Source organism: Pelophylax lessonae (genome assembly GCF_965119305.1).
Source record: "Pelophylax lessonae genome assembly, chromosome: 6".
NCBI lineage: Eukaryota > Metazoa > Chordata > Amphibia > Anura > Ranidae > Pelophylax > Pelophylax lessonae.
This window is the reverse complement of record NC_138773.1, coordinates 319,014,955-319,159,133: the sequence shown is the minus strand read 5'-3', so window position 1 is coordinate 319,159,133 and position 144,179 is coordinate 319,014,955.

Genomic DNA, 144,179 nt, shown 5'->3' with positions numbered 1-144,179 from the left:
TTTCTTTGGCACCTTAATAAACCTTTAATTTTGTACCCTTCCAATTTATACATTTTAAAAGCTTTTTATGCTTATTATATTGATCTATGGCAGCACTTAGCAACACAGAGATGTGATCAGGACCTGAAATCTTTTCCAGCGCATAAAAAAAACAAAAAAGAAAAAAAATGCGGCACCGCTTTCTCACGTACGCCTGGCTTTTTAATTTAATCTCACTGATTGTTTTTAAGGTTAAGCCGGGTATTAAGAGTATTTACAGGACATTTATCTCACTAAATCAGCCAGGATTAAAGATTTAAAGCAGATAGTAATCCAATTATTGCGCTCGGTTGGAGGCGAACACTTTTTTTCACTTTTCAGTAACCTGAATGTTATTGAGATGCAAATGCCTGTCATAGTAATTGCCAGTTTCTTTAATATAAGGATTGAATCCTGACGTGTGTACATTTATTTGATGTCCCTGGTTATTTGTGGAATGGAAATTAATTGTACCTGATCGTTATTAGGTGACACATGTCATCACAATGGTAGGCACAACTTTCTAGAAAGGTTTTATAGGGCACACAAACAATAATTATTAATATTATTATACATGATTTATACATTGCCAACAGTTTGCCCAGCACCTTAACCACTTGCCGACTGCAATACGTATATACAGTATCTCACAAAAGTGAGTACACCCCTCACATTTTTGTAAATATTTTATTATATCTTTTCATGTAACAACACTGAAGAAATGACACTTTGCTACAATGTAAAGTAGTGAGTGTACAGCTTGTATAACAGTGTAAATTTGCTGTCCCCTCAAAATAACTCAACACACAGCCATTAATGTCTAAACCGCTGGCAACAAAAGTGAGTACACCCCTAAGTGAAAATGTCCAAATTGGGCCCAATTAGCCATTTTCCCTCCCCGGTGTCATGTGACTCGTTAGTGTTACAAGGTCTCAGGTGTGAATGGGGAGCAGGTGTTATTGCTCTCACACTGTCATACTGGTCACTGTAAGTTCAACATGGCACCTCATGGCAAAGAATTATTTGGATCTGAAAAAAAGAATTGTTGCTCTACATAGAGATGGACTAGGCTATAAGAAGATTTCCAAGACCCTGAAACTGAGCTGCAGCACGGTGGCCAAGACCATACAGAGGTTTACCAGGACTGGTTCCACTCAGAACAGGCTTCACCATGGTCGACCAAAGAAGTTGAGTGCACATGCTCAGCGTCATATCCAGAGGTTGTATTTGGGAAATATATGTATGAGTGCTGCCAGCATTGCTGCAGAGGTTGAAGGGGTGGGGGGTCAGCCTGTCAGTGTATGGCTGTCATCCCAGAAGGAAGCCTCTTCTAAAGATGATGCACAAGAAAGCCTGTAAGCAGTTTGCTGAAGACAAGCAGACTAAGGACATGGATTACTGGAACCATGTCCTGTGGTCTGATGAGACCAAGATAAACTTAGTGGGTTCAGATGGTGTCAAGCGTGTGTGGTGGTAATCAGGTGAGGAGTACAAAGACAAGTGTGTCTTGCCAACAGTCAAGCATGGTGGTGGGAGTGTCATGGTCTGGGGCTGCATGAGTGCTGCCGGCACTGGGGAGCTACAGTTCATTGAGGGAACCATGAATGCCAACATGTACTGTGACATACTGAAGCAGAGCATGATCCCCTCCCTTTGGAGACTGGGCTGCAGGGCAGTATTCCAACATGATAACGACCCCAAACACACCTCCAAGACAACCACCGCCTTGCTAAAGAAGCTGAGGATAAAGGTGATGGACTGGCCAAGCATGTCTCCAGACCCAAACCCTATTGAGCATCTGTGGGGCATCCTCAACTGGAAGGTGGAGGAGGGCAAGGTCTCTAACATCCACCAGCTCTGTGATGTCATCATGGAGGAGTAGAAGAGGACTCCAGTGACAACCTGTGAAGCTCTGGTGAACTCCATGCCCAAGAGGGTTAAGGCAGTGCTGGAAAATAATGGTGGCCACACATAATATTGATACTCTGGGCCCAATTTAGACATTTTCAATTAGGGGTGTACTCACATTTGTTGCCAGTGGTTTAGACATTAACCTTCTTAGCGGTATTCCCGAGCGTGGCTCAGGGTTAAATTTCAGAGCCAAAAGCGGTAACCCCGAGTCACACTCGGGGTACCGCCAGAAGCATCGCTGGATCCTGAAAGCGGGGTTACTTACCTTGTCACCGGGATCCAGCGATGTGTCCCGGCGGTGTCTATCGGCGGATCTTCCTCCCGATCCTCTCCGTGCCTCGGCTTCAGTCTCCTGCGACGTGACGTTCGCAGGGGGGTGGAACCGGTGGCAAATTCAAATGTAAAACACACCAAACACACTGATACAGTTCAAAATAAAAAAGATTAGTTTGCCCCCCAGTGCCCTTTCCTGCAGTTTTACTGTACTTTTATGTGTATGTATATATATATATATATATATATATATATATATATATATATATATATATACGTATACATATATATATATATATACACACATGTGTATATATACGTATATATATATATGTATACATATATATAGTGAATACAGTTGGTTTGGGCTGCCCATTCACAAGAATTACACCGCTTTCAGCACCTAAAATCCGAAAGAATCATACCGCTAGGGAGGTTAAGGACCCTTTCACACAAGGGAGTCTGTCGGCAGGCTCGATTTATCTCAGCGGGGTATTGATCCGCCGATCCCCCACTGAGCAGGCGGATGGCAGCTCTGTCTCCGCACTATGTACGGAGACAGAGCTGTCAGGTCCCCACTGTTCTCTATGGGGGAATCGGATGGGAACAGACCACCTATCGGTTTCTATCCAATCCCATCTGATCCGATCCCCTGGACTGATGGAAAATAGGGTTTCCATCTGTCCGGATTTCACGGACAGGATCAGATCGGATGTCAGCGGACATGTCTCCGCTGACATCCAATTCCCCATAGAGATGCATGGGGCATCCATTCAGATCCACCTGAAAAACTGACAGGCGGATCTGAACGGTCCGCTAGTGTAAAAGGGGCCTAATGGCTGTGTGTTGAGTTATTTTGAGGGGACAGCAAATTTACACTGTTATACAAGCTGTACACTGTCATTTCTTCAGTGTTGTCACATGAAAAGATAGAATAGAATATTTACAAAAATGTCAGGGGTGCACTCACTTTTGTGAGAAACTGTATGTATATATATATATATATATATATATATATATATATATATACATATACATATATATATATATATATATATATATATATATATATCTTTTTTTAGGCAGAGATCCTAGGGAATAAAATGAGGATCATTGCAAATTTTCATGTCACACAGTATTTGCGTAGCGGTTTTTCAAACGCATTTTTTTGGGGGAAAAATATACTTTAATAAATAAATAAAAAAAAAAAAAAAACCACAATATATACTCCAATTTTCTTGTATAATATGAAAGATTATGTTATGCTGAGTAAATAGGTACCTAACATGTTATGCTTTAAAATTGCGCACACTCGTGGATTGGTGACAAACTACGGTACCTAAAAATCTCCATAGGTGACGTTTTGAACAACTTTGCAGGTTACATGTTTCGAGTTACAGAGGAGGTCTAGCTCTGAATTTTTTGCTCTCGCTCCAACGTTTGCGGCGATACCTCACATGTATGGTGTGAACACTGTATCTATATGTGTGCGCGACTTACGTATCCATTCGCTTCTCCTTCTTCATATTTTTTATTTTTTTATTTTTACACTTTCCCTTAAATTTTTTATTTTTTTCATCACTTTTATTCCTATTAGGTGGAACGTAAACATCCGTTGTAATAGAAATAAGGATGACAGGTCCTCTTTATGAAGAGATCTGGGGTCAAAAAATATATATATTTTTTTATCTTTTGCTTTAAAAAAAAAAATTGGCTACTTCCACCTTGGAGCGGAAGTGACGTCATGATGTCGGTCTGGTCCTCCAAAACCATAGAGTCGATCAAGGTGGATCTACTCTTAGATCGGCTATGGGAGCTCTGGCCAGACCGTTGGATCTTTTCTAAGGTGAGCTGGTGGAAACGGTAAGCCTGAGAGACACCGGCGAGCGGCAGAAGGAGGGGGGTGGGGAGGACTGGCATTCCAGCAGCTTATAAGCCACTCTGAATGCTTTCAAGAGAAAAACTATACCGGGTTATGGCTGATAGCTTCAGCCATAATCCCTGTAAAACCATTTGCAAACTGCAACATATATATAGTGTACATATTGCGGTTGGCAAATGATTAAAAATCTATTGTCCCAGAAATCAACAAGCTGCAGTGATCCCTACTAGGAATCGAGTATTTTTCATCATCCTATAGTTACCTTCACATGTTAACAGCTTTATGACCGCCCCATAGCAGATTTACTGCTACAAGATGGCCGCTCTGTGCAGAATCACTTATATACAAGCGATTCTGCACTTCCTGGTTTTGGGCGGCTCGCAGCCCGAGCTGATCAGCGGATCCTGCAGACCCGATTCCCGCCAGAACCCACCAATCATTCTTTGAAAACTTTCAATCATTCTCACAAGACTGTCATTCTGTGAGTACAGAAGATAAGAATCCTGCTTTACAGGAACACAGATCCATGTCTTCAAGTAGTAAAAGCGCCTCCCCCACAGATAGTAAGCACTCCCTAGGCACACATTTAACCTTTTGATTGGCCCTGATGTTAACCCCTTCCCTGCCAATGTCATTAGTACAGTGACCGTGCATATTTTTTAGCACTGATCGCTGTATTAGTGTCACCGGTCCCCAAAAAAGTGTCAGTTAGGTGTCAGATTTTTCCACCGCAATATCGCCGTCCCACTGTAAGTCGCTGATTGCCACCATTACTAGTAAAAAAAAAAAGAAACTTTTCATATGGAGAGCAAAAAAGGGATGACTAGGAGATATATTAATTTCCCCACCCGTAGTAAATGGAGTTTAAAGGATGTAGAGTTATCACATATAAATCATATGATAATAATCTATATAAAAAGATACATTTTATAAATACAAAATTGATAAAAAAGGTACATCATTAAATCTATCACATTAGAACAGTGTAACCCCACAACAACTCCATGGGTTTACTATACCAATTATTCCAATAATTGGTTGTTAGTGAATATGGTCAGGAGGTCTAAGACCTCATTTATATGTGATAACTCTACATCCTTTAAAGTCCATTTTCTATGGGTGGGAGATTAATATCTCCTTGTCACCCCTTTTTTGCTCTCCGTGTTTAATCAAAGGATGTGGATGTAGATGTTATTCCTGGGACCGATACACTTTGTTGTTCCAAAAAAATCCCGTAGCTTGTAGACGCGATAACTTTTGCGCAAACCAATCTATATATGCTTGTTGATTTTTTTTTTTTTTTAACCAAAAATATGTAGCAGAACACAAATTGGCCTAAATTTATGAAGAAATTCTATTTTTTACATTTTTTTAAATTAGATGTGTTTTATAGCAGAAAGTTATTTTGTTTGTCAGTCGTTTTTTGTTTATAGCGCAAAAAATAAAAACCGCAGGGGTGATCAAATACCACCAAAAGAAATCTCTATTTGTGGGAAAAAAGGATATTTGGGTTTAGTGTTGCACGATCGCGCAATTGTCAGTTATAGCAACTCAGTGCCGTATTGCAAACAATGGCCTGGTTATGAAGGGGGGTGAATCTTCCTTCCAGAGATCAAGTGGTTAAAAATAGCTTTGCATTTTCGGAGTGTTCTGGAGAAAAGAAGGAATCCATGTAATAACTGCTGGCGCGGCTTATAATGAGACCTTTAATATGTCAGTAAACAGACGCCAACACTTGTTCATTTGCAGATTGTTTTGTTAATTAAATTTCACTTTGTCTGTAAATAGCCTTTGAGGCATCAGATCCGCTGTGTGTTCACCTCCAGTCATTTTTAATTAATGGACTTGCTCAAAAAAAATGATTATTTCAAAGTTGTTACATTTATCTTTATATTTAGACACCGATACCATTAGAACACAATATTCATGCTCTAGAGTAAAGATGGGCCGAACGACCCTCTGTTCGTTTCGCACCAGAACTTTAGAACATTGCAAAAGTTCTGAACCGAATAACAAACCCCATTGAAGCCATTGGGACCCAAACTGGAAAAATCAAAAGTACCCATTTTGAAGGATTATATGCAAATCATTGGGCATACAATGGTTGTTGGGGGTCCAGATACTGCCCTGGGGGACATGTATCAATGAAAAAAAAGTTTGTAACAAAACATAATTTTTAACCACGTTAGGACCGGAGGATTTTCCTGCTTTACGTCCAGGACACTTTTTGCGATTCGGCACTGTGCGACTTTAACTGACAATTGCGCGGTCATGCAATGCCATACCCAAACGAAATGTACGTCCTTTTTTTCCCCACAAACAGAGCTTTCTTTTGGTGGTATTTATTCACCTCTGTGCTTTTCATTTTTTGCGATATTAATAAGAAAAAGTGAAAATTTTGAAAAAATAACAATATTTTTCTACTTTGACAGTTAATAAATATCCAATATATTCAATTTTTGTCATATATTTAGGCCAAAATGTATTTAGCTACATGTCTTTGACAAAAGAATTCTCAATGAGCGTATTTTTAACCGCTTTAAGACCGGAAGATTTTACCCCATTCCTGACCAGGCCGTATTTTGCGATTCGGCACTGCGTTAATTTAATGGGCAATTGCGCTGTCGTGCGATGCTGTACCCAAATTAAATTTATGTCCTTTTTTCCCCCACAAATAGAGCTTTCTTTTGGTGGTATATGATCACCTGTGTGATTTTTACTTTTTGCTCTATAAACAAAAAAAGAGCGACAATTTTGAAAAAATAACAATATTTTTCACATTTTTTTATATGAAATTCCCCCCCCAAAAAATGTAAATTTTTTAACATTTTAGGCCAATTTGTTTTCTGCTACATATTTTTGGTAAAAAAAAAATCGCAATAAGCGTATTTTGATTGGTTTGCGCAAAAGTTATCGCAGCTACTAACTACGGGAAATTTATGTCATTTTTATTGGTTTTTTTTTAACTAGTAATGGTGGCGATCTGGCGGCGATCTGCGATTTTTTTTATTGGTGATCAAGGGGTTAATGTATGCCTGGTGCTTACTGACGTGTGTGGGGGGAGGGGGTTGAGTGACACAGGCACAGATCGCAGGTTCAGCTATGCTGAATTCTGTAATCTGTCTCTGCCTGTCATAGGAGATCCGCCCGCTTTGTTTACACAAGTGGGCGGATTTCCTCACACGATCCCCGATGATCGGGGAGGAGAGACGGTGATCACCACCGCTCCTCCCCTGGCCCGACTCCCGCTGTGTCTGAATACAGCGGGAGCAAGCCTCCGGCGGCGCGCGCGTGCGTGCTGCCCACGAGGGGAGAAGTCCATGAAGTAGACCTACGTCGCTGGACGATAACGAGCCACTTTGCTGTAGTACGCTCCATGTGAGCGGTCGGCATGTGGTTAAATGAGCAGTGATTTACTGATGCCTAAAGTGAAAGCTTCAAAATGAGAAATAACAATAAAAATAAAAAATTCCTTTAAATATAGTGCCTGGGGGTCCCCTTAGTCTGCCTGTAATGTGGCACCTTTGTAGTGTGCTGCTGCTGCAATAATTGCATTTATAAATCAGGGCCGAGGAGAAGGGAGGATGAACGGCCGCTGCCATCTGAAGTCCCTGGCGCCTATGACGTCACACGTCCCGGCCACTCTGCTGTCTATCATAGGAGGAGGGACTTACTATGACAGAGACCGCTCATTCTTCCTTCTCCTCAGCCTGGCCCGCCCCCCTCTGACTGAGTTTTTTTTTGTTTGTTTTTTTAGATATTGGCGTATAACATGCACTGCAGCTTTGCCCTCCATTTTTGGGAGGAAAAAGTGCGTGTTACATGCCGATAAATATGGTACATTTTCCATTCAAGCTTTCTTTATTATATAAACAACGGCTTGCGGAGACAGTCTGTATGATGAGGCCACAATGTTGCGCACTTGGAACAAGATTGGAGATTTTTTGGATAAATTATGATGTCTCTTTTGCACACTTAGGATAGAAGTAACAGATGCAGAAAAATTGGCCTTTGGGTGTCTGTGGTGCCTTCACAACGTAACCCTACAGAGGTACTCTTGATGAAATCAAGAATTGACCTTGCTGTCAAAAATTTTAATTATTTTCACCTGTCAAACAGGTATAGAAAAGTTGGTCTTTGTGTGGTAATTGTGCCCATGAAACCTACTATCGGGTATCAATACTGGAGGCCAATGGAGACAGGGCTTCCCTTGCAGCTAAGTTCCAGACTCCCCTGGAGGTGAGATAAGAGGAGTCAGGCCCAAAGTAGCACAGGTCACCTGCAGAGTTGCTTGCAGAAAAGGGCTTCAGGAACACCGCTGTTGTGCTGTGGAGCTACTGCAGGCAGGTGGTACCGGTGAGATATAGCAGGTAACTAGGGTCATTGAGACAGAGGGTAGACGATTCAAGCCAAGGTTCGGTGCCAGGTGGGTAGCAGAGGAGACAAGGTCAAGTGGAAGCCGAAGTCAAGACGGGTAGCAGGCAGAGGAGATCCGTTAAAAAACATAGCTCCCAACTGCCCCTGATTTCGAGTGACAGTCCCTGATTTGGAACAAAGTCCCTCTGTCCCTCTTTCCTCCTCATTTGTCCCTCATTTTGGTCTGATCTATATAGTTGTATATAAAATGTAATTTTTATCTTTCAAAAAGTGTTTCCCAGTGCTAAACCTTTCATCCAATTTCTAAATTGGTTCAAAAGTAAAAAAATAATAGTGGTAAAAAAAAACTTTTTAAAAATGTTTTTGTATAATTCTCCTTAAAGGGGACGTGGATGGGGGTGTGTCATATTCCTGCATACTTTTGCTAATAGGTGTCCCTCGTTCCCATCTCAAAAAGTTGGGAGGTATGAAACAAGCCAAGGTCAAAGTCAGGGGGCGAGCCAGGTCTGGAACAAGCGGAGTCGGTAACCGGAAAGCACAGGGAACAGGAAACACGGGGACGTTGGTAGCAGCTGAAGATCAAACAGCACTTTAGACAAGGACTGGCTCATTTATAAAGGCCCAGGTGAGGTGTTGGTGGAGATTCTTGGTCCTAGATCCCTTCACCTGCTCTGACGGATGTTGGGTCCTTGAGTCCTCCTGCTTTTGGTACCCTGACACCTACACCAAAAAATGTCTTCCAGATGAAATCAACACTCACAAAGCTAGGCAGCCTAGACAGTCTTTTAGAGATTCAAGATCCAGAAAGCAATTAATCAGGGACATCGGCATCAGTGGCTTGATAGCTACTGCTAATCTAAGGCTATTTCATTTTGATAAATGTCAGCCGGTTCACGGGGTCTATGGACAGACATGCTCTCTTATCTGTCACAAAACCTCTGGCAGCACTAAATGGCTGTTCAGAAATCTCGCTGGATGCAGGGCAGCCCAGCAGCTCTATTGCATACTACGCAAGTCTTTGCCAGTGGTATATTCTCATGACCCAGAAACCAAGTGAATTGTCAACTGGAAAGCTCTCCATATCTGTTTTCTCCCCTAGATAATCTCCCACCATATGATGAAGACGCTGCTGATGGGATCTGAAAACTAACAGCACTGGCCGCCAAGGACGAAAAAAAATGAAAAGGCATCACTGAGGCAGCCTCCTACTCCACTGCACCTCTCTTGACCAACAGAAGCCTCAAAACTATGTTTTCCACCTGACTGTAACCTACCAGAGTCGGGAAAAGCATTACATAAACTCCTCTTTAAGGTGTACTTTAGAGATTTCATCTTTTACTCCCTCTGTGGGGACAAGATGGGTTCTGAGACTTTCCCTTTGTAACGGTGGTCAAGGAGGGATGCCAAACAATAGTGATCCTTCTCCTTGATGCCACATATTCTTGGGTCCTTTCACAGGCTTTGAAAAATGAGGAATTTCTGCTTACGCAGACGATCTCCTCTTCTATATATCACAGCCACATATCTCCATTCCAAAATTGAACTTACATTTCCGCACCTTCAGATACATATCGAACTTTAAAATCAATCATTCCAAATCAGAAGCCATGGACATTTCACTCCCCGACAAAATAAAACAATTAACTAAACCTAATTGCCCCTACAAATGGGATTCAACCTCACTTAAATACTTAGGTATCAAACTTACCCCAAATCTAGATGCCCTCTGTGAGGCTAATTTTATCCCAATCCTGAAAAATATCACCAATGACCTGAGTAAATGGGACATCAAACACTTCTCGTGGTTCGGCAGAGCAGCCATCTTAAAGATGGTCATCCTGCCTAGACTACTTTATCTTTTTCATGCTTTACCCATCACAATACCTTCCTCCTTTTTCAGGAAACTAACGACTATTCAAAGGAAATTTATATGGGCCAACAAAAGGCCTAGGATACAACTAAAATACATGCAATTATCCAAGATCAATGGAGGTATGGGGGTACCGGATTATTATAAATATTACCAAGCCACTCACCTCACTAGAGTGATCGACTGGCACTGCCATTCAAGTCAAAAGGACTGGGTGGCCATGGAGAGGCATTGCTCTCGGTACCTGACTCAGTTCCTGCTATGGACGGACCCCCACAACTTCCCTCCTGAAGTTAGACACCATCCCCTATTTAACACCACCCTCACCATCTATCACAAGTTGGCGAAGTCACACAATCTATCCACTAACCTGAGCCCTCTAACCCCGGTTTCCCACAATCCAGACTTTGTTCCGGGTCTTAATATAACATGCTCTGCTGAACATCCCTTGCTCATTAAACACTGCATTCGTGATCAAAAAATCCTATCTCTTTATGAACTAAACAACCTAAAACCCCAAAACATCTCTATGAACCAATGGAATTATATCCAGCTGCACAGCTTTGTTCAAAATATTAAAAAGAAAACTCTGTGGGCTAGACAACTAACTGCTTTCGAGAGGATATGTGAGAGACAGACCCCAATATCGAAAACGACATCGATGACCTATCAGTGGCTTCTAGCCCCGTCGTCGAATTTTGTCGATAAATATAAGAAATTATGGGAACACGAGTTATCACGCAAAATTTCTGACAGGGAATGGGAGAAAGCCTGTGTATTTACACACAAATGCTCCCTGAGCACAAAAACTCAAGAAACATCATATAAAATCCGCACGCAATGGTACATAACCCCTGGGAAAATGAAGACGTGGTCTCCACAGTATTCTGGAAGATGTTGGAGATGTCTAGCTCACACAGGTACTTTTCTACATATTTGGTGGAATTGTGACTTAATCAAAACCTTTTGGAATAAAATTGTGCTTTTGATCAAACATATTACTGGTTCTACCTTAGAATTTAATGCAGCAAGTTGCTTATTACACATCAACAAACTCTCATATAGGTCATACAAAAGGTCCCTAACGAGACATCTACTCAACGCGGCCAAATCTCTTATACCTACACACTGGAATTCCAAATTCGTTCCCACGACTAAGAACTGGGTAGACAAGGTAACTTCCACATATGAGATGGAGGAAACTCTGGCCATCAAAAAAGAAAATAGTGGACCTTTCCATAACATGTAGAGACCATGGTTGATATTTACTCTTTCCCCGGATTTCAAAAAATTGACTGAGAATTAGTAATCTCATAACCAACTTCCATATCCCACCAGGACCTTCAGCTCACATTTCTACAATGAGCTATCTGATCAAGTATCACTTGTCAATAACACTCCATTACCTCCCCCTCCCCCCTCTCTTTTTTCCAATTCCTTTTTCTTTCACTTTACTCTTCTTCTTCTATAATTCTTATCTTCGCTTCCTTCACTGCCCCTAGTGGCCTTCTTTGAGGCAGGCATTTGTCTTTGGTCCTGCCTCATCTGAGGGAGGGTATCAAGTTCAGATACCCTCACTGTACCTCTTGAGTTGACGTAGATATTTAATGTTGTTGCACTAATTTTTGATTCAACATAACTTGATGTCGTAATTTATGTACCTGTTGTACAGTTATACCAAATGTCATACTGCTATTGTTAATACTGTACATGTTTATTACAGTTGTTCAATAAAGCTTTTATTGAAAAAAAAAAAAGAAAAATGAGGGAGCCCATGCACCGCGCGTTTTCGGAGGCATGAGAAGCAGACTCCTCAGGGTCACTGAGGATTACAGTATCTGGAACTGCCTCCTCTCAGCCCAGTGGTTCCTCCTCCCTTTCCTCTTGTGTGTTCTGTGGCGTAGGAAGAATGGTGTCTGCATTAAGTGGGCCTTGAGAGAAAAAGAAGTCCTCTTCATTCTCCTGCTGCTCTGCCCCGAGTGCCCTGTCCATAATGCCATGTAGAGTCTGCTCCAGAAGTAACACAACAGGGGTTGTGTCACTGATACATGCATTGTCACAGCTCACCTTCTTTGTAGCCTCCTCCAATGATGACAGTACAGTGCATGCATCCTTTATCAGTAGCCATTGGTGAGGGGAAAAAAAGCTGAGCCAGCCTGAGCCTGTCATTGTGCCATACTCACACAGGTACTTGTTGATGGCCCTCTGCTGCATGTGCAGCCACTGCAGCATTGATTAAGTCAAGTTCCACCTGGTATGCATGTCACAAATCAGGCGGTTTATGGGCAAGTAGAATTTCGATTTCAGTCAGTCAACTGAGCACTGGCTGTGTATGACCGCCTGAAATAGCTACAGATTCTACTGGCTTACTTCAGCAGATCTTCCAACTTGGATACTTATTTAAAAAACGCTGCACCACCAAATTGAGGACATATGGCAGGTATGGCACATGTGTTAACTTGCCCTGTCTAAGGGCAGACAGGAGGTTTGTGCCATTATTGCACACCATTATTCCTGGCTCCAGCTGGCGTGGAGTGAACCACCTCTGGGCCTACCAGAATTTCTGCTCCGGTGTGGCTCCCCTAGACCGACCAGCTGAAGCACTGCATGGCACCTTTCAGCTTGACTCACTGAATAGCCCCTTAAATGCTGAGGGGGTACTTGTGGTTCATGGGACAATTTAGCAGACATCACCACTAGCTGCAGCACTGAGCCCTGTCCTGCATTCTTCGGCATTGCAAAAAGAGTTACCCAGTGTGCTGTGAACTAAATACAGTAATCCCCCGCTCCATCGCGGTTCAGTTTTTGCGGTCCCGGTAATTCACGTTTTTTTTTTGTAATGTTATTTTACTATATAAATCATTAAAAATGAAATATTTTTGTGTTTTCCATAGCTCTTGCTCTGTCTCTTAGTATCTTTTATGTGTTTAAATGAGTTTCTATTGTTTTAAAAGTGTGTTTAAAGACCTTAAAATGCCTTTACACGTACAGTGACAGTAAAAAAACATGCCTACAATGCATTTTAATAGGGTTTTTCTATTTCGCGGAATTTCACTTTTTAGCGGCTGGGTCCGGAACGTAACCCCCGCAATGGAGGGGGGTTTACTGTATATCATCCCTGACCATGACATCTTGCCCTCACTTGACTTCCTGCCTAGCCATCGGCCGGACCGCTTCCGGGTTTACAGATGACTCTTGTAAATTGGTGGGAAGTGGCGGAGGGGGGGGGGGGGGCACCTCTGCCGTCGCCTATAAAAGTGATCCAATTTCAAATCTGCTGCTAGGATTACTTTTATCGGAAAGCCGGCCGCCTAACAAAAAGAACAAAAAAAGATACCTGCTAGCTGCTGCTATAAACACAACTGACCGTTCTTCTCTCTGAAGTTATCACAGAGTGCCTGTGATACTTCTATATAGGATCACAGGTCTCTATGATCATTTCACAAGCCCCCCCCCCCCAGCTAGAAAACACCCCCTAGGGACACATTTAACCCTTTGATCATCCCTGGGTTAACCCCTTCCCTGCCAGTGTCATTATTACAGTAATAGTCCATATTTTTAGCACTGATTACTATAGTAATGTCACCGGTTCCCCCAAAATGTCAAAAATGTCAGTTAGGGTTCCGATTTGTCCGCCACAGTGTCACAGTCTCAGTCACTAAAAATCGCAGATCACCACCACTACTAGTAATAAATATATAAATAAATAAAAATGACACAAATCTTTGCCGTAGTTTGTAGACGCGATAACTTTTGTGCAAAATAATCAAAATACGCTTATTGGCTACAAAAATATGTAGCAGAAAACAAATTGGCCTAAAAGGATGAAAAATTTAGATTTTTACATTTTTTTTCTTGGGAATGTTATATAGCAGAAAGTAAAAAATATTGTTTTTTTTTTCTGAATTTTCGCTCTTTTTCTGTTTATAGCGCAAAAAATACCACCAAAAGAAAGCTCTATTTGTGGGAAAAAAGGACATCAATTTCATTTGGGTACAGCGTCGCACGAACGCGCAATTGTTCGTTAAAATAACGCAGTCCCGAATCGCAAAATATGGCCTGGTCATTAAGGGGGCAAATCCTTCTGGTCCAGAAGTGGTTAAGATTGCGCAGCGCTTATTTATTTTATTTTTTTAAATTACTATTATTTAACTTTTTTTTTCGTTCTCTGCAAGGTGAGCGAGAGTGATATGATTCATCGCTCTCCTCTATTCACAGAGAAAGAAAACACGGGGGCGGGCTTCACAGTGAATGATCATTGTAATAGTCAATCAGAGACAATCAGAGCAATCAGGTGACCCAATATCTCAAGTTCCGGGTCCCGATCATTAGTACGGGGGCCCCGGGCTCACGGTGAGACACCAGTCTCTTGGCACTTTTCCACTGCAATTACCGGTGTAACGTTAGAATTCCACACCTCGTTAGATTTCCATACCCTCGTCACTTCCTGTCCAAAACAGCTGAGCAGCGTAGCAGTGCGCATGCTCAGAGCCCCGAAAACACCATTGAACAGCTGTGAAGTTGAGAATTGCGCATGCTCGGAGGGTATGAAAATATTACGGAAGTGTGTATAATGTTATACTTGCGGCGGTTACATAAAAACAGTTCGGCTGCAACATCAATCATCTCCTCTGCTATCTCTGTGACTTCCCTGATGTCGGCTAGTAAATATATAAGCGGTGGCGGTTGTATGAATTCGAAATGACGGAGATGTCGGCTCCGTGATCCGCTTTTATATTTATTAGCCGAGATCAGGGCAGTGACAGGGGAAGGAGCGGAGATGATTCACGTTGCAGAGGAGCTGTTTTAATGTAACCGCGGCAAATGTAACTACCGTGAGAAATCCATACCCTCCGTAGGTGCACCGGAAGTGACGAGGGTATGGTTTTCTCACGGGTATGGTTTTTTCACGGAACACCGGCTCGGCTCCACTCTTGGCCCTGCTTGGCTCGGTTTGGTTTTCCACTGCATGGTACCGCATGGTACGGTGTTAGAACTGTTTGCTTTTCCACTAATAGTAAGTGGGTGGGATAACAACGATTCTCTGACCAATCAGTGGCTAGTAGTGACAAACAGTCAAGGCTGCATGCAAAGGATTGTGGGATATGGTACCGGTACGGCCCTCTTGGAAACACAACCGAGGTGGTACTGTTTAAGCGAGCCGCACCGTTCGGTTCCATGTAATTGAAAAGAGCCGCCGTACCGTACCGTACCGTACCGAACCGTTCCAACGCCGTACCATGCGGTACCATGCAGTACCATGCAGCGGAAAAGCACCCAAGCGAGCCAAACCGTTCGGTTCCATGCAGTGGAAAAGCGTCATCTGTGTCCCAGTACAAAGGGAGATACTCGAATATGCATATTTGTTTTACGTCGGCGTGAAGGGGTTAAGGGTGCAGGAAATTAGAACAGGAGAACGGAATGATGGTGGAGACATTGGATGAAGTAATTGTAAGCCCCTTGTAGAGTAACGGGTGGCACACAAGCCGAGCTTGTTCATTTGGTCTGCATCATTAGCCCAACACGCTACATCTGATGACTTTCGTTTGTAGAACGATGAAGCACTGTAGAGACCATTTAGCCGAAGCTCTTGTCCTATTTCTTCTCATTTCGCTCACAGTCAGCTCGAATAAATAGATGAAATGCCTCAAATTAGAGCGGAGACCCATAAAATCTCTCTGTATGGTTGACTTCTCATCTCCTATGTTCCTGGTGTTATTAAATCTTCAGAAGTCACTGAAGTCAGAAGTCACTGCGTCTGCAGCAGATCTGCCTCTGGGCTCCAGCCAGTGCTGAAATTTAGCAGTAAACATATTACTTTTTTTTTTCTTTGTACAGTAGTCAGAAATTGAAGGACCTGGTTAGGAAAGGTTGAAACAGATATTTTTACTTTTTTTTTTCTAAAGCAATTTCAGGTAATAACTGAAAGCATTCAGAGTCCTACTGATGCAATGCAGAAATCACTGGAACTGAACTCATGTTAGAAAGCTCACTGCAGAAAGAGTACACAAAGCACCACACAGGGTCACTGGGAATATTCTTCCTGAAACCCTCCTAGTTAGGTGCTAGGTTCCAAGCATTGTATGCTCCATCTGCCTATCAGGAGAGCTTGATCTATTAGGTTGCCTGTTGCATGTTCCCAGGTGTGATTCACTGGGTCTAAGGGAGTGTCCCCTCTGCATCCAATAGGGGAACCTGTTGGACAGTGGAGGAAACCTGACCAGTGACACATTGGCTTTTGTGGGAGTCCCAGTCGGAGGGCATTCTTGCAGTGCATCCTGGAATTGCTCATAAATGCCAGGGGGATATGTGACAAGGGGTCTTTGACGGGAAGCAGAGTCCCGGGAGGAGGCTGACGGCGTGTCTCTCCTCCTGCTGTAAGAGGAAGGTGGTCTTAGGCGGTCAGCCTAGTGAACCAGGTGTGGAGCTGAGTAGCAGAGGATCCAGTGGAGCTGAAAATGGAGCTGCTGGCAGAGTCTTCCGGGAAAAACAGTGTCCGTGAGTACCAGGGGACTTGCCAAGGGGTCTGCCGAGGAAGGGGGACCACTCCAGTGAAGTCAGAGGATCAAGGGGCCAGCTCACGCAGAGTGTCAGAGTAAAGGATGTGACAGTTTCAGAACCCTGAAGAGTAGGGACAAATGGGGAGCCAAGTAGGACCCTGAAGAGTGACTCACAGTGCAGTACGGTTCAGTATTTCTTCTTCACTAAAGTGGCAAGGTGAAGCAGCGGCCTTGCCGCACTCAGCATTACATAGAAATCCCAGCAATTATGAATAGTTTATTCAGTTGGAGTTTCCCACTTATCCCTTCTCCTATCCCAGTTCTCAAATAAAACAAAAAAAAAAAAAAAAAAACCCTGGACTGTTTTCTGACTAAGCCAAGCACTTAGAATATGCTATATTGTCAAGTTGTTGCTATGGGTAACCCAGGGGAATCCGTAACCAGCAGCTCCCAAGGTAGTAGTGCTACATGTGTAATGTAAAACTCTCGCGCTATCTTCAATAACAATCTAAATGACCTCAAACTGCCAGAAAACACAATTTTAGCCAATACCTAAGCTATAGCAAAATGGAAGATACAAATAAAGTGTTGCGCTGTGAGATATAAGTGTTGTAAAATGATAAGACAATGAAAAAAATATGAATCCCATGAATGAATAATAGCTTTATAAATAACTGCCGATCAATAACCAAATAATTAATATTCAATAAGTGATAAAAACATATTCAATATTTCCTCACTTGAAGATCACATCATTAACATTAATTTGTATTCACAGTGTGTGTTTGTCACATGGTGTAGGACACTATTCACGTTTTGATCCAACAGTCACCCCTCCCTTTCACTTTGTATATGTTTTATGTAGGGGGTGCGCACGCGTCACCGGAGCCACACTCCCACTGTGATTGGACACAGCGGGAGCCAATAAGCGGGTCCGGCGGGCGCGATGGCCGCCGGCCACCCGCAATCGTTCAGGAGAATGACAAAAAGGCCTATGTGAATAAGCAGGGGAGGACTGGCAACTTTTGGCCCAGGGGGCAAATACAACCCAGAGGCCCATTGTGCAGCGACTCGGCTCCCATCCCAGACATTATAAAGCAAACAAATAATAGTGAGGACCTTACCTCACTGATTAGGTGGCAATTAGCCTGCTGCAGCCTCGACCTCTGGGTCTCTTCCCTCCTGCGGAGCTACATCGTTTTTTTCATTCAACCCAGCAAGTTGAACTAAAAAAATTTGTCAGCTCCTATCAGAGTCGCAGCCGCTGTACTAACTATCCAATGTTAGTACAGTGATCACCCCTGATGTTCATTTGTGTTCCAACAGGAGGACAGCCCACCCCCCGCCAGATCACTCCGGTCAGCGCTCTCACCCATTGGAGGAGAGCGCCCGCTGATCGGGAGCTTGTTGGCTGCTGGTTTTGCAGTATGCTCGTCTGACAGAGGCCGGCCAAAAAGCCAGCTTCTGTCGGACCAGCTGCCTTACACATTCTATGCAATAAGGTGAAACCCTTGTTTGCTGCAGTTGCCCCCAGAGCCTCTAATTTTTTTTTTGAGCCAATCCAGTGATGTGCACAAGCCCAGTGGCTCCAGCGGCTGTTTCTGTCCTCATTGGATAGATTGATAGCCATTGACTGAAACCATTGGCTCCCGCTGCTGTCAATCAAAACCAGTGACATGGGAGCGGGGGGCGGGGCCGAGTCTGTGTCAATGGATGCAGCAGTGGGACTTGGGAACGCGCCGGCAAGGTGTACCTCCACGGAAATCGGCTCTCCATGGTGGCACCCGATGAAGGAGCCAGTAGGTTTTTATTAACAATTGGAACCTTTACAACCCCTTTAACAAAATCCCCAAATCTTCTGTTATGTGCTCCAATTAGGTGTAAAATGTCACTTTGAACTCCACCTTATATCCAGAACTCTCTTTATGTATTATATGTGCACAAAATAGGGCAAGAGCACATCTAATACCTACAGAAAATTATGGAAATAAGGTGTGAGTTGGAAGTGAACCACGTCATTGCCTGGGGAGATTAACATTTAGGAGGTTAAAACAGGCAGTGAGGAAATGTGATAACCCCGTCCTCACTGACTGCCAAATGCCTCTGAAAAGTGACCCGAGCATGGTTCTTTTCAGTGGAGTGGCAGTGCCTGCTGCAGATGCATACAATCCTTTGGGCACGGTGCGCTGTAGTTTGGCTGCAGTGCTGGTGTACTCAGTTTTCCTTAGCTGCAGTCCCATAGATTTATTTTAGGTTGTGCGTTTTTCCTGCTGTTCTTTTTAGAAAGTGCATCAAAGTTACAGCTCTTTTTGTTCATTTTAACCACTTAAAGACAGTTTTACCCCCTTAAGGACCAGGCCATTTTTTTGCGATATGGCACTGTGCTACTTTACCTGACAATTGCGCAGTCCCCAAATAAAATGTATGTCCTTTTTCTCCCCCACAAATAGAGATTTCTTTTGGTGGTATTTGATCACCTGTGCAGGTTTTTTTTTTTTTTTTTTTTTTTTGCGCTATAAACACACAAAAAAGAGCGACCATTCTGCAAAAAAACAACAATATTTTTTACTTTCTGCTGTAAAACATTCCCAATAAAAAAAATTAAAAAATCTAAATTTTTTCATCATTTTAGGCCAATTTGTATTCTGCTATATATTTTTGTTAAAAAAAATCCCAATAAGTGTATTTTGATTGGTTTGCGCAACAGTTATCGCATCTACAAGGGGATAGATTTGTAATTTGTATTTATTTTAGTTTTTTTTACTAGTAAAGGCGGCAATCTGTGATTTTTTTGCGGGACTGCGACATTGCGGCGGACAGATTGGGCCCCTAACTGACATTTTTGACACTTTTGGGGTTACCAGTGACATTACTACAGTAATCAGTGCTATAAATATGCACTGTTACTGTAAAAATAACACTGGCAGGGAAGGGGCTAACACCAGGGGCAATCAAAGGGTTGAATGTTTCCCCAGGAAGTGCTTTCTACCTGTGTGGGGGATGGACTCACTAGATGAACACAGAGACCTGTGTTCCTAAATAGCAGGAACACAAGATCCCGGTGTTCATTACTGACAGAATGGCATACTGCCTTGCTTACATAGGCAGCCCGCAGTTCTGTCTGCATGGGGGGCAATCGCGGGTTGCCGGCGGACATTGTGTCCGCCGTACCTGCTGATTGGCTTCCTCTCTGGCCAATCGGCACATGCCCCTGCTGTCTATTAAGCCCCGTACACACGTACCGATCGTCGGCATACAAACGTCGGTGGACGAAGGATCTGCCGATTGTACGCGTGTTAGTATGGTGCCTCCGACAGATGTCTGCGCACAATCCGCGGACAAAAGTCTTTCGTGCAAACATGAAAATATTTGTATGCCGACACCAGAACGGACGATTGTTCGCCTGTCAGTACACAATTCGGCCGACAGACCGCAGATTTGCAAGACTGGGCATGCTCAGAAAATAGAAAACACAGGGAAAGTTAACCATTACATGACATCACTTCTGCAGTCGGCGGACAAAATTCTTGTGCTGTCCTTGTGCTGTCTTTGCACTTTTCAGCAGACACCGACATCCCGGGGAGAAAAGAGGAACATTTGTAAGCCGACCATCGGTACGTGTGTACGGGGCTTTACACTAAACAACATACAGGTATGTCGTTTCGTGTAATAGAGAAAAACTGCGGTGGCTGGTAAGCAAGCAGTTAAATGTACAGCCTACTAGAAGTCTATGAGACTGGGGGTAACATGCAGGAAGACTGTGGGGACACCAGCAGCGCTGCAGCCAAATCACACTACACAGGAGCAGATACTGCACAGGCTGGTGAAATAGAACTCCTTAGCTGCAGATAAGGAAATAGGAGAAGGGAGAGGGATTTGGGAGAGAGCAGGAGGGGGGGGGGGGGGGGGAGGAGAGATCGGTCACAGCTCACTTACTTGAATGCAATGCACGGCTTCAGACTTACGATGTGGCTGTCAGTTCAAACTTCCCGCCCACACAATCCTCTTCACAGACCTCGGACACACAGACTTCCCCGAGTGTGGGCGGGCACATTGAGAGAGGGGCGGGAGGAGGAAGAGCTTTTCTGGAGGGGGCTGTGCTGTGCAGTGTATGGAACACAGACTCAGCCCTGTGACTCCCTGTCACAGGACACAAAGAAACTCGCAGCACGAGTGTTCCTGGCTGCTCCTCTCTGACACCGGCCGAACAGTAGACTCGGCCAGCTCCGGAACTGCACATGCGCAGTTCCAGCTGGCGGCAGAGCGGCCTTTTTAATGGGAATTACAGCGGCCTGGGGGGAGAATGCCTCCTTTCCCCCCGGCCCAGTCCGCCTCTGTGAATAAGGCAGACTGCCGTTCTGTCAGACAGGAAGAGAGAAATTGTGTGTTCCTACTAATCAGGAACACGGATCTCTCTCTTCCTGCAGTCAGTCCACCCCCCACAGTTAGAAAGCACTCCCTAGGAGCACATTTCACCCTTTGATTGCCCCTGATGTTAACCCCTTCCCTGTCATTTATACAGTAACAGTGCATATTTTTAGCACTGATCACTGTTTTGGTGTCGCTGGTCCCCAAAAAAGTGTCATGGGGTATCGGATCCGTCCGCCGCAATGTTGCAGTGCCATTAAAAATCACTGATCCCTGCCATTACTAATAAAAAAAAGTAAAAGGTCCATAAATCTTTCCCTTAGTTTGTAGACACTATAACTTTTGGGCAAACCAATCAATATATGCTTTTTGGGATTTTTTTTAACCAAAAATATATAGCAGAATACAAATTGCACAAAAATGATAAAGAAATTAGATTTTTTTTTTTTATTATTAGATGTGTTTTATAGCAGAAAGTAAAAACTATTGTTTTTCTTTTTTAATTGTCGGTCTTTTTTTTGTTTATAGCGCAAAAAATAAAAACTGCAGAGGTGCTCAAATACCACCAAAAGAAAGCTCTATTTATGGAAACAATTTTATTCAGTTACAGCGTCGCACGACCACGCAATTGTCAGTGCCGTATCGCAAAAAATGGCCTGGTCATTAAGGGGGTGAAACCTTCCGGAGCTGAATTGTTTTTTTGTACTGTGTTTCCCCGAAAATAAGACCGGGTCTTATATTAATTTTGGCTACAAAAAACACACTAGGGCTTATTTTCAGGGGGTGTCTTATTTATTTACGGTACGTACAATAATTTACATTTATTCAAAAACAGTCATCATGACGCTCCTAAAGTGGTTGAAACCCTAACAAAAAAAAATCCTGATCCTTTGGGCATGATAGACAGCACAATGTACTGTGTCATTTACCCCTCTCTTTGTTCTAAAAAACCTGGAATAAAACAATAAAAATTTTTTTTAAAATGTCCTGTGTCCCCTGTCTTCCCTGTCTTCCCTGTCAGTTCAGGAGTCAGCATTAGGACATTCTGTAATCCCAAAAATAAACCTTGGTCAAAATCAGTTTTGTGAAAAGATTATAGAATGTGCAGTGTGTCTCCTTTTATATTTTTATAGTGGAAAAATACCCTATTTACAGCACCGTTGGGTGCTCACACGACCCACCGGAACTCTTCTTCCCAGCTTTGAGCACTGCAGAGTAAGGGGCCGCTGACGTCAACCGGGAGGAGAGCAGAAGATCTACGGCAGGTCATGTGAGCAACTAGCGGCACTGTAAATAAGGTATATTCCACAATAAAGTTACAAAATGGATTGCATGTTTTTACAACGACTTTAACTAGGGCTTATTTTAGGGGTAGGGCTTATTTTCAGGGAAACAGGGTATATAGTAGTGTAAAATATCTATATAACCTATAGCAACAAATCTACTTTTTATTTTTTTACTATATATTTTATTGAAGTTTATCAAAAATAATATTTTGACAAAAAGAGGCAGCGTATAGCATTCGAAAGTATCAACATCAAGAATGTAAACGAGATACAGGAGATACAAATACGAGATACAGGTATAACATGGTAATGTGTAAACAAATCAATATAACGCAGTGGATTTCGAGCAGGATGGTAGGAGTAGGGCAGTGCTAGTATTAGAGTAGTAGGTAAAAGGAAGCGCAAGATTCTAGTGGTTTACCAGCCACGGATTAAACCTCTCACAATTCAAAAGATAGGTAATGTAAAATAATCTGAGCAAAGGGGTGGCCTGAGCAAGGGTGGGCTTCTGCTATCAGTGAGTCTTGGATGCCAGTTAGTGTAAAATGTTGGCAATTGGAGGTGCGCTTTGGCAAACATATATTCAACCTGACAGTGGTCATTTAGTATGGAGATGATATCCCCAAGAAAGAGGGATGAACAAATTTAAATTTTGTAGGAATAGTCAGGCGTAACTCTAAGAAGATATGAATTATAACAGTTTAGTGGGCCAGAGGGAAGAATCCATGCCAAGTAGGAACATATGAGGGGTAGGAGAAAATGGGGATTGCATAATAGAGGTAATACAACAGGCTATGTCTGACCAGAATCCGGAGAGGTTGGGGCAACTGTAAAGCCTTGTACACACGCAACGAATTTCCGCTGACCGGTCATCTGTCTTTTGTCCAGAGTGGTGTTTGTTGGTTGGAATGTGCTCTAGACTGCACACAAATTGTCCCGCATGACAGAATTCTACTTCAGAAGTGATGTCATGTGTTGGATTGCTTTCTTTGTGTTCTTTCATCTCTGAGCATGCCTAGTCTTGCTCATAAGATTTTTCCCCATCGAAATCTGTACTAATGAGACGAAAATCGGACGTGTGTTGACGGTCGACAAAAATTATATAGCCTGCACACCAGGATTTTTTCGGAGTCGGTTGTCGGAAGCACCATACTAACAAGCCTGAAAATCGGCAGATCGGTCGTCGGACGAAATTTCCCAGCCGAATTTCTACTCGTGTGTGCGGGGCTTACCAGACGTGGAAGACAGATCTGTATTGACCACAGTTCCTCCAGCATTTTGGTGAGGTAGAAGGATAGATGTAAGCCAACTTGACAGGAGTCAGGTACAAGTTGTGAAATATCTTGTGCATAGATTGCCAGTGTGATATACGGTGAGGAACTGCAAGGGCCTGATACCACTGTGTGGTGGTAAAGGTGAGATTAGTCCATCATTACGAATAGTGCATTGAGGATGTTTTGGGTTGGGATGAAAGGTTGAGTAGGAGCCTGTAGATGAAGGCTATTCCTTTAGTGCTTGGGCTAGGGTGGTTGTAGAACAAGTAGGAACATCTGAGGGGTAAGAGAAAATGGGGATTGCATAATAGGGGGAATAAAACAGGCTATGTCTGACCAGAATCCGGAGAGGTTGGAGCAGCTCTACCAGATGTGGAAGACAGATTCGTATTGACCACAGTTCCTCCAGCATTTTGGTGAGGTAGAAGGATAGATGTAAGCCAACTTGGCAGGAGTCAGGTACAAGTTGTGAATTATCTTTTGCGTAGATTGCCAGTGTGATATACGGTGAGGAACTGCAAGGGCCTGATACCACTGTATTGAGGATGTTTTGGTTTGGGATGAAAGGTTGAGTAGGAGCCTGCAGATAAAGGCTATTCCTTTAGTGCTTGGGCTGGGGTGGTTGTAGAACTTAATCAAAGTGTTTGTAAAGGCTCAAGGTTTTTTACTTTCATGCATTCTATGCATGAAGGTAAAAAAAACCTCCTCTGTGCAGCAGCCCCCCATTACCTACTTGAGCCTGATCTTCCTCCAGCAAAGTAAACAAGAGCCTCGGCTCTCCGAGGACTCTCCCTCCTCATTGGCTGAGACAGGCCCATTGGCTCCCACTGCTGTCAATCACCCTGAGTGAGCCATTGAGGAGAGAGATAGAGTGGGGCCAAGCCGCGGCTCTGTGTGTGATTGAACCTTTGTAAACAAGCCTACTTGGGTGCCCCCCTTGCAAGCTGCTGGTTTTGGGGGCGCTCAGCAGGAGGGAGGGGCCAAGAGCACTGGCGAGGGACTCAAAAAGAAGAGGATTGAGGCTGCTCTTTGCAAAACCATTACACAGAGCAGGTAAGTATGACATGTTTGTTTTAAAGAACACAAAAAGCCATTAATATCACTGTAGTCCTGGAGTTGTAGGTTCTAAAGAAGTGTCTGGGGTTTAAATTTTATTTCAAGCACAATTGTTGGAACTTGGAAGGAGATCGGGAAAGGGCCCGTAAATAGTTCCCCAATAGTTCGTAGACCTGCTGTACAGTAGACCAAGAATTAAAGAAGTTTCCCTATTTTTAAAGCTGCGTTGGGTGTTTTACAACTTAGTACTCTTTTGATACAGCTGAAAATAGTCCATCATTTTTTATTTTTTTGCACAGGAGTGTGCCATATCATGAAGTCATTCCACTATTTATGAAGAGAAAGAGAACAATGAACATTCCTCATCTTATTTTTATTTTATAATTTTTGCTGGAATCCCTACTTCTTTCCATTTTACTTTGGTAATGCAGCCTACATGGTCAGATTTACAAAGAAAAAATATGGACAAAAAAGACAGGCTGAACATCAAAGCAACAAAATAGAGTGAAGAGTAGTGCAATGAAAAGCATTTATTTGGCTGATTTGTATGAGTGCAATTACACTTCAAAGGAAACCTGTTACAACATGGGCAATTAAAGCTTAATGTATGATGAAAAACCTTTATATAAGTGCATGTAAAACTATCAGTAGATGTAGGCAGCTAAAGCCATACGTAAATCAACCTTTTACATCTGTTAGTAGTTTGGATTTAAATTCATAATTTTTAATGGCTAACTAGTTATTAAAGTTATAAGCTTTTGGGAATGTCTCTCTCTTGGGATTCATAAAATTTTGGAAATGATCTGAAGAAAAGGAATGTCCTTGTGCCAAAGTTAGCTTTCCAAGCTTAGATAAAAAGGTGAACCTATGCGCTACCAGTAGAGAAAGGGAAAAGGATATGGGGAGCAGAACTACTAATATAATGGAGCACCAGAAATCTGCGGCTAATTCTGTAGTGTCACCACATACAAAAATAGTTCGAAAGGAATAAGAGAATCAGCGCAAGATGTCTAAAATTGGTGAACCACAAATATTAATACATGAATATAACGTAAAACAATCTTCTTAAATCTTCTAAAATAATGTAATAAAATGTGTAACGTGCCAAAGTGATCAATTAGGTGCTCGTGTTACCGAATAATTATCAATGAATATGATAAGTGATAATAATCCTATTTAGTGATAACAAAGGTGATACATATAGGAATTTACTGTATAATAAATAATGAATGGTTCTAAGCAACTGAGTGAATGCCTTATAAAAAGTGAACCACTGCGACCATTCAGTTGCACAGGTGAATAAATGAGGTGAATTAAACCATGTGCCAGTGACAATAAGAATGAAAATAATGACAATAAATCTTCAAGCGCTGAGTGAATGACTTATACAGAGTGCACCACTGCGACCATTCAGTGGATATAAGAGATAAATTAAACCATGTGCCAGTGACAGTGAGAATGCAAATAGTGACAATAAATATATCTTCAAGCGTTGGATAAATAAATGCCGTAAACAGCACAGATAGCTGGAAAAATATATATCAGTCCCAAAATAAGGGTGCAAAAAGTGCACAAAGAATGCCAAAAGTGACAAAAAGTAATAATATCAAGTTCATAGGTGGTGCAGTGACACAGGACACTTCCGGTGACAACCCAGTGCGGACTTTGGTGAGCTAAGAATCCACAATTAGGTGTAATGGCCGCTCAACTCCATTAACACTCAGAAGAGCGTTTCAGGTATAACAGGTCAGCCTGCAGACCTTCTAAATCAATCTCCAATCTTCTGTATTCTTCAAGTATATGGGTGCACCGAATACATCAAGCAGTAACCTTCTATAGTAACCTCCTGTATATAGCAACCGCTGAAGAGTTCCTAGGGTACTCGTTCACCAGAGAAAGATATGGAGGACTCTCATAGTGTAGTAAATTCCATAAAGTTTTAATGAATCAAATTAAAATTACACTTATAATATTGCAGGATAAGGAAACCATTCAGGGAAATGACAAAGGGATCCCGCCGATGCGGTCCGTTCCGATACGTCCGGTCTCGGCCATCTTCCAAGCTTAGTGGCAAGGTCCAATTTTTCAAGTGCCCCCAAAAAAACAACAACAAAAAAAGCTACACAAAGGTACTGTAGCACCCTCTTAGCTATGTTACTACTGTTGAGGCAAATGTGTTTTTTGGCTCTCTGGGTCTGTAGCAGAGGAGTAATGTTCAATTGTTTTTGGCTGTTCTGGATCTTGCTGGTTGTAGGCTCTGCAGCTTCACCATGGCTTCTGGAAGGTCCTAGATTTTTGTGGGTGGAGGAGGCAGACTCTCTCCTGCATATTCATGCAGCCTCTGCCAATCCCTGGCAGGAAGAATGGCCAGTAGGGGGCTGAGGTGTGTATAAATTGGCTGGGGCCTGGAACAGCAGGGTCCTTGCCTTCGGGGAGAAGACCCAGCCCGAGGGCTGTGACTCTCTGGGGCACATAGCTGCAGTTGAGAACACATCAATCTGGGTCCCATCTCCAGTTTGAGGTAGGGGATCCAGATCTCCTGAAAACAGTTGCTGGAAGTCCCCAGAGGATCTGACATTGAGGCACCCTGTGTATAAGATGGCTGGTACTGCAGAAAAACATTTAAGCACAGTAAGTACCAGTCTGAAATCATCCTAGAGACTGTTTATACAAACCTTTGGGAAAGCTCATTAAAATTGCTGTCTCAGGCTATACTTTTTTGCAATGGAGTCCCCTGAGCTGTAGTTCACTAGTTACTTTAAGAGGGTGTTTTCTCCCCGAAGAGACAGTAAAGATAGAGGTCCCCCCTTTTTTGCACTGACTTTGGAGTATCCTAAGGCTCCCCTTACACCCTACCCAAGTTTAATAAGCAATAAATCTACAAAAGACAATATCTGCCTGGTTCTTGTGAGGAGAGTTTGGAAATCTACCGTGTGCATGGCTGCTTGCACCTAGGGAAAAGAACTCATGCGCTACAGTACCTACAGGTAGAAAAGTAGTTTGATTATATATTTAAATTTCCCCAATTACCTACAGAAGTGCTGAGGCAAGGGTTACATCATCCTGCTTCTGGCCAGATCTTGGAGAATGTTGAGTAGTTCTGATCTCTCAAGAAGATGATCCTACAAAATGTGGGCTACCCAGCATTTCCAGTGATCTTGTGGGCAGGAGTATGACATTACCCCCTGCAAAATGAAATTTGGGGAATGGTTTAACTATTTTTGACCCACAGGTTCTTTCATGCAGCATTTTAAGAAAGGCAAGGAGAAATATGGACCTTGCCACTAAGCTGGATGGTCCGCTTTAATAACATAAGTAAGGCAATTAATTAAAATAAAAAAAATTATTAATTAAAATTAAATAACATTTCAAATGGTGCATTATCTAATGGATTACACTCTACATCTGTAAGAATATATTTAAATGATATATTTTTGTAAAAGAAAAATGATATAACAATTTCAGTCTACATTTAATTTTCATACATGTTGTAAATAGCTTTCAGAAATTTCTTGAAGTCCCTTCCTCAGGAATTATACCATTTAGGAAGGAATCTAAAGGAACAGAAGGTCCTGAAAGCTTGTGTGCCTAGGTTAGGTTTCCAAGCTTAGTTGCGAGATCTGATTATTCAAGCTGCCGAACCCCCCCCCCCCCCCCCACCTCCCCAAAAGCTGCATAAAAGTACCTGTTATGGTCAGGGGTCATGCTCTGAGACCAGTAGCTATACCAATAGAGGGGTTTCCAACGACCAGCTGGATAAGTGAACAAGCAGGTCACCCTGGTGAATGATGCAGAGTCTAAGTACTAACCCATATTCACCAGAACTCCTAATGGTGCATGTTAGTACCAGGTTGCAGTCCTCAGGACTGCCCCACCAGGAGGTGAACAGGCCAGATTCCAGTGCAGATATAGCAAGTAGGGATCAACCAGAAGCATAGTCAGTGAATAACTGGTTGCAGGTTTGGATCAAACAAGCCAAATTTAATAAGTGGTAGCAAAGATACAGATGGCAGAAGGAGTGATAAGAGCAAGATATTGAATGCAGAGAGCACAATAATCTGGCAAATAAAAAATGTACAGAGACATGTCTTAAATCAGGAAGTTCGTGAGAGAAGCAAAGGGTTCAAAGTTCAAGAGAAACAAGGTTCAAGGCAGGATCATTCAACTAATTGTGCAGGGATCTTTGCAAAATCTCAGGTGACTCCCCAAGAAGAGTTACAGCTAGAAACAGCAGAGGTCCTGGGTTCAGGTCCAGGCCCTGACAGTACATATGGGCAGAAAAGCTATATAATTACCTTTCCTCAACGACCTCCCACAGATTTTTGGGAATTATGAGTAATTCAAATCTCATAAGAAGACAATGCTGTGGTGTCTGGTTAAGGTCAGGACTCTGTGTAGGCCATTTAAGTTCCTCCATCCCAAACTCACTTATCCATGACCTTGCTTTGTGCACTGGTCAAAATCATTTGGTGGAGGGGGGATTATGGTGTGGGGTTGCTTTTCAGGGGTTGGGCTTGGCCCCTTAGTTCCAGTACATCAGCATACTAAGACAATATGGACAATTTCATGCTCCAAACCTTGTGGGAACAGTTTGGGGATGGCCCCTTTCTGTTTCAACATGACTGTGCATCAGTGCGCAAACCAAGGTTCATCTATACATGGATGAGCGAGTTTGGGCTGGAGAAACTTGACTGGCCTGCACAGAGTCCTGACCCCAACCCTATAGAACACATTTGGGATGAATTAGAGTGCAGACTACAAGCCAGGCCTTCTTTTCCAACATCAGTGCCTGACCTCACAAATGCGCTTCTGGAAGAAACATAGAAACATAGAATGTGTCGGCAGATAAGAACCATTTGGCCCATCTAGTCTGCCCAATATATCTGAATCCTATGAATAGTCCCTGGCCCTATCTTATATGAAGGATAGCCTTATGCCTATCCCATGCATGCTTAAACTCCTTCACTGTATTTGCAGCTACCACTTCTGCAGGAAGGTTATTCCATGCATCCACTACTCTCTCAGTAAAGTAATACTTCCTCATATTACTTTTAAACCTTTGCCCCTCTAATTTAAAACTGTGTCCTCTTGTGGTAGTTTTTCTTCTTTTAAATATGCTCTCCTCCTTTACCGAGTTGATTCCCTTTATGTATTTAAAAGTTTCTATCATATCCCCTCTGTCTCTTCTTTCTTCCAAGCTATACATGTTAAGGTCCTTTAACCTTTCCTGGTAAGTTTTTTCCTGCAATCCATGTACTAGTTTAGTAGCTCTTCTCTGAACTCTCTCTAGAGTATCTATATCCTTCTGGAGATATGGCCTCCAGTACTGCGCACAATACTCCAAGTGAGGTCTCACCAGTGTTCTGTACAGCGGCATAAGCACTTCTCTCTTTCTACTGCTTATACCTCTCCCTATACATCCAAGCATTCTGCTGGCATTTCGTGCTGCTCTATTACATTGTCTTCCCACCTTTAAGTCTTCTGAAATAATTACTCCTAAATCCCTTTCCTCAGATACTGAGGTCAGGACTGTGTCAAATATTCTATATTCTGCCCTTGGGTTTTTACGCCCCAGGTGCATTATCTTGCACTTATCCACATTAAATTTCAGGAAGAATGGTCAAACATTCCCATAGACACACTCCTAAACCTTGTGGACAGCCTTTCCAGGAGAGTTGAAGCTTTTATAACTGCAAAGGGTGGGCCAACTCAATATTGAACCCTACGGACTAAGACTGGGATGCCATTAAAGTTCATGTGCGTGTAAAGGCAGGTGTCCCAATACTTTTGACAATATAGTGTATTTTGTACTTTCATACAGCGTTTCAGTAAGGGGAAAGGGGGCACTTTAAATACGTGGACTCTGTCACTTTAAAAACATAAGTTAGTTAATAAAGAGAATCAATTCAACTCCAAATGTTCTCCATTATTTAATGGCTTACACTCTAAGATTGCTAAAATGTATTTTAAAATTATATCTTTTTGTAATAAAAAAAATTAAAAAATGATATAACAATTAGAGTCTACATTTTATACATGTTGTAAAATTTGAAAGGCTGTACCTTTATACAGAGGTATGTCCAGAGCATTTGTGGAGCAATCAAGTTCAATCTCTTAAAACCAATAATCAATAGTCACAGTAAATTGGCTATATAATATATATATATATATATTTTTTTTTAAAGCCCTGGAGACAAAAAATTAGAACGACAGTAAGGATAATTTTTGACTATAGCCAGTCACTTCGAAGTGAGTTACATAGAGTCCTGAAATGGCCAGCAAAGTGTTTTTCCATTCTTCTTGTGCATGTTAATGGGGCGGACAATCAATTTCTCATTAACGGTAGATATTTCAGTTTTATTCTCCAGCTCATTCCTACGTTAATTGCTGGTTTACGCCTTGTGCTGCGGATCCAGTCCCTGCTCAGCCGTTTCTGTAGCGCTCACAGAGTTTTTCGAGATCATCTCACACCTCATTATTCTATCATCCATCAGGATGGCTGTCAGACTGATTGTTTTTCCAATAAGACAATCTATGGAAATGAGGGTGACCTTCCCTCCGACTCAGAGACTGTTATTTTGTGACTATGACATAATGTGGTGAGTTTTATATTCAGGTGGGTTAGTTGATGAGTTCTTTCGAAAACAATACATTTGACTGTATAAAAAGCTGAACTTCAAGTAGATATAAAAATGGAAATCTATCAAATTGTTTATTCATTACAATGGTCGTTACAGCAGATATCAAGCATAATAGGTATAGCCCAACTCTGGGCTCTGCTCTCCAGAGTTCCTTCCACTCCCCAGAGGTACCTGTGGTGTATGTATATATACAATATATATATATATATATATATATATATTTTTTTTTTTTTTCATATTTACCTTTTTTCTAAACTCTTCAGGTCAGTCTCATGACATGTATGGTCCCCTTCCATCTTGGATCTTCTCCAGTGGTGGACAAACCACAGTGATCCCAAGAATAGTACTAATGTGATAACATAAGTGCTATCCTTGTCTTCAGGTCATTCTCATGACATATATGGTCCTCTTCCTCTTTGGATCTTCTCCAGTGGTGGGCAAGCCTCAGTGATCCCAAGAGTAGTACTGATGTGATAACATCAGTGCTATCCCAGTTTTCAGGTCAGTCTCATGACATGTTTGGTCCTCTTCCTCCTTGAATCTTCTCTAGTGGTGGGCAAAGCTTAGTGATTCCAAGGGTAGATCTGATGTGTTAACATAAGTGCTTCCCTAGTCTTCAGGTCAGTCCCATGACATGTATGGTCCTCTTTCTCCCTAGATCTTTTCCAGTGGTGGAGGTGGACAAACCTCAGTGATCCCAAGAATAGTACTGATGTGATAACATAAGTGCTATCCTTGTCTTTAGGTCAGTCTCATGACATATATGGTCCTCTTCCTCCTTAGATTTTCTCAAGTCGTGGGCAAACCTCAGTAAACCCAAGAGTAGTACTAATGTGATTACATCAGTGCTATCCCAGTTTTCAGGTCAGTCTCATTACATGTATGGTCCTCTTCCTCCTTGGATCTTTTCCAGTGGTGGGTAAACCTTAGTGATTCCAAGGGTAGTACTGATGTGTTAACATAAGTGCTTCCCTAGTCTTCAGGTCAGTCCCATGACATGTATGGTCCTCTTCCTCCTTAAGTCTTCTCCAGTGGTGCAGGCGGACAAACCTCAGTGATCCCAAGAATAGTACTGATGTGATAACATAAGTGCTATCCTTGTCTTTAAGTCAGTCTCATTACATGCATGGTCCTCTTCCTCCTTGGATCTTCTCCAGTGGTAGGCAAACCTTAGTGATTCCAAGGGTAGTACTGATGTGTTAACATAAGTTATTTTCTAGTCTACAGGTCAGTCTCATGACATGTATGGTCCTCTTCCTCATTGGATTGGTGGGCAAACCTTAGTGATTCCAATGGTAATACTGATGTGTTAACATAAGTGCTTCCCTAGTCTTCAGGTCAGTCCCTTAACACCTATGGTCCTCTGCCTCCTTGGATCTTCTCCAGTGGTGGGCTAACCTCAATGAACCAACGGTAGTACTGATGTGTTAACATAAGTGCTTCCCTAGTCTTTAGTTCAGTCCCATGACATGTATGGTCCTCTTCCTTCTTGAATCTTCTCCAGTGGTGGGCAAACCTTACAGTTATCCCAAAGGTAGTACTGATGTGTTAACTTAAGTGCTTCCCTAGTCATTACCCTTGACATGTATGATGCTCTTCCTCCTTGGATCTTCTCTAGTATTGGGCACTCTCTAGTGACCCCAAGAGTAGAACAGATGTGATAGCATCAATGCTACCCAAGTTTTCATTTCATTTGGAGCTGAGGACCATGCTGGACCGGTTAAGCTAGTTTTAGTGAGTATTGGGGGGTTTCCTGGGTGAGTGATGGTGTTTAACTCCACATGTAGGTGTGGACTGCAACCTTAATTGTACAACTGTGATGTCACTTCAATGGCAAAGATATTTGTATAAGAAAAGCGGAGCAACCAGTAGGGATCAATCGTTTATCGGCAAAGCCGATATATCGAGGGCTGATATGCACTTTTCCCGATATATCGGAATCGGCCCCGGAGGTTACCGATATTGCCGTGTTTTCAGTAAAGTGCTCGTACCGGTGTGATGCCTGCAGCTAGAGGCATCACCCGGTACCGGCGTCCATAGCCGACGGTCGGCTGTCTTGTAATGACAACCGATGCAGCTGAGAAGCCACTCGGCTGTCTTTACAAGGAGCCGGAGGGGACGCCCCGCCCCCTCACACCGCCTTCCACGGCTCGCCCCGGTCTTGCGTCCCACCGGGAAACCCGGGCAACCAGCCTGCATGGCCGTCAAAGACCCAATCAAAGCCTCATTCGGCTCTGATTGGGTCTCCATGCAAAAACACGTAAGTGATGTCATAAGTGACATCACTTCCAGGTACTGTCTGGCGCCAGATTAAAAAAAATGACAGCATTCAAAACAGCCAAACTTGGTGTTTTGAATGTTTTTTAAGTGCAGAGGAGGGGTTTGGGTTCTTTTAGACCCCCAGATCCCTCCACAAGAGTACCTGTCAAAAAAAAAAATATATATATATATATATATATTTTTTTTTTTAAATGTACAAAAATATTGGCCAATATCGGCCGATACCGATATGCATTGGCCCAAATATCGGTATCGGCAAGGAAAAACCGATATCGGTCGATCACTAGCACCCAGTGTCCAGGGTAACACCACATTCAATAGGAAAATAGCAATCATTTATTGAAAATAAAGAATATACAAGTTGAGGAGGTGAGTTTCGGGTGAATTGCCTCCACGGCGGTACCATAGTCTCTTGTGAGAAGTAATGTCAGGCTGCCTCTGCATCATTCGATGCTGACATTAGTTTTCCCAAGAGGCTCAGATACCGCCACAGAGCCCACCCATATCCGTTTACACTAACCAAAGAAGAAGGGGGAGGCAATTCCCCCCAAAATGCGTCGACTCAACTTGTACATTCTTTATTCATAATAAATTATTGTTATTCTCCTATCAAATGTGGTATAAATAAAATAAATATAATAAATTGGTCTTCAGGTCAATCCCATGTAATGTATGGTCCATTTCCCTTTTAATCTCCTCCAGTGGTGGGCATACCTCAGTGATCCCAAGAGAAGTACTGAAGTGGGAGTGGTCCTTTGGTGGGTTTAACCACTTGCCTTCTGTGCACTTAAACCCCCTTCCCATCCAGACCAATTTTTAGCTTTCAGTGCTCTCACACTTTGAATGACAATTGCGCGGTCATGCTACACTGTACCCATATGAAATTTTTATCATATTTTTCAGACAAATAGAGCTTTCTTTTGGTGGTATTTAATCATCTCTGGGTTTTTTATTTTTTACAAAAAAAAAGAAAAAAGACAGAAAATTTTGAAAAAAAAAAGTTTTTCTTATTTTCTGCGAGTAAATTTTGAAAATAAATAAATTTTTCTCCTTCACTGATGTGCGCTGATGAGGCGGCACTGATGGGCACTGATAGGCTGCACTGATGGGCACTGATGAGGTGGCACTTTTGGGCACTGATGAGGTGGCACTTATGGGCACTGATGAGGTGGCACTTATGGGCACTGATGAGGTGGCCTGATGAGGAGGTACTAATATGCCGCACTGATGAGCACTGATAGGCGGCACTGATAGGCGGCACTGATGAGCACTGATAGGCGGCACTGATGAGCACTGATAGGTGGCACTGCTGGGCACTAAGAGGTGGCACTGCTGGGCACTGAGAGGCGGCACTGATGGGCGGCACTGATGGGCACTGATGGGCGGCACTGATGGGCACTGACGGGTGGCACTGATGGGCACTGGCGGGTGGCACTGATTGACACTGACGGGTGGCACTGATGGGCACTGGCGGGTGGCACTGATTGACACTGACGGGTGGCACTGATGAGCACTGATAAGTGGCACTGATGGGCAGCACCATCAGTGCCCACACTCAGTGCCCATAGTGCTGCCAGTCAGTGCTCATCAGTGCCTAGATGAGCAGGCACTGATGGGCACTGACTGGCAGCACTATGGACACTAATTGTGGTCACTGATGGGGGGGCACTGATGGCGGGCACTGTGGGCATTGATGGCGGGCAGTTAGTGTGTTTAGTGTACCTTGTGTAATCAGGGCACTGGTGATCAGTGCCCTGATTACATTCAGTCCCTGACGACTGAACGGCTCTCCTCCTTCCTCACACTGCAATCTCTGTGTGAGGAAGGAGCGCTGGCAATGAGAGATGATCTCCTATGTTTACATATGAGATCATCTCTCATTGGACTGTCCGATCACATGGTGAATAGCCGCTGTGATTGGGACCAAGGGACACGGCCGACACAGATTTTCCCCGATGCGCGCTCGCGGGAGCGCGCGGGGAGCCTGTGTCTGGGAGGCCGTTTAAAGACGGCCTCCCGAAAATGTGAGTCCGCGCTGAAGCCGTACTTTGGCTATAGCGCAGATGGGAGGAAGTTAAATAAATGTAGTTCTTACTGCACTTAGAGGCGCTTTTCCTTTTTCCTTTCTCCTATTGTCAGTCTAACACAGCTTCATCCCTGTTCAGTCATTTGTCTGTACAGGTGACACCATTGTGTTTATTAACCACTTCTGGACCGGAAGGATTTGCCCCCTTCATGACCAGGCCATAGTTTGCGATTCGGCACTGCGTTACTTTAACGGAAAATTGCGCGTTTGTTCGATGCTGTACCCAAATAAAATTGATGTCCTTTTTTCCCCACAAATAGAGCTTTATTTTGGTGGTATTTGATCACCTGTGCGATTTTTATTTTTTACGCTATAAACAAAAATAGAGCAACAATTCTGAAAAAAAAAAAACAATGATTTTCACATTCTGCTATATAATATCCCCCCCCCCCCCCCAAAAAAAAAAAAATTAAATCAACATTTTTTAACATTTTAGGCCAATTTGTATTTTGCTACATATTTTTGGTAAAAAAAAAATTACAATAAGCATATTTGTATTGGTTTGCGCAAAAGTTATCGCAACTACTAACTACGAGAATGATTTATGTCATTTTTATTGTTTTTTTTTACTAGTAATGGTGGCGATCTGCAAATTTTTGCGGGACTGCGACATTGCGGCGGACAGATCGGACCCTTGACTGACATTTTTGACACTTTTGGGGTTACCAGTGACATTACTACAGTAATCAGTGCTATACATATGCACAGTTACTGTAAAAATGACACTGGGAGGGAAGGGGTTAACTTTATTGGAGAGGGAGGGGTTAGGTGTGTCCCTAGGGGCGTGCTTCTAACTATGATTGGATGTGGCTGTGTGTGTAACGTGGTGCATCTGTGCGATGTTTGTAGCCTGCTGCAGCTATACTGACATTTCTAAAGGAAAAATTTAATTTAAATGTGCTCATGGCTGTAATGTATTGTCGGATCTCAGCAATACAGATGAAAAAATGAAAGAAATGGCGTGGGGTTCCCCCTAGAATCTATACCAGACCCTTATCCGAGCACACAGCCTGGCTGGCCAGGATGGGGGTGGGGACGACCGAGCGCCCCCCCCCCCCGAACCATACCAGGCCATAAATGACATGACATCAGTAATTTATTAACTGCACCTGAGCAGTGCATTGTGGGGCGGTTTGTGACATTGGATCCCTATAAAAGAGCTGTCAAACTCAAAACAGCTCATAGCACGGGAAGCGTCCTTAGAAGCAGAAACTTTTTCTTCTTTTTTTTTATATTTTTCGGGCGGACGAGCAACTGTTTATTGGGGGACACTACTTTTTTATTTTTTAATAAAGGACTTTTCCAAAACTGGCTTTTGTCTTTTCTTTTATACACTTTTGGTGAATGGGTAGGGGTACAATGTACCCGATATCTATTCACATGGGGGGAGGGCGGGATCTGGGGGTCCCCTTGTTTAAGGGGGCTTCCAGATTCCGATAAGCCTCCCCCCGTAGACTCCAACAACCACAGCCCACGGTTGTGGGGAAGAGACCCCTGACCCCATCGACATGGGGGCAAGGTGCTTTGGGGTGGGGGGGCAGAGCCTCCTCTGCCCCAGAGTACCCACTCCCACATGTTGAGGGCATGTGGCCTGGTATGGTTCAGGAGGGGGGGGCGCTCGCTTGCCCCCACCCCCATCCTGGCCAGCCAGGCTGTGTGCTCGGATAAGGGTCTGGTATGGATTTTAGGGGGAATCCCACGCTGTTTTTTTTTTACATTTTGGTGAGGCGTTCCCCTTAAAATCCATACCAGACCGAGGGGCCTGGTATGGACTGGGGGGGACCCCGCATAGGTTTTTTCAGCAATACTGACATGAACCGATATAAACTGAAGTGCCTATATATATATATACTGTATATATATATATATATATATATATATATATCTTTGTGGTATACACTGCACTATCTGATCTCAACAAACTGTAAAAAGCAAAAAACTCTCTCCCTGCCAGCAAAGTATTATTTCCACTTATAAATCACCCGCAGGCCAAGGGAATTAAACACACAATCTTGCAATTGCAAGCCTGGTATTCTACCAGCTACGCCCCCATCAAGCACGCTTAGGTTGGACATACTCTTCCTGCCAAACCAACTAACTCCTATCTCACCCTACATACAGTGGATGAGATAAAAGTTAGGAAGAGTGTGTTCAGCTTAAGCAGGCTTAACGGTGGTGTAGGTGGTAGATTACCAAGCTTACAATTGAGATGGCTGGGGGTTCAACCCCCCTGGCCAGCAGCTGATTTTATTGGAATCAGAGGTCAGAGTCCATGATAATGCAGGAACTCGAAGTTCCCGTGAAGAAGCCCATTTGTTCGTCATTTGACGAACGAGCGAACAGCCAATGTTCAACTCGAACTCGAAGCTCATCCCTACATGGTAACACAAATTACTAATCATCATCACATGGCAGCAACTCAATGCATTTAGGCATCTAGACGTAGTGAAGAGGACTTGCTGAAGTTGAAACTGAGCTTTCAGAATGGGAAAGAAAGGGAAATTAAGTGACTTTGAACATGAGGGGCCGGTCTGAGTATTTAAAAAAACTGCTGATCTGCCGGGGTTTTTCACGCACAACCATCTCTCGGGTTTACAGAGAATGGTGGGAAAAAGAGAAAACATCCAGTGTGCCGCAGTTGTGTGGAGGAAAATGCCTTGTTAATGTCAGAGGTCAGAGGAGAATGGGCAGGCTTGTTCCAGATGGTAGAAAGGCTACAGTAACTCAAATAACCACTCGGTACAACCAAGGTATGCAGAATATCATCTCTGAATGCACAACACATCCAACCTTGAAGCAGATGGGCTGCAGCAGCAGAAGACCACACCGGGTGCCACTCCTGTCAGCTAAGAACAGGAAACTGAGGCTACAATTTGCACAGGCCCACCAAAATTGGACAATAGAAGATTGGAAAAACGTTGCCTGGCCTGATGAGTCTTGATTTCAGCTGCTCCATTTAGATGGTAGGATCAGAATTTGGCGTAATCAACATGAAAGCAGGGATCCATCTTGCCTTGTATCACCGGTTCAGGCTGGTGGTGGTGTAATGGTGTGGGGAATATTTTCTTGGCACACTTTAGGCCCCTTAGTACCAATTGAGCATAGTTTAAACATCATGGCCTACCTGAGTATTGTTGCTGACCATGTCCATCCCTTTATGACTGCAGTGTCCCCATCTTCTGATGGCTCCTTCCAGCAGGATAATGCACCATGTCACAAAGCTCCAATCATCTCACCACTGGTTTCTTCACCATGACGATGAGGTCACTGTCCTCCAATGGCCTCCACACTCACCACATCTCATCCAATAGAGCACCTTTGGGATGTGGAGGAGCGGGAGATTGGCATCATGGATGTGCAGCCGACAAATCTGCAGCAACTGCGTGATGCTATCATGTCACTATGGAGCAAAATCTCTGAGGAATGTTTCCAACACCTTGCTGTATCTACTGTATGCCACCAAGAATGAAGACAAAAGGGGGTCCAACCCGGTACTAGCAATGTGTACCTAATAAAGTGGCCAGTTAGTGTGAGTTTGTATAGGTATGTGTGTGTGTGTGTGTGTGTGTCTATATATATATATATATATATATATATATACAGTATCTCACAAAAGTTAGTACACCCCTCACATTTTTGTAAATATTTTATTCTATCTTTTCATGTGACAACACTGAAGAAATGACACTTTGCTACAATGTAAAGTAGTGAGTGTACAGCTTGTATAACAGTGTAAATTTGCTGTCCCCTCAAAATAACTCAACATACAGCCGTTAATGTCTAAACCGCTGGCAACAAAAGTGAGTACACCCCTAAGTGAAAATGTCCAAATTGGGCCCAAAGTGTCAATATTTTGTGTGGCCACCATTATTTTCCAGCACTGCCTTAACCCTCTTGGGCATGGAGTTCACCAGAGCTTCACAGGTTGCCACTGGAGTCCTCTTCCACTCCTCCATGATGACATCACGGAGCTGGTGGATGTTAAAAACCTTTCACTCCTCCACCTTCCTTTTGAGGATGCCCCACAGATGCTCAATAGGGTTTAGGTCTGGAGACATGCTTGGCCAGTCCATCACCTTTACCCTCAGCTTCTTTAGCAAGGCAGTGGTCATCTTGGAGGTGTGTTTGGGGTCGTTATCATGTTGGAATACTGCCCTGCCGCCCAGTCTCTGAAGGGAGGGGATCATGCTCTGCTTCAGTATGTCACAGTACATGTTGGCATTCATGGTTCCCTCAATGAACTGTAGCTCCCCAGTGCCGGCAGCACTCATGCAGCCTAAGACCATGACACCCCCACCACCATGCCTGACTGTAGGCAAGACACACTTGTCTTTGTACTCCTCACCTGGTTGCTGCCACACGCGATTGACACAATCTGAATTAAATAAGTTTATCTTGGTCTCATCAGACCACAGGAGATGGTTCCAGTAATCCATGTCCTTAGTCTGCTTGTCTTTAGCAAACTGTTAGTGGGCTTTCTTGTGCATCTTTAGAAGAGGCTTCCTTCTGGGACGATAGCCATGCAGACCAATTTGATGCAGTTGGCGGCGTATGGTCTGAGCACTGACAGGCTGACCCCCACCTCTTCAACCTCTGCAGCAATGCTGGCAGCACTCAACTTTTTTGGTTAACCATGTCGAGGCCCGGTCTGAGTAGAACCTGTCCTGTTAAACTGCTGGATGGTCTTGGCCACTGTGCTGCAGCTCAGTTTCAGGGTCTTGGCAATCTTCTTATAGCCTAGGCCATCTTTATATAGAGCAACAATTCTTTTTTTCAGATCCTCAAAGAGTTCTTTGCCATGAGGTGCCATGTTGAACTTGCAGTGACCAGTATGAGAGAGTGAGAGCAATAACACCAACTTTAACACACCTGCTCCCCATTCACACCTGAGACCTTTTAACACTAACGAGTCACATGACACCGGGGAGGGAAAATAGCTAATTGGGCCCAATTCAGACATTTTCACTTAGGGGTGTACTCACTTTTGTTGCAAGCGGTTTAGACATTAATGGCTGTGTGTTGAGTTATTTTGAAGGGACAGCAAATTTACACTGTTATACAAGCTGTACACTCACTACTTTACATTGTAGCAAAGTGTAATTTCTTCAGTGTTGTCACATGAAAAGATATAATAAAATATTTACAAAAATGTGAGGGGTGTACTCACTTTTGTGAGATACTGTATATAGTATACATACATATATATAAATGTTGCTATTGGTTTTCAAAAAAAGTGGAGTTACTCTCTAAATGTGTTCTTGCTGAAAATATACATTAATTATTATCTTAAAAGAAGCACTTGTTGTTTTACAATGTTGCTCCCTTTCAGGAAGCTGTCTTTTTATACTCTTAATTTAGGTTTTATGTGCTCAGCTATGCTTGAATCAGGATTCCCTCATCATTTTCTGCGCCAAGATTTCCTTTGCGATGCTATTTCACGCTTCGATAAGCCTCCTTAATAACTAGCGTCCGACTTCCTGATCTATGGAACAATTGGGAAGCAGCACCTAAAGAGTGTCCATCTATCTTCTTCCAAGGTAATTGCTTCCGCGAGCTTATCCAAAGCGCGGCATGGTAATTACCTCCAAAGACTCACCAGCGTGCGGATGTCAGCGTGAGCATAATCCTTTTCTGATTAGAAACTCTTTTTTTTTTTTCATGTAGTTAATAAATAAATCTTGCCTATGACAGGTAAAGAATCTGAAGTGAGGCGGCTCTGATTGCGATCTTTTAGATCTCTATATCCCGCACTATTTTTAGCTCTGGGGAAAATTTCGCACATTAACTTGATTGTTTGGAAAATCGCTTTGAGAATGGATAGCGAGGCGGATGACGTAAGCTTTCTGCTATTAGATTGTTGCACTTATCCACGCTAGTACCTGGAATTCCAGAGCTAATCTTGAAAGATTTGTAACTACGTAGAAATGGCCAAACCTTGAATTTGGCTTTAATAGAAGATTGCCGAAAGCTGACATTCTCTGCATTAAGGCTAAAAGACCTTCTACAAGCCCCCCCCCCCAGCCCCCCTAAAAACTTACCTGAGCCGCATCTCAATCCAGTGATGTGCACGAGAGCCGAGGCTCTTTCAGCTCTCTCAGCTCCAGTGGCGTCTGATGATCCATTGGCCGGGGGGGTGGCAGACGAACCACTCCATACTGCCCCCCTCCCCGGATCACTACAGCCCGCACACCATACCTCCCCAATCCCCCCCCCCCCGGTCGCTGGCCCACTCACCCTCTCACCCTGGACATGTGGAGGGCAGTCGGCAGTCAGCAGCGGCGGCAGCTTCCCCCTCAGTCTCTTGCGTCTCCTCCCTCCTCCTCCTTGGCCAATGACATGGCTTCTCCTTTCGACTAATCAGGAAATGGGTCTCAGGACCCGCTTCCTGATTGGCCAGGAGGAGAATCTGTGTGACAATAGTGAATAATCATTCGCTATTGTCACAGAACTGGGTGGGCTGAGGGCGCAGGGCTCTGCGCCCCGAGCCCACCATTTTTTGAAGCCTATTAGAGCCTAATCACGTGCTTCAAACCCCCCCCCCCCATTGGAATCCATCTGTCCGGCACCCTGCATGTAGATTAGGGGGTCAGATGCATGGATAGGGGGGCTGCACCCCTGCACTCCCCATGGATGGGCCGCCCCTGCTCAGCTCTCTCTCTTTCTCCTCGTTGGCTCAAACCCAGCAGTGAATACGCCCACCGAGTTCTGCAAGACCTGAGATTGTTGGCTGAATTTTACAGAATCAGCAGAGTTCTCCAGGATAATGAGTGACTAAAACGCTAACAGTTGATGAGAGTTTGACCCGCGAGATCAGAAGGGAACAAGGGACAAGAGAGTTCAAACCGTACAAGGAGACGGTATTTTGTGACCTCCCCTAACTTCCTTCTTCCTATTTATTGGTCTTCATTACATTACTCTACATTCAAGACCAACACTGAACATCAGGATACTTACCCCCATCAAACTTTTATTACAACACTCTTAATTTTGAGAAGCTGAAGTATTGATTGCCAGACTAACAACACCCTCCTTCTCCGCCCCCACCCTTTTTTTTTACCTGAGCCCCATCTCAATCCAGCGATATGCACGAGAGCCGAGGTTTTCTTAGCTCTCTCTCTCCTCGTTGGCTCAAACCCAGCAGTTAATACCCCCACCAAGTTCTGCAAGACCTGGGCTTGTTGGCTGAATTTTACAGAATCAGCGGAGTTCTCAGGATAATGAGTGACTAAAACTCTAACAGTTGATGAGAGTTTGACCCGCGAGATCAGAAGGGAACAAGGGACAAGAGAGTTCAAACCGTACAAGAAGACGGTATTTTGTGACCTCCCCTGACTCCCTTTTTCCTATTTATTGGCCTTCATGACACTACTCTACATTCGAGACCAATGCTGAACATCAGGATACTTACCCCCATCAAACTTTTATTACAACCCTCTTAATTTTAAGAAGATGAAGTATTGATTGCCAGACCAACAACACCCTCTACCCTCTGCCCCCCCCCCTTTTTTTCTTTTCTTTTCTCTTCTCTTCCCTTTCCCACCTTTCCTCCCCCTTGTCTGCTTCCATCACCCCTTTTTACATTTTCTGCTGTTTTTGTGATTGTCTCAGCTTTAACGACTTGCCGACCAGCCGCCATACATATACTGCGGCAGGTTGGCTCGTTCCCACGAAACGACGTACCTGTACATCACTATAGGACTGATTATAGGATATCGGTTCCAAGGACAACCACCCACAGCCACATCCTAGATAATGTGAACTGTACATCGCTTCGTGGGACCATGAGTGGGGGGCGCACCCCATTTGCCACAGGGGAAGCTGATCTGCGGGTCCTGTGGCGTTGATTGCCGCTGGGCATCTGCAATCGATCTCCGTGGAGACAGAACGGCGGTCTGCCGATGTAAACGCGGCAGACCGCTGTTCTGTCAACAATGAACACAGGGATCCTGTGTTCCTCTTATTTAGGAATACAGGTACCCGTGTTCATTCCATAAGCCCATCCCCCTCACAGTTAGAAAGCACCCCCCCCCCCCCAGGGACACATTTAGCCCTTTGATCGCCCCTGGTGTTAACCCCTTCCCTACCAGTGTCATTAGTATAGTGGCAGTGAATATTGTTAGCACTGATTACTGTAGTAATGTCACTGGTCCCCCCAAAAAGTTTCATAGATGTCAGTTAAGGGTCCGATCTGTCCGCCGCAATGTCGCAATCCCACTAGAAAATCGCAGATCGCCGCCATTACTAGTAGAAAAGAAATAAATAAATACATTAACCACTTGTCGACCAGTCACATTGACTGTACTGCGGCAAAGTGTCTCGTTATCATCTGGCGACGTAGACCTAAGTCACCAGACATTCCCCTCTCTCTAGGCTCGCTCCCGCTGTATTCGGTCACAGCGGGAGTCGGGCCAGGGGAGGAGGGGCGGCGATCACCGCTGCTCTTCCCCGATCGTCGGGGATCTAGTGTGGAAATCCGCCCGCTTGTGTAAACAGAGCGGGCGGATTTCCGAAGTGACAGGCAGGGTCAGATTGCAGGGTTCAGCATAGCTGAACATGCGATCTGTCCCTGTGTCACTCAGTCACCTCCCCCCACACACGTCAGTAAGCACCAGGCATACATTAACCCCTCCCTCTCCAATAAAATTAACCCCTTCCCTGCCAGTGTCATTTTTACAGTAACAGTGCATATGTATAGCACTGATTACTGTAGTAATGTCACTGGTACCCCCAAAAGTGTCAAAAATGTCAGTCAAGGGTCCGATCTGTCCGCCGAAATGTCGCAGTCCCACAAAAAAAATCGCAGATCGCCGCCATTACTCAAATTACCAAAAATGACAGAAATCTTTCCCTTAGTTAGTAAACGCAATAACTTTTGAGCAAACCAATCAAAATACGCTTATTGTGATTATTTTACCAAAAATATGTAGCAGAAAATAAATTGGCCTAAAATGATAAAAAATTTAGATTTTTACATTTTTTTGGGGGGGGAATTTCATATAAAAAAATGTGAAAAATATTGTTGTTTTTTCAAAATTGTCGCTCTTTTTTTGTTTATAGCGCAAAAAGTAAAAATCGCACAGGTGATCAAATACCACCAAAAGAAAGCTCTATTTGTGGGGGGGGGGGGGGAAAGAACATAAATTTAATTTGGGTACAGCGTTGCACGACCGCGCAATTGTCCGTTAAAATAACGCAGTGCCGAATCGCAAAATATGGCCTGGTCAGGAATGGGGTAAAACCTTCCAGTCATAAAGCAGTTAAAAATACGCTCATTGAGAATTTTTTTGTCAAAGACATGTAGCTAAATACATTTTGGCCTAAATATATGACAAAAATTGAATATATTGGATATTTTTTAACTGTCAAAGTAGAAAAATATTGTTATTTTTTCAAAATTTTCACATTTTTTAATTAATATCACAAAAAATGAAAATCGCACAGGTGATCAAATACCACCAAAAGAAAGCTCTGTTTGTGGGAAAAAAAGGACGTAAATTTCGTTTGGGTACGGCGTTGCACGACCGCACAATTGTCAGTTAAAGTCGCACAGTGCCGAATCACAAAAAGTGGCCTGGACGTAAGACAGCAAACGGTGGTAAAGTGGTTAAAATGACATAAATCTTCTTCCTAGTTTGTAGACGCGATAACTTTTGCGCAAACCAATCAAAATACGCTTATTTGGATTTTTTTTCACCAAAAATGTTCTTTCTTCTCCTCCTCTTATTCTCTTTTCCCTTTCACTATAGTTATTTTCATTTAACCCTTTCCTATTATGCTCTGTGCGGAGTATTATAATTTCTTCTCTTATCGATAATATCTAGCACTTTGTGTCCTAGCGGTTTTTGGGGGGGGGGGATGAGAGAGAGAGAAAAGTTTTGAGGACCCACTAATTGGACTTTCCTTTCTTCTCTCTCTTTTGCTTTCTCTTTGAGGCTTCTTATATTCATGTATGGTGGTTGACAAGAAAAGCACAGTATGGGGCCAGGGGTGGGATTTTAGTGGTACCGTCTAAGACCAATAGAAATACATAGACCAATAAAAAGTATACAATTTTTATTATAATATAACATTTAGAAATACACATACAGACATACAGAAGAAGAGTTTTTTTTTGTCTTTAGATCATTAAAACAAACCGTGTGATGACAAACCCGTGTACGGGCCATATAACATTACATCGTTTAACTGGCAATCCACACCAGAGGTAAGCCTGTCAATGACTCAGGGTGTGGGTTCAATTGCCAGGACCTCTAATGAGCATGTGCCCAAATACCCAACAAATCTGCAAAAAATAAATAAAAAATCAGCAAGGGGGCAAATACTTTTTTCACAGCACTCACTGTAGCTATCGTGCTGGAAAGAGGTTCTCTAAGAGTCCTGCCAAATCCAGACCCAAGGGATTGTGGGAACATTTTATGAAAACAGTGAATAAAATGGACTTTTAGACTGTAGAATAAATTTTTCCCAGAGGATGTAGTGAATTTTATTTTTTCATTTTAGACTTATGTTTATGTTTTATTTACGTTTTTTTTATTTTTTTTTATGACAAACCCATCATGGTGCAACCACTATCTTTAGAAGTGTTCTTAGTCACACTAAAGATTATTTAAATGCAGAATTCTGTAATAGAAGGCTAAGTCCATATCCATCCATCACTCACCCGTTGTGCTGCATTTAAATTACTTCATGAATTTTGCCTACTGTAACTGTTTTTCAGCTTTTTCTTAATGGGTGTTTCAAATGCATGAAAACATCAAAGTGTAGCGGGAGGACAGTGTGATTGGTGGCATGGGGTGCCACACTGAAGGAACAGAAATGAGAAACTTGAGAAAGTTGAAAAAGTTGACGTGCTTGGAAATTGGTGAGGATCATTGTCATTTTATTTTATTTACATGCAGGGACCTATTTCCAAAAGTTCTAAATAGTAACCTTTTAATCTTTTTAAATATATACTTTTTTTTTAATTTAACAGGTTGTCCTGTTTGTAAAAACCAGTTGGAATCTCATGTTTGCCATTGTCATTTATTTTCCTCACACCCCAACACATTTAAAACTTACCTATTCTCTATGTTTAACTATATATATATATATATATATATATATGTGTGTGTGTATGTGTGTATATACAGTATATATATATACAGTATCTCACAATTTTTTACCTATTCTCTATGTTTAACTATATATATATATATATATCTATATATATATATATTTATTTATTTATATATATATATATATTTATTTTTATATATATATATATATATATTTATTTTTATATATATATATATATATATATATATATATATATATATATATATATATATATACACACACAGTATCTCACAAAAGTGAGTACACCCCTCACATTTTTGTAAATGTTTTATTCTATCTTTTCATGTGACAACACTGAAGAATTGATACTTTGCTACAATGTAACGTAGTGAGTGTACAGCTTGTATAACAGTGTAAATTTGCTGTCCCCTCAAAATAACTCAACACACAGCCATTAATGTCTAAACCACTGGCAACAAAAGTGAGTACACCCCTAAGTGACAATGTCCAAATTGGGCCCAATAAGCCATTTTCCCTCCCCGGTGTCATGTGACTCTTTAGTGTTACAAGGTCTCAGGTGTGAATGGGGAGCAGGTGTGTTAAATTTGGTGTTATCGCTCTCACTCTCTCATACTGGTCACTGGAAGTTCAACATGGCACCTCATAGCAAAGAACTCTGAGGATCTGAAAAAAAAAAATGAGCTGCAGCACGACGGACATAACCATATAGTGGTTTAACAGGACAGGTAAAACTCAGAACAGGCCTTGCCATTGTCAACCAAAGAAGTTGAGTGCACGTGCTCAGCGTCATATCCAGAGGTTGTCTTTGGAAAATGGATGTATGAGTGCTGCCAGCATTTCTGCAGAGGTTGAAGGGGTGGGGGGTCAGCCTGTCAGTGCTCAGACCATACGCCGCACAATGCATCAAATTTGTCTGCATGGCTGTCATCCCAGAAGGAAGTCTCTTCTAAAGATGATGCACAAGAAAGCCTGCAGACAGTTTGCTGAAGACAAGCAAACTAAGGACATGGATTACTGGACCATGTCCTGTGGTCTGATGAAACCAAAATAAACCTGTTTGGCTCAGATGTGTCAAGCGTGTGTGGCGGGAACCAGGTGAGGAGTACAAAGAGAAGTGTGTCTTGCCTACAGTCAAGCATGTTGGTGGGAGTGTCATGGTCTGGGGCTGCATGAGTGCTCCTGGCACTGGGGAGCTACAGTTCATTGAGGGAACCATGAATGCCAACATGTACTGTGACATACTGAAGCAGAGCATGATCCCCTCCCTTCGGGACTTGGCTGCAGGGTAGTATTCCAACATGATAACGACCCCAACACACACCTTCAAGACGGCTACTGCCTTGCTAAAGAAGCTGAGGGTAAAGGTGATGGGCTGCCCAAGCATGTCTCCAGATCTAAACCCTATTGAGCAACTGTGGGGCATCCTCAAATAGAAAGTGGAGAAGCGCAAGGTCTCTAACATCCACCAACTCTGTGATGTCTTCATGGAGGAGTGGAAGAGGACTCCAGTGGCAACCTGTGAAGCTCTGGTGAACTCCTTGCCCAAGAGGGTTAAGGTAGTGCTGGAAAATAATGGTGGCCACACAAAATATTGACACTTTGGGCCCAGTTTGGACATTGTCACTTAGGGGTGTACTCACTTTTGTTGCCAGCGATTTAGACATTAATGGCTGTGTGTTGAGTTATTTTGAGGCAACGGCAAATTTACAAGCTGTACACTCACTACTTTACATTGTAGCAAAGTATCAATTTTTCAGTGTTGTCACATGAAAAGATATAATAGAATATTTACAAAAATGTGAGGGGTGTACTCACTTTTGTGAGATACTGTGTGTGTGTATATATATATATATATATATATATATATACACATACATATATACACACACACAGTATATATATTACTGTGCAAAAGTCTTAAGCAAGTGCCCCAGGACGACGTCAGATTGTGGCGAAACACGCCAGTTTAAGCGTCTCGGAAAGGAAGGGCAAGGGAACATTAGCCACCCGGCTGTGTTGTTTACTTGAGGTTTTATGTCACACAATTGTAGGTGCAATTTTTTATATAGTAAATAAGTGATTTTATACTATGGCGAGTTTTCTATGACATTTTTGGGGAATGATACTATGTGAGAGGATCTTAAGTTGGACCACAGCTGCATGGGAGACTGCATCCTTAATCGCTCATCCCTCTTGGAGGATTAAGAAGCCCAGGCTGGGTTAAGCCAAAAGTGTTACTGACCTCTCACCTAGGTGGTCCGATTCATCTGGTAAGCAGGCATTCCTGATTAGGTGGAGGTCGCTTCACTACTTTAGTGACAGAGGGTGTTAATCTCATGTGGAAAAATTTTTGTTGGACTTCTTCTTCATTTGCAAATTTGCACTGGTGTTTATCATGGCAGTAAAAGGACTTAATTCCTTATGGTTCAATTTACACAGCCTACATTGGTTTGATGCACAATATATTGGTTCACTGTCTTTGTAGCATAGCACAACTTTATTATAGTTTGGTTTGTTACTGTAATATACAGTGCCTTGCGAAAGTATTCGGCCCCCTTGAACTTTTCGACCTTTTGCCACATTTCAGGCTTCAAACATAAAGATATAAAACTGTAATTTTTTGTGAAGAATCAACACCAAGTGGGACACAATCATGAAGTGGAACAAAATTTATTGGATATTTTAAACTTTTTTAACAAATAAAAAACTGAAAAATTGGGCGTGCAAAATTATTCAGCCCCCTTAAGTTAATACTTTGTAGTGCCACCTTTTGCTGCGATTACAGCTGTAAGTCGCTTGGGGTATGTCTCTATCAGTTTTTCATATAGAGAGACTGAAATTTTTGCCCATTACTCCTTGCAAAACAGTTCGAGCTCAGTGAGGTTGGATGGATTTATTGATCAATCATTAAAAACGAAGATGCAAGGTGTCATCAAAAGGTATAAACAATGTATATTAATACAAAAAATAACAGTATGAACCAAGAGATACAGTAATGGGGTCACCAGGGTCCGACATGCTTCGCCATTCTAATGGGCTTCTTCGGGGACCAACAGTGATAGTGACCTCTTTAATGGTTCTAAACAATAACATAGATAACATAAAATTAATACATAGTAAAATAACATTGGAATCTACCCCTGCATACCTACAGAAAATACAGAGATGCAGTGTTCACAAATCAACACAAATATGCATATTTTCATCCTTATACACTTACCAATAATTCAAACTTTAAGAATATAATCATTGACAACGACAGGGGTCCTAGTAGTGTGTATATGGAGCCAGAAGGGTAACCCAACCCAAGTCATGTTGGACGAGGGATATAGTGTCCTCAAGATATGGCAGATACTGGACCGGGCTAAGGTCGACAGCAGAATGGATGTGCTGGGAAAAAGAATAGAAAATTCCAACCTCTAAATAAGGAAAAAAGGAAAATATAATAAAGGCTGTAATGCTTGAAAATTGCCTTAGTTGTGTAGCGATACATAAAACTAAAAATAGAGAGTGTTGCAAGAAAAAATGTCAACCAAATACAGCAGGGATAGATCCAGAGCCCTAAGGTTGAAGAGTAACCAAATATAGCAAGTGTCCACAGAGTGAAAATAAAAGCCCATAGGATGTAATGAATCCAAAGATCCGTGTGGTTTGTTATAGAATCATAAAGATACAAATATAAAGTGCTAAGAGGTTGTGAAGGATCCAACCCCAGACATAAGTGCAGTGAAAAAATCATGAGGCTGAAAGGTGACCAGATTAGATGGTGTAAAAACCCCCTAAGAAATTACTGAGTGCTGAGACCAGTGTGATTACACATAATAGTGGCAAAAGTACCAAATATTGGTGCCAGAGAAATGAGAAGAAATAAGAGAACCCATCCATAGAGGCAAGAGCAGAACATAGAAAGGGGTCCGTAGTATCACTTACCAAGGAAGAGATTCCTTCTATTACAGCCGGTGTAGCAAAATGTCGGCATCTCAAACAATCTTATGTTTCATTGACTGTGATGTATTACTTTTATCATGTATATGTCATTATTATTATGCATTCAAGGAGTTTTACACCATTGTGGTGGTGATTCAACAAACATCTGTTTGTACTATTTACAATTTTTTGTTGTTTATGAACTGTTGTGATCATATCACACTTTGCCCTGGTTAACCTTCCTAGCGGTATTCCCGAGCGTGACTCGGGGTTAGATTTTAGAGCCAAAAGCGGTAACCCCAAACCACACTCGGGGTACCGATAGGAAGATCGCTGGATCCTGGTAGAGGTTTTACTTACCTTTTCTCTGGGATCCAGCGAAGAATGCGGGCGGTGTGCGGCGGCGGAGCTTCCTCCCGATCGTCTGCGAGCCCCGGCTTCCGTCTCCGGCGACGTGACGTCCGCCGGGGGGGTGGAACCGGCGGCAAATTCAAATGTAAAACACATCAAACACACTGATACCATTCAAAATAAAAAAATTCACATTACATTGCCCCCCAGTGCCCTTTCCTGCAGTTTTACTGTACTTTTTATGTAAATATATGTGTGTGTATGTATATATATATATATAATTCTTGTGAATCAGCAGCCTAAACCAACTGTATACATTATATATATGTATACATTATATATATATATACACACACGTGTATGTATATATATATATATATATATATATATATATATATATATACACATATATATAATAAATATATACAGTTGGTTTGGGCTGCTCATTCACAAGAATTACATGCAAAATAATGGTACCGCTTTCAGCGCCTAAAATCCAAAAGAATCATACCGCCAGGGAGGTTAAGCGGGACTCCTCACTCAAAGTCCCAACTTCTCTCTTTGTCTCTCGATTAGGGATGGAGACACATGGTTCATCCATGTGCCTCATATAAAGTCCCAAACCCCTCTCCTTATACAAAAATACAGTAAAAACAGTTGAAACAGCCACAGCAGTGACAACCACCATACATGAATATAAGAAGTCTCAGAGAGAAAAGTCAGATTAGTTGGTTCTTGGAACTCTTCTCTCTCTCTCTCATCCCCCCTACCAAAAACTGCTAGGGCAACATAGTGCTAGATATCTTCATTAAGAGAATACATGATAATACTCAGAGAAGGATAAAAGGAAAGGGTTAAATGAAAAGAACTATAGAGAAAGGGAGAGGAGAAGAAGAGGAGAAGAAAGAGGTAAGGAGAAGGAGGAAGCAGGGGCCATCGCAACAGCTCACCAGAAAGAAAGAAGGGAAACGGGGGGGGGGGGGAGAGATCTCAGGGTGGGTCCTCCTGGAGATGCCATAGTTCCCAAATATGGTTGAGAATTTACATTCTGTCCTGTAATCTAGCGGTCAGTTTCTCCATCAGCTCCACATCCTTGATCCTGGCATATAAAGTATCTTTGGAAGGGGAAGAATGTTTTTTCCAATTGAGAGCTATAAGGCAGCACACAGCCATAAGAATATGGTGCAGCAGCTTCTTATAAGGTTTAGAGATTTTTAAGGGGGATAGGCCCAAAAGGAAACATTTTGGTGTCAATGGAATAGGTACCCCAAAGTGCCAGAAAGGGGTAATCAATGGACAGGTACAATATATGTGGAAGAGGGTACCTTTATCCTTGTAGCAACGACAACAACAGTCAAGACTAGTAGAATAGATGGTGTGGAGCACATCCGGTGTCAGGTACCAAAAGCAGAGAATTTTATAAGTGTTTTCCCTATAGATGCGACTTTTACCTGCCTGAGACCAGACCGCCCGCCACGCCTTGAGAGGAATTTCCTCACCGAGTATCCTCTCCGATCGGAGCCTGTAGGAGTGTTTACCTTGATCTTGAATGGAATAGGAGTTCAGTATCCGGTAAATGCCAGAGATCAGACCTCTCTGTGTAGTGCCTTCCAGGGTCAAGCGTTCAAAGGAGGAAAGAAAGGAGAATTGCAGAGTTATGGTTTGGGCATAGTGGCGAATCTGCAGATATCCATAAAACACCTGGCGAGGCAGATCAAATTTATTCTGAAGTTCATTAAATGGCAATAATTTACCAGACCTAGAGTCTACCAAATGGCCTAATTGGAATAGGTTCCTTGACACCCAAGGAGAGGACATCGGGAACGTGAGGCTGTCCAGCACCCTGGGGTTATATAGGAAGGAGGTCAGGACAGGAGTGATTTTAGATACAGTGTATATCAAAGAAAAAGAAATAGTGTATCAAAGAAAAAGAAATAGTGTACTTTTTTGTTTTTTTGTGAATCCCTAACACAGGTCGCTCAGTGCATTCTGTTGTGATTCGATTACCATTGACTATTCAAGCCCTGAAGAAGGAGGGAGGCTCTTTTGGTGTTCCTAAAGATGTTCTTTGGTCAGATGCTGTGCTTTGTGAATGGTTCCCCAGCCTCATGGGACTTGGAGCCAGGTGGGGTAGAAACTAGGCGATCTCAGCGGAATAGCAAGTGGGTACCTGCCAAAAATATGTACCTACCCACTCCCTAAAAAAAACAAAAAAAACCAAAGGTGGATAGGGTGGGGGGGGGGGGGGAAGTAGGATCGGTGGAACTTCCCTTTTTAGGTGAAGTTCTGCTTTAAACCATTCAAAAAGACCTACTTGTCTACTAGGGCAATATTTTTTGTTTTATGCACAGATGTTGAAACATGCATTTTTATTTTTTTGCTCAAAAATTACTTTAACCCCTTCACGTTGACGTAACACAAACGTACGACCCCACTGCACTGGGCTTCTTTCCATGGGGCCGCATATTTGCCTATCTCCCAGCACAGAGACCGGGGGTCTCACCATAAGCCCATGACCCCGGTACTAATGATTTGGTTCCAGAACTACTGATTCTGGGTCAATTGATCGCTGTGATAGCCTCTGATTGGCTATCACAGGGATCAGTCACTGTGAAGCCCATCCCCATGTTTTCTTTCTCTCTGATACATTGTATCTCTCTCCTTGCAGAAAAAAAAGTGTGTGTAATAAATTATAAATAAAATAATAATAATAAAAAATAAAATAAATAAATACCTAGATCAAGGTTTGGTCTAGGTCAGTGCGAGGGTTAGTGTTTGGGTCAAGGTCAGGGTCAGCATTTATTTTTTTATTTTAAATTAGTATCATGTCAGTGTGTTTTAGTTAGGCTAAAAAAAAAAGCAAAATGCGTACTATTGTTTTGGACTGTACTACGGGTACAAACAACAACTAACATACAATATGTAGTATCAGTGCGATTGCCAGAAAAAAAGGAAAATTAATTTGGGTTGTTCTTTGGTGGAAGGGTTTGGTAGTGCCAAGAACTACAGAGCTAAATAAAAAAAAATGATTTTTTTTTATTTTTTTTTTTACTATTTTGGGCCAGTTTTCGTTTGATTATAATAATAATAATAATAATAATAATAATAAAAAAAAAAAAAAAAGAATATCAGGATATCCATTACCCTTTACCCCCAAATAAAAGCCCAATTTGTTCTGAAAAAAAAAAAAAATACAAGGTATAAGCCACCTGGATGCACAAAGTTGTGGTGATATGTACTGTTTCACTAACACATGTCAAAGTTGCAAAATTGTGCTTAGTTATTTAGGTTTGTTTTACCTTTAGATGCAAAGGGGTTAAACTGCCAAAAAGGACCTATTTTAAGAAAGCAGAGGCTCTGTAGAATAACGTTGTGGCAGTTGCATTTTTTTATGTCGCACAATACTTGCACAAAGCTTTATCAAACACATTTCAGGAAAAAAAATACACTAATATGAATTTTAGTGCAAACAAACACATAATAATACTCAATTTTTTGGGCAAAATATAAAAAAAAAGGGATACATCAAGTAAATTGAGGCCAAACATGTCAAGACTTAAAATTGCGCCCATTAAATCCTGACAAACTATGGTGCCCAAAATTCTCACTGCCAAAATATTAAAAAGCCATTATAGGTTTAACGCTAACCATGAATTATGGCCCTAGAATTATTGTTCTCACTTTAACGTTTACAGAGATACCTCATATATGTGGTACAATTTATGCTTACCTGCACATGCGTGCCTGCACTGGGGTTTGTACAGATGAAAAGGGGGTGCTTTTTTAAAAAAAAAAAAAAAAACTTCCTATTTTTATTTGTTTTATTACATTTTTTTTTCAACATAATTTATTTGTTTATTGGGTTATTGAGTTATTAGGTTATTTATTTTTTCATTTAAATGCAATTATTGAATCACTTAAAGTTATTATAATAACACTACATTTTAGCATGTGATATTTTTTCTCCTAAAAATGTTCAATTTACAAACATAAATGGATTTTTTTTTTCACACAAAATGTACATTAATTTGCTGAAAGCCCTGTTGTTATTTTAGCTTGTGAAGTCTTATTTTGTCACCACCTCTAACAGTTCCCTTTCCCTCCAGACAGCTATTGATTTTCCCAGTTGTCATCACCCTGAAGCTGGTGATATTTTAAGGGTGATAACCTGTGTGACGGTCCTTGTGAATTGACTTTTCCATTAATTTTATCACTTGGGATGGGAAAGTAACACTAACAGGGATACAGAATAAAAAAAAAAAAAAAAGCTTGGGATTTTGTAGGCACCGACAAACAATAATAATAACAGATACAAACTTACTTTTTGTAGCAACCATAGTAATAACACAAATTGAAATAAAAACAACCATAGTAATAACACAGAATAAAATAAAAACAACCATAGTAATAACACAAAATAAAATAAAAACAACCATAGTAATAACACAAATTAAAATAAAAACAACCATAGTAATAACACAAATTAAAATAAAAACAACCATAGCAATAACACAGAATAAAATAAAAACAACCATAGTAATAACACAAAATAAAATAAAAACAACCATAGTAATAACACAAATTAAAATAAAAACAACCATAGTAATAACACAAAATAAAATAAAAACAACCATAGTAATAACACAAATTAAAATAAAAACAACCATAGTAATAACACAAAACAAAATTAAAACAATCAACTGATAAGACACTAGATGTTCTATAAGGCCCCGTTCACACTGGGGCGACGCTACTTTGCTGGGCGACCTCATAGGTCGCGGCGCGCTGCTCGCACCGCGACCTCGGAGCGGCCGGCACGGACTTCATAACATTGAAGTCTATGCAGGTCGCTCCGGGTCGCCCCAAAGAAGCTCCGGACCCTTTTTCTAAGTCGGAGCGACTTGTGTCGCTCCTATTAGAACGGGTCCGCAGCTTCTCTATGGAAGGCGACCTACGGCGACCTGTCAGGCGACCAGGTCGCCTGACAGGTCACCCCAGTGTGAACGGGGGCTAAAAGACCAACCTCAGTTATTGCTGTAAAGCCAATGAAATTTACCACAATTATCGAGTTTGAACACAACCAGTTTCGATTTTGAACCAGTCTTTATCAAGGGGAACCGATGATCCATCTAGAACACAGATGAACAGATAAGTAACAACTCCTATCAATAAATACAGGAGAAATGTCATAATAAGATGTCTAAGGTATTATAATACAATGCACCAGGAAAGTATTCACGGCGCTTCACTTTTTCCACATTTTGTTATGTTACAGCTTTATTCCAAAACCATTTAGTTTTAATTATTTTCCAAAAAATTCTACAAACAATCCCCCCATAATGACAATGTGAAAGAAGTTTGTTTGCAATCTTTGCAAATTTAAAAAAAATAAAAAACCAAACAAAAAATCCCATGTACATAAGTATCATAGCCTTTCCTCAATACTTTGGTGAAGCTCCTTTGGCACCAATTACAGCCTCCAAGTCTTTTTGAGTATGATGCTACAAGCTTGGCACTCCTATTTTTGGGCAGTTTCTCCCATTCTTCTTTGTAGGACCTCTCAAGCTCCATCAGGTTGGATGGGGAGCGTTGGTGCACAGCCATTTTCAGATCTCTCAAGAGATGTTTAATCAGGGCTCTGACTGGACCACTCAAGGACATTCACAGAGTTGTCCCCATAGCCACTCCTTTGTTATCTTGGCTGTGTGCTTAGGGTTGTTGTCCTGTTGGAAGATGAACCTTTACCCCAGTCTGAGGTCCAGAGCACTCTGGAGCAGGTTTTCATCAAAGATGTCTCTGTACTGCATTCATCTTTCCCTCAATCCTGACTAGTCTCCCAGTTTGTGCCGCTGAAAAACATCCCCACAGCATGAATGAGTAAGAGGTACATAGTATCCCTACTCATTCACAAAAAAAAAAAAGGGGAAAGGGCAGAAATGGTTGTGACATCATTGGTCAAATATGACCAGTGGCTTACATGGCGGGGATTCCCAGTGACGTCAGCAGCTTCTAGGGACTCGGTAGGTGCAATCAGGAAGCTGTTCTTGATGGAAGCAGCAGAAATATTTTTTCAGTATACTACAGAAAAAAATACATGAAGGTGGGGCAGACCAGTCATACAATAATCAGTGTTAATTTCGTCGACTAAAACCGACTAAAACGTTTTCATCGACTAAATTAACACAATTTTAGTCAACTAAAATACGACTAAAACTTAAACAATTCAGATGACTAAAATACGACTAAAACTAAAATGGCATTTTAGTCATGAGACTATAACTAAAACTAAATAAAAAATTGACATCATCAAAATGAACACTCCCCTGCTGGCCATTTCTATATCGGCAACACAATTCCATCCAGAGCCGGTAATAATAGCACATTAAAGTTTAAACATGTATTGCACCACCGCATGAGCATAAGTAAGGAGCATCTACTAAGCTGCTGAAAACTAAAAAATGAAGAAAAAAGGCGTTTCTTATATTTTTCCCTAATATTTAATGTTGGTAATATATTCAGGTAATATGTGCAATGACATTACAGCCAATGGAGTTTACACTTTTTTTTTTTTTTTTTTATTTTAAAGTTGCACTTTGGTTTGTCAAAAAGCAATATTTCTGTTTGTTTATGAAACTTGGCTTTATTTGTAAAGACGTTATATATCATAATGGCTAAGGCCCCGTTCACATACAAGCGACGCTACTTCGCACCGCGACCTCCGAGGTCGCGGTGCAAGCAGCGCGCCGCGACCTCGGAGCGGCCGCCACGGACTTCATAACATTGAAGTCTATGGCGGTCGCCTCCTGGTCGCCCCAAAGAAGCTCCGGACCCTTTTTCTAAGTCGGAGCGACTTGTGTCGCTCCTATTAGAATGGGTCCGCAGCTTCCCTATGGGAGGCGACCTATGGCGACCTGTGAGGCGACCAGGTCGCCTCACAAGTCGCCTTAGTGTGAACGGGGACTAAATCTGTGTCTGTAGTGCATGTTCAAATCTTATAATAATATATTATTAGATTTTTACTCCAGGAGTATACAATTAATTTGGAAATGCTAGAGAAATGTTTAAATAATGCATTACAATTAACCAGTTTACCACCGGAGGATTTTGCTGTCTTACGTCCGGGCCACTTTTTGCGATTCGGCACTGTGCGACTTTAACTGACAATTGCGCGGACGTTCGACGCCGTACCCAAACGAAATTTACGTCCTTTTTTTCCCACAAACAGAGCTTTCTTTTGGCGGTATTTGATCACCTGTGCGATTTTTACTTTTTGCGCTATAAACAAAAAAAGAGCGTTTATTTTGAAAAAATAACAATATTTTTAACATTTTTTTATATGAAATTCCCCCCAAAAAAATGTAAAAATCTAAATTTTTTTACATTTTTGGCCAATTTGTTTTCTGCTACATATTTTTGGTAAAAAAAAAAATCGCAATAAGCGTATTTTGATTGGTTTGTGCAAAAGTTATTGCGTTTACTAACTAAGGGAAAGATTTCTGTCATTTTTGGTGTTTTTTTTTTAACGCGTAATGGCGGCGATCTGCGATTTTTTTTGCGGGACTGCGACATTGCGGCAGACAGATCGGACCCTTGACTGACATTTTTGACACTTTTGGGGGTACCAGTGACATTACTGCAGTAATCAGTGCTATATATATGCACTGTTACTGTAAAAATGACACTGGCAGGGAAGGGGTTAATTTTATTGGAGAGGGAGGGGTTAATGTATGCCTGGTGCTTACTAACGTGTGGGGGGGGGAGGTGACTGAGTGACACAAGGACAGATCGCATGTTCAGCTATGCTGAACACTGCAATCTGTCACTCCTTGTCACTGAGGAGATCCGCCCGTTCTGTTTACACAAGAGGGCGGATCTCCAAACTAGATTCCCCGACGATCGGGGAAGAGCAGCGGCGATCGCCGCCGCTCCTCCCCTGGCCCGACTCCCGCTGTGACTGAAAACAGCGGGAGCGAGCCTGGACGATAACGAGCCACATTGCTGCAGTAGCAGCAATGTGAGCAGACCTAAAAGCGGTTAACCTAAACCTATTCGATTTGTAGTTGCCTAAAATGTATGAGATTTTATTCGATTAAAATATACTTCTAGATTTTAGTCGACTAAAATATGACTAAAACAATTCAGATGATTAAAATACAACTAAAACTAAAATGGCACTTTAGTCAAAAGACTATAACTAAAACTAAATCGAAATTTGCTGCCAAAATGAACACTGACAATAATGGGAAAATTGGCCACATACTTTTAGTCATTAAATATGTTTTAAGCGTACTTGTGGTTATTTCTAGATCTATTTAATCTAATTTATAGTTTTTGGTGGCATCTGGCTTTGCACAACGTTTATTTTTCCTGCAGTCCCCCATGGGATGTTTTTGCCTTAGGACATAGACACAGATATGTATTTTAACATCATAATTCTATCATCTTTAGATGCTTTCCCATACCTTCTGATAGAACCACTATAAAGGCAGAAGGTTTTTTTTTTTTACCTTAATGTATTCTCTCCATTAAAGTCCTTGTAAAGTATGTTGAGTGCCCCCACAGTAAGCAGTTTGCTATGGGGGCACCCGAGCCGAGCTGCAGCTTCCTGTGTCGATTCAGACATGGAGCTGCTATTCAGCCCCGCCCCCTCTCTCTTCAGATTGGCTAACTGACTTTGCTTGACAGTAGCGGGAGAAAATGGTGCAGCTGCTGTGTCTCAGCCAATCAGGAGGGAGAGTCCCAGTCAGCTGAGGGACATCCTTGGATAGAGATGGGGCTCAGGTAAGTATTAGGGGCTGCTGTACACAGAAAGCTTTTTATCTTAATGCATAGAATGCACCTTCTGACTTTACAACTCCTTTAAGGTTAGTGGGGCTGAAGGGCTGTTGGGGCCTTTGAGGGGGTAGTTAGGCTGAAAGGCTCAGAGTCAATGGCTTTAGGGCTCATAGGGGCTGTTGGTTTCTGTTGGTCCTCCCACCCCACATACACTTACTTTTCTGACCTCCTTAAAGAACTCCTTACCTTCTCACTGATCAAGGAATATGTTTCAGGACACAAAATAGAACAAACAAGGACACTTGTTCTATGAGGAGGTCTGTTTGCACAGCATCACTTAATGGGTGGACAATTCAAAACCTCCCCATGACACATTTTCTGGTAGTGCTCAGTGCTGAAATTCAGAGCCACAGGAACCCCCCCCCTATATTTACCTGAGCCTGAACTTGACCCAGTGCTGTGCACGAGAGCAGCGGCTCCTTCTGCTCTCTCCCTGCTCACTGGGTAGAGAGGCAGCAGCGTGAGCCATTAGCTTCTGCTGCTGTCAATCAAATCCTCTGACAAGGGAGTGGGGGGGGGGGGTAGGGTCAAGCTGCACTGTCTGTGTCAATGGGTGCAGACTGCAGGGCTCGAGATAAACCCCGTCAGTGTGCCACAATAGGAAGCAGCTTTCTAATGGGGGGGCTCACTGAGAAGAGGAGGAGCCAGGAGCACCGGTGGGGGACCCTAGAAGTGGAGGATGGCTGTTGTGTGCAGTACCAGTGCACAGAGCTGGTAAGTATAACATGTTCATTATTAGAAAAATTAAAAAAAAAAGGTTTAAATGATAAAACCGGAATACGGTAGCTGTGGATTTTTTGCAAACTTTCAACTTGAATTCAATTATCAACTGGTTGGTGTACCTCCAGCCAGCACACAGCAGATGTGTCTGTTTACCCAGTGTGCCCATGAAAAGCACTTTTCAAAAATGACATCTAATCAATAAATGTTTTTCTGCATTTTCTTTGTCCTTCTAACTAAAAAAAGAAAACTTTTATAGCACTTAAAAAAAATTGAGTTATATTTCCTGTGGCTACAAAGTTTTCGGTAAACCTGCCTTCAGTATTTAGATACATCATAATTACTTTGTAGAACCAAAATGTATCATTTAAACTGATAACTGCCATAAATATGAATATAGTACATTTTTTTAAAAAAACTGAAAAAAATAAAAATAAAATAAATTAAACTAACTTTAGAATGAATAGGAGACATTAAAACTTAAAACAATTAGTTTTAACTTACTGTTTCCATGGTAACATAATAAATGTTTGCAGCTGCAGACTTTTAAGGCATTTGTTTTGTTGCGGCAATGAAACACAATTAAGCATATGTCACGTCCGCAAGTGTTATAGAAAACATAAAGTTAGAAAAAACAGTGCATTTAGCGTTTATTTCTTCATATGTTTAAAGATTTATTAATATGATTTTGCATGATAATCTGTGTTCTTTTTTTCTTTTTTTTAAAGCGGAGTTCCGGGCACAAAATCGGTATTTTCTTTTTGTGCCCCTCCGCTAGCTACTAGGGTTGAGCGGACACCTAGATGTCCGTGTTCGACGGGTTCGGCCGAACTTTAAAAAAAAGTCCGGGTCCGTGTCCCGGACTTTTACCGAACTTTTCCCGGACACCGAACCCCATTGAAGTCAATGGGGACCCGAACTTTAAGGCACTAAAATGGCTCTAAAACACCAAAGGAAAGGGCTAGAGTGCTGCAAATGGCAGCAAAACGTAATTAAGAGCATGGCAAGTGCTCTGCAAACAAATGTGGATAGGGAAATAACTTAAAACAACAAAAAAAAACAGAAAAATAAAACAATGTTCTTCTTCATCTCTGAAGGACGAGGCCCATATGGAGTAGGAGGGAGGTTGAGGTGGTGGTGGATGTGGCGGTGACATAGGCGTGCGCACAGGGTGTGCTGGGTGTGCCTGGGCACACCCTAATCACCTAGGGCACATAGCATTGCCAGTGAGGAGATGGGAAAGATCTCCCTGGGACCTGCTCTGCTCTATTTCTCCTTGCCTACAGGTACATGGCCCCGATACATTACTCTCCCTGCTGGCAAACACATGCATGTGTATTTCAACTTTGGGGTGCACACCTTAATGCAATAGGCTGCGCACACCTATGGGCGGTGTAGGTGGAAGCGGCGGTGGAGGAGGACCAGGGCCGGATTAACAGCATCATGGGCTTGGTGCTGAGGATTTTGAAGGGCCTTAGGGCCGTGCCTTGCCATGCACCCAGAGGAGGAAGGGTGCAGCCATGCATGCCTAATTCAACATGGGATGCTGTCTCTGAAGCCCATAAACACATCCATGCATCGCCAACTGTCCCTCCTTGTCCGGCCTTCACGCTGTGTGGGGAGGTTCTGAGGGTGCTGCCTGGGGAAGCGAGCATAGAAGCCAGACTTCTGTGTTTACAAGTGACAGAAGAGCGGTAACAGTGAATATGGCCAACCCGGGGCCTATATAAAAGGTAGGGGCCTGGAGCTGCAGCTCCAATAGACCCTACATTAATCTGGCCCTGAGGAGGAGGACGAGGTAGCCAACACTGCTTCTTTTCACAAATTTTAAATGAGGGTACACCCCAAAAGAGTGAGAAAGAGCAAAAATGGAACAATGGGTGGGTAAGGTCGGTATCCATTGCTATTCTGCATAAGGTACGGAAAAGTCCCGTGGGATCCATGCCTGGTTCATTTTAATGAACGTGAGCTTGTCCACATTGTCTCTGGACAGGCGGCTGCGCTTGTCTGTTATAACGCCCCCAGCCGTGCTAAATACCCGTTCAGATAATACACTGGCTGCAGGGCACGCCAGCACCTCCAAGGCGTAAAGGGCAAGCTCAGGCCATGTGCCCAATTTGGAGACCCAGAAGTTGAAGGGGGCAGACCCGTCATTCACTACATGTAGGCGTGTGCACACATACTGCTCCACCATGTTGGTAAAATGCTGCCTCCTGCTAAGACGTTCCATCTGAGCTGCTGGTGCTGCTGTTTGTTGTGGCGTGCTGACAAAGCTTTTCCACATTTCGGCCATGCTAACCCTGCCTTCTGAGGTGCTGGCGGTGCCCTGGTTGCGTTGGCGACCTCCTCCTCCTCCTCCTCTGCCTTGTGCTTCCACTGTGGCCCCGCTGTCAGATGGGAATGCCAGCAGCATGGCGTCTACCAGCGTGCGCTTGTACTCGCGCATCTTGCGATCGCGCTCCAGTGAGTGAATTAAGGACGGTACGTTGTCCTTGTAACGGGGATCCAGCAGCGTGGCCACCCAGTAATCAGCACAAGTTAGAATGTGGGCAACTCGGCGGTCGTTGTGGAGACACTGCAGCATGTAATCGCTCATGTGTGCCAGGCTGCCCAGAGGCGACGAAAGGCTGTCCTCTGTGGGAGGTGTATGGTCCGTGTCCTCTGTATCCCCCCAGCCACGCACCAGTGATGGCCATGAGCTGGCCTGGGTGCCACCCTGCTGTGAACATGGTTCCATCTCCTCCTCCAGCTCCTCCTCCTCCTCATCCTCCTCATCCTCCAGAACTGTGCCCCTGCTGGACAATTGCGTCCCTGGCGTTTGCGTGTGCAGGAACCCACCCTCGGAGCCCCTTGCGAATGACTGCCCTGAAAGCCTTGGAAATGTTACCTCTTCATCCTCCTCCTCCTCCTCATCCTGTGCCACATCCTCTTCCATCATCGCCCGAATTGTTTTTTCAAGGAGGCATAGAAGTGGGATAGTTAAGCTGAGAACGGCGTCATTGCCACTGGCCATGTTGGTGGAGTACTCAAAACAGCGCAACAAGGCACACAGGTCTCGCATGGAGGCCCAGTTATTGGTGGTGAAGTGGTGCTGTTCCGCAGAGCGACTCACGCGTGCGTGCTGCAGCTGAAACTCCACTATGGCCTGCTGCTGCTCGCACAGTCTTTCCAGCATGTGCAAGGTGGAGTTCCACCTTGTGGGCACGTCACATATGAGGCGGTGAGCGGGAAGGCCGAAGTTACGCTGCAGCGCTGCCAGGCGAGCAGCAGCAGGGTGAGAACGCCGAAAGTGCGCACAAACGGCCCGCACTTTCTGCAGCAGCTCTGACATATCGGGGTAGTTTTTAAGGAACCTCTGCACCACCAAATTCAGCACATGCGCCAGGCAAGGGATGTGCGTCAAACCGGCTAGGCCCAGAGCTGCTATGAGATTTCGCCCGTTATCGCACACCACCAGGCCGGGCTTGAGGCTCGCTGGCAGCAACCACTCATTTGTCTGCTGTTCCATGCTCCTCCACAACTCCTGCGCGGTGTGTGGTTTGTCCCCCAAACAGGCAAGTTGTAAAACTGCCTGCTGTCGTTTACCCCTGGCCGTGCTGAAGTTGGTGGTGAAGGTGTTACGCTGTCCGGATGAGGAGGCGGTAGAGGATGAGGAAGCGGAGTAGGAGGAGTTAGGAACAGGAGGCAAACTGAAGCGCCCTGCAATCCTCGGTGGTGGAAGGACATGCGCCAAATTGCTATCCGCCTCAGGCCCATCCGCCACTGCATTTACCCAGTGTGCCGTTAGGGAGATATAACGCCCCTGACCGTGCTTACTGGTCCACGTATCCGTAGTTAGGTGGACCTTGGCACAGATGGCGTTGCGCAGTGCACACCTGATTTTTTCCCCCACTTGGTTGTGCAGGGAAGGGATGGCTTGCCTGGAAAAGTAGTGGCGGCTGGGCACGACGTACTGTGGGACAGCCACCGACATAAGGTTTTTAAAACTGTGCGTCTCCACCAGACGGAATGACAGCATTTCAAAGGCCAATAATTTTGAAATGCTGGCATTCAGGGCCAGGGATCGCGGGTGGGTAGGGGGGTACTTCCTCTTCCTCTCAAGTGTTTGGGAGATGGAAAGCTGAACGCTTCCACGGGACATTGTGGAGATGGTTGTTGGTGACCCAGGTGGTGGTGTTGCTGACAGATCGTCTGTTTGCGGGGTGGCAGGTGCCGGTATCACTACAGATGTGGCTGGAGCGGCCGAGACTGCAGCAGAAGAGGAAGCAGGATGAGCCAGAGACGTTTCTTGGTTTTGAAGGTGTGTACTCCACTGCAGCTCGTGCTTTGCACTTAGATGCCTGATCATGCAGGTTGTGCTCAGGTTGAGAAGGTTCATGCCTCGCTTCAAGCTCTGATTGCACAGGGTGCAAACCACTCGTGTCCTGTCATCAGCACATTTTCTAAAGAACTTCCACGCTAGAGAACTCCTTTGAGCTGACTTTGGTGCGCTCGTTCCCTTGCTGCGTTGGGCAGTAGCGGGCGTAGTGTCTAGGGCACGGCCGCTCCGCTTCTGCACCCTGCTCCCTCTTCTGCTGTGCTGGTGGCTCTGTGCGACCACCGCCTCTTCCTCCAAACTACTCAGTTCACCTGCATGACGTTCATTCCATGTGGGGTCGAGGACCTCATCGTCCTCCACATCATCTTCCACCCAGTCTTCACCCCTGCCCTCCTTGTCGGTCTCCACAATGCTGAACGCCGCAGCAGTTGGCACCTGCGTTTCGTCATCATCGGAGACGTGCTGCGATGATCCTTGCATGTACTCATCTTGAGGAATAAGTGGTTGGGCATCGCTGCACTCAATCTCTTCCACTTCTGGGGCAGGGCTAGGTGGATGGCCCTGGGAAACCCTGCTGACAGAGTCCTCAAAAAGAATAAGAGACTGCTGTATGGCTTGGGGCTCAGACTGCTGGCCTGATTTGCAAGGGGGTGAGGTGAAAGACGGTTGGACATTGGCTGCAGGTGCCAACTCTGACCTTTCTGCAGTAGACTGGGTGGGAGACAATGTGAAGGAACTGGAGGCACTGTCAGCAGCAAACCAATCTACTATCGCCTCAACTTGTTCTGGCCTCATCACTTCTAGGGGCGTTTGATGCCCTACCAAATACTGATGCAGGTTCTGTCGCCTACTCACACTTGAGGAAGGTGTTTCACTTGTGCGTGTAGCTGGCACAGATCGACCATGTCCTCTCCTTGCAACAGGAGCTCTACCAGCAGCACAACGACCCAGGCCACGGCCCTTATTTGACGGTCTCCTCATATTTCTGTAATTTAAGATCTTGCCCTAGAAAGGTTTTTATTGAATAGCGGAATAGAAAATATGATCCAAAAAAAGTGTATGTATATCACACGTACACAACCACACTAGGCCCCAATTACTATTGTTTGTACCCCTAAAAGGCTAGATGAGGAGTAGGGGGAGTATGGAACAGGCAGCACCCTCAAACCTTCAGAAGTATGAGATGAACCCCAACAACTTGGAAAGGTGGATCTCTCTCACACGTACCGACACAGACTATCCCGCAATTCAATTGATCCTCAAAGGTTTTTATTGAATAGCGGAATAGGAAATATGATCAAAAAAAGTGTATGTATCTCGCACGTACACAACCACACTAGGCCCCAATTACTATTGTTTGTACCCCTAAAAGGCTAGATGAGGAGTAGGGGGGGTATGGAACAGGCAGCACCCTCAAACCTTCAGAAGTATGAGATGAACCCCAACAACTTGGAAAGGTGGATCTCTCTCACACGTACCGACACAGACTATCCCGCAATTCAATTGATCCCCAAAGGTTTTTATTGAATAGCGGAATAGGAAATATGATCAAAAAAAGTGTATGTATCTCACACGTACAGAAACACACTAGGCCCCAATTACTATTGTTTGTACACCTAAAAGGATGGATGAGGAGGAGGAGGAGTATGGAACAGGCAGCACCCTCAAAGCTTCAGAAGTATGAGATGAACCCCAAAAACTTGGAAAGGTGGATCTCACACGTACCGACACAGACTATCCCGCAATTTAATTGATCCCCAAAGGTTTTTATTGAATAGCGGAATAGGAAATATGATCAAAAAATGTGTATGTATCTCACACGTACAGAAGCACACTAGGCCCCAATTACTATTGTTTGTACACCTAAAAGGATGGATGAGGAGGAGGAGGAGTATGGAACAGGCAGCACCCTCAAAGCTTCAGAAGTATGAGATGAACCCCAAAAACTTGGAAAGGTGGATCTCACACGTACCGACACAGACTATCCCGCAATTTAATTGATCCCCAAAGGTTTTTATTGAATAGCGGAATAGGAAATATGATCAAAAAAAGTGTATGTATCTCGCACGTACAGAAACACACTAGGCCCCAATTACTATTGTTTGTACACCTAAAAGGATGGATGAGGAGGAGGAGGAGTATGGAACAGGCAGCACCCTCAAAGCTTCAGAAGTATGAGATGAACCCCAAAAACTTGGAAAGGTGGATCTCACACGTACCGACACAGACTATTCCGCAATTTAATTGATCCCCAAAGGTTTTTATTGAATAGCGGAATAGGAAATATGATCAAAAAATGTGTATGTATCTCACACGTACAGAAGCACACTAGGCCCCAATTACTATTGTTTGTACACCTAAAAGGATGGATGAGGAGGAGGAGGAGTATGGAACAGGCAGCACCCTCAAAGCTTCAGAAGTATGAGATGAACCCCAAAAACTTGGAAAGGTGGATCTCACACGTACCGACACAGACTATCCCCCAATTTAACTGATCCCCAAAGGTTTTTGATTAAATAGCGGAATAGAAAATATGATCCCAAAAAAGTGTATGTATATCACACGTACACAACCACACTAGGCCCCAATTACTATTGTTTGTACCCCTAAAAGGCTAGGAGTAGGGGGGAGTATGGAACAGGCAGCACCCTCAAACCTTCAGAAGTATGAGATGAACCCCAACAACTTGGAAAGGTGGATCTCTCTCACACGTACCAACACAGACTATCCCCCAATTTAACTGATCCCCAGAGGTTTTTGATTAAATAGCGGAATAGAAAATATGATCCCAAAAAAGTGTATGTATATCACACGTACACAACCACACTAGGCCCCAATTACTATTGTTTGTACCCCTAAAAGGCTAGGAGTAGGGGGAGTATGGAACAGGCAGCACCCTCAAACATTCAGAAGTATGAGATGAACCCCAACAACTTGGAAAGGTGGATCTCTCTCACACGTACCAACACAGACTATCCCCCAATTTAACTGATCCCCAAAGGTTTTTGATTAAATAGCGGAATAGAAAATATGATCCCAAAAAAGTGTATGTATATCACACGTACACAACCACACTAGGCCCCAATTACTATTGTTTGTACCCCTAAAAGGCTAGGAGTAGGGGGAGTATGGAACAGGCAGCACCCTCAAACCTTCAGAAGTATGAGATGAACCCCAACAACTTGGAAAGGTGGATCTCTCTCACACGTACCAACACAGACTATCCCCCAATTTAACTGATCCCCAGAGGTTTTTGATTAAATAGCGGAATAGAAAATATGATCCCAAAAAAGTGTATGTATATCACACGTACACAACCACACTAGGCCCCAATTACTATTGTTTGTACCCCTAAAAGGCTAGGAGTAGGGGGAGTATGGAACAGGCAGCACCCTCAAACCTTCAGAAGTATGAGATGAACCCCAACAACTTGGAAAGGTGGATCTCTCTCACACGTACCAACACAGACTATCCCCCAATTTAACTGATCCCCAGAGGTTTTTGATTAAATAGCGGAATAGAAAATATGATCCCAAAAAAGTGTATGTATATCACACGTACACAACCACACTAGGCCCCAATTACTATTGTTTGTACCCCTAAAAGGCTAGGAGTAGGGGGAGTATGGAACAGGCAGCACCCTCAAACCTTCAGAAGTATGAGATGAACCCCAACAACTTGGAAAGGTGGATCTCTCTCACACGTACCAACACAGACTATCCCCCAATTTAACTGATCCCCAGAGGTTTTTGATTAAATAGCGGAATAGAAAATATGATCCCAAAAAAGTGTATGTATATCACACGTACACAACCACACTAGGCCCCAATTACTATTGTTTGTACCCCTAAAAGGCTAGGAGTAGGGGGAGTATGGAACAGGCAGCACCCTCAAACCTTCAGAAGTATGAGATGAACCCCAACAACTTGGAAAGGTGGATCTCTCTCACACGTACCAACACAGACTATCCCCCAATTTAACTGATCCCCAAAGGTTTTTGATTAAATAGCGGAATAGAAAATATGATCCCAAAAAAGTGTATGTATATCACACGTACACAACCACACTAGGCCCCAATTACTATTGTTTGTACCCCTAAAAGGCTAGGAGTAGGGGGAGTATGGAACAGGCAGCACCCTCAAACCTTCAGAAGTATGAGATGAACCCCAACAACTTGGAAAGGTGGATCTCTCTCACACGTACCAACACAGACTATCCCCCAATTTAACTGATCCCCAAAGGTTTTTGATTAAATAGCGGAATAGAAAATATGATCCCAAAAAAGTGTATGTATATCACACGTACACAACCACACTAGGCCCCAATTACTATTGTTTGTACCCCTAAAAGGCTAGGAGTAGGGGGGAGTATGGAACAGGCAGCACCCTCAAACCTTCAGAAGTATGAGATGAACCCCAACAACTTGGAAAGGTGGATCTCTCTCACACGTACCAACACAGACTATCCCCCAATTTAACTGATCCCCAGAGGTTTTTGATTAAATAGCGGAATAGAAAATATGATCCCAAAAAAGTGTATGTATATCACACGTACACAACCACACTAGGCCCCAATTACTATTGTTTGTACCCCTAAAAGGCTAGGAGTAGGGGGAGTATGGAACAGGCAGCACCCTCAAACATTCAGAAGTATGAGATGAACCCCAACAACTTGGAAAGGTGGATCTCTCTCACACGTACCAACACAGACTATCCCCCAATTTAACTGATCCCCAAAGGTTTTTGATTAAATAGCGGAATAGAAAATATGATCCCAAAAAAGTGTATGTATATCACACGTACACAACCACACTAGGCCCCAATTACTATTGTTTGTACCCCTAAAAGGCTAGGAGTAGGGGGAGTATGGAACAGGCAGCACCCTCAAACCTTCAGAAGTATGAGATGAACCCCAACAACTTGGAAAGGTGGATCTCTCTCACACGTACCAACACAGACTATCCCCCAATTTAACTGATCCCCAGAGGTTTTTGATTAAATAGCGGAATAGAAAATATGATCCCAAAAAAGTGTATGTATATCACACGTACACAACCACACTAGGCCCCAATTACTATTGTTTGTACCCCTAAAAGGCTAGGAGTAGGGGGAGTATGGAACAGGCAGCACCCTCAAACCTTCAGAAGTATGAGATGAACCCCAACAACTTGGAAAGGTGGATCTCTCTCACACGTACCAACACAGACTATCCCCCAATTTAACTGATCCCCAGAGGTTTTTGATTAAATAGCGGAATAGAAAATATGATCCCAAAAAAGTGTATGTATATCACACGTACACAACCACACTAGGCCCCAATTACTATTGTTTGTACCCCTAAAAGGCTAGGAGTAGGGGGAGTATGGAACAGGCAGCACCCTCAAACCTTCAGAAGTATGAGATGAACCCCAACAACTTGGAAAGGTGGATCTCTCTCACACGTACCAACACAGACTATCCCCCAATTTAACTGATCCCCAGAGGTTTTTGATTAAATAGCGGAATAGAAAATATGATCCCAAAAAAGTGTATGTATATCACACGTACACAACCACACTAGGCCCCAATTACTATTGTTTGTACCCCTAAAAGGCTAGGAGTAGGGGGAGTATGGAACAGGCAGCACCCTCAAACCTTCAGAAGTATGAGATGAACCCCAACAACTTGGAAAGGTGGATCTCTCTCACACGTACCAACACAGACTATCCCCCAATTTAACTGATCCCCAAAGGTTTTTGATTAAATAGCGGAATAGAAAATATGATCCCAAAAAAGTGTATGTATATCACACGTACACAATCACACTAGGCCCCAATTACTATTGTTTGTACCCCTAAAAGGCTAGGAGTAGGGGGAGTATGGAACAGGCAGCACCCTCAAACCTTCAGAAGTATGAGATGAACCCCAACAACTTGGAAAGGTGGATCTCTCTCACACGTACCAACACAGACTATCCCCCAATTTAACTGATCCCCAAAGGTTTTTGATTAAATAGCGGAATAGAAAATATGATCCCAAAAAAGTGTATGTATATCACACGTACACAACCACACTAGGCCCCAATTACTATTGTTTGTACCCCTAAAAGGCTAGGAGTAGGGGGGAGTATGGAACAGGCAGCACCCTCAAACCTTCAGAAGTATGAGATGAACCCCAACAACTTGGAAAGGTGGATCTCTCTCACACGTACCAACACAGACTATCCCCCAATTTAACTGATCCCCAGAGGTTTTTGATTAAATAGCGGAATAGAAAATATGATCCCAAAAAAGTGTATGTATATCACACGTACACAACCACACTAGGCCCCAATTACTATTGTTTGTACCCCTAAAAGGCTAGGAGTAGGGGGAGTATGGAACAGGCAGCACCCTCAAACCTTCAGAAGTATGAGATGAACCCCAACAACTTGGAAAGGTGGATCTCTCTCACACGTACCAACACAGACTATCCCCCAATTTAACTGATCCCCAGAGGTTTTTGATTAAATAGCGGAATAGAAAATATGATCCCAAAAAAGTGTATGTATATCACACGTACACAACCACACTAGGCCCCAATTACTATTGTTTGTACCCCTAAAAGGCTAGAAGTAGGGGGAGTATGGAACAGGCAGCACCCTCAAACCTTCAGAAGTATGAGATGAACCCCAACAACTTGGAAAGGTGGATCTCTCTCACACGTACCAACACAGACTATCCCCCAATTTAACTGATCCCCAAAGGTTTTTGATTAAATAGCGGAATAGAAAATATGATCCCAAAAAAGTGTATGTATATCACACGTACACAACCACACTAGGCCCCAATTACTATTGTTTGTACCCCTAAAAGGCTAGGAGTAGGGGGAGTATGGAACAGGCAGCACCCTCAAACCTTCAGAAGTATGAGATGAACCCCAACAACTTGGAAAGGTGGATCTCTCTCACACGTACCAACACAGACTATCCCCCAATTTAACTGATCCCCAGAGGTTTTTGATTAAATAGCGGAATAGAAAATATGATCCCAAAAAAGTGTATGTATATCACACGTACACAACCACACTAGGCCCCAATTACTATTGTTTGTACCCCTAAAAGGCTAGGAGTAGGGGGAGTATGGAACAGGCAGCACCCTCAAACCTTCAGAAGTATGAGATGAACCCCAACAACTTGGAAAGGTGGATCTCTCTCACACGTACCAACACAGACTATCCCCCAATTTAACTGATCCCCAGAGGTTTTTGATTAAATAGCGGAATAGAAAATATGATCCCAAAAAAGTGTATGTATATCACACGTACACAACCACACTAGGCCCCAATTACTATTGTTTGTACCCCTAAAAGGCTAGGAGTAGGGGGGAGTATGGAACAGGCAGCACCCTCAAACCTTCAGAAGTATGAGATGAACCCCAACAACTTGGAAAGGTGGATCTCTCTCACACGTACCAACACAGACTATCCCCCAATTTAACTGATCCCCAAAGGTTTTTGATTAAATAGCGGAATAGAAAATATGATCCCAAAAAAGTGTATGTATATCACACGTACACAACCACACTAGGCCCCAATTACTATTGTTTGTACCCCTAAAAGGCTAGATGAGGAGTAGGGGGAGTATGGAACAGGCAGCACCCTCAAACCTTCAGTATGAGATTGTGTTCACTGTACCCCACAAAGATTGAGTTCACTGCACCCCACAATGATTGTGTTCACTGCACCCCACAAAGATTGTGTTCACTGCACCTCACAAAGATTGTGTTCACTGTACCCCCCAAAGATTTTGTTCACTGCACCCCACAAAGATTCTGTTCACTGTACCCCACAAAGATTGTGTTCACTGCACCCCAAAAAGATTGTGTTCACTGCACCCCAAAAAGGATGTTGTTCACTGCACCCCAAAAAGGATGTTGTTCACTCCACCCCAAAAAGATTGTGTTCACTGCACCCCACAAAGATTGTGTTCACTGCACCCCAAAAAGATTGTGTTCACTGCACCCCAAAAATGATTTTGTTCACTGCACCCCAAAAAGGATGTTGTTCACTCCACCCCAAAAAGATTGTGTTCACTGCACCCCAAAAAGATTGTGTTCACTGCACCCCACAAAGGATTTTGTTCACTGCACCCCAAAAAGATTGTGTTCACTGCACCCCAAAAAGGATGTTGTTCACTGCACCCCAAAAAGGATTTTGTTCACTGCACCCCAAAAAGATTGTGTTCACTGCACCCCACAAAGGATTTTGTTCACTGCACCCCACAAAGATTGTGTTCACTGCACACCAAAAAGGATTGTGTTCACTGCACCCCAAAAAGATTTTGTTCACTGCACCCCAAAAAGATTGTGTTCACTGCAGCCCAAAAAGATTGTGTTCACTGCAGCCCAAAAAGATTGTGTTCACTGCAGCCCAAAAAGATTGTGTTCACTGCAGCCCAAAAAGATTGTGTTCACTGCAGCTCACACACAGAAAAATGGATGTGGATCACTGACACCTGCCTATCTCCAATCCCACACCACACAGCAATATCGATTGTAGTTTGTAGAACACAGTTTCCCTAAAATTCAGCAGACTCTGTCCCTAACAGGATTGAGAAGAGATCGTAGATCAGGATTGAGTGCAGATTCACCCCACCCCCCACACAGCAATATCGATTGTAGTTTGTAGAACACAGTTTCCCTAAAATTCAGCAGACTCTGTCCCTAACAGGATTGAGAAGAGATCGTAGATCAGGATTGAGTGCAGATTCACCCCACCCCCCACACAGCAATATCGATTGTAGTTTGTAGAACACAGTTTCCCTAAAATTCAGCAGACTCTGTCCCTAACAGGATTGAGAAGAGATCGTAGATCAGGATTGAGTGCAGATTCACCCCACCCCCCACACAGCAATATCGATTGTAGTTTGTAGAAGACACTGACCCTATATAATTCAGCAGACTCTATCCCTAAAATGCCTACAACTCGCCCTGCCTAAACACTCCGACCTGTCCCTCAATTCTATCCGGACACAAATGGTTTTTTCCTGCCTATCTTTCCCTAATCAGCAGCCAGCACGTTGATGTGTGCTCTCTGTCCCTGAATCTAAGCAGCATAATGACGCCGCTGCGGCTGCCTCGAACTTATAAAGACTTGGTCACATGCTTCAGACGGCCAATCACAGCTACTGAGACATTTGCAGGCATGGCTGGGATGGCTTAAGGCACACCAGTTAAACGATTGTTGATTGGCTGTTGAAAGCCCGCCATGAAAAGAGCGCCAAAGCATGCAAAACCCGGAAATAAAACGACCGAACACGGATTTTTACCCGAACATACAGTAAAGTGTCCGTGTCCGTGTTCGGGTACAAAAAATCCAATTATTCGGTACGAACACGAATAATACAGTCCGTGTTCGCTCAACACTACTAGCTACACATAACCTGAAAAGGAATTGGATAGTTATTTTTTTTTTTTTTTGTACACTCACCTTGTAATCGAAGATCGTAAATACTCACCTCAGGGTACTTCCTCCTCCAGCGCCGCGGCTCACCCCGTCACTTCCTGCCTCGCGATGATTCCTGGGAGCTGAACGTCATCGCTCCCAGGAATCAATGCGATGGCACCGGCCCCGCTCGTCACTTCCGGGCGACGCCACATTCCCCTGCTAAACAGCTTCTGGGCATGCCCAGAAGCTGTTTAGGAATGCGGCGCCGCACCGGAAGTGACGAGAGGGGCCGGTGCGGCGCATTCTGGGAGAAGAAAACGCGGAAGAAGACACCGAAGAGGACCGCGCCGGCTTCAGCTGCCCACAAGAGAGATGGAAACGCTGTGGAAGAAATTTTCAAAGTAAGTATTTCTTCTTACAGGTAAGTGCGAACTGGGACAGATCAGAGGCTAGCCATTGTGGAATGTGCTAGCCCTGACTGTCCCGGGGGTATGTTCATCAAAAAATTAGATCTGTGCCCGGAACTCCGCCTTAAGTATACCCGGTAGTTCGCCATCTCACTAACACAATTATACCACTTTACTGCAACATTTTGTTTACTCCTGAATTTATAAATTCAATCTATTGTCTACAGATAATAAGACTTGCCCTTAGACTGATATAGGGTCAACATATTATATTGTTCTATATTATTATTATTATTATTATTATTAATATTATTATTATTATTATTGTTATTGTTATTATTAGCAGGGCTTTTTTTTATCAGGGTACAGATTAGATTGAAAACCATGGGAGGCAATCAACTGACCCAGGGAGGGAGGAGGTGTGGATTGAGAAAAAAGAGAGGTCCAAGAACAGAACCTTGGAGGGGGGGGGGCCGACAGAGAAAGAAAGAGGAGAGGAGGTAGTAGAGTTGTAAGTGGAGTGCAATGGGGCAATTGCTCCCCCCGGAGAAAATATTACCGACACCGAGGCCAAGGAAATCTGAGCCGCGGTCGGGAGAACTTACAGCCATTGGACATCCGTACTTTACTCTCCACCCCCTGTGCCTCCCTCAATGGTTTTCTAGCCTCTCTCCTGCAGGCTGCTGCTTAAGTGGGTGGGAGCCTCCTGGCTTCTGCTGCTTGGGTGGGTGGGATGGGGATGTGCCTGACCCCCGAGATCGCACACACCTGGAAGAGGGAAGTGTGAGCAGCTGAGTAGAGGGAGCCAAGTGAATGTTCCTTGAGGTAAGCTGAGCTAGCAGTACATTGTGGATTGGTTTACAAGCACCCCTATGCTAAATTTGCTGAGTTACTGCAGCATAGCATAGAGGTGCTGTTAGCTGATAAATGGGATTGCATCTCCTTTTCATGTAGCACAGTGAGAAATTGGGCTCATTAAAGCATTGTGACTTCCCCCTGGTGTATGCCCTCCCTATCCCCCCCAGTGTGTGCCCTCCTGATTCCCCCCCCCCATGTGTGCCCTCCCAACCGATGATGTGTGCCTGCCTGACACCCAGTGTGTGCCCTCCTGACCCTCCCCTGGTGTGTGCCCTCCTGACTCCCCCCGGTGCGTGCCATCCTGACCCAACCCTCACAGTGTGTGTCCTCCCAACCCCCCAGTGTGTGCTCTCCAAACCCCCCCTGGTGTGGTGTATGCCCTTCTGCCCCCCTGGTGTGTGCCCTGCTGCCCCCCCCCCACATACTACTGACCTCTGTACCCCGCCCTTCATACTACTGACCTCTGAACACTGCCTTACATACTACTGACCTCTGTACACTGCCCTATATACTACTGACCTCTGTACACTGCCCTAAATACTACTGACCTCTGTACACTGCTCTACATACTACTGACCTCTGAACACTGCCCTGCATACTAATGACCTCTGTACACTGCCCTACCTACTACTGACCTCTGTACACTGCCCTATATACTACTGACCTCTGAACACTGCCCTGCATACTAATGACCTCTGTACACTGCCATACATACTACTGACCTCTGTACACTGCCCTACATACTACTTACCTCTGTACCCTGCCCTACATACTACTGACCTCTGAACACTTCCCTACATACTACTGACCTCTGTACACTGCCCTATATACTACTGACCTCTGTACACTGCCCTATATACTACTGACCTCTGAACACTGCCCTGCATACTAATGACCTCTGTACACTGCCCTACATACTACTGACCTCTGTGCACTGCCCTACATACTATTGACCTCTGTACACTGCCCTACCTACTACTGACCTCTGTACACTGCCCTACATACTACTGACCTCTGTACACTGCCCTACCTACTACTGACCTCTGTGCACTGCCCTACATACTATTGACCTCTGTACACTGCCCTACATACTACATACTACTGACCTCTGTATACTGCCCTACCTACTACTGACCTCTGTACACTGCCCTACATACTACTGACCTCTGTACACTGCCCTACATCCTACTGACCTCTGTACACTGCCCTACCTACTACTGACCTCTGTACACTGCCCTACATACTACTGACCTCTGTATACTGCCCTACCTACTACTGACCTCTGTACACTGCCTTACTTACTACTGACATATGTTCACTGCCCTACATACTACTGACCTCTGTACACTGCCCTACATACTACTGACCTCTGTACATTGCCATGCATACTATTAACCTCTGTACACTGCCCTACATACTACTAACCTCTGAACACTACCCTACATACTACTGACCTCTGTACATTGCCCTACATATTACTGACCTCTGTACAGTGATCTACATACTACTGACTTCTGTACACTGCCCTGCATACTACTGACCTCTGTACACTGCCCTACATACTACTGACCTCTGTACATTGCCCTACACATTACTGACTTCTGTACACTGCCCTGCATACTACTGACCTCTGTACACTGCCCTACATACTACTGACCTCTGTACACTGCCCTGCATACTACTGACCTCTGTACACTGCCCTGCATACTACTGACCTCTGTACACTGCCCTACATACTACTGACCTCTGCACACTGCCCTACACATTACTGACTTCTGTACACTGCCCTACATACTACTGACCTCTGTACACTGCCCTACATACTACTGACCTCTGTACATTGCCCTACATATTACTGACCTCTGTACAGTGATCTACATACTACTGACTTCTGTACACTGCCCTACATACTACTGACCTCTGTATACTGCCCTACCTACTACTGACCTCTGTACACTGCCCTACATACTACTGACCTCTGTACACTGCCCTACATTTTATTTGGGTACAGCGTCGCATGACCGCGCAATTTTCAGTTAAAGTAACGCAGTGCCGAATCGCAAAAGGGCCTGGTAATTAAGGGGGTAAATCCTTCCAGTATAGAAGTGGTTAAAGTACACAATATATAGGGGTATAGAAAATTATTATGGACACTGACACACACACACCTGCACAGGTTGAACTGGATAGACCATTGTCTTTATTCAACCTCAACTACTATGTAACACATGTTTCTTTACCTCCAGCCTTTAGTGTGTTGTGATTTTTATCTACTAAATTTGCACATCTAGACTTTGCAATATTTGCCCACTGTTCTTTGCAGAACTACTCAAGTTCAGGTAAATTTGATGGGTACCATTTATGCACTGCAGTCTTCAAGTCATTCCACAGAATTTCATTGGGGTTTAAGTCTGGGCTTTGACTAGGCCATGCAAGGACATTCCCCGCCTTCTCCTCCAACCACTGTGTGCTCCTTGTTTCTGTGTGCTTTGGGTCATTGTCATGTTGGAAGGTAAACCTTCTTCCCATTGACAACTTTCTGCCAGAGGGCAGCAGAGTTTCCTGAAGAGTTTTTGATGGCATTTTGCCCCATCCATTTTTCTTTCTATCCTGACAAGTGCTCCAGTCCATGCTGCAGAGAAACACCCCCATAGCAGGATATTACCACCCCCATAATAGGATATTACCATCCCCATAACGGGATATTACCCCCTCCCATAACGGGATATTATCCCCTCCCATAACGGGATATTATCCCCTCCCATAATGGGATATTATCCCCTCCCATAACAGGATATTACACCCTCCCATAACAGGATATTACCACCTCCATACCAGGATATTACCACCTCCCATGACAGGATATTACCACCTCCCATAAGAGGATATGACCCCCTCCCATAACAGGATATTACCACCCCCATAACAGGATATTACTACCCCCATAACAGGATATTATCACCCCCCATAACAAGATATTATCACCTCCCATGACAGGATATTACCACCTCCATACCAGGATATTATCACCTCCCATGACAGGATATTACCACCTCCCATAAGAGGATATGACCCCCTCCCATAACAGGATATTACCACCCCCATAACAGGATATTATCACCCCCCATAACAAGATATTACCACCTTCCATGCTTTACTGTAGCAATGGTTGAGCTGTATTGGGTTTCCGCCAGACATATGGTTATATTGTTTGGTGTTGAGGTCAAATAATTAAATTATAGTCTAATCTGACCACCTTAAACGCACTTTGAAGATTCTAATGCCACATGGAAAAAAGTGTTATGACTAAAATTAGGATCCCAGCTCTAAACCACTGTTACCTTAGAAACATTTTAGCTAAGTTCAGGATCACTTTAACCAGTTCTGGACCAGAAGGATTTACCCCCTTAATGACCAGGCCATATTTTGCGATTTGGCACTGCATTATTTTAACAGACAATTGCGCAGTCGTGCAACGCTGTACCCAAATAAAATTGATGTCCTTTTTTTCCCACAAATTTTTTGCACTATAAACAAAAAAAGAGCGACAATTCTGAAAAAAAAAAAAATATATATATATATATATATATACATACATACACACAGTATATACACATTTTTCACATTCTGCTATATAACATTCCCCAAAAAAAAAAAAAAAATATCTAAATTTTTAATCCTTTTAGGCCAATTTGTATTCTGCTACATATTTTTGGTGAAAAAAAAATTGAAATAAGCGTATTTTGATTGGTTTGCGCAAAAGTTATTGCGTCTACAAACAAGTGGAAAGATTTATGTCATTTTTTTTTTTTTTACTAGTAATGGCAGTGATCTGCGATTTTTAGCCTGACTGCGACATTGCGGCGGACAGATCGGACCCCTAACTGACATTTTTGACACTTTTGGGGTGACCAGTGACATTACTACAGAAATCAGTGCTAAAAAATATGCACTGTTACTGCAATAATGACAGTGTCAGGGAAGGGGTTAACACCAGGGGCGATCAAAGAGTTAAGTGCGAGCCTAGGGGAGTGTTTTCTAACTGTATGGGGGGAAGGGGCTTGTGAAATGACCATAGAGACCTTTGTTCCTATATAGGAGGATCACAGGCGCTCTGATCATTCCAGAGAGAAGAACAGTCAGCTGTGTTTACAACAGCAGTCCGAAATTCTCTCTCAGCGGGAAGCGATCGCGGGTGCGCAGTGGCAATCGCGGCCGCCGGCACCGTGGATCGGTATCCCCGCTGTCTATTGGGGGGGCAGGAGCGCGCCGCCGGCTAGCACTACTCATGTGACCAATGTAGCACTTCGCCGTTCAGCGCAGCCGAGCCAGCCTGCCACAGTAAAACTGCGGCGGGCGGTTGGCAAGTGATTTTGTGTGGTAATGACCATTCCAATTCTCTTTACAGTTATATGAGCTTTTGTTGGTTGGAAATGGACAGTTGAGCAATGGGAATGGACTGAGAAAATGTATAAAAAGGAGTGTTTTGTAAAATGTAACAAATTGATCTCTTCATGGAACTTGTCCTTAAATTAACCATGAATGTATGGCTTTTTCCGTGCAAAGTGAAATACCAATACACTCCCAGAGACTTTCCCTTTGGCTATTACCAGTCTGTAATTACCCGAAGTTTGCTTTGCCTAGTACCTTCTCAATAATTTACGTAACCACTTTTTAAGAGGAGAAATCAATTATTGATTTGAACAGGACAAATGGTCTCCTAACTTACTTTTTTTTTTTTTTAAAAAAAAAAAAAAAAAATGTAGAAAACATCTTGAAATGTCAAATCTAATGCAGTGAACACTCAAACCTTTTTCTATTAGATTGGAATTTTAAAATATATCCCCTTGCCGACCAGCCTTTTTCTGACACGTTTTGTTTACAAGTTTAAATCAGTATTTTTTTGCTAGAAAATTGCTTAGAACCCCCCAAAAAAATATACTTTTCTTTTTAGCAGTGACCATAGGGAATAAAATAGCCATCATTAAAACGTGTTATGTCACGCGGTATTTGCTTTTTCAAATTTCAAACGCAATAAGTTGAAAAAACACATTTAAATAAATGTAAAAGTTTAAAATTATATATACCTTGGCTATACAGACCTTGGCTGTTTATCACTATCGTCTATCTGATTCTACTACACTGTAAGTGTTATTCTTTTAATAAACTGCTTTAACTTGACATACTTCACCATGGAGTCTTTCTCTGTTTGTGTGATGCATATGAGTCTGGCATCTTGATACAACGATTCTAAAGCCCCGTACACACGTACCGATCGTCGGCCGACGGAACGTCCTACAAATGTTCGCGGCTGGTGTGTTTGTTGTTTGTCTGTTGAAAAGTGCTCCAAACTTGCCCAGGACATTTGTCTTCCGACAGAAAATGACGTCAGTACGTTCCACGCACGTTCGCCGCTACAAAAGAGGAAGTGAGTGTTTGGCCGTGACCCTTCTGGGCATCTCGCGCTGATTTCGGTAGCATTTGTTTGGTTGACGACATTTCGCTATTTTCCGAGACATCGTTCGAGAATTTATTATGGCGACCGTGAATTCGTCCGTTGCTGTCGTTAGTGTTGGAGTTTTGGCTCTGAGACGACGTACGAGCAATAGGAAGAAGAAGCGGACCTCCTGGACGAAAAATTGGTTGCTTAACCGTGATCAATTTTCTCATATGTCCTTGCTGAGGGAGCTCCAGGAAAATAATCCTGATGACTTCAGGAATTATTTGAGGATGACGGATCCCATCTTTTACCGTCTTCTTGCCCTGGTGTCCCCCTATATTCTGAAGCAGGATACTTGTATGCGGCTTGCAATTACTCCTGAGCAAAGGTTAATTGCGACGTTGAGGTATCTTGCAACAGGGAGAAGCCTGCAGGATCTGAAGTTCACCACAGGCATCTCCCCCCAAGCACTTGGAGTCATCATCCCTGAGACCTGCTCTGCCATCATCAAGGTCTTGCAGAAGGACTATATCAAGGTATGTTTTATTTTTTACATTACATGTATTACTAGTTTCACCTGAATTATGATGTTTTTGGATGTACAGCAATTGACACAGGCCATTATTTGTAAACTACCCTCTGTCCGCATGCACATAGTAGTAAAGATGTAGATTATCTTTAACCATTTGTAAAATTACCCACTAACCACCCCACCATTCTCTCCTATGTGTCCCTAAACGCATTGCCTGTTAACAGTATTTTGAATTTGGGTCATTTTATTGCTTTCCCTCAAACAATTATTCCTTGGCCAATGTTTTAGTACCTAGTTAATGATTTATCTAAAATACATCAGTCCATCCATTCCCACCTATGATTCTGTATGTTTATGTAATGATGTTAAAACCTTCACTGACCACAAGCCCTAATTGATGTATAAATGCCCAGTTTTACTTACCCATCCCCCCACCCACATGCTAAATCTCAAAGTCAGCATATACCAAAGCTCAAGTTCAGAGGTCTTCAAACTATGGCCCACCAGTTGTTCACGAACTTCAATTTCCATCATGCCTAGTCATGTCTGTGAATGTGAGAGAATTACAAGGCCTCATGGGATGTGTAGTTCTGCAACAGCTGGAGGGCCGTAGTTTGTAAATCTCAGCTCTAGCTGGTGAGTATAATGGGCCATACACACTAGAAGATTGTCAGAACAATTTATCCTTCCGATTTACCAAAACCAAATAATATGAGGTCCAACAAACACTTTCAAATCCTATGCAATCTGGTAGGCCCTTGCACTACATAGAAAAGTTAAATCTGCACGAAAAAGTCTTCAGAGAATCTTCTAGTGTGTATGGCCCTTTACAATATAAGAACAATAGGAGGTTGAAAATAAATGTATGTAGATGTTACATCCCCATATCCAAACCTTTGCCTTCCTGTTGTATATTTTTTTAGCAAGTTGCATAAGCATTTAACAGACAACTGTGTGTGTAATTAATAATGTGATGTGCTCAAGCACTAATTTTTTTTTTTTTTTTTTTTTTTATTTTTTCCCCACAGTTTCCTTCAAACGCAGAGCAATGGCTGGAGATTTCTGATCAATTTCTGGAGAAGTGGAATTTTCCCAATTGTGGGGGTGCTATTGATGGGAAGCACGTCCGCATTGTCCCCCCTCCGAATTCCGGCACATTTTATTATAATTATAAAGGTTTTTTTAGTATAGTCATGCTAGCCATAGTTAATGCAAACTATGAGTTTATTTTTTTGGATATTGGCAAAAATGGCCGCAATTCGGATGGGGGAGTTATTGATCAGACGGAGTTCGCTCGTCGTCTAAAGAACGGCACTCTGAACCTGCCATCCAGGGAGCAAACTGTTGAGGGTATGAGCTTTGTGTTTATCGCAGATGAGGCTTTTGCGCTTGGGGAGCATCTCATGAAGCCCTACCCTCAGAGGAACCTCACCCCAGACCAAAGGATTTACAACTACCGGTTGTCCAGAGCTCGCAGAGTTGTGGAGAATGCCTTCGGGATAATGGCCAACCGGTTCCGGATATTCCTGACGTCCATAAACCTGGCACTGTACAAAGTGGATAATGTGGTCTTGTGTTGCTGCATTTTGCACAACTTCCTACGCAGGAATGCACAAAATTATGTCTTGCAGCAACTGGATACTGACCCTGCTATGCCAGGTACAAGTGGAGAGGCCCAACCTTCTAACCAAGTGGAGTCCATGACGTCAATGGAAGTTGGACGGTCAGCATTGGCATCACACAGGGCCCGTCAGATCCGCCAGGAATATCTGGACTATTTCGTGGGGAGAGGAGCTGTGTCCTGGCAGCAATCACTGTCACAAACACATTAATCTTGTTAAAGATTGGACACACAAGATAAATGTCAGAGATATATTATTTTTCAACACATTAAACAAAAATTGCAATGATTCTGTATTGTGGATTATAATCATTTGGGCACATATGCCAAACACAATTATTTGGGTTAATCATGTGTTATATATGTGTGACTTTGGAAGGGTTAATACATTCATCAGTGTGTTTCTTGACTGTAGTCTCTCACCAGCTGATCCAAAGTGATGATGGCCATGTGTTATTTTTTAGCCAGTGGTGTAAATACAAGGGCCTTCTGCACCCCACAAAATGTACACAAACCCTGTCACATTGAGAACTAGGTCACACCCAAGGTTCATCTAATGTCACCTTATATTGGTGTTCATTGTCCAGAAGTTGCCCATACTATATATTTCAGATAATACATTAGGGTATTAACAAAGTACCTACACCTGTTATGTTGTGTTCATTTATGACATCCTTCTCACTGCCCACCAATGTTAGGATATGTCAGTGTTATGTGAAACTTGATCATTGTTCATCTCAAAGTGTTATATATATATAGGTAATGGAAAGTGAACTAGAGCAACGAACAAGCAATACACTATAGATTACACTGATCTCCCTACACTGATTGCTACTGGCAATATCAATGCCATATTGAATCCTAGGACTGCTAGTACCTTGAGTGTTGAGTCACACTTATGCGATGCGGGAAGTCTGCGACTTTGCAGCCTTCCAGCATTGCATAAGGGTGACCCGCCACTTACTTTTTCCACAGGATTGTATTCCACAAGTGTTAAGCACTGTGCGATCCAATCCAGATACATCAGAAATAAAGGGTCATGTGCGACTTGTATGCGTGTTCAGTGCGAATGTAGCCATACAAAGTGTATGTCTCAATTCACACTGCACATCTGATGGCATGTAATATCGTAGCGCACTGCTCCTTTATTACATGCGATCAGATGTTCATGCGAAAATCAGCTATACAGTTTGTATGGCTCAATTCGCACTGCACTCGCACAAAAGTCGCACATGATGCATTTATTCAGCCGCATCAGGATAGGATCGCACAGTCGTTCAAACTTGTGTGCTCCGATCCTGTGTGAAATGTCAGATCGCACTGTGATATGCGTTAAAACTGGGGGTATCTTTAACATTTCATTGACACCTCCAGCAACTTGCATATGGCAGTGTCCAAAATGCTTTCATTAACATGTAAATATGTGAATAGGACAGCCATCATACATTTAGTGCTTCTTTACACAGCTTTAGACCTCGACCCCCCAACGAAAGTCTAATAAAGAATTGAACACACATTGTTGAATGTAAAAATGTTTTAGTATCAAACATTCACAGGGTTAGGGTTAGGGTTAGGGTTAGGGTTAGGGTTAGGGTTAGGGTGTTGGAAAGTGCTTTTCCCAAACTTGGGTACACTCTTTAACATCTGAGTGTCATAAAACTGGCCTAAAATATTATATAAAAATGGGAACATCCCAATACAAACTGTAAAAAATTTTATAATAATTATTTTTAAAATTTGGCAAGCATGTCCACAAAATCACGCATCTTTCCTTGCAATGCCGTTGCAGTCTCTTTTATTTGCTCGAGGTCTGAGCAGCATTGAAGAGCCTCACGGGTCAATTTGGCCAATGTGCAAGTGTGTAATACATGATCTGGAAAATAAAATACAACGGAGTCAATGTGAATCACCTACATGAGGTCATAATATAGAAACATTTGGTGTGCAGGTAATCTTTAAATTCCTCTCGAGTTAATACCTACCCTGTTCTTATGCTCTTTTGCCCTAGGCTCTTCATCTTCCTCCTGACCTCTTCCAATGCTGTTGCTGATGATTCTGCCGGTCTCCTGAGCTTACTATATATTCATTAGGGGTGTGAACGCATGATGACGTCATTGTGAGGGCATGGTTGTAATGTATATATATTAAGATGCAGAGACCAGAGACGGGCAGAATGCACGGCAACAGCATTGGAGGAGGACAGGAGGAAGAAGAAGAGCCTAGGGCAAAAGAGCAGACAACATAAGAGCAGAAGATTGGACAGCAGAAGACTGGAGAGGAGAAGATCCAAAGAGCAGAGTGGAGAAGACCGGATGAAGATCTTTAAGAACATTTCATAAACGTCTCCTGTCGTTATTCACATACACTTCCATTTATGTGGTTAATGTGTAGGGGTACTATGTACCCCATACCCATTCACATAGTGATTGGGGTCTGGGATCTGGGGGCCACCCTTTGTTAAAGGTTGCTTCCAAAGTCCTAGGAACCCCCTGGCCGCATGACCCCCCAAAACCACCAGACAGGGTTGTGGGGATGAGGCTCTTGTCCTCCTCTACATGGGAGTAAGGTGCTTTTGGGTGTGCGGTGCAGAGGCCCCCTGGCCCAAAGCAACAAAACCCCCCCATGTTGAGGGCATGTGTCCTGCTGTGGTCCAGGGGGTGTTTGGTCCGCTTGCTCGTTCTCTTTCCTGGCCTGACAAGCTGCATGCTTGTATAAGGGTCTGGTAGGGGTTTTGGGGGTAACCCACGCTGTCTTTTTGTTGTGGGCATACCCTCAAACTCAATACCACACACAAAAGGCCTGGTTGTGAACTTGGGGGGACACCCACGGTGGGTTGTTCAATTTTTTGGTGTAGTTCCCCCTCAAAAATCTTCACAACGCAAGTGGCCCCGCAAGTCAGAGCATCCTGATCCGACTTACGGTGCGACTTCCATTCAAATAAAGAGGCTCCCATAGGGAACTAGTGTTGTAAATTGGAGGCTAAAAATAACACTGATAAAAATCATTCTGAAAAAACCTACGTGGGCACACAATTGGCTCTTGGACACTTGGTCCTGGTTCCTCCACAGTTTCTGAACTGGCTTCCATGCTGCTTGGCACGTTGCCAGGAGATCGGGCTTCTGACCTGGCTGGGGATGCCACATCCTGGCATGATGCAACATCTGCAATGTAAATTTGTAAGGGAATACAAGAATATAAGGTTAAACAATCATTGCAAATACACATATTTCTATGATCCCACTACACAAAAATCTGTGACTACCAACCTTCTTGTTGCTCTGGTGTCTGGTCACTTGTAGGCTCCACCAGGATTATTTCCGGCATAATGTCTTCATCTACATAATACAAAACATTGGCCATATCATAAAAGTCACAAGAGGTACATTTGTTAGGACATGGTGCCCTGCTTGATAGCTCTTTTAGTAACAAATATGAAGACATGTACATGGTTATCTACGAAAAATATGGTACATTAATGTTTGACAGTGCATAGGAACCAATTACCTTTAGTGGAATCTGTGCCACCTTCTGTGCCCATGTCCTCCTCTTCTTCCTCCACTGCAGATGGAGCTGCCAAACCTCTCCTCCTCCTTTCCCACTGTTTGGCACGGAGTTTACGTTTTTCTCCTATTTAAAGGTTTGAATAATAATCTGTGATTAATAGGAATGTTTGCTGAGAAGATTCGTGCAGGAAAGAACGTTCGTTGCAACACAATACATATATTTTTCACTATGGCTTCCTGACTTTTAATGTCATATACTAAAACATCAACAATAGATCGATCAAATCACGACATGACAACTAAAATGAGTAATCTAACTTTTTACATAGACATTATAATCTAGACATGTTAATACAACATACACCAAATTATAAAAAACATATTGCATGATTAAAAAAATAAAGAAAAAATAAAACTTACTTTTTTTCAAAATCCGATGGATTTGGGAAAGCTGATCCTGCTCACGGTGTTTGAGGTCAGACCATCGTTTCCTAATCTGATCTTTCGATCGCTCGACACCGAATTTTCTGACCAAACAGGCCACCACCTTGTCCATGATGCCATCTTTCCTGGCATTGGGCCGCTCGTAATTTGCCAACTTTCCATCGTAATCCATTTTTTCTAAAATGGAGACCATCTCCACCATTTCTGGCTTTGACATGGGTGTAGCCCTTGATTTTCGGGTGGCCCAATCACTTCGGCCCCCACTAATTGAGCTCCCAGATTGTTGAGACATGGTTCCTAATTAAACAATTATTATTCCACTGCCTCAGGTGTGAGTGTCGCATGTAGGCCTGATCTTCGGCACGTACACACCCCTGCACAAGCCCGCCACTGGAGGAGGAGTTGACGCCTGCGCTGTATTTAAAGGACGCCAGATCGTTCGGCCGACGATTCGCTAGCGGACATATCGAGAGTTGGAGCACGATCGAGCGGCGAATCACGACTTTTCCCCACAAACAAAGGTACGACTCTTTTAATAGAAAGTGTGTGTTTTGGGCCCTATACAGCTTTTATTAGGAATATCTTTATTATGTGCCAAAATACATGCTATTTTAATATGTTTTGTGTTGTTTTGTGTCTTGCAGGCATATACTGTCCTGCAATATGGTGGACAATTTCACCACCCACAACTTTTTAATAAGTTTTATTGATGAGTTCAGGCAACTGCCGTGTTTGTGGCAAGTGAAGTCCGCGGATTATAAAAATCGAAAACTCCGAAAACAGGCCATGGAACATTTGGTGGCCTTCTACAAGCCTGTCTATCCTGGGGCAAATTTTGAGTATATACGCAAAAAAATAAACAGTATTCGTACTGCCTACAGGCGGGAGTTAAAAAAAATAGAGGAGTCCACCCAGTCTGGAGCAGGGGCACGGAATGTACATGTACCACGGCTGTGGTACTATGATAACATGCGGTTCCTGGCAGACACCTTGGAATCCAGGCCGTCAATTTCTACACTGCCTTCTACTTCGGCAGAGGGCTCAGTGTCGGTAGATCCAAGCCAGGATGAGGATTTCCTGGAGGAGAGTTTTACTCAGGTATGGCATTTCACAATATATTGTCTGCTAAAATGTAATCATGTAACAAAATTATAAGCTAAACCATAATTGACCCTTTAGGTAAACGGGCATAGCAAGGGGTTGGCATGACAGGCAACCGCCAGGGGCGCAGGCCAAGGGGGGTGGGTCACAAAAACATTGGCATTGTTTTATTGTTTATTTTAACAATCCACTCAGCCTGCACACCCCAGAACCCCCAGTTTGCAGGCGGATTCATGCAGGTGTAAAACATTGAGAGCTGCTTCATGCAGGTGTAAAACATTGAGAGCAGCTTCATGCAGGTGTAAAACATTGAGAGCTGCTTCATGCAGGTGTAAAACATTGAGAGCAGCTGAGCCAAAAGACCAGGAGACTGAGACTGCCTCTCACTGCATCCCCAGCACCCCTCCGGTCTTACAAACACTGCTGCATCCCCAGCACACCTCTGATCCTTAGAAACACTGCTGTAGCCTCAGCATTCCTCTGGCTCAACCTTTTTTAATACAAAACTAACAGCTCCTGCAAATGATACATCCATCCTTGCTTCCATGTCTCTGGTCTCTCACTCTGGGTCAGCAAGGCAGGTGGCTTCCTTATTCATGTTTCCCTGCACTGCTTCACCCTCAATGCCCTACATCAAGCCCTCTGCAAGTTCAGGCCCCTCTCTCTCTGCAACCCCCTCCTCTCTCTCTCACACCCCCTCTTTCTCTCCCTCTCTCTATCTCTCAACCCTCTCTTTCTTTTTCACACCTGAGACAATGATTGCCCACTAGAGAGCTCTACACTGGGCAAACAAGGGGCAAATTAGAAACTTTTAATGCCCTTTAATTTTTTTTTGGGGGGGTGGGTTACAGTTTTCCATTGATCTTGGGGGGGGGGGGGGGGTTGTTGCCAAATACAGCTCCTCAACAAGGGCACTGGAGACCCTAGATATGCCACTGTATGTAAAGTCTGCTATTTGTTCACAATAATATAACAAACATGACTTTTTATATACACTATAACATTCTAATCAATTGTTCATTTCATCAACAGGGAAGTGTCACTGAGGAGGAGCCAGGTTGCAGCCAGGAGCCTGGGGAGCCTGTGGAGCCTGAGGAGCCTGCGGAACTCTTTCCACCACCACCTCCTCCTGCCAAACGGAGGCAAAAGAGGAAACACATAGACGACATCACAGATGAATTCATACAGGAGGCCACCATAGCCCTCCGTAGGAAACCGGAGGCAAATGAGTCCTTCGGGAATATGACTGCCAAAATCCTGGATAAGGTGGACCTCAGGCAGTGTCAGTATGCCAGAAAAATTATTCTGGATGTGCTGCAAAACGCTGAAAACGGCATACTTAATGAGCACAGCCATGCATGCCAGGAGCACCCGTGCCCTCCACCTCCACCTCCACCTCCACCTCCACAACACCCACCACCTCGCCAAATGCCACATGGCCAGTGGCAATATGGCCAGCAGGATCCAAACCTGCCCTCATGGCAACCTGATTATAGCTATCACCAACTTTAATTTGTGTAACCCCCTATTATTTATTTTACCCCTGTTTGCCAGTTTCTAGTTTAATTTTGTCCAAATGGACCTTTTTTATGTTTAGTTTATTATACGGAAAGTATTGATGTTTGCTTTTTTTTTTTTTTGCTGAGATCCAAAAAATAAAGAAAATTGAAAATAAAAAATGGCCTATCTGAATTTGTTAACATGTTTAATATTGTGCATAACCTGAAAAATATGTTTTAGACATTAATTCATAAAAGAATAAAGGGTCATATCAATAGTTAGATCTTTGGTGTGAAAATACAAAAATAATGGTGAAGAGTTCAAATTATTTAATTCTAAAATTTGATAGAACAGATAGAATAGACAAACATTATCTTCATCATAACAGAACACATGCCTTTTTATTAGAAAAGTATGGCATTATGAGCAGCATCTTCCTTCTTCTCACATTTATCAAGATGAGCATGTGCTCCGCATTTCACCTATTTCTTGGACTTCCGCGAGCCGAAAGTTCTTTCTGAATAAAATGTTGAGTTTACTAGAGAAAATTCTTCCGGGAACTCATTTGGTTTGATCATGCGTGTTGGGATTTGTAGCTGTGTGTCGGCAGAATTGCGTACTGACAGGCGAACAATCGTCCGTTCTGGTGTCGGCATACAAATATTTTCATGTTTGCAAGAAAGACTTTTGTCCGCGGATTGTGCGCAGACATCTGTCGGAGGCACCATACTAACACGCGTACAATCGGCAGATCCTTCGTCCACCGACGTTTGTATGCCGACGATCGGTACGTGTGTACGGGCCTTAAGGAGGACGGTTCATCCCTGGCTGGAAGCATTCAGTGGATATCCACCTTAACCCTGTCCTACAAAGGCTCTTACTGATCCCCTATAACTTGAGGGTCTACCATCTCTGGTAAGAGGTTTGACTCACCTGTGTGTATGGTGGAGGTGTCTATATCGTAAGAAGTCCAGATCAGGATCCCTCTGCTATTCCAATCTTTGATTGGTGCTTATTGGACTGCTGTGTGGCCCATTAAACATTGCTGTTGGGACTATAATTTGCAAAGATATTTTGCACAGTTATTTTGCAATTTTGCACTAATTTAATACTGTATTGGTGTATCGCTGTATATATTTTTTATTTATTTTTTTTATCTGATTTGTTGGAACCCACCTAACAATTCTTCACTTTATTTGTATACAGTTTTATGGTGGCACTTAGAGATAATTTGATTATTCATGCACTGGTAATTCAATCATTTACCATCATCAATTTCATTGCTATATGTTCAACACAATTAAGGGTTTATTTATTTATGTGAATTTTAATTTATTGGAGAGCGCGGCTATTATATACCATTATATAATTTTATTCATTCCTTGCGTGTTTTCATGTTTACGCTGCGGCTCCTAATCCTTTTGTTTTTCATTCATTTATTCGTTTCACTTTTCATTGCGCAGGACGGTTGGTGCTTGACACTAATTAGTCTTCTCAAGTAAGGTGAGAGTAGACGGTGAATAGATCCCCACACCAGCAGAATAAAAAGTAGCCTAATAGTTTTATGCTTACTTTTTTTTTTTTTTATTATTATTTTTTTTGTCTATTTATATTACAGTTAGGAGTTTAGTTTTAATCTTGGTTAAATAATAATTCTTGCTAACATTTAAATAGACTTGCCCTGTATTGTTGAAGACATTTTGCCACTCATCTAAGTAGGTTCCTCAGTTCTAATGAATGTCAAAAACACTCCGTAATATTTAGAGCCATGCCATTATCTTAAAGCGGAAGTACAGCTTAATACCTTAAATTCTCTCCTGCAATCATTAACCTCTTCCCGACTGCCCGCCGCCTATTTACTGCGGCAGTGTGGCCCTGCTGCGCAAACCGATGTAGACCTACGTCAGTTGCGCGCTTGCAGCTAGGGCGTGAGCACGCGTCGCCGCCAGCTCACTCCCGCCCCCACTCAGCAACAGGGATTCCGATGCGTGGTACAGGTGGCTCCGATTGCTCCAATTGCCACCTGACACCTCGTTCCCCGCTGAGAGAGAAGATAGGTCAGCTGTTGTAAACACAGCTGACCATTCTTCTCTCTGGAATGATTACAGAGTGCCTGTGATCCTTCTATATAGGATCACATGTCTCTATGGTCATTTCACAAGCCACGCCCCCCACAGTTAGAATCACTCCCCTAGGCTCATATTTAACCCATTGATCACCCGTAGGGTTAACCCCTTCCCTGCCAGTGTCATTATTACAGTGCATATTTTTAGCACTGATTACTGTAGTAATGTCACCGGCCCCCCAAAAGTGTCAAAAATGTCAGTTAGGGGTCCGATCTGTCTGTTTCAGTCCTGCAAAAAATTGCAGATCGTCGCCATTACTAGTAAAAAAAAACAATAAAAATGACATAAATCTTTCCCGTAGTTAGTAGACGCAATAACTTTTGCGCAAACCAATCAAAATACGCTTATTGCGATTTTTTTTTACAAAAATATGTAGCAGAAAACAAATTGGCCTAAAATGTTAAAAAAAATTTGATTTTTAAATTTTAAATTTTTTTTTTGGGAATGTCATATAGCAGAATGTGAAAAATGTTTTTTTTTTTTTTTCAGAATTGTCGCATTTTTTTTTTTTGTTTACAGCACAAAAAATTAAAATCGCACAGGTGATCAAATACCACCAAAAGAAAGCTCTATTTATGGGGAAAAAAGGACATCAATTGTATTTGGGTACAGTGTCGCACGACCGCACAATTGTCCGTTAAAGTAATGCAGTGCCGAATCGCAAAATAGGGCCTGGTCATATGGGGGGTAAATCCTTCTGGTCTTAAAGTGGTTAATGTGAGTAGAGTTCAGCCTTATGTGTCAAAATGAGAAAAATCACAGTTTTTTTCCCTTTATTTTGCAGTATTCAGTGCGGTCACATGACTTCAATCCCTCTTCCTGCTGAGTCCAATAGCAGCAAGTGGGTGTGGTTACTGAAAGCTGGTGGCATCACTTCCAGGGAGGGGCCCTGTTCCCGTGCAGCCAGTGGGCGTATACAGAATGGGAGGAGCTTATCATAGGTTCCCACCCAGTGTTCTCTCATCAGTAAGGATGCATTGTACATCCTAATTCATGAGAAAATTAAGAAATAATTTACACTGGAGGGAAGGGCACATATACGGTAAAGCTGTGGGGGGGGGGGGGGGGGGTTTGGGTCATGACATACAGTCAGGTCCATAAATATTGGGACATGGACACAATTCTAATCTTTTTGGCTCTATAATGGATTTGAAATGAAACAAACAAGATGTGCTTTAACTGCAGACATTCAGCTTTAATTTGAGGGTATTTACATCCAAATCAGGTGAAAGATGTAGGAATTACAACAGTTTGTATATGTGCCTCCCACTTTTTAAGGGACCAAAAGTAATGGGACAATTGGCTGCTCAGCTGTTCCATGGCCAGGTGTGTGTTATTCCCTCATTACCCCATTTACAAGGAGCAGATAAAAGGTCCAGAGTTAATTTCAAGTGTGCTATTTGAATTGGAATCTGTTGCTATCAACTCTCAATATGAGACCAAAAGAGCTGTCACTATCAGTGAAGCAAGCCATCATTAGGCTGAAAAAACAAAACAAACCCATCAGAGAGATAGCAAAAACATTAGGTGTGGCCAAATCAACTGTTTGGAACATCCTTAAAAAGAAAGAACGCACCGGTGAGCTCAGCAACACCAAAAGACCCGGAAGACCACTGAAAACAACTGTGGTGGATGACCGAAGAATTCTTTCCCTGGTGAAGAAAACACCCTTCACAACAGTTGGCCAGATCAAGATCACTCTCCAGGAGGGAGGTGTATGTGTGTCAGATCAAGATCACTCTCCAGGAGGTAGGTGTATGTGTGTCAAAGTCAACAATCAAGAGAAGACTTCACCAGAGTGAATACAGAGGGTTCACCACAAGATGTAAACCATTGGTGAGCATCAAAAACAGGAAGGTCAGATTAGAGTTTGCCAAACAACATCTAAAAAAGCCTTCACAGTTCTGGAACAACATCCTATGGACAGGTGAGACCAAGATCAACTTGTACCAGAGTGATGGAAAGAGAAGAGTATGGAGAAGGAAAGGAACTGCTCATGATCCAAAGCATACCACCTCATCAGTGAAGCATGGTGGTGGTAGTGTCATGACATGGGCATGTATGGCTTCCAATGGCACATATACAGTATAGCTGTGCTGGGGGGGGGAGGGGCACATATACAGTATAGCTGTGCTAGGGGGGCACATATACATTATAGCTGCGCTGGGGAGAGGGGGCACACATATACAGTATAGGCGTGCTGGGCTTTGAATGAAGACTACCATAAAAGAAGGAATCTGGACACGGGGGGGGGGGGGGGGCTTTCAGTGTAAAGCCCCGTACACACGTACCGATTGTCGGCCGTAAATATTCGGCCGCCAAACGATCAGCCGATTGTCGGCTTGTTAGTATGATGCTTCCGACAGCCGATAGCGCACTTTCGGCCGAAAAGAATCTGTCTTGCAAGCATTAAAATTTTTGTATGCCGACACCAGAACGGCCGATTGTTCGCCAGTCAGTACAGAATTCGGCCGACAGACAGCAGATTTGCAAGACTGGGCATGCTCAGAAAAGAAAAAACACAGGGAAAGTTAACCATCACATGACATCAATTCTGCAGTCGGCGGACAAAATTCTTGTGCAGTCTTTTGCACTTTTCAACAGACACGACAGCCCGGGGACAAAAGACGGCCGATCGTTCGGCCGACGATCGGTACGTGTGTAAGTCTACGCTTTCACTAGTGCGACTAATCAATGGAACCCGTTCCCATCTATGCAACTTTGAAAATCAGCGACTTTGAAAACATACCTGCACTGCGTTGGGGCAACTTTTGATGCGACTTTGATCCACAGAGTGTAAAGTTGGATCAAAGTCGCATCGAAGTTGCACTCTAAATTGCAATAGTGGAAACGTAGAGTAAAGCTCTGTTTCCACTAGTGCAATGTATCATGTGACTTTGGACACACAAAATCGCATGACAAGTCACAGCCCATTCATTTCAACAGCACCCGTTCCCATCTATGCGACTTTGTAAAACAGCGACTTTGAAAAGGTGCCTGCACTACTTTGATGCAACTTTTTATGCAACTTTGATCCTAAGAGTGCACAATTTACTTTTATCCAAAAAGAGGACTTTGGACCACTGAGAATCAGTCCAGTCCTTTTTCTTCTTAGCCCAGGTAAGACGATTCTGATGTTGTTTCTGATTCAACAGTGACTTAACACAAGGAATGTGACAGTTGTAGCCCACGTCCCGGATACGTCTCTATGTGGTGGCTCTTGAAGCACCGACACCAGCCATAGTCCACCCCTTGTAAATCTCCCCTAAATTCTTGAAAGGCCTTTGCTTCACAATCCTCTCAAGGCTTGAATTATCCCTGTTGCTAGTGCACCTTTTTCTACCTCGTTTTTTAACTTCCCAATAATATGCTTGGATACAGCACTCTGTGAACAGCCAGCTTCTTTAGCAATTACTTTTTGTGGCTTACCCTCCTTGTAGAGGATGTCACTGGCTCCCCGGCTGACGAGTGAAGGTGGTAGTGCGCCCCCAGCGGCGCACACTTGCCCCCTAGAGTCTCCTGAGCGAGCAACATAGTACTACGTCGCTTTGCCCAGGAGAGGCTGCCTGCCGCAGTAAAACTGCGGCGGGCAGAGCTGAAGTGGTTAAGAGATTCAGGGCTGAAAGTTGGGAAAACATGGACTTTAAAGGCACTGGGTATATTAAAACAAAACAGTTTTCTGGTTACATCTTAACTAGTGTTGAGCGAACACGGACTGTATTATTCGTGTTCGTACCGAATAATTGGATTTTTTGTACCCGAACACGGACACGGACACTTTACTGTATGTTCGGGTAAAAATCCGTGTTCGGTCGTTTTATTTCCGGGTTTTGCATGCTTTGGCGCTCTTTTCATGGCGGGCTTTCAACAGCCAATCAACAATCGTTTAACTGGTGTGCCTTAAGCCATCCCAGCCATGCCTGCAAATGTCTCAGTAGCTGTGATTGGCCGTCTGAAGCATGTGACCAAGTCTTTATAAGTTCGAGGCAGCCGCAGCGGCGTCATTATGCTGCTTAGATTCAGGGACAGAGCACACATCAACGTGCTGGCTGCTGATTAGGGAAAGATAGGCAGGAAAAAACCATTTGTGTCCGGATAGAATTGAGGGACAGGTCGGAGTGTTTAGGCAGGGCGAGTTGTAGGCATTTTAGGGATAGAGTCTGCTGAATTATAGGGTCAGTGTCTTCTACAAACTACAATCGATATTGCTGTGTGGGGGGTGGGGTCTGCACTCAATCCTGATCTACGATCTCTTCTCAATCCTGTTAGGGACAGAGTCTGCTGAATTTTAGGGAAACTGTGTTCTACAAACTACAATCGATATTGCTGTGTGGTGTGGGATTGGAGATAGGCAGGTGTCAGTGATCCACATCCATTTTTCTGTGTGTGAGCTGCAGTGAACACAATCTTTTTGGGCTGCAGTGAACACAATCTTTTTGGGCTGCAGTGAACACAATCTTTTTGGGCTGCAGTGAACACAATCTTTTTGGGCTGCAGTGAACACAATCTTTTTGGGGTGCAGTGAACAAAATCTTTTTGGGGTGCAGTGAACACAATCCTTTTTGGTGTGCAGTGAACACAATCTTTGTGGGGTGCAGTGAACAAAATCCTTTGTGGGGTGCAGTGAACACAATCTTTTTGGGGTGCAGTGAACAAAATCCTTTTTGGGGTGCAGTGAACAACATCCTTTTTGGGGTGCAGTGAACACAATCTTTTTGGGGTGCAGTGAACAAAATCCTTTGTGGGGTGCAGTGAACACAATCTTTTTGGGGTGCAGTGAACACAATCTTTTTGGGGTGGAGTGAACAACATCCTTTTTGGGGTGCAGTGAACAAAATCCTTTTTGGGGTGCAGTGAACAAAATCATTTTTGGGGTGCAGTGAACACAATCTTTTTGGGGTGCAGTGAACACAATCTTTTTGGGGTGGAGTGAACAACATCCTTTTTGGGGTGCAGTGAACAACATCCTTTTTGGGGTGCAGTGAACACAATCTTTTTGGGGTGCAGTGAACACAATCTTTGTGGGGTACAGTGAACAGAATCTTTGTGGGGTGCAGTGAACACAATCTTTGGGGGGTACAGTGAACACAATCTTTGTGAGGTGCAGTGAACACAATCTTTGTGGGGTGCAGTGAACACAATCATTGTGGGGTGCAGTGAACTCAATCTTTGTGGGGTACAGTGAACACAATCTCATACTTCTGAAGGTTTGAGGGTGCTGCCTGTTCCATACTCCCCCTACTCCTCATCTAGCCTTTTAGGGGTACAAACAATAGTAATTGGGGCCTAGTGTGGTTGTGTACGTGTGATATACATACACTTTTTTGGGATCATATTTTCTATTCCGCTATTTAATCAAAAACCTTTGGGGATCAGTTAAATTGGGGGATAGTCTGTGTTGGTACGTGTGAGAGAGATCCACCTTTCCAAGTTGTTGGGGTTCATCTCATACTTCTGAAGGTTTGAGGGTGCTGCCTGTTCCATACTCCCCCTACTCCTAGCCTTTTAGGGGTACAAACAATAGTAATTGGGGCCTAGTGTGGTTGTGTACGTGTGATATACATACACTTTTTTGGGATCATATTTTCTATTCCGCTATTTAATCAAAAACCTTTGGGGATCAGTTAAATTGGGGGATAGTCTGTGTTGGTACGTGTGAGAGAGATCCACCTTTCCAAGTTGTTGGGGTTCATCTCATACTTCTGAAGGTTTGAGGGTGCTGCCTGTTCCATACTCCCCCTACTCCTAGCCTTTTAGGGGTACAAACAATAGTAATTGGGGCCTAGTGTGGTTGTGTACGTGTGATATACATACACTTTTTTGGGATCATATTTTCTATTCCGCTATTTAATCAAAAACCTCTGGGGATCAGTTAAATTGGGGGATAGTCTGTGTTGGTACGTGTGAGAGAGATCCACCTTTCCAAGTTGTTGGGGTTCATCTCATACTTCTGAAGGTTTGAGGGTGCTGCCTGTTCCATACTCCCCCTACTCCTAGCCTTTTAGGGGTACAAACAATAGTAATTGGGGCCTAGTGTGGTTGTGTACGTGTGATATACATACACTTTTTTGGGATCATATTTTCTATTCCGCTATTTAATCAAAAACCTTTGGGGATCAGTTAAATTGGGGGATAGTCTGTGTTGGTACGTGTGAGAGAGATCCACCTTTCCAAGTTGTTGGGGTTCATCTCATACTTCTGAAGGTTTGAGGGTGCTGCCTGTTCCATACTCCCCCTACTCCTCATCTAGCCTTTTAGGGGTACAAACAATAGTAATTGGGGCCTAGTGTGGTTGTGTACGTGCGAGATACATACACTTTTTTTGATCATATTTCCTATTCCGCTATTCAATAAAAACCTTTGAGGATCAATTGAATTGCGGGATAGTCTGTGTCGGTACGTGTGAGAGAGATCCACCTTTCCAAGTTGTTGGGGTTCATCTCATACTTCTGAAGGTTTGAGGGTGCTGCCTGTTCCATACCCCCCCTACTCCTCATCTAGCCTTTTAGGGGTACAAACAATAGTAATTGGGGCCTAGTGTGGTTGTGTACGTGCGAGATACATACACTTTTTTTGATCATATTTCCTATTCCGCTATTCAATAAAAACCTTTGAGGATCAATTGAATTGCGGGATAGTCTGTGTCGGTACGTGTGAGAGAGATCCACCTTTCCAAGTTGTTGGGGTTCATCTCATACTTCTGAAGGTTTGAGGGTGCTGCCTGTTCCATACCCCCCCTACTCCTCATCTAGCCTTTTAGGGGTACAAACAATAGTAATTGGGGCCTAGTGTGGTTGTGTACGTGCGAGATACATACACTTTTTTTGATCATATTTCCTATTCCGCTATTCAATAAAAACCTTTGAGGATCAATTGAATTGCGGGATAGTCTGTGTCGGTACGTGTGAGAGAGATCCACCTTTCCAAGTTGTTGGGGTTCATCTCATACTTCTGAAGGTTTGAGGGTGCTGCCTGTTCCATACTCCCCCTACTCCTCATCTAGCCTTTTAGGGGTACAAACAATAGTAATTGGGGCCTAGTGTGGTTGTGTACGTGTGATATACATACACTTTTTTTGATCATATTTCCTATTCCGCTATTCAATAAAAACCTTTGAGGATCAATTGAATTGCGGGATAGTCTGTGTCGGTACGTGTGAGAGAGATCCACCTTTCCAAGTTGTTGGGGTTCATCTCATACTTCTGAAGGTTTGAGGGTGCTGCCTGTTCCATACCCCCCCTACTCCTCATCTAGCCTTTTAGGGGTACAAACAATAGTAATTGGGGCCTAGTGTGGTTGTGTACGTGCGAGATACATACACTTTTTTTGATCATATTTCCTATTCCGCTATTCAATAAAAACCTTTGAGGATCAATTGAATTGCGGGATAGTCTGTGTCGGTACGTGTGAGAGAGATCCACCTTTCCAAGTTGTTGGGGTTCATCTCATACTTCTGAAGGTTTGAGGGTGCTGCCTGTTCCATACTCCCCCTACTCCTCATCTAGCCTTTTAGGGGTACAAACAATAGTAATTGGGGCCTAGTGTGGTTGTGTACGTGTGATATACATACACTTTTTTTGGATCATATTTTCTATTCCGCTATTCAATAAAAACCTTTCTAGGGCAAGATCTTAAATTACAGAAATATGAGGAGACCGTCAAATAAGGGCCGTGGCCTGGGTCGTGGTGCTGCTGGTAGAGCTCCTGTTGCAAGGAGAGGACATGGTCGATCTGTGCCAGCTACACGCACAAGTGAAACACCTTCCTCAAGTGTGAGTAGGCAACAGAACCTGCATCAGTATTTGGTAGGGCATCAAACGCCCCTAGAAGTGATGAGGCCAGAACAAGTTGAGGCGATAGTAGATTGGTTTGCTGCTGACAGTGCCTCCAGTTCCTTCACATTGTCTCCCACCCAGTCTACTGCAGAAAGGTCAGAGTTGGCACCTGCAGCCAATGTCCAACCGTCTTTCACCTCACCCCCTTGCAAATCAGGCCAGCAGTCTGAGCCCCAAGCCATACAGCAGTCTCTTATTCTTTTTGAGGACTCTGTCAGCAGGGTTTCCCAGGGCCATCCACCTAGCCCTGCCCCAGAAGTGGAAGAGATTGAGTGCAGCGATGCCCAACCACTTATTTCTCAAGATGAGTACATGCAAGGATCATCGCAGCACGTCTCCGATGATGACGAAACGCAGGTGCCAACTGCTGCGGCGTTCAGCATTGTGGAGACCGACAAGGAGGGCGGGGGTGAAGACTGGGTGGAAGATGATGTGGAGGACGATGAGGTCCTCGACCCCACATGGAATGAACGTCATGCAGGTGACCTGAGTAGTTTGGAGGAAGAGGCGGTGGTCGCACAGAGCCACCAGCACAGCAGAAGAGGGAGCAGGGTGCAGAAGCGGAGCGGCCGTGCCCTAGACACTACGCCCGCTACTGCCCAACGCAGCAAGGGAACGAGCGCACCAAAGTCAGCTCAAAGGAGTTCTCTAGCGTGGAAGTTCTTTAGAAAATGTGCTGATGACAGGACACGAGTGGTTTGCACCCTGTGCAATCAGAGCTTGAAGCGAGGCATGAACCTTCTCAACCTGAGCACAACCTGCATGATCAGGCATCTAAGTGCAAAGCACGAGCTGCAGTGGAGTACACACCTTCAAAACCAAGAAACGTCTCTGGCTCATCCTGCTTCCTCTTCTGCTGCAGTCTCGGCCGCTCCAGCCACATCTGTAGTGATACCGGCACCTGCCACCCCGCAAACAGACGATCTGTCAGCAACACCACCACCTGGGTCACCAACAACCATCTCCACAATGTCCCGTGGAAGCGTTCAGCTTTCCATCTCCCAAACACTTGAGAGGAAGAGGAAGTACCCCCCTACCCACCCGCGATCCCTGGCCCTGAATGCCAGCATTTCAAAATTATTGGCCTTTGAAATGCTGTCATTCCGTCTGGTGGAGACGCACAGTTTTAAAAACCTTATGTCGGTGGCTGTCCCACAGTACGTCGTGCCCAGCCGCCACTACTTTTCCAGGCAAGCCATCCCTTCCCTGCACAACCAAGTGGGGGAAAATATCAGGTGTGCACTGCGCAACGCCATCTGTGCCAAGGTCCACCTAACTACGGATACGTGGACCAGTAAGCACGGTCAGGGGCGTTATATCTCCCTAACGGCACACTGGGTAAATGCAGTGGCGGATGGGCCTGAGGCGGATAGCAATTTGGCGCATGTCCTTCCACCACCGAGGATTGCAGGGCGCTTCAGTTTGCCTCCTGTTCGTAACTCCTCCTACTCCGCTTCCTCATCCTCTACCGCCTCCTCATCCGGACAGCGTAACACCTTCACCACCAACTTCAGCACGGCCAGGGGTAAACGACAGCAGGCAGTTTTACAACTTGCCTGTTTGGGGGACAAACCACACACCGCGCAGGAGTTGTGGAGGAGCATGGAACAGCAGACAAATGAGTGGTTGCTGCCAGCGAGCCTCAAGCCTGGCCTGGTGGTGTGTGATAACGGGCGAAATCTCATAGCAGCTCTGGGCCTAGCCGGTTTGACGCACATCCCTTGCCTGGCGCATGTGCTGAATTTGGTGGTGCAGAGGTTCCTTAAAAACTACCCCGATATGTCAGAGCTGCTGCAGAAAGTGCGGGCCGTTTGTGCGCACTTTCGGCGTTCTCACCCTGCTGCTGCTCGCCTGGCAGCGCTGCAGCGTAACTTCGGCCTTCCCGCTCACCGCCTCATATGTGACGTGCCCACAAGGTGGAACTCCACCTTGCACATGCTGGAAAGACTGTGCGAGCAGCAGCAGGCCATAGTGGAGTTTCAGCTGCAGCACGCACGCGTGAGTCGCTCTGCGGAACAGCACCACTTCACCACCAATAACTGGGCCTCCATGCGAGACCTGTGTGCCTTGTTGCGCTGTTTTGAGTACTCCACCAACATGGCCAGTGGCAATGACGCCGTTCTCAGCTTAACTATCCCACTTCTATGCCTCCTTGAAAAAACAATTCGGGCGATGATGGAAGAGGATGTGGCACAGGATGAGGAGGAGGAGGAGGATGAAGAGGTAACATTTCCAAGGCTTTCAGGGCAGTCATTCGCAAGGGGCTCCGAGGGTGGGTTCCTGCACACGCAAACGCCAGGGACGCAATTGTCCAGCAGGGGCACAGTTCTGGAGGATGAGGAGGATGAGGAGGAGGAGGAGCTGGAGGAGGAGATGGAACCATGTTCACAGCAGGGTGGCACCCAGGCCAGCTCATGGCCATCACTGGTGCGTGGCTGGGGGGATACAGAGGACACGGACGATACACCTCCCACAGAGGACAGCCTTTCGTCGCCTCTGGGCAGCCTGGCACACATGAGCGATTACATGCTGCAGTGTCTCCACAACGACCGCCGAGTTGCCCACATTCTAACTTGTGCTGATTACTGGGTGGCCACGCTGCTGGATCCCCGTTACAAGGACAACGTACCGTCCTTAATTCACTCACTGGAGCGCGATCGCAAGATGCGCGAGTACAAGCGCACGCTGGTAGACGCCATGCTGCTGGCATTCCCATCTGACAGCGGGGCCACAGTGGAAGCACAAGGCAGAGGAGGAGGAGGTCGCCAACGCAACCAGGGCACCGCCAGCACCTCAGAAGGCAGGGTTAGCATGGCCGAAATGTGGAAAAGCTTTGTCAGCACGCCACAACAAACAGCAGCACCAGCAGCTCAGATGGAACGTCTTAGCAGGAGGCAGCATTTTACCAACATGGTGGAGCAGTATGTGTGCACACGCCTACATGTAGTGAATGACGGGTCTGCCCCCTTCAACTTCTGGGTCTCCAAATTGGGCACATGGCCTGAGCTTGCCCTTTACGCCTTGGAGGTGCTGGCGTGCCCTGCAGCCAGTGTATTATCTGAACGGGTATTTAGCACGGCTGGGGGCGTTATAACAGACAAGCGCAGCCGCCTGTCCAGAGACAATGTGGACAAGCTCACGTTCATTAAAATGAACCAGGCATGGATCCCACGGGAATTTTCCGTACCTTATGCAGAATAGCAATGGATACCGACCTTACCCACCCATTGTTCCATTTTTGCTCTTTCTCACTCTTTTGGGGTGTACCCTCATTTAAAATTTTTGAAAAGAAGCAGTGTTGGCTACCTCGTCCTCCTCCTCAGGGCCAGATTAATGTAGGGGCTATTGGAGCTGCAGCTCCAGGCCCCTACCTTTTATATAGGCCCCGGGTTGGCCATATTCACTGTTACCGCTCTTCTGTCACTTGTAAACACAGAAGTCTGGCTTCTATGCTCGCTTCCCCAGGCAGCACCCTCAGAACCTCCCCACACAGCGTGAAGGCCGGACAAGGAGGGACAGTTGGCGATGCATGGATGTGTTTATGGGCTTCAGAGACAGCATCCCATGTTGAATTAGGCATGCATGGCTGCACCCTTCCTCCTCTGGGTGCATGGCAAGGCACGGCCCTTAAGGCCCTTCAAAATCCTCAGCACCAAGCCCATGATGCTGTTAATCCGGCCCTGGTCCTCCTCCACCGCCGCTTCCACCTACACCGCCCATAGGTGTGCGCAGCCTATTGCATTAAGGTGTGCACCCCAAAGTTGAAATACACATGCATGTGTTTGCCAGCAGGGAGAGTAATGTATCGGGGCCATGTACCTGTAGGCAAGGAGAAATAGAGCAGAGCAGGTCCCAGGGAGATCTTTCCCATCTCCTCACTGGCAATGCTATGTGCCCTAGGTGATTAGGGTGTGCCCAGGCACACCCAGCACACCCTGTGCGCACGCCTATGTCACCGCCACATCCACCACCACCTCAACCTCCCTCCTACTCCATATGGGCCTCGTCCTTCAGAGATGAAGAAGAACATTGTTTTATTTTTCTGTTTTTTTTTTGTTGTTTTAAGTTATTTCCCTATCCACATTTGTTTGCAGAGCACTTGCCATGCTCTTAATTACGTTTTGCTGCCATTTGCAGCACTCTAGCCCTTTCCTTTGGTGTTTTAGAGCCATTTTAGTGCCTTAAAGTTCGGGTCCCCATTGACTTCAATGGGGTTCGGTGTCCGGGAAAAGTTCGGTAAAAGTCCGGGACACGGACCCGGACTTTTTTTTAAAGTTCGGCCGAACCCGTCGAACACGGACATCTAGGTGTTCGCTCAACCCTAATCTTAACCACTTGCCGACCGCCGCACGACTATCTACGTCAGCGGTCAGCCCCTTACAGGCAAACTAACGTAGGGCTACGTTGCTTGCTTGTGAGGGTCTAGGGAGCGAGCGCACGCCGCCGGAGGCGCGCTCCCGCTCCCGCGTGGTCACGGACCCCCCCGTGCGTGTGACCAGCGGACCCGATGTCCGCCGGCCACTCGGCGATCGGCGGGGGAGAGGGAGAATGTCAGGCAGCTTGTGTAAACAAGCGACCTGTCATTCTCCTCGCTGTAAAGACACTGATCACATGGATCTACTATGTAGATCCGTTGATCAGTGTCCTTACAGCTCAAGCCACAGCCAATCACAGTAGAAAGCACGCCCCTAGGGACACACACAGCCCCTCCCTCCCAAATAAAGTTAACCCCTTCACTACCAGTGTATTTTTACAGTAACAGTGCATATATATAGCACTGATTACTGTAGAAATGTCACTGGTAACCCCAAAAGTGTCAAAAATGTCAGTCAAGGGTCCGATCTGTCCGCCGCAATGTCGCAGTACCGCAAAAAAAAAAAAATCCCAGATCGCCGCCATTACGCGTTAAAAAAAAACAACAAAAATGACAAAAATCTTTCCCTTTGTTAGTAAACGCGATAACTTTTGCGCAAACCAATCAAAATACGCTTTTTGCGATTTTTTTAACCAAACATAGGTAGCATAAAACAAATTGGCCGAAAATGTTAAAAAATTTAGATTTTTACATTTTTTTGGGGGGGGGGAATTTCATATAAAAAAATGTGAAAAATATTGGTATTTTTGCAAAATTGACGCTCTTTTTTTGTTTATAGCGCGTGATCAAAAAATCGCACAGGTGATCAAATACCACCAAAAGAAAGCTCTGTTTGTGGGAAAAAAAGGACGCCAAATTCGTTTAGGTACAGCGTCGCACGACCGCGCAATTGTCCATTAAAGTCACGCAGTGCCGAATCACAAAATACCCCCTGGTCGGAATGGGGGTAAAATCTTCCGGGGCTTAAGTGGTTAAAACACAGAAAGGAAAAAAACCCATAAATACATTGCCTCAAAAAAGGTGTCAGTGTATATAACGTTCATGAAACACTAATGGTGAATAGGGATGATTGAACTGTTTGGGTCGACCATCGGTTCGACCCTAACATTGGGTGTTCGAAATTTCGGCCGAATTCCGAACTTTTTGCGGTAAAAGTTCGGAATTCGGCCACCAGAACCGCCCAAAATGCAATGGGACAGGAACTGGGCTTTAAAAGCCCATGATTGGCCCAGAAACATCAGTAAAATGTGATTGGAGTGACTACAGGGTCCAGAGCCCAATCAGGAGTGAATACGCCCCCCATACGCCCCCCAGTATATAACATAGCCCCGTAAAAACTCTAGCACTGTAATACAGAGGCTGTGGAAGAGAGTGGAAGCATTTGTGTTTCTCCTGCTGCTTGTAAAGCTCCAGTGTAATTTTGCAATTATTAGTGTGAGGAAAGGGATATGCAGTGTAGTTAGGGTACTATATACCACTATAGTTAAATTCAAAAATCTAGTTTTTGTAGGGATAGCTTTAAGTGTCAGGGTGACCGTAGTGTCGTTTAGGGTGACCTGACTCTGCCCTGTCAGGGTGACCGTAGTGTAGTTTAGGTGACCTGACTCTGCCATGTCAGGGTGACCGTAGTGTAGTTTAGGTTGAACTGACTCTGCCATGTCAGGGTGACCGTAGTGTAGTTCAGGGTGAACTGACTCTGCCATGTCAGGGTGACCGTAGTGTAGTTTAGGGTGAACTGACTCTGCCATGTCAGGGTGACCGAACTCTGCCATGTCAGGGTGACTCCACTATGCAGATTCTGGGTTAGGGGTATACATATATATATATATCAAAAATGACAATTTTTAAGAACTTTTTTTGTCTGATTCATAGTCCCTGGGGCATGACCCAGAACCCTAGGCACTTTTTAGGGGCATTTATTGGGTTTTAGGGCTTCAAAATTGTGTTTTTTGATTCCAGAAGTTCGGGTCCCATTGATTTCAATGGGGTTCTGGAATCCGAACCGAACTTTTGGGAAATTTGGGTGTTCTGGTCGAACCGAACTTTCAAAAGTTCGATCATCCCTAATGGTGAAATACTAGAACAGGCAATAAGAGTTATGATTAGATATTTGGTACTTCACATCAAGATGATCTGTTAGAGATGACAGGTGTGTAAGCTGCCGTCCAAAGAGATCGATCGATGTGGTTATAGGTGCGTATAGAATTTCATAGAGCCAGATTGCTCTACATGTTTCGCTTTGAAGCTTCTTCTGGAGCTAGTGGTTCAATTCTCTGTATTCTGCCTGTGAATCAGCATAGTAAAAAGGAAAAAAACAAAACATAACGGGGAAGGTGGAGTCAGAGGCCTGGAAGAACTTGGGAAAGATGTTGGAAACGTAATCCCTGTCATTACAGGCAAACAGCCTGTAGGTGTGATAGAACGTCTGATTGCTCCATCAGACATTATTCTTAGATAAAAGGAAAAGTAATGTGTGGCAAATGTTCCACAGTCTTACAGCATATAAAACAGGCAGCGCTACTTGCAGGAGTATTCCAAGATGTGTGCCGAAATAGTGTCTCAACCTTCCCCGGATGGGGGGTAAACCATGTTTTAAGATGTAACCAATAAAACTGTGTTCTTTTTAATATACCCTGTGACTTTAAAGTCCATGTTTTCCCAATTTTCGTTTTGGTTTTGATTAGGGCTTTGTTGTGGTGTATTATTATTATTATTATTATTATTATTATTATTATTATTATTATTATTATAATAAATAACAATAATAATAACAGCATATACAGTATCTTGGTCTGTATATTTAGTTCTGTTTAAGTTTTTTTTTTTTTCTAGCAAAAAAAAGCCAGTTTGTTTTCTATGCTGATGTAAGCTATTTTTGTTTGTTTATATATAATTGTATTTATTTTGTATATATGTAAATATGTTTTTATTAAGTTGTATGCTTGTAAGGTTTTAATCAAACAAAAAATGTACATATAAGGTGAGACATCAGGGGTCTGTTTAGACCCATGATATTTCACCAAAGTCCCCCCCCCCCCAAATGGGGGTCATAAAAAAATATATAAAAAAAAAAAATAATAATAAAATGGTGAAAATAAATAAATTAAATCGTAAAAAAAATAATAAAAAAATAAAACAACAAAAATACAAATCTACTGATACCAGTAGCAAAACTACCAAGGTCACAAAGGTCTCACTTGCAACTGGGCACTGGTGTTTCATCACCATGGGGGGCTCCAAGACGGCAGGAAGGTGGCTCACTACTAGACTGTAATAAAGGGTTCCAAGTGGGAAGGACCCTGAACATTCTAGTTACGCCTCTGTTTACCGACCACCTCCGCCCAGTATCTCTGGAGTTTAGTGCACAGCCACTGAAGGTGAATAAGGGTGCCAGGATTACTATACCTGACACAGGCTGGGTCAGATCTGAAGCAGAAATTCGGGAGTTCTATACACTCTATGAAGAATAGAAAACTGAGTTAATCTATGACACATGTGTCAAACACAAGGCCCGCGGGCTGAATCTGGCCCTCCAGGTCATTTTATGTGGCCCTCACACCTCTCCTAGAGCTGCAGTAGAGCTCCAGCCCTCCTTTGGGCCTACTGCAGACCCTGCACTTTCTGCTTCCTAGCTCTGCCCCCAGCTTCTTCCCAGCAGCAACACAAGGTAAGGGGGTACGCTTTGATGTAAGGGGGGGGGGGGGGACTCTTGACATCTGATGTAAGGGGGTTGGAATTACTCTGGACATCTAGTATTGCAGATACAACCAGCCCTTTGATGGCAATCATAATGCTGATGTGGCCCTCGATGAAGTTGAATTTGACACCCCTGACCTATGAGATGGGGAAAGAGACACACAAAGGATCTCTCTTTGGCCCCTTTCACACAGGCGGACCGTTCAGATCCGCCTGTTCGTTTTTTTGGCGGATCTGAGAGGTCCCCCCATGCATCCCTATGGGGCATCGGATGTCAGCGGAGACATGTCCGCTGACATCCGATCCGTCAAATCTGAACGGATGGAAACCCTATTTTCCATCCGTCCAGTGGATCGGATCAGACGGGATCGGGTGAGAACGGACCGACGGTCCATTCCCATCCGATTTCCCCTATAGAGATGCATGGGGAACTGACAGCTGTGTCTCCGCACACAGCGCGGAGACACAGCTGTCATCCTCCTGCTCAACGGGGAATCGGCGGATCGATCCCCCGCTGAGAAAAACGGAGTCCTTCCGACGGACACTAGTGTGAAAGAGCCCTTTTGGTTGTTTTTATCCCTCTATTTTTACCCTATCTCTGCTCACCTGGAGCACAACTGACTCATTAGCTATACCTTGACCTGGATAAATGAGAACCTTTACAATCTCCACTTTGATTTTTTCCAGATTAAAAAAATAAATGACCAAAAGGAAGCTGTGACCTGTATATCTAACAGTGCAATCAGATTATTAGAATGGATTTTTATACAACAATAAAAAAAAAAAAAATTCACAAAAACAGTACTTGTAAGCATAAATTTAATGGTGTTATTTACAGTACTTGCGCTCTCCCTTAAGAGATAACTTCAGCCCAAAAAAACTAGTGAGAAGAAGACTGCGTATAGCGTCTCCCATCTCTGGATATTTCAGAATGAGTAATTATGATGGTGAGGCAGATCTTCTGAATAAAGATACATTTTGGCATTGGAAAGAATTAGGTTACTTGGATTCTTTTTCAGAACTACAGAGAGATATAAAGACAACAATTAGCTAGGTTTCAAACAAAGGCTATAATATATTTCAGAGGATTCAAAGAAGGAAGAAACAGGCAAGCCCCACAGAGCTCATTTCCATATATTTCATCATGATAATATGTTGGGCTGTATGAAAGGATTGTGTTAACGATAATATCAGAAAGAACTTTTCAAGGCGGATCACACAAATCAGTTCTAGTTTTGAAGACAGAAGCGGGGCAGCTGCCAAATGCAGAAGTTCTTGTTGGCATCTAATCTAAGTTGTAGTTATAATGTTTATTTATTAAAGCTGAACTCCAGATACATTTTCTTTATGTAGAATGTTTCTTTTTTACGGGGGTGGGTATTTTTAGCAGCTTAATCTGTTTAATTTCATTTACATGTTTTCACCTTTCATTAAAAAAAAAATACTCTTATAAAGTGCCTTTTATGGAAAAGAGTTTCCTTAACTGGGGGGGGGGGAATCTCTGGGTGAATCTAAGATGGAAAAGGACCTTGGGGTACTGGTGGACAACAGGCTTGGCAGTGGCATGCAATGCCAAGCCGCTGAAAGCAAAGCCAACAAAATACTGGCATGTATAAAAAAGGGGATTTACTCCAGAAATAAAGAGATTATTCTCCCACTCTACAAGACTCTGGTCCGGCCACATCTGGAGTATTCCGTTCAGTTTTGGGCAACGGCCCTCAGGAAGGATGTGCTGGAACTGGAGAGAGTCCAGAGAAGGGCAACAAAAATAATTAGGGCAATGGAGGACATCAGCTATGAGGAAAGACTACAAGCACTGAACTTATTCTCTCTGGAGAAGAGACGATTGAGGGGGGATATGATATCAATGTACAAATGCTGTACTAGTGATGACCCTAGCATAAGGAACAAACTTTTCATAGAATGGGTGTCATGGGGCTTACCTTTGTCGGAGTGTGTAACGCAGAGATGTACGCTCACCCTTGCAGATATCGACAGTCCAAGGTGACCAGGTAAGAAAGCCACCTGGGCTGTGAATATGTGCACGGGGGCTTGGCAGGGAAGGTGCTCCAATAAGCAGGATCGGGAAGTCCAGGAATAACTGTAGTCACTGGATGACACAAGTCCGGATAAGGATCACAGGAACAACAAGGAGCAAAGGTAAGGATGGAAGCCGGAGTCAGCCTGGAACACACGCTTGGGAAACAGGAACACAGGAACAAAGTCTGTCAAACAGGAACAAGGATCAGCAATGAACTGACACTGCTCTAAGCGAGAGACAGTGTTTTATAGCTTGCTTAATGAGCAATTAGCTTCAGGTGGTCAATGAGAGACAGGAGCACACTCAGGTGAAGTCCAGACCCCTAATGCTGCAGGCAATACTAGATTAACAAGACAGGATCCATATGAGCTGAAGTGTGGCTCAGAGGTAGGATAACAGGACAGAATGTCAAAGTACACAGGTTCAAATCCCATGTCAGGTACTTAACAGCGACCACGCCTGACCGTCTGAAAGCCATGGCGAGAACCATGACAATGGGAATACAATAAGAAACGTGGCCACTCACTAAAACTAGAGGAAAACGGTTTAACCTTAAAAAACGTAAGGGGTTCTTTACTGTCAGAGCAGTAAGGATGTGGAATTCTCTTCCACAAGCAGTCATATCAGCAGGGAGCATCAATAGCTTCAAAAAACTATTAGATGGGCACCTTAAAGACCACAACATAAGGGGGTATACAATGTACGGTTAACATCAAACACACACACATCATTGGATGGACTGATGTCTTTTTTTCAACCTCACAAACTATGTAACTATGTTAACCATAAGGAATCATTTAACCCATTTCATTCCTGGTAGTGCTGTAATTAAGACCTTTGTGATCAGACCAAATTTTGAAATTTTGGAATGCACTGGGTTACTCATCAATAGCCTTTTGGTGGCATTTCATACCAAAATGATTTTTATTTTACCAATTATTTTTTTTCCAACCAAAATGATTTTTAAGTTTGTATTTAGGGAATTTTGAAAAACAAAAATACCAAATGAAGGCCTACTTCATTTGGTATTTTTTTTTTTTTTTTTATAAATACCCTGAATGTGTTAGTCTGTCATAAGCAGGAGTCCGTCCCCACTAGGATGCAGGACGAACCAGGATCTGGATATTACAACTGGGGCAGGCAGCAGTGTGAGCCATAGTAAAGACACAGAGAGCTTAGCATCCCTACTCATTAAAGGAAGCTGAGCCCTTAGAAGGGCTGAGGCACAGAATCTAAGGAGCTGCCTGGTCTTCTCAAGAGTTCCTGATGCTGGGGATGAGTTTTCCTGCTGATGGCTCCCAGGTTGCAGACCTCTGACTCGCCGACTTTCAGGAACAGAATGGGGGAACACTTTCTTGAATTATTTAGATGCTGGGATCACATGTTGGTAGGGAGTATAGTCCAAGCTGCCAGAGATACACAGGGTCACACAGGATCACTGGAAAGAGGTGGCAGTGCCCAGAGACACAGAGCAGGAAGCTGGCTGGGAGTGCACAGGGAAACATAATGGGAGCCTGACTGGGAGTGCACAGGGACACAGAGCAGGAAGCTGGCTGGGAGTGCACAGGGACACAGAATGGGAGCCTGAGTGGGAGTGCACAGGGACACAGAGCAGGAAGCTGGCTGGGAGTGCACAGGGAAACAGTGGGGGAAGCTGGCAGGCAGTGCTCAGGGACACAGAGTGGAAAGCTGGCTGTGAGTGCACAGGGGAACAGAGCAGGAGCTGGCTGGGAGTGCACAGGGACACAGATCGGAAAGCTGGTTGGGAGTGCAAAGGAACACAGAGCGGAAAGCTGACAGGCAGTGTCCAAGGACACAGAGAGGAAAGTTGTCTGGGAGTGTTCCCCGGGACACAGAGCAGGAAGCTGACTGGGAGTGCACAGGGACACAGATCGGAAAACTGGCTGGCAGTGCCCAGGGACACAGAGTGGGAAGTTGGTTGGGAATGCACAGGGACACAGGTCGGGAAGCTGGCTGGGAGTGCACAGGGACACAAAGCGGGAAGCTAGCTAGGAGTGCACAGGGACGCAGACCGAGAAGCTGGCTGGGAGTGTAAAGGGACACAGAGCGGGAAGCTAGCTGGGAGTGTATCACGTACCTGATCAGAGGCCGAGGTGCTGAGAGGGCTTCCCTTGTGGCTAAGTGCAAGGCACCCCTGGAGGTGGAGACAGGGAATGCTGTGCCCAAAGGAACAGGGGTCGCCAGCTGCGGCAAGCTCCGGTGAAGAGGTGACTGCGGTGGTTGTAGACACGTAGTGCGTGCTGAAATGCAGGATGCCTTGAAGGTGACTGGAGAAGGTAGCCAGGCGTGCGACAAGAGCGAGGTCAAGATCAAGCCAAGGGGTCAAACACAGTTCATCAAGCAGTAGAGGAGTCCGTAGGAGCAAGCCGGGGGTCATACACGGGAACAGCAGACTGAAGCAGAGTGGGTAAACAAGCCGATGGTCGGAGCCAGGAGGAGAGACAAGACAGGTGAGACAAGCCGGGTCGGTAACAGGTAATCCAAGTAAACAGGAATTCAGGAAACAGGAAACAAGAAGCTGAAGATCATCCAGCAACTAATGGCTGGAGCAGGCTGGTTTAAATTGGCCACTGGGCGTCGCTGCATTAGTGTGGGTGGAAGATCCAGCTCTCTTGTGGGAAGTTCCCTGACAGAGTGCACAGGGACACAGAGCAGGAAGCTGGCTGGGAGTGCACAGAGACACAGTATCCCTCTTGAACCATGAACCCTTTGCTCCTCCCATGAACTTTTTATTTTAGCCATGCCTTTGCACTTCCTGTTTGCCAGATTATTGGCCCTCCGGCCAATATCTCGCTCTTGTCACTTCTGCTGCCATCTGTATCTTTGCTGCTGACTATTGGCTTCTTCCTTGACTACACTTCTGCTTGATTCCAACCTGCAATCACTTCTGTTTGATCCGTACCTGCTATATCTGCTAATGGACCCTGGCTTGCTCATCTCCCAGTGGGATGATCCTGAGGACCACAACCAGGTTCTAAAATGCAGCAAAACCCATCCCCATCATCAGGAGCTCTGGTAAACACTGGCTAGTGCTTAGACCCTGCACCTCAGGTGAGCCGGTGTCATCCACCAAAGTGACCTGCTTGTGTACTTATTCAGCTGGCCGATGGGAGCCTTTCTACTGCTATAGCTACTAGTCTCTGAGCCTGACCCCTGACCCCAAGGCCAGGAACTGATAGGTAGTTGAATAGAGTCAGGTCAGGGGAGAGATGGATCAGTAGCAGGAATCAGATGCAGGACACAGGTCAGAGCACACAGAACAAGCTGGAGACCAGTCAGCACTGCAACAGAGTTAGAGAGTCCCTTAAATAAGTCATCTGGTGACTGTGGACATAAACACATGTCCTCACATTCTGTCCATAAGTCCGAGCCTAGCCATGATTCTTTGTGCAGAGCCATGTGCATGCACATGTTAAGGGGCCAGCCAGCTAGCAAGAATTCCCTTATGTAGCAGTACTTCCTTGGGAGCTGCTGGTGACGGGTTCCCCTGGGTTACCCATAGCAACAGTACAATAGTTCAGCAACTTCAAAGTGCCTGGCTCAGTCAAGAAACAGTCTAGGAGTTTTGTTTTTTGTGGTTTTATTGAGAACTTGGATAGGAGAAGGGAATGAGTGGGATACTCCAACTTGAATAAACTATGAACAATTTGCTGGGACGTTGCTTCACCTTGTCACTAGTGATGAAGTAGTAATTAATGAACCGCTTTAGATAAGCTGTACTGTACTGCAGAACACACTTCAAGGCCCTTCCTGGCACCCCTTGGTTCCTATGCTTCAGGGCTTTCTACATGCACCCCCTTTACTTTATTACTCTCCGTGTGAGCTAGCTCCTTGATCCCCTGACTTCACTGGAGTGGTCCCTCTTCCTGGGCAAGACCCTTTGGCAGGTCCTTCAGTACTCATGGACACTCTTTTTTCCCAAGAGACTCTGCCAGCAGCTCCACCGTTATTTACACTGGATCCTCTGCAGCTCAGCTCCACACCTGGTTCACTAGGCCGACAGCCTAAGACCACCTTCCTCACACACTGCAGGAGGAGAGACAGCCGTCCACCTCCTCCTGGGACTCTGCTTCCCGCCAATGATGCCCTGTCACATGCCCCCTCCGCTTTTATGAGCAATCCCAGGAGCACTGCAAGAATGCCCTCCCACTGGGACTCCCATCAAAGCTAATGTGTCACTGGCTGGGTTTCCTCCACTGTCCAACAAGCTCCCTCATTGGATACAGTGGGGACACTCCCTCAGACCCAAATGAATCACACCTGGAAACATGTGACAGGCAACCTAATAGATCAGGCTCCCCTGATAAGCAAAAGGAGCATAGATGCATTTACCTAGCACCTACCTAACTAGGAGGGTGCTACATTTACATGGATACAATTGAAGGGATAATGGAATATGTTTGTAAGAAGCAAGACAGTTGTGTTGTGTTGAGATGAACCAATTTGTGGAGTGTGATGTAACCGCTGTGGTGGTTTTTCTGTGTAGCACAATTCCCAGCCGTTTTGCTGGATGTTGGTCCCCCTGGGTTATCACTAACAACAACAGCACATTTAAGCATGTTCTCCAAGTGTGAGCACTGAGACAATGACCAGTCCAGTATCTTTGGGTTTTTGATTTATGTAGGAACTTGGATGGGAGAAGGGATGACTGGGATACTCCTTTAACTCAACTATGCTGAATTTGGCGGAGACACTTAAGAAGTACTGTTTGACACTGATTGACGCTGGTTAACGCTGGCCGGATGCCGGTTAACGCTGAGCTATTCTTGTAACTGAGCTTCAACTAAAGAAGTCCTCTCTGTCTTAGATACTCCTTCCTGAGGTAGCTACTTGTACACTTTTGCTGCACTGCTGAACGCTTCAGGGCCCACACTGCCCCCCCCCTTTCTCTCCCTTATCTTCAGGGCTTAACACTATGCCACAACTACTGTTTAGCTGGCTCCTGGATCCCTTTGACCTTCTGGAGTGGCCCACTCTCTTACACAGACCCCTGGGCAGATTTCGATTACTCACAACACTGTTTTTCCTGGAAACTTCTGCCCAGCAGCTCCACTCGGTCAGCAACACTCTGGATCCCTTTCTGCAGCCCAACTCAACCTCCGGTCCTTCAGGCCCAGGACACCTTCACTCGCTCTGAAAGGAGGAGAGACAGCCTTCAGCCTCCTCCTGGGACTTTGCTTCCCGCCAAAGACGCTCTGTCACATGCTCCCGCCAGGTTTATACCCAATCCCAGGGTGCACTGCGGCCAACTCTGCCCACTGGGACAGCTGTAAACCCTGGTGCGCTTTTGGCCAGGTTTCCTCCACCGTCCAACAAGAGCCCTCATTGGAAACAGTGGGGAGACTCCCCAGACTCAACAGACTACACTTGGGAACACGTGACAGCCTAACTAACTGATCAGGCCCCCCTTATAAGCAGACAGGGCCACATATATACTTTTCCTAGCACCTACCTAGGAGGGTGCTACATCTGGGATGGCGTTTTCTAATTGAGTCTTCAAGATAGAGACAGGGCCGGTGCTACCACTAGGCGAACTAGGCAGCCACCTAGGGCGCACTGCCATGGCCAGTACCATATTCCTCTCATGTCACCTCCTCATCCCCGGTGGATGTCACCTCTAGAGAGGGGGGCAGTGTGTACAGGAAGGGGAGTGTAGGCTTAAAGGGAGTGTAGCATTAAAGGGGGTGGTGTGTGCAGGAAGGGGGTGTAGCATTAAAGGGGGTGGTGTGTGAAGGAAGGGTGTGTAGCATTAAAGGGGAGCAGTGTGTGAAGGAAGGGGGTGTAGCATTAAAGGGGTGCAGTGTGTGCAGAAAGGGGAGTATAGGGTTAAAGGATGGGCATTATGTGCAGGAAGGGTGGCAATATGTACAGTTTTTTTTTGGGGGGGGGGGTTTCAAGTAGCTGGTCTTGCCTAGGGCGCAAAATAGTCTAGCACCAACCCTGGATAGAGATATGCCATTGCTACTTCAAGACAGAGTGATGCCATATTGAGAGTGACACCTTTATGTGGCTTTGTGGGAGGAAGAAGGAAAACAACCTACTGCAGGAGAAATTCCATTGTTGGAGTTTCTGAGAGATATACAAGGCTAGAAGGATGTTCAGCTCTCAGGTGCTATATTACCCAGTGGAGTAATTGGCGTTGACCTTTAATTTAAAAAATTAGATTACCAATGGAAGGGAAGCCATTCATCCTGGGTTGTGGCAGGGCAATCTCATCAATGGCTGGAAAAAGTAAATTATATTGATTCTTTTTTTTTCCCCTCGTGTTTACAGTACATTTAAATATTGCTAATCCTTGTATTTGACGCCACAGGCACAAATCAGCCTGACTAATTGTTGAGGAAATGTTCAATAAAACCATTTGATTTTTTTTTACAATTAGAAAATAGATCTGCAGTAAACACGCGTATTTATTCACAGCCTAAATTACATTAATTAAAGACAGACTTCAGCTGTAAAGTTAAAATTTTGTTATAAAAACTTAAAGCAGAAGAGATGCATTATCCATCGCCGATAAATTCATTTAGCCAGGTGCACATTGGGAAACTAATTACGAAGCACAAATAATGCGTGTGATGTAAAGCTGGAACATCTGTGGACATCAGCATCTGCCTACAGCATTGATTCAGGATTGGTTCTTATTCTAGTGTTCCATCCTGATGTATAGGATCTATACATGCAAATGCACATGCAAAACCCGATCATTCTCATTTGGAGATGTGTAATCAATATGTTTGGAAGGAAAGGGTAATGCAAAGTCAGATTTGCATCCTTTAGGCTTCATGCACACAGGGGCTTTTGAAAATACTTTTCTCCTAGCAGGAGAAAAGCAGCTTAACCAGTTCTGGACCGGAAAGGATTTGCCCCCTTAATGGACAGACCATTTTTTAGGAATTCGGCACTGCGTTATTTAACGGACAATTGCACGGTTGTGCAATGCTGTACCCAAATAAAATTAATGTCCTTTTTTTCCCACAAATACAGCTTTCTTTTGGTGGTATTTGATTTTGTTTTTTTCGCTATAAACAAATAAAAAACCGACAATTTTGAAAAAAAAAAAACAATATTTGTTACTTTCTGCTATAAAAATTCCCCCCATTTGTATAGTGCTACATATTTTTTTGGTAAACAAAAATCCCATTAAGCGTATTTTGATTGGTTTGCGCAAAAAAAAGAGCGACAATTCTGGAAAAAAAAACCTCAATATTTTTTACATTCTGCTATATAACATTCCCAATAAAAAAATGTAAAAATCAAATGTTTTCATCCTTTTTAGGCCAATTCGTATTCTGCTACTTATTTTTGAGAAAAAAAAATCCCAATAAGCGTACTTAACTACTTTCCCACTGCTCACATTGCTGCTACTGCAGCAATGTGGCTCGTTATCGTCCAACGACGTAGACCTACGTCGCTGGACTCCTCCCCCTGTAGGCGGCGCCCGCGCGCCGCCGGAGGCGCGCTCCCACTGTTTTCTATCACAGCGGGAGTCGGGCCAGGGAGGAGCGGCGGCGATCACCGCTGCTCTTCCCCGATCGTCGGGGAATCGAGTGAGGAGATCCGCCCGCTTGTGTAAACAGAGCGGGCGGATCATCTAAGTGACAGGCAGGGACAGATAGCAGGGTTCAGCATAGCTGAACCTGCGATCTGTCCCTGACTCACTCAGTCACCTCCCCCCCACACACGTTAGTAAGCACCAGGCATACATTAACCCCTCCCTCTCCAATAAAATTAACCCCTTCCCTGCCAGTGTCATTTTTACAGTAACAGTGCATATATATAGCACTGATTACTGCAGTAATGTCACTGGTACCCCCAAAAGTGTCAAAAATGTCAGTCAAGGGTCCGATCTGTCTGCCGCAATGTCGCAGTCCCGCAAAAAAAATCGCAGATCGCCGCCATTACGCGTTAAAAAAAAAACACCAAAAAATGACAAATCTTTCCCTTAGTTAGTAAACGCAATAACTTTTGCGCAAACCAATCAAAATACGCTTATTGTGATTTTTTTTACCAAACATAGGTAGCAGAAAACAAATTAGCCAAAAATTTTAAAAAAATTTGATTTTTACATTTTTTTGGGGGGGAATTTCATATAAAAAAATGTTAAAAATATTATTTTTTCAAAATAAACGCTCTTTTTTTGTTTATAGCGCAAAAAGTAAAAATCGTACAGGTGATCAAATACCACCAAAAGAAAGCTCTGTTTGTGGGAAAAAAAGGACATAAATTTCGTTTGGGTACAGCGCCGCACGACCGCGCAATTGTCAGTTAAAGTCGCACAGCGCCGAATCGCAAAAAGTGGCCTGGACGTAAGACAGCAAAATCCTCCGGTGGTAAAGTGGTTAAATTGGTTTGCGCAATATCCAATATCTCTTCTGGTGTGAAAGATTTATCTGGGAGTTCCCTATGGGTTTGTGTGATTTTGGGTAGGGGGTGATCCCTAAGGAAAGTCTCCAATTTATGTGGGACAAGAAAAGATTGCGAGTCATACAAATTAGAATTGAAATTCTGAAAGGTTTCCATGATACGGATAGGGTTTTGGGTTAAGTCCCCTGATGAGAGTCTGGAGCATAGTTTGTTTGACAATTTTGAACCTATCTTTGCCTTCTGTGAATAGAATTTAGCACCAGTTCATCTAATGTGCTTTTCTGCTGCTGGTGTCAGAGCTAGATTTAATTTCACCTTGGCAGAGTCTAGCTGAGACAGGGTGGCAGGGGTAGGGTTACCTTTGTGACATTTGCTCAGATCAGGGAATTCTTCATTCAGTTTCTGGATTTCAGCTCTGCGTTCATGTTTCAGTTGGGAAGAAATTTTAATGAGGTTCTGCTTTGTGAGCTGCCCAAAGTGTTCTTGGCGAAACAATGTTATTGTCATTGTCTGTAAAATATTCCTTTTTCTAGGATTGTACATTTTATAGGGTCACTCAGGAGGGCCTCATTGAGGCGCCATTTGACTGGGCCTTCGTCCCGTAAAGAGCATCGGAGGGAAAGTGTCAGCATGGAGTGGTCTGATAGGGGTGTGTCTCAAATTTTGGATGTGGATGTTATGGCTAGGGGAATAGAGGAAGATCTAATGAATATATGGTCTATCCTGGCATACGTGTGATGTGGGACCGAGAAGTGCACGTAGTCCCTGACATAGGGGTTTAATTCCCTTTAGATATCTATCATGCCAAGGCAGTGAAGAACCATCCCTATTTTTAGGCTTTGTCTGGGGAGGGCATTTTGATTTTGGGGTCCCCTTACTTGATTTATCCATTGAGAGATCAAATGCTCTATTGGAGTGGCCTCCAAAAATGATGGTGCCCTGTAAATAGGGCTTCATTGTTTGTGTCATGGTTTAGAAAAATCCCACTTGGCTGTTTTTTTGGAGTGCAATAGGATACAAATGTATAGATCTTTCCATCAATGGTACCCACAACCAACAGGTAATGACCTTCCAGGTCAATGAGTATTTTGGAAGGGGATACATTTAAATGTTTGGAAAAGCAAATTGCTACTTCACGTGTCTTGTTTACGACATTAGCTAGGTAAAATTGGGGGAAGCTCTGGTGTAGGAAGGAGAGGTTGTAAGAGATTGGGAAATTAGTTTCTTGTAGGAGAATAACATCTTTCTTTAGGGTATGATATAACTGAAACAATTCCCACCGTTTTACCGGGTAATTAGGACCCTGTACATTGTGGAATATAATCTGCATGATCATATTGGAAGCTTTAGAATTAGCCATGGATCAGAGGTTTGGACAACTCAAAATAGAAAAAAATCTCACCCAGTGAAGACAGGTAGCCCTGTCGTGCAGTGCATCCACAGCCTTTCCAATGTCTCAATCCTGCGAATCGATGTGGGAGAGGTTCCAGGCAGACCATAGGAAAGGGAGAGGCTAGAGAAAGAAAAATAAAAGAGGTAGAGATGAGGAAGCAAAAGAATACAAGACAACAAATAGAGAAATAGTGAAACCAAAAACCCAGTAACCCACCCAGGTGAGGAAGGGTCCAGCCACTTTCCACCAAAAAACCTGAGAATGATGATATCCCCAAAAAGTGGGGAACATCAATCTGCCACTGAGAGTAAAACATAAACGCATCAGCGGCAGATGGAGGCGCATTGTATCCACTTCGGTCCACCCGCCTAGAGATTTAATAGATAACTTCAAAAAAACAGCACTGTTCCTTAAAACATGGAGGGAATAGGGCCTGAACAATTGTCGCCAAGCTGCTCCTTAACCACTTAGCTCTGAGCGCTGCCTCCCGAAACGTGTCAGCTTTCCAAATACAGGGACATGTTCATTTCCACATGTGGTGGACTCATTCTGTGCATTTTTTGCTCTTCATGTCTGTGAGTATGTTTTTGGCATTTTAATAAACGCTTTAAAGGTGTCCAAGGGTACTGCACTAGGTACTTGTGCCTCCTTTTTTCTTTCATGTGTGTAGTCAGACAGCAAAGTTGTATTTCTTACCCGCCTGGAGCATCAAAGAGGCAACTGCACAGGGTCAATCATAATATTCCATAGAGTAATGTGAGTATAGTGGGTCTCAGAGCTCGCGCCACCAAAGGGGAGAACCCTAGGAGCCACCCTAGATGACATCCCAGCTGTGTCTTAACAACAAATTTGCCCAAGTATAACTAAGGGAAGGTATAAGAAAAACCTTGAAAACTTTAAGACAAATTAGACTTTGAACCCATCAAACATTGGGGAATAGAAATTCCAGGCCCTTCTTCCAACCCCCCCCCCCCTTGGAGGAGTCCCCCAGGAAACAAAGAGGCAAACTCATGCTAAAAGCTAGCATGAATCGTGGGGAGAGGTAGGCTGTCTGAAAGATCAGTTCCAGAAAGTACAGTTGTCCTTAATCCAGATGACTTCCTCAGAGAGGTTGAGAGTCCCTTGACCGCTTCGGTTGTGGTTTCTGCCAAACCGGAGTAAGTGGATTAGGAGGAGAAGGCCTTTTGGCAGATGAGGGACCCCTGGCAGTGGAAGGAGGATGGATCTCTTGGGAAATCAACCCCAGGTGTAGGAGCAGCTGTTCACCTTCAGAAAATGATGAAAAGCTGAGGGCCTTGTTCCGATATGAGAAGTTTAGGCGAAATAGAAAGGACCATCTGTATGTTATGTCCTTTGGAGCCAGAACTTGAAGGAGGGGTTTTAGAGAGTGACGTCTTTGTATGGTGAAGGGGGAGAGGTCCCCAAAGACCTAGAACCAATGTCCCTGAATAGTGAGTCCATCTGAATTCCTGGACAATTTCATCACTGCTTCCTTGACAAAGTGGGGTTTAACTATAATGTCTCTCGGCAGACCATCGGATCATATTGGTTGCAAAGGTCTGTGCACTCTGTCCAATTCCAAATGGTGTTCTGGGATGTCTTGGATTAAGTCCTTGATGGAGGAACAAATTGCATGGTTAACTTCTTTCACTGATTCAGGGAGTCCTCTGACTCTGAAGTTGTATCGTATTAAATGGTTTTCAAGGTCATCTATTTTGGACAATGCAGTTTCCAACTGATCCTGGATATCCTGTATTCTAGAATTGTTTTGGTTAATTCTGGCTACAGATTGAACAGTGTTCTTTCCATGACTTCCATCCGTGATTTCCAAATGCTGCAATTCAGCATGGATGGAGGAGGCGATCCGTGCAGCTGTTTGGGCCAGATCCCTGGACAGCATTGTGGAAAAAGCGGCTATCATGGAAGGGAAATCAGTAGGGGTGATATGGGGATTGTGTGCCCTCTTCTCTCATGTGTCTGGGGTGGTCAGAAAGTCACTCATGGGTGTCAGGATAAGGTCTTCACATGTCCTCCCAATCAGTGATTCAGTAGATGTTTGGGAAGGCTCAGCATGGGGCCGATTACTCACTGTGACATGTACTATAAGAGGTATTGCAGGGCTCGAGGCGTCTTGGCCAGCTATGGATTCCTCTGTATCACAGTCTGTGCCTCGTGTGGTAACGGCCGCCATCTTGGATAGACCAACCTGCCTTGGGATGTGGTACAGCTGACTGGATAGGTTCCTCCTAGCAGCGCCTCCAGACATCAGATTATTTCCTGGGTGTTCCCAGGTCGATCGCTGGTGGAATGGGTCTAGGAACGAGTGCTCTAAAGGCTGTGGCGGGGATAAAAAGGAATCCTCTTGGAGTCCTCCACGCATGCGCCTCCTATTGGCCCCAAATGTATTCTGCAGCAGGACTACGATCCCAAACAAGCAGCCAATATCATTAAGAATTATCTAATTAACTTCAGTATAAAGAAGAACAAGGAGTCCTGGAAGTGATGAATTAGCATGGCAGAGTCTGCCAATTCCATTTCACCAGTCTTGAAGATCTTTCTTTTAATGTGTAATGTGTGTACACTCAGGAACATACATGTGTATATATATATATATATATATATATATATATAATACTGTTCCAAATCATTTGGTGGAGGAGGGATTATGGTGTGGGGTTGTTTTTTAGGGGTTGGGCTTTGCCCCTTAGTTCTAGTGAAGGGACCTCTTAAGGCGTCAGCATACCAAGACATTTTGGACAATTTCATGCTCCCAACTTAGTGGGAACAGTTTGGGGATGGCCCCTTCCTGTTTCAACATGACTGCGCACCAGTGCACAAAGGAAGGTCCATAAAGACATGGATGAGCGAGCTTGGGGTGGAGGAACTTAACTGCCCTGCACAGAGTCCTGACCTCAACCCAATAGAACCTCTTTGGGATGAATAAGAGCGGAGACTGCGAGCCAGGCCTTCTCCAACATCAGCGCCTGACCTCACAAATGCGCTTCTGGAAGAATGGTAAAACATTCCCATAGACACACTCCTAAACCTTGTGAACAGCCTTCCCAGAAGAGTTGAAGCTGTTATAGCTGCAAAAGGTGGGCCAACTCAATATAGAACCTTACGGACTAATATTAGGATGCCATTAAAGTTCATGTGCGTGTAAAGGCAGGCGTCCTAATACTTTTGGTAATATAGTGTGTGTGTGTAATAAATATATATACTGTGTATATATATATATATATATATATATATATATATATATATATCTATATATATATACAGTATATATAGATATATATATATATATATATATATAGATATATATATATATATATATATATCTATATATATATACAGTATATATAGATATATATATATATATATATATATATATATATATATATATATATATATATATATATACAGTATATATGTATATATATATATATATATATATATATATATATATATATATATATATATATATATATATATATATATATATATATCACATATAATATACATATCCTACAGTTTATAAAATAAGTATATACATATATATATATATATATATATATATATATATATATATATATATATATATATTTCGCAAACTGGAACCAGACCTTCAATAAGGCTTAATAACATATATTTTATGGTCTACATTTTGTAGATTAACAATTGTTTTTATGATTCTTTAATACTAATTTTTCAATAAAGCTTTTTTTTGGGGGAAAAAAAACAATTGTTATAAAAAATAAAATAATCAAAAACAACAGTAAAAAAATAGCATATGTATGATGCATATAAAGTGTTACTTCTGGTTAAGTGTTACTTTGACAAAAAGCAGGAACAGGAGCAGAAATGCAGTATACCACCCACTGGAATCTAACTGCAGAGGTCACATTTTTCCAACCAATTACATTTCCAGAAATGGTTTAATCGACTTTGCAGGTATTATCAAAAATGTCAGCGCAGGTCATATTAAATATACGGCTAATTCTCATGCTTAACCTTCAACCTCAAAACCTCAGGCTCACATAATTACAAGACACAATGCAGGGAAAATGCAATCAATGTTCATTTAATGTTATTATCGGGATGTAATGGAATTCTGATTCTACGTTTCGCTGCTGGGGTCCATAAGCCATCGTATATCATGGGTATGTTTTTTTACCATGTACCATTTAGCAGTGGTGATAAATTGTGAGAAAATATGTCTAATATAGAGCTGGATTTAAAAGAGAACTGAGATTTCAGATCTCAGAGACATCATTTTGCTAACAGAAATTTATTTTAAGTTTTTTATTTTTTAATAAATATTCTATAAATCTACAGACAAGCAGCAGAAATATCTTGTGCTGGCGGGACAGGAGCAGGGTTCAGTTTTTATTTACTCATATGTTAGGAAAAATCAGTTAATATTGGCAAAATTGAGGGTTTTTTTTTTTTTTTTTTTTAATTAGGTTGCAATGGGTTTCAAATAGCCCCTGAGGGTTATGGGAGCCCTTTCAATTATTTACGAGCTAACCTTGTGTCTAAAATCAGCAACACATTAGCCTGATCATTTGGTTTTATTTTATTTTTATTTTTTGGCAAAAATAAAAAAAAACAGGTAGGGAAAAAAGTAAAAAAAAAAAAAATGAGGCTAAGTTTATACTAGTTCATGCTCTTAAAAACGATCCTTTTTTTTTTTTTTTTTTTTGAGGCAAAATGTTATGATCAATAATTTTATTGCAACATTTTTTGTTGATATTTTGTTGTTTTGTTTTTTGTGTATGTGTATTATTATTTTTTTGGAAAATTACAATAAAAAAGATATTGAAAGAGAAAAACGATCCTTGCATTCAGGAGACGATCCTGTGGCCTTTAGCTTGCCCCTTTTATTTATTAATTTATTATTTATTTATTTAATTTTTTTTACAGTGGGACTAATGTCTGCAACTGTGAGCCAAATGTGTAACTTGCAGTTGCAGTGCAGCCCCATTGACTTAAATAGCCTTGTCACCTCTTCCCATACTTGCCTCCAAGACTTCTCCCAAGCCACTCCCATCCTTTGGAACTCCCCTACCCCAATCTGTCTGACTATCTCCTACTCTGTCCACTTTTAAGCAATCCCTGAAAACCCTCCTCTTCATAGAAAACTATCCTGCCTCCATCTAACAACTGTACTTCCACTTTATCCATCAGCTCATCCCCCACAGTCATACAGTCAGGTCCATAAATATTGGGACATCGTCACAATTCTAATATTTTTGGCTCTATACACCACCACAATGGATTTGAAATTAAACAAACCAGATGTGCTTTAGCAGCAGACTTTCAGATTTACATCCAATACAGGGTATTTACATCCAAATCAGGTGAATGGTGTAGGAATTACAACAGTTTGTATATGTGCCTCACACTTTTTAAGGGACCAAAAGTAATGGGACAGATTAACAATCATAAATCAAACTTTCACTTTTTAATACTTGGTTGTAAATCCTTTGCAGTCAATTACAGCCTGAAGTTTGGAACGCATAGACATCAGCAGACGCTGGGTTTCATCCCTGGTGATGCTCTGCCAGGCCTCTACTGCAACTGTCTTCAGTTCCTGCTTGTTCTTGGGGCATTTTGCCTTCAGTTTTGTCTTCAGCAAGTGAAATGCATGCTCAATCGGATTCAGGTCAGGTGATTGACTTGGCCATTGCATAACATTCCACTTCTTTCCCTTAAAAAACTCTTTGGTTGCTTTCGCAGTATGCTTCGGGTCATTGTCCATCTGCTCTGTGAATTCCCGTCCAATGAGTTCTGAAGCATTTGGCTGTATATGAGCAGATAATATTCCCGAAACACTTCAGAATTCATCCTGCTGCTTTTGTCAGCAGTCACATCATCAATAAATACAAGAGAACCAGTTCCATTGGCAGTCATACATGCCCACGCCATGACACTACCACCACCATGCTTCACTGATGAGGTGGTATGCTTTGGATCATTCATGAGCAGTTCCTTTCCTTCTCCATACTCTTCTCTTCCCATCACTCTGGTACAAGTTGATCTTGGTCTCATCTGTCCATAGGATGTTGTTCCTGAACTGTGAAGGCTTTTTTAGATGTTGTTTGGCAAACTCTAATCTGGGCTTCTTGTTTTTGAGGCTCACCAATGGTTTACATCTTGTGGTGAACCCTCTGTATTCACTCTGGTGAAGTCTTCTCTTGATTGTGGACTTTGACACACATACACCTACCTCCTGGAGAGTGTTCTTGATCTGGCCAACTGTTGTGAAGGGTGTTTTCTTTAGCAGGGAAAGAATTATTCAGTCATCCACCACAGTTGTTTTCCGTGGTCTTCAGGGTCTTTTGGTGTTGCTGAGCACATCGGTGCGTTCTTTCTTTTTAAGGATGTTCCAAACAGTTGATTTGGCCACACCTAATGTTTTTGCTATCTCTCTGATGGGTTTGTTTTGTTTTTTTAGCCTAATGATGGCTTGCTTCACTGATAGTGACAGCTCTTTGGATCTCATATTGAGAGTTGACAGCAACAGATTCCAAATGCAAATAGCACACTTGAAATGAACTCTGGACCTTTTATCTGCTCCTTGTAAATGGGATAATGAGGGAATAACACACACCTGGCCATGGAACAGCTGAGCAGCCAATTGTCCCATTACTTTTGGTCCCTTAAAAAGTGGGAGGCACATATACAAACTGTTGTAATTCCTACACCATTCACTTGATTTGGATGTAAATACCCTCAAATTAAAGCTGAAAGTCTGCAGTTAAAGCACATCTTGTTTGTTTCATTTCAAGTCCATTGTGGTGGTGTATAGAGCCAAAAAGATTAGAATTGTGTCGATGTCCCAATATTTATGGACCTGACTGTACATAGCTTTTGTATCACTTGACCCTCCCTTCTAAATTGTAAGCTCTAACAGGCAGGGCCCTCTGATCCCTCCTGTATTGAATTGTATTGCAACTGTACTGTCTACCCTCAGGTTGTAAAGCACTGTGGAAACTGTTGGCACTATATAAATTCTTTATAATAATAAAAATATACAAAAAAAAAAAATATATTAGTTAAAGCCACAAGTGCTTTTTTGCCACTACTATTCCTTTATATTGGCTTTTGAAATTTACAAATGCAGCAATTTAGAAATTGGATGAAAGGTTTAGCACTAAAAGTACATTTTATATGTAACTATATAGATCAGACCAAAATGAGGGACAAATGAGGAGGAAAGAGGGACAGAGGGACTTTGTTCCAAATCAGGGAAAGTCCCTCCAAATCAGGGACAGTTGGAAGCTATGATATCTGCAGTAAGAACACTTTAGAGAAGTTCCAGCTTCTTCTAAGCCGAATGTGATCAGATCAGTGAAGATAATAGGATTTTTGTTGTTGCTATGGAAACTCAGTTTATATTAAACTCTTTCATTATAACACAACAGTTTGTGGTAGGAAAGGAAAGGTAATTTTGGGACCCTGTAACACCCTCTTCAGAACTTTATTGCCTCCAGATATACAACTCATGGTACAATGGAGTGTTTGTCTCGTACACCACGGAACTGAAGTTGTGTGCGCACTTTGACTGTATAACAGTTTTAATTATTATCCTTGTATTTAACCTCAAGTAACTTCTAACTTAGTCCTCCTGAACCCGAATTATCTTAGGCAGTAATTGCAATTAATATAGACACAATGCAGACGAGTTGTGACAGTCTACATCAGAAGGACACTCCATAATTATACGAGGAACTCTATGAACACCTCGAATGAAAAAGTGAATATTACGTGTCCAGATTAGTCCTAATAAATGTAGCAGCCTAACTCTAATTTTGAGATTTGCTGCCTCCTCAATGTATTTTTGTTGTTGCTGTGATCTGACTTCCTGATAGAAGGTGGCTACTTTTGTTCTCCATGGTCCCACTCTAGGTAGGACCTTACCCACCCTCTCTTGTTCGCTCCTGAGATGGACTATGGACTGCATGGAGCGGTGCATATGGACGGAACTAATAATTCTTCCAAACAAATGGAAATATAAGTGGGGGTAAATGAGAGGTTCATAAATGAGAGGTTCATAAATGAGAGGTTCATAAATGAGAGGTTCATAAATGAGGGGTTCAGGAGCACATGGAGGACATCACAAGAAAGCAGAAACACCCAATAAGAAACAACTTTATGAAAAATAGATTTCAGGGCCATTAGGTACTGGATGTGCATGGATTTTTAGGAGAATAAGGATATCACTGAGGAAATCTATGGTCAAACAGCCAGTGCCGGGACAAGGTCATCTAGAGCAGTGGTCCTCAACTCCGGTCCTCAGGGCCCACTAACAGGCCAGATTTTAAGTATTACCTTGGGGAGATGCAAACTAGAGTACTGCAATCACTGAGCAGCAAATGATATCACCTGGGATATATTTCAGTTATCTTTCAAATCTGGCCTGTTAGTGGGCCCTGTAGGCCAGGGTTGAGGACCACTGATCTAGAGCACAGGGGAACATGCCAAACTGTGGCCCCCCTAAGATATATATATATGAACATTATGTGTCAGCATGCTTTCCCCCTAAGCATAAATTCCCCCTCCTCCCAGGACAAATCTGCCCCCCTGCTGAAATCCCCCCTCCCAGCACAAACTTTTGCCCCCCATCCCCCCCTCCATTCCTCTACCTCTCAAATTTCCCCTCTGTGGACACATCCTCTCCTTCCACTCCAAATCCCCCTTCCCAGCACAAACCTTTGCCTCCCATTCCCCCTTCTATCCCTTTACCTCTCAAATTTTTCCTTTGGCGGCCATGTAGGCTGGTTGCCCGGGTCTCCCAGTGGGACGGGACACTTGGTCGAGCCGCGGAAGGCAGCGGGAGGGGGGAGACGTCTCTTCCCGCTCCTTGTAATGACAGCTTAGCGGCTTTTCAGCCGCATCGTTTGTCATTACAAGACAGCCGACCGTCGGCTATGGACGCCGGTACCGGGGTGATGCCTCTAGCTGCAGGCATCGCTCCGGTACAAGCACTTTCCCGAAATATCTGCAATATCGATCACCTCAGGGATATATCGGGGAAAGTGCAGATCGGCCCTTGATATATCGGCTTTGCCGATAATGAGTAGAGACATCCCCAAAAAGACTTGCAGCTGTAATTGCAGCGAAAGGTGGCTCTATAAAGTTTTGACTCAGGGGGGTGAATACAAATGCACTCCACACGTTTCACAGATTTATTTGTAAAAAAATTGGAAAACCATTTATCATTTTCCTTCCACTTCACAATTATGTGCCACTTTGTGTTGGTCTATCACATAAAATCCCAATAAAATACATTTACGTTTTTGGCTGTTACATGACAAAATGTGGAAAATGTTAAGGGGTATGAATACTTTTTTCATGGCACTGTAAATGTGGACAAAATATGAATGAAAGCTTCTGAAATAAAGGCAGGGATATAAGTACTGACATTCATTTTTTTTTTTTTTTCTTTATCGTTGTTCTTGGATGTTTTTCTTTCATTTGTTACGATTTCCCTCCATAATGTCATTATATATATTCGATCAGTAATTTTTCATTGCTGCACAATTAGGAAGTAGATCAAATAGCTAATGAAGTCTGATATCAGTTTACAAATATAACAGAAAGATTCAAGTGCAACAGAGCAAAATCAATCCTTTCCCCTTCCACGGGGCTGTTTAGTAATAATAGATGCTCATTGTGCAATAGTGGAACACGCAAAGTGATTAATAAAACAGTTTTGCTAATTAACTATGTATGAGAGGCAAAGGCCGGGTAAAAATAACACTCTATTACAGGAAAAATAATGAGGGAGATATAGGGATTGTCAGTGCTGACTTCTTAGCAAAAAAAAAAAAAAAAAAGGTAGATGGCTATTAGGGATGAGTGGAGTATTTTTGGCAAAATTAATTTAATTGCAAAATTTGAGCTTTCAGCATTACTGAAATGTCTGCCCAGTTAGCATCTAATTTTACCACGTGGAAGCTTGCTAAGGCGAAATTTGGTTAAAAAAAAAATCAGATTTTATGAAAATTGCTTTGTAAGCCCCATGATGGCCTTTTCAAGTCCCTTTCTGTCCAGCAGAGCTGCTTCACCTTCATTCTGGCCTTTTGGCTGGGATGGCTGGCTGTATAGTACCCCTGCTGGTATAGTAGAGGTCTTCCTCATGGGAAGGGACCCCAGTTAAGCGCCCACTGGGTAAGGTGGGGTCAGTAGTACTTCCCTAGTGTGGTGGATTCCGAGGGGCCCAGTGCCTCCTGGTTTGAATGGTACTGTTTTGTCTGGCCAGAAACCTGGTAGGCAGAGAGCCTGCGGCATCAAGTGCCCCCTAGGAGTGGGCCCCGGACCCCGGAGGTGCTCCAACATTATGGGTTTGGGATCCCACTGTGAGAAAGGGCACCAGCAGTGCCATCTTAAGAGCATTAAAGGGCCTCGGGCAATGCAGTGCACTGGGGCCCTGCCTACACAATCACCAACGAGAATAAAAATGCAAGATATCGATAAGGCGATATTTATTGGTACAGCAGTGCCAGGCTAATGACAGCTTCCAAGCTCGGCGGCTGAGTCCGGTGAACACATGCATAGACGGGAGTCAGACTCGACTGTCCTGTGTACGCAGACAGGCATTCCTGCAGTTGTGGGCTCCCCCTCTACGGCCTAAGTGGCCTGACAGCAGCGCAGGGCCAACAGGCGCTTGCCACCTGCTAAGTTTGGCAGCTTTATGCGCACTGTAATTGGAACTAATGCTTGCGTGGGGCTGGGTCGCTGGGCAGGTTGGGCCTCCCCAGGCAAGTGGGGCCCCCGGCAACTTCCCAGCGTGCCCATTCGGTAAGATGGCCCTGGGCACCAGACCACAACACCACCTGATTTTCCCTGCACAGTGCCTTATGGGCTAGGCCTTTTGGCTGAGACCGAGGCAGTTTGTGTTACTAGGCCACAGAGCCTCACCATTGCACCTGTACTGGCACTTTTTTTTACTTTCCTCTTCATGTGTGTGTCACCTGCACTTATATACTGTATATGTGTTTTTCTTTACTTAGGATTGCAGAGTGTGGGTCTTTGGGCCTGTCCTGAAGTCTGGGAAGAGGAGGTGTTGCCCACAGGTTCCCTGCCTTGGCTGGTCTCTTTTTGGGATAGTCTCTAACCTAGTATTCATTGGTTGGCTTATCCTGATCATTAGGAGTGGGGTTCACTGGGCCTCTTGGCTAGGTGGGCCTGAGTATGCCTTACCCCCGGGTAAAAATAGTTGAATTTGATGCATCAAAACACTGCTAAGAGGTTTAGATACAACTTTTTTTCTGTTAAAGTTCAGGAGTACAATTCAAAAAGTAGCCCATGTGTTTCAGGGGTCTAAGTATCCCCTTTATCCGTGTTTTTCTGATGTGAATTCAAAGCACAGGCCTGTTTAGCAGCTTGTTTGGCAGCCCAACAAGCTGCTGAGTGGGCCTGTTCTTTGAATTTACACTGGAAAAACCCTAAAGAAGGGGTCGCTGCTTGGAATAACAGCTGAGCAGCTTTTTAGCCGCATCAGTTGTTATCCCAGGAAAGCCGACCGCCGGCTATAAAAAATGGTACCTAAGTGATGCCAATGACAGCTGATCACGGAAGTAAACAGAGGCCGGTTTCCAGATTTTTTTTCTTCTTCACGCTGTCTGAGTGAAGAAAAGAAGCAAGCCATTAACCGGCTTCTGTTAGAGGGATATTGGTCCCCTTAGTGATCACCAGTGCTGCAAATCAGTGCCCTCCAGTGCTGCTAATACGTGCCCACCGGTGCCACCTATCAGTGCACACCAAAGTCACCTATCAGTACCCATCAGTGCTGCTAATCAGTGCCCACCAGTGCCACCTATCAGTGCCCATTAGTGCTGCCAATCAGTGCCCATCAGTGCCTCATCATCAGTGCCCATAAGTGCTGCCTATCAGTGCCAATAAGTGCTGCCTATCAGTGCCCATCAGTGCTGCCTATCAGTGCCACCTCTCTGTGCTGACTATCAGTGCCCATCAGTGCCACCCATCAGTGCAGCCTCATCAGTGCCTACCAGTTCTGCCTCATCAGTGTTTATCAGTGCCTCCCGATCAGTGCCAACAAGTGCCACCTATCAGAGCCCATCAGTGCTGCCTATCAGTTCCCATCAGTTCTGCCTATCAGTGCCACCTCTCTGTACCGACTATTTGTGCCACCTATCACTGCCCATTAGTGCCACCCATCAGTGCAGCCTCATCAGTGCCTCCTAATCAGTGCCTACCAGTGCTGCCTCATCAGTGCCTACCAGTGCTGCATCAACAGTGCCCATCAGTGCAGCCTCATCAGTGCCTCCTAATCAGTGCCTACCAGTGCTGCCTCAACAGTGCCCATTAGTGCCACCTATCAGAGCCCATCAGTGCCCATCAGTGAAGGAGAAGAATTATGTGTTTGCAAAATTTTATAACAAAATATGAAAAATGTTTCATTTTTCTTTTTTTTTTAATTTCAGTCTTTTTTTTTTTTTGCAAAAAATAAAAAATCCTGTGGTGATTAAATACCACCAAAAAAAAGCTCTATTTGTGTGAAAAAAAAATGAGATAAATATATCATATGGATACAGTGTTGCATGACCGGTCAATTGTCATTCAAAGCGTGAGAGCGCTGAAAGCTGAAAATTGGCCAGGGCAGGAAGGGGGTGAAAGTGCCCAGTAAGTAACTGGTTAAATTTCATTTTACTGCTATTATGCCTTTTTAGCTCCGAACGTCTTGCACAGGTTCACTCGCTCGGCACAAAATAAGATATCTTCCATCCGGCTAAATTCCGTTTTCTTTGTCTTGGTTAAAGACTTCTCTTAACATATTAAAGGTTTAGAAAAAATCTAAGCAATACTGGGACTTGAAGGGAAATCATCGCTCGGCATTTCTTTGCATTTCCAAATGTCGAAATCTAGAACAGTTCTTACTTTCACACCGCCGTTTGTAACATATCAACGCAAACTATTCCCACGTCTCCCGCAGAAGTAAATGAAATGACACTTGGGGTCGGCAGGCCCTTTGTTTTTCCATTTCTTTGTGAGAAACCTGCAGTTTTCTATGCATACCAACAGGACCTTTTGGCTTGTATTGCTGCGCTGACGCTTCGCTTCTACGATGAGCCGAACATTTCTTTTTACACTTCTCAGAAGAAAAACAGCTGCCAGTTATTTTTATATTTGGGTCGGCTTGTCTGTGTTCCATTGTCTCTGTGTCCTTGCATGTGTCTTTGTGTCTGTCCAATGCTACCAGTACTTTTTGTTATTAACGTAAACTCCCAGCAAAACTTTTCTATGCATTGGGGTCATTTCACAAGGGCTGTAGGAGTGTTGTAACTAGTTTTGTAATTTTATGGGATCATATTTTAATTTTTTTTTATTGAAACTTCTGTAGCACCCTCCTAGGTAGGTGCTAGGTAAAGGCATTGTTTTGCTCCATCTGCTTATCAGGGGAGCCTGATCAGTAGTTTTGCCTGTTACATGTGTCCATGTGTGATTCACTTGATCTGAGGGAGTGTCCCCACTGCAGCCAATAGGGGAGTATGTGGAGGACAGTGGAGGAAACCCAGCCAGTGACCCGAAGGCTTTTGTGGCTGACCCAGTGGGAGGGCACAAGAGTGGTGCATCCTGGGATAGGTCATAAAAGCCAGGGGCACATGTGACACGGCGTATTTGGGCGGAAAGCCAGGTCCCAGGAGGAGGGTGACGTCTGGTCTCTCCTCCTGTCAGCATGGAAGGTGATCACAGGCAGTCGGCATAGTGGACCAAGTGTGTGATGCTGAGCCAGGGAGGTCCAGGATACTGACAAGTGGAGCTGAAGGCAGAGCAACCACAGTGTTCATGAGTACCGGGAAGCTTGCCAGGGGTCGGCCCAGGAAGGGGGACCACTCCAGTGGAGAGTCAGTGGACAAGGGGCTAGCATGCACGGGAAGTGAGAAAGGGGGTGCCAAGTCAGGACCCTGAAGAGAAATTCAGTCAGGAACATATTTTCTACTTCACTTCAGTGGCAAGGTGAAGCAGCGGCCTTGCCGCACTCATTACAGTTAGTGCCCTCAGAAATTGTGCATAGTTTAAGTTGGAGTATCCCACTCATCCCTTCTCCCATCCAAGTTCTAAAATAAAACAAAATCTCCTGGACTGTTCATTGTCTGAGCCAAGTCTTAACCACTTAAGCCCCGGAAGATTTTACCCCCTTCCTGACCAGGGGGTATTTTGCGATTCGGCGATTCGGCAATGCGTGACTTTAACGGACAATTGCGCGGTCGTGCGACGCTGTATCTAAACGAATTTGGCATCCTTTTTTCCCACAAACAGAGCTTTCTTTTGGTGGTATTTGATCGATTTTTTGATCATGCGCTATAAACAAAAAAAGAGCGTCAATTTTGCAAAAATAACAATATTTTTCACATTTTTTTATATGAAATTCCCCCCAAAAAAAAAGTAAAAATCAAAATTTTTTAACATTTTCGGCCAATTTGTTTTATGCTACCTATGTTTGGTAAAAAAAATCGCAAAAAGCGTATTTTCAATGGTTTGCGCAAAAGTTATCGCGTTTACTAACAAAGGGAAAGATTTTTGTCATTTTTGTTGTTTTTAACGCGTAATGGCGGCGATCTGCGATTTTTTTTGCGGGACTGCGACATTGTGGCGGACAGATCGGACCCTTGACTGACATTTTTGACACTTTTGGGGTTACCAGTGACATTTCTACAGTAATCAGTGCTATAAATATGCACTGTTACTGTAAAATTACACTGGCAGTGAAGGGGTTAATTTTATTTGAGAGGGAGGGGCTGTGTGTGTCCCTAGGGGTGTGTTTCTTACTGTGATTGGCTGTGGCTAGAGCTGTAGGAACACTGATCAACGGTCCTACATAGTAGAACCATATGATCATTGTTTCTACACAGGGGAGAATGACAGGCGGCTTTGTTTACACTAGCCCCCTGCCTTTCTCCCTCTCCCCCGACGATCGCAGAGTGACCGGCGGATATCGGGTCCGCCGGGCACACGCGCGGGGGGGTGCGTGACCGCGTGGGAGCGGCGCGCGCTTGCTCCCTAAACCCTCACAGGCTAGCGACGTAGACCTACGTCACTCTGCCTGTGAGGGGCTGACTGCCGACGTAGATCGGCGTTAGGCAGTCGGCAAGTGGTTAAAGTGATAGATTTTATGGACTGTTGCTATGGGTAACCCAGGGGAATCCACACTCAGCAGCTCCCTAGGGGCCAGTGCTACACTTCCAATTCACATACCGAAGTATTGAGGCGTAAAGAGTGTTCTGGGAATATGGGATCCAGAGTTAGAGATTCTTTCAATATTTGCAACTTAGACATGTCGTACAGACAGAGGCTCGAACACAAGTCTTGATATTTAATAGGTCTCAAATAATTTTGCTTTTGTCCAGAAGGGGAGGTAAAAAAGAACTTGTATCCCAACTATATATGTTACTACATAACAAATTCCAAGAAACAGTGGATATACCAGCAAAAGCAAAGTGGGTAGAGGATATTGGGCCTATATCAGATTAAGAATGGGTGAAGGCACTTTCAATATTGCCCTTGGTTTCACTATCTCCTACACACAGTCTAACCCAATTATTTATACTGCATAGACCTTATCACACCCCGGAAAAGTTATTCAAGTGGCGACGGCGGGACACTTCAAGATGCCCAAAATGTAATCAGGATCCAGCAAATTTGATACACATGTTATTGGGGTCCCCTAAACTCCATTGTTATTGGCATGGAGTTATCCCCAATATTAATTTGGTGTGTGGGGGGGGGCCCTGTTAGCAGAATCTGGATTATGTTTGCTGTCTATATTGGATAGAAATAGGATTGCAGAAAATACTTTGATTCCTATAGTTCGGTCTCTTTTTCTTGCCCGTAAACTTATTGCACAAAAATGGCTGGCACCACAACCCCCAACAGTTCTGGGGTGGATAACACAAGTTAAGGGGAATATACTTAACCGCTTGCCGACCGCCGCAAGTAGATATACTGCGGCGGTCAGCCCCACACAGGCAGAGTGACGTAGGGGTACGTCACTAGCCTGTGAGGCTCTGGGGAGCGAGCGCGCGCTGCTGCGCGGTCACGGACCCCCCCGCGCTCGGGAGCCGCTCGATCGGTACCCAGGGGGGCGGGAGGGGACGTTCCCCCCCCTCCCGCCGCCTTCCGTGGCTGGTACCGGGGCTCCCGTCCCACCGAGAGCCCCGAGCACCCAGCCGGCACGTCCGTCGGCTGGATGGAGTCCCGATCAAAGCCGGAAACGTATGACGTAACCCGGAGGCGGCGCCCATGACGTCACTTCCGGGTTACTGTGCTGCAAAAGGCGGCAAATTTGAAAAACGGCTGTATGCAAAAATGCCGTTTTCGGAGTTTTGCATGCAGGGAAGTGTAGTGGAGGGGTCTAGGGTCTTTTAGACCCTCGATCCCTCCATAAAGTGTACCTGTCACTACATATTGGTGTCACAAGGGATGTTTACATTGTTTGTGACAGCAATAAAAGTGATCAGATTTTTTTTTTTTTTTTAAACTGTAATAAAGTTAAAAAAATAAATAAAATAAATGGGAAAAAAAAAAAAAAATTTAGCCGCCCCCGTCACCGTTAGCTCGCGCACAAAAAAAAACGTATACGGAAGTCGAGCCGCAAATTAAATCGCTGTTCAAACCACACATGTGAGGTATCACCGCGATCGCCAGAGCGTGAGCAATAATTTTAAAAAAAGAGCTACACTCTAACTCTAAACTGGTAACCGTTAAATAAATTTAAAGCGTCGCAGATTGAGATCTCTATTGACCGTAGTTTGTCGCCATCCCACGGGGGGGGCGCAATTTTAAACCGTAACATGTTGGGTATCTATTTACTCGGCTTGACATGTTCTTTTACAATATGCAAAAAAATGGGCTAACTTTACTGTTTATTATTTTTTAAATGCAGTGAAATGTGATTTTTCAAAATTTTTCAAAAAAAATGGCGCTTTAAAGACCGCTGCGCAAATACCGCGTGACAAAAAATATTGCAATGACCGAAATTTTATTCTCCAGAGTCTTTGCTAAAAAAATATATATAATGTTTGGGGGTTCTAAGTAGTTTTCTAGGAAAAAATACTGATTTTAACGCGTGAACAAAAAGTGTCCGAAATAGGGCTGGGGCTTAAGTGGTTAAAATTGACCTACAGCCAATCACAAAAATCCCATATAAGCTTTGACATGGTTGTATATTTTCAAAAATCTATTTTAAACTTTTCAAAGCCCAGAAACGTAGCAGTCAAATCTTATCCAAACAGCAGACAAATGAATCTTCAGACTGAACTTTCAGCTGATCCCTAATCACTGGAGTGTTCATTAGCAGGAGAAAGGAGGTCCTCATTTCTCTATATAGATCTTTAGTTATCACCAGGGATGAGCTCGGGCGTGTTCGAGTTCATACGTGCCCGATCCCGCCAGGAAGCCGACACTGCACTCTGCTAATCAAAGGCAGTGAGACATTTCCCGATCTAGAGCTGCACATATCGGGAAATGTCTCACTGTCTGTGATTAGTGGAGTGCAGTGTGAACTTCCTGGCGGGATCGGGCACGACGAACTCGAACATGCCCAAGCTCATCTCTAGTTATCACTAGAGGGATCATTAGCAGGAGAAAGGAAGCCTAGATTAACCTACAGTATATAAAACTTTAGTGATGATCACAAGCAGGAGGAAGGAGGTCCTGATTCATCTGTATAAATCTATATATCACTAGAAGGGTCACCAGCAGGAGAAAGGAAGTCTGGATTCACCTAAATAGATCTTTAGTTATCACTAGAGGGATCACCAGCAGGAGGAAGGGGGTCCTGATTCCTCTATATAGATCTTTATATCTCTAGAGGGATCACCAGCAGGAGGAAGGGGGTCCTGATTCCTCTATATAGATCTTTATATCTCTAGAGGGATCACCAGCAGGAGGAAGCAGGTCCTGATTCCTCTACATAGACCTTTATATCACTAGAGGGATCACCAGCAGGAGGAAGGGGGTCCTGATTCCTCTATATAGATCTTTATATCTCTAGAGGGATCACCAGCAGGAGGAAGCAGGTCCTGATTCCTCTATATAGATCTTTATATCACTAGAGGGATCACCAGCAGGGGAAACAGGTCCTGATTCCTCTATATAGATCTTTATATTACTAGAGGGATCACCAGCAGGAGGAAGGAGGTCCTGATTCCTCTATATAGATCTTTATATCACTAGAGGGATCACCAGCAGGAGGAAGCAGGTCCTGATTCCTCTATATAGATCTTTATATCACTAGAGGGATCACCAGCAGGGGAAACAGGTCCTGATTCCTCTATATAGATCTTTATATTACTAGAGGGATCACCAGCTGGGGGAAGGAGGTCCTGATTCTTCTATATAGATCTTTATATCACTAGAGGGATCACCAGCAGGAGGAAGCAGGTCCTGATTCCTCTATATAGATCATGGGTGTCCAACCTTTTGGCTTCTCTGGGCCACATTGAGTGTAGAGAAATTTTCTCGGGCTGCATATAAAATATATACTATTAGTTAAGGTATAAAAGTATTAAAGTAATAAAACACTGCTGCACCCTTCCTGTGCTGCTGCGCCCCCCCCCCCCCTCCAGCACTAATTTAACACAACAAGTGGATGATCCCCTCCGAGGCTGCCTCTATGGCCGTGCCCCCGACTCGACTTCCTTCCTCCCCAGCAAAAAAAAATAAAAATTGTCAGGGGGCAGTGGGCCGCATTTCCTGCAGTTCTGGGCCGCATGCGGCCCCTGGGCCTCAGGTTGGACATGCCTGATATAGATCTTTATATCATTAAACGGATCACAAGTAGGGGGTAGAAGGTCCTGGTTCCTCTATATAGATCTTTCTATCACTAGAGGGGTCACCAGTACAAGGAAGGAGGTCATGATTCCTTTATATAGATCTTTATATCACTAGAAGGATCACCAGCAGGAAGAAGGAAGTCCTGATTTCTCTATATAGATATTTATATCACTAGAGGGGTCACCAGCAGGGGGAAGGAGGTCCTGATTCCTCTATATAGATCTTTATATCACTAGAGGGGTCACCAGCAGGAGGAATGAGGTCCTGATTCCTCCACATAGATCTTTATATTTCTAAATGGGTTACCAGCAGAAGGAAAGAGGTCCTGATTCCTTCCGATCTTTAGTTATTACTAGAGGGATAATCATCAGGTGGAAGAAGACCCTAATTATTATTATTATTATTATTATTATTATACAGAATTTATATAGCGCCAACAGTTTGTGCAGCGCTTTACACAACATGAGGGCAGACAGTAAATTTACAATACAATTCAATAGAAGTAGAATCAGAGGGTCCTGCTCGTTGGAGCTTACAATCTAGGAGGGAAGGTCAAGTGATACAAAAGGTAATGACTGTGAGGGATGAGCTGATGGAGAAAATAAAAGTACAGTTGTTAGGTATGGGCAGGATAGGCTTCTCTAGAGAGGAGGGTTTTTAGGGATTGTCTAAAAGCAAACAGAGTAGGAGATAATTGGATAGATTGGGGTAAGGAGTTCCATGGGATGGGAGAGGCTCTGGAAAAGTCTGGGAGGTGAGCATGGGAGGAGGTGACGAGGGAGCTAGAGAGCAGGAGGTCTTGGGAGGAACAAAGAGAACGGTTAGGTTGGTATTTTGAGACTAGGCTAGTGATGTAGTAGGGGGCAGAGTTGTGGATGGTTTTGTAAGTTGTAGTTCGTATTTTAAATGTAATTTTTTGGGTGAATGGAAGCCAATGGAGGGACTGACAGAAAGGGGTAGCAGACATGAAGTTATTGGTAAGGTGGATGAGTCTGGTAGCAGTCTTCATGATGGACTGAAGGGAGATAGCCTATGTAAAGGTAAGTCAATGAGAAGGGAGTTGCAGTAGTTTAGGCAATAGATGACCAAAAAGTGAACCAGGAGCTTTGCGGTATCATTGCTTAGAAAAAGGCATATTTTGGAGATGTTGCAAAGGTTGAAGAGGCAATATTTGGACAGTGATTGAACGTGAGGCTAGATCAGAGTCCAGAATAATACCTAGAACCTTTGCATGCAGGGATAGGCTAAAAGTTGTGCCATCGATCTTGACAGAGAGATCAGGGGAAGGTACACGCGAGGAAGAAAAAAATATAAGCTTGGTTTTGGATGGACTGATTTTGAGGAAGTGGTGTGACATCCAGACTGATATGTCTCTTAGTAAATGAGTGATACAGGGGTAGAGAGATACATTTTGGTGTCATCAGCATTGAGGTGGTATTGGAAGCCATGGGAGGTTTAGATTGAGAATAGGAGAGGTCCAAGAACAGAACCTTGGGGGACTACAACAGAGAAGGGAAGAGGAGAGGAGAAAGTATAATTGTAAGTTATGCTAAAGGTGCTGTTGGATAGGTAGGAAGGGAACCAGCACCGAGTACAGTCACAGAAACCAACAGTGTGGAAAGGATTGTTGGAGAGGTTGCACAGAGTGCATAAATGGTAGAAAACAAGGTCAAGGGTGTTGCCGTCAGAGTGAGAAGAAGCATGTATCCATTACTTCAGGTCAAAGGAGGAGGTTAGACTGAGAAGTTTGTAACATGTAACATATGGTGTTAGCATTAATAGGGATGTTGAAGTCACTGAGAATGATTGTGGGGATTTCAGAAGAGAGAAAGTAGGATAGCCATGCAGAGAAGTCATCAAGAAAGGTTGATACTGGTCCAGGGGACCTGTAGATCACAGCTATCCTTAAAGAAACTGGAGAGAAAAGACAAATGCAGTGTTCCTCAAATGAGGCGAGTGACAGAGAGGGAGGTGGGTGAAGTACCTGAAAGGTGCTATATGGGGCTAGAAGGATTCCCACTTCCTCTCCTTTGCATCCACTGGGTCTAGGGGAGTGAGTCCAGAGACCACCATGGGAAAGGACAACAGAAGACGCAGTGTCAGATTCATTTAGCCAAGATTCACTAATGGCCAGTAGATTAAATGAGGTCATGGAGAGAGGTGAGATTGTTACAGACAGAGCGGGCATTCCAAAGGGCGCAAGAGAAGGGGAGTCTGGTCTTGGGAAGAAGAGGAATGGGGACTAAACTGTGTGGTTGGCAGCTACTGCCAGAGGGGACTGGGTGATGGGTGTGTTGGGTACAATTAAATGATGGAGGCCCAGGGTTTGGGGGATATGCAGTCAGGTCCATAAATATTGGGACATTGACACAATTCTAATCATTCTGGCTCTATACACCACCACAATGGATTTGAAATTAAACAAACATGATGTGCTTTAACTGCAGACTTTCAGCTTTCATTTGAGGGTATTTACATCCAAATCAGGTGAACGGTGTAGGAATTACAACAGTTTTTATATGTACCTCCCACTTTTTATCATTAATCGGATTCAGGTCAGGTGATTGACTTGGCCATTGCATAACATTCCACTTCTTTCTCTTTAAAAACTCTTTGGTCGCTTTCGCAGTATGCTTCGGCCATTGTCCATCTGAACTGTGAAGCGCCGTCCAATGAGTTCTGAAGCATTTGGCTGAATATGAGCAGATAATATTGCCCGAAACACTTCAGAATTCATCCTGCTGCTTTTGTCAGCAGTCACATCATCAATAAATACAAGAGAACAAGTTCCATTGGCAGCCATACATGCCCACGCCATGACACTACCACCACCATGCTTCACTGATGAGGTGGTATGCTTAGGATCATGAGCAGTTCCCTTCCTTCTCCATACTCTTCTCTTCCCATCACTCTGGTACAAGTTGATCTTGGTCTCATCTGTCCATAGGATGTTGTTCCAGAACTGTGAAGGCTTTTTTAGATGTTGTTTGGCGAACTCTAATCTGGCCTTCCTGTTTTTGAGGCTCACCAATGGTTTACATCTTGTGGTGAACCCTCTGTATTCACTCTGGGGAAGTCTTCTCTTGATTGTTGACTTTGACACACATACACCTACCTCCTGGAGAGTGTTCTTGATCTGGCCAACTGTTGTGAAGGGTGTTTTCTTCACCAGGGAAAGAATTCTTCGGTCATCCACCACAGTTGTTTTCCGTGGTCTTCCGGGTCTTTTGGTGTTGCTAAGCTCATTGGTGCGTTCTTTCTTTTTAAGGATGTTCCAAACAGTTGATTTGGCCACACCTAATGCTTTTGTTATCTCGCTGATGGGTTTGTTTTGTTTCTTTCATCCTAATGATGGCTTGCTTCACTGATAGTGACAGCTCTTTGGATCTCATATTGAGAGTTGACAGCAACAGATTCCAAATGCAAATAGCACACTTTAAATTAACTCTGGACCTTTTATCTGCTCCTTGTAAATGGGATAATGAGGGAATAACACAAACCTGGCCATGGAATAGCTGAGCAGCCACATGTCCCATTACTTTTTGGTCCCTTAAAAAGTGGGAGGCACATATACAAACTGTTGTAACTCCTACACCGTTCACCTGATTTGGATGTAAATACCCTCAAAATAAAACTGAAAGTCTGCAGTTAAAGCACATCTTGTTTGTTTCATTCCAAATCCATTGTGGTGGTTTATAGAGCCAAAAAGATTACAATTGTGTCGATGTCCCCATATTTATGGACCTGACTGTATCTCCAGGGGTTAGGAGAAGCAGAAGGACTAGGGAGGTATTGTGGGAGTGTGATTTATATGAAGGTACGGTTCCTGGAGATTTTATTAGCATGTGAATTTAGAATTAGCAGGAGTTGGTGAGTGCAGTAATAAGGAGAGGACAAAGGTGAGGGAGTTATGGATAAGCTGTGGAGTGGAGAAGATGGGTGAAGGAAAGAGAGTTTAAGGCGAGGACACAACTGTCAGAATCACAACCTCCTATGTGACCCAGTCTCTTTAAGAATTACGCACATTGGGGGCCAGCGTGTAGCATAATCACCTGTCTACTTTGTGCAGAAAGGTCACTGCTGTTCAAACCTCCAGAAATGATACATGATGTATTCCTGAAGAGATAAAAGCTAATTGACATTTTCCCGGGGTTAAGCTGGGCGCTCAGTCAGTAACAAAAACCCAGTGACATTTAAGAAAGGTGAGCAAACAATGGTTCTTTGGCGCGAGGTGTTGTAATTTGCGCGGAAAGGTCGCTCTTCACCTTGTCTCGTGTCCGCGGTGTTGTTAGGAGGGCATTGTGCGTCTCCTCCTTTATATTACACTCCGTCTGATCCTGTAAAACAGGAGAGCATATCACATTACTAGTTAACTATTTCCCTTCTCACCCCAACAAAATAGAACAGCTTTTACATATCTGCTATGGACTTGCTTATTAACCACTTCCCGACCCCTGCGGCAGGGTGGCCCTCCTGCACGAACCGACGTAGGTATATGTTGGTCACACACAGGCAGCTAGGGGGCGAACATGCGCCACTGGTGGCGCGCTTCCGCCCCCACTCAGCAGCGGGGACTCCGATGCACGGGGCAGGCGGCTCCGATTGCCGGCTGACACCCGCGATCGTTCCCCGCTGCAAGAGAAGAACAGTCTGCTGTTGTAAACACATCTGACCGTTCTTCTCTCTGGAATGATCACAGAGCTCCTGTGATCCTTCTATATAGGAACACAGGTCTCTATGATCATTTCACAAGCCACGCCCCCCCCACAGATAGAAACACACCCCTAGGTACAAATATAACCCATTGATCACCCACACTGTTAACCCCTACTCTGCCAGTGTCATTATTACAGTAACAGTGCATATGTATAGCACTGATTACTGTAGTAATGTCACTGGTCCCCCCAAAAGTGTCAAAAATGTCAGTCAGGGGTCCAATCTGTCCGCCGCAATGTCGCAGTCCCGCTAAAAATTGCAGATCGCCGCTATTTCTAGTAATAAAAAAAAAAAACAAATAAAAATGACATAAATATCTTTCCCGACACGCGATAACTTTTGCGCAAATCAATCAAAATATATTTATTGCAATTTTTTTTACCAAAAGTATGTAGCAGAAAACAAATTGGCCTAAGATGTTCAAAAATTTTGATTTTTACATTTTTTTTGGGGGGGGGGGAATGTTATATAGCAGAAAGCGAAAAATATATATATTTTTTTTTTTCAGAATTGTCGCTCTTTTTTGTTTATAGCGCAAAAAATAAAAATCGCACAGGTGATCAAATACCACCAAAAGAAAGCTCTGTTTGTGGGAAAAAAGGAACATCAATTCTATTTGGGTACAGCGTTGCACGAACGCACAATTGTCCGTTAATGTAACGCAGTGCCGAATCGCAAAATATGGCCTGGTCATCAAGGGGGAATATCTTCCGGTCCAGAAGTGGTTAAGCAATGACTTTGTCTTTACTTAATACTTATTACCTATATTATTTTTTAAAGACAAATAAGGTTTTTTTTTTTTTTTTCAGATACAGTCTTTCAAAAAAAATAACAAATTCTTATGCAATTCTTAGAAAAAAAAAAAAAAAAAAAAGTAGCTCTTTTTGTTTTTGACCAGTGTTGTTAAAACTGTTAGTTATAGTCATATGAAGGCTGAGTAGTTTGG